Genomic DNA, 144,179 nt, shown 5'->3' with positions numbered 1-144,179 from the left:
AAGTGTGAATTAGTGCTTCGGGGTATTTATCTATTAATAATATTATTGTTGTTTTACCTGTGATAATAAAAATACAGAAATAAGATTAATTTTGTTGAACAAAGATATGTCGCTATTAGACCCACTTGGTACAGCTGTAAAAGATTTTTTTAGTTATGTAAAGCTTTCTTCCAAGGCTGAAATTGAAGCAAAATTTTTCAAGCTGAATATGGTTGGAGAATAATTGCTTTTAGTTTATGTAATTTCATTAAATAATTAGACAATCTGAAAGAAAATGTGACTGGGTTGGTACCTGTGAAGCAAAGGGTAACGTTTCCAGGCAGAGAAGTGATAAGCCTACTGGCTGGAATGGAACAATAACCTAATACGTTAAGGTAATTATTATGTTAGAGCAATTGTGAGTCCCTAGAAATCTCATTCCCTGGAAAAATCATTCAGCTATTGGGATTCAGTCCCAAGTACCTGAAGGGCAAAGACATTAATCAAGAAACTCAACACAGATTTGCTAAGCCATATAATGCTTGACCAAGCTGATTGCCTTCTTTAATGGTATGACTGGTTCTGTGCATGAGAGGAGAGTGGTGAATGTGATATATCTTGACTTTCATGAAGTTTTGGACACCATCTCCCATAGCATTTTTCTTTGTAAGCTGAGGGAGTGTGGGCTGGATGATGGGACTGTTAGGAGAAAATTGGCTGGACCAACAAGGCTGAAGGGCAGTAATCCACAGTTTGAGATCTGGCTGGTGGTCAGTAATGACCATAACACCCTGGGCTTGATATTGGGCCTGATATTGTTCAGTGACCTTCAACAGTGTTGTGAGTGATGACACAGAGTGTACCCTCAGCAAGTCGGTAATGGGAAAGCAGCTGACTGAGAATGTCAGCACCTCAGTCTGGAGAGACTTGAATAAATCTGAGGATTGTGTCTACAGAAATCTTGTAAGCTTCAACATGGAAAAGTGGAAAGTTCTTTTTCAGGGGAAGAATTACTCTGTGCAGACTGGGAAGTGAATGGCTGAGAGATCTGCAGAAAAGGGCTGAGATGTTACTGGTGATGTCAGACTGTATGAGCCAACAGCATGTTCTCGCTGGGAATAAATTGTGCAAACAGTGAACTGAGCTGAATTTTGAGAAGATGGCCACCAGCTAGAAAACTTATTATCTTCTTTACTTGTCATTGGCAAGGCCACTCAGGAAAAGTTCATCCCATTTGGGCCCCAGACATTCAAAACATACATAAAGAAATGGGAGAAGATCCAAATGCTGGGCTACCAAGATGCTCTAGTGCCTGGAGAATACCTCCAAAGAGAAGCTCAAGGATATGGGTTTGTTAGTCTGGTGGAAAGGAGACTAAGGGCCAAGCTAACATCTGCTTACAACTATTTCAAGGGCAGATATGAAGATGATGGGGCTACATTCTTCTTGGTAGCATAGATAGTGTAGCAAGGGCAATAGCCACATGTATCAGACATTATGAAAAACATTTTTACTAGCACGGAGATGCAGTACTGGAGCAAGTTTACCAGACAAGTTATAGGTTCTCCATTTCTGGAGGCATTTGAGGTTTGGCTAGACCAAGCCTTGGCCTACCTGATCAAGTGCTGGCTGTAGTTCTGCTTGGAGCAGGACGTTGTACTAGATGATCTTCAGAGTTCCTGCCCACCAACACAATTCTGTGCTTCTCAGCTTTGAAGGCTGATGATTCCATTTCAGACTTAAAGAACGCATTGCGTGTTGCAAAGCTTTGTTTCTTATACAATCAGGTGAGCAAATAAAACATACCACTTCCACAGCCTTTCCTTTATTGACAAGGTTAAGCTTGTGCCTGCTGTCATCAGTATCCTGACACACCAAACCCCTCTTCCAATAGTTTCACTTTTGATTACTATCTTCTTTTGGGACTCATGTCAGTCAGACTGTTGTAAATGTATATGAAACTCCAGTGGTTTCCTCCAGTGGTTTATTCAGTGACTTCTAGTTTATGCTGCTATAGATGATAACTGTAGAGGTTTGCCCCGAGTTGATGAGAATTCAGTGGGTATAAAATCAGTATTAATGTGTCAACAATAATGATTGCATAGATTTTATGATCATGCTTTCTATTACATAGGATTGCAAGGTTATCATGAGGTTAGAATTCAAGATTTATGCTTTTTAAACTCATGTTATAAAGACCAAATACTTGGAAGGTCATAATATTTTAGGAATGCCGGTGGAAATACTTTCTGTGTGTAAGCAATAGATAACGTTTCTTCTTAACTTCTCACAGTCAATAGATATTTTAAACTCTTGTTTGAAAGAAAGGAGATAAACCCCACCTATGCTCCTACTCCACTGCATACCTTGTTCTAAATCATTATTTTTTTTTAGAGAGAGACTGTATGTGATATATATAAAACATACTGTATGTGAAGTTTAACAGACAATTATTATAAGCAACAGGAATCGACACTATGACAAGACAAGAATGTAATTCATGGCAAAAGAGGGAGAGAGGTATATTCTCATGATCTCTTCCACAAACTTTTTTTTTTTTAGTATTTAATGTAATTGTACAAAACAGTGAGCTTTTTTCCTTCCTAGTTGTGTAATTTCAAGGCAATAAAAAGAAGCATAATAAGAACATATGGAACATAGACTTTCAAAAAGAAACAGTTGGCAAAACTGTGCTTCAGATTGCTGTCAGAATATCAGCCTTACGGCAAGCTTGGAGTAGAACAGATGGGAAAAGTCAAAACTGGTAATAGTTTTCCACGCTTAACACAGGAGAGCAAGTTAACAGTCTAATTCATCCTTGGCATAAGATAATTGCCTCTTTGTTTTTTCTTTTAACAGTATTTATGGCCAAGGTCTTTTTGTTCTCTCTATTTCTATACTAGGGCCAGAGAATCACTATGGATTACACATATGTGCTGAGGCTTATGCATTAGACTATGAAGACTGAGGTAGGACATGAGGACTATCTGTCAGTGGAGCGCTGGACTCCATTTCATCCACACTGCATGAAATGAAAGCAATATGATGAATGGGAATGGGATGAATGGCTGTGCCTTGCTCCAGGACCTGTTTCCACAGGGTGCCTAGCTTTGAAAGGCTTCATTTTAACCACATGGATAATCCCTTTGGTTTCAGAAGCTTTTTTTTTAGGACTTCAGTGGAACTTTGCATGGACTAAAAGCTATGCATATGCTTCAGTTTCTTGGGGCTCGTGCTTTACTGGAATGATGATGCATCTCTGTATTGAAGTGACTTTACAGGTTCTCAGCACTTTACAAATACAACTTGAATATATTTAACCTCAAAAATAATAACAACACAGTTGCTTCTTGCTGAGATATAGATAATATCATACAACAGCAGATACAGGGCTACGTTCTTGGTTCTTGGTTTAGGGGAGATTCTGTTCTCTACACACATTTAAATGCTAAAACAAAGGCCAGATGAAGAACCCAGTTTTTTGACCTCCAGTGACTGTACCAAATTTTCACCTGAATAGCTGGCAATAGGCTGATTTGCATATGTCAGTTGCTCTGAAAAAAATAACTATGCAAATATTACTCAGGTGAACTGTGCACCCTAGAGGACTGCAAGTCTTCAGTTACAAGCAGCTTATGTGTGAGACGCAAAGGTCATTCATGTTCTGAATTCAAGTTTAAAATGTTGAAAGACTGTGGTGTCTCCATATACTGGTATCTGCTGTACCATGCCTTAAAGTGGGTAGTGTAAGGGAAGTGGGTGACAAGAGCTGTGAAGCTGATTGCATATGTAATACCACAGTATAGAGACAATAATGATAAACTTTGCAAAATATCACTTTGCAATTCAGCTTCTGATAACTTGTGTCCAAAATAATTTAGGGACCCAGCTGGGGCTTCCCATCTCAAAAGTAGATGGAGGATGTCTTTGAGGGACCGCTGAAGATCTGACTGCATTGCAAGGTAACCAGGGTCCACCTTTGCAGTGATGTCAATGAAAGCTGGGGAAAATAAGTATCTTCTAAAATTAGGCGTTCTTGAATAGATGGAAGCCTTCTGGAATAGAGATAGCTTTCAGGATAAGGGTTATTATGATAATCAGTCAGCAATCAGGGTCATACGCTGACTTTGCGAAAGATATCCTCTGCTTACTCATTTCACAGCAGCCTAGAATTTATGTAATTTGGAAGCCAGTCTTCCCTGGTACCCTTGCTTCACCTCCATGCTACCGTTCCTAAGAAGAACATTTTTCAAACTCTTCACCATGCATGGGTTTGATACCTACTTTTGTAAATTTTACACTTGGAAGGTAAGAATTGCACCTATAACCCTTGGATAATGTGCAACTTTTGAAGGAATAAAATAACTTTTAGTGGAATAGCACTTGAACTGCATTAAATTTATGTATGAAATTTGAACTTAATAAAAACACATAGAAACTACATAATTCCATTTGTTTGCTCTTTCTGATTATTTTTTTTCCCCCCAAACATTGGAGTCTTCTTAAATGGCTGCAGAGATACATGCAGGCTAATAGAACTAAAGCTGTTGAGCTTTATTGCAACTTGGATCATGACTATCAGCTTAGTTAATTTTAAACCACCTGATTATGACAACTAAAAGGATAACGTATACTACAAGCCTTCTTAATTTTGAAGCAGGAGAAAGACTGTGTATTCAGGAGCAGTTAGGATGAGAAAATGAAAATACTTAAGCAATATAGTTTAATATTTATTATCTCAGAACAGAAATGAGATTTCAACCAATGCACTGTTCCACATTTAGACATATGCCTTCTGATTTGAGCCTTTCTACCATGGTGGCTCATATGATGTTTTCAGACTCACACGAGGAGACAGTATTTTTAGGAGAAAGAGGGATAGAGGGAAATACAGTGATACCTTTTGCTTTTCTCTTGGCAAAAGGAGTTGTTGAATTGTCTAATTAATTGATAATTTGTCTCAGCCAGAGATGGTTAATTTTAATTTTTATACCTGTATGAGAGAGAGTACATAGAATGCCATATCAAAGGTGGAAGGTAACTGATAAGAATTTCTTGGTGTTCTTCCTGGCGTTGTTCTATTACTTCCTGTGATAACTCTGAGGACAGTTAGATTTGACACAAATTCTAATCACTTCCCATTGGAAGCCCTTATGAAGCAGCACTAGCTCTGTATACTGTGTAGCTGTAACCATTAAAACATCTAATGTGAACTAGTAAATAGTAGGACAGATCAGTACATAATGTCTTCTTCACTCTCTCTGCTTATGTTCTTTTCTTAAATGTCTGTGGAATCAGCAGGCATGCTGTGGTCGCTATGAATATTGTGGTGCAACCTGGAAAAATAAGCAGCATGTCCTCTTCCTTCTCTACCTTGCTATGTTGCTGCATTACATATTGCTTTTAAAATTTTCCTGTCAGTGATGCAATATGGCCAATTATGATGTAGTTCCTAGGAAAAAAGATCGGTAGGACTAGGCAAAAAGTGCTTTATTTAGCTCAGTACATCTTTCACAGTAATTTTTACTAAACAGGTTGAATTTCAGAAATGCCATTTATCAGGTAAATGTCAGAAGTTTTTATGACAAATCTGTGATTTTGGAAACATGAATAGTTGTAATGTCATCCCAAAGAAATAAGGCCACGTGGCAATGTGTAAATTGAAGGAAACTCAGAAGCTGATGGCTTTGTGAAACAACCAAGAACATATTGCATCATGCTCTTAGGGAGGGTTCACACTTTATCTGCGCTTGACCTTGAAAACAAAGTGATTCAAACTGTTCCAGGATTTCTAAAAGACATGAAAGGAAAACACAGATCAGTAAGAGCCCAAATATGCTTCAATAACTAAGTGTCTAATGCTATGTTTATTTAATATATTACATTATGCTTGGTTCTTTTGGGAACATTTTACTTAGTTTACTGTTCCATTACTGTGTAGACTATTTTCTTGTAATTTATTTAACTGAGAAGCTCTTGCAAAGTACATGAGCAATGACTTGCTAAACAGTCCCAGAAAAATAATTCTCAAAATATTTCTGTGCCCAAAGTCTTGTTGCTGAAATGGAAGTAGGAACAAATGGAATGCTCTGATTTTCTACATCAAAGTCAGACTTGAGGTGTGGAAAAAATCTAAATGCTCTGCATGACTACTTAAATGATAGGAATTGTTTTTCCTGTTTTTCCTTTGGAGTTTGAAGATAAAAATACCTTTAATTCATGCTGGAAGCAACTATAATAGCAACTGCACAAACTGTGGTTCATGCATTTTTACCTTCATATGACATTTCAAACTCTTGCATTTTAACTCAGTTTCTTGTAGAACAAACTGAAATGAACAGATCTCAAAGGAAATGAAATATTAACGGAAAAAATAGATCTGTGCCAGATGATAACATATGCCACGGAACAGGTAAGTTAATAATTGACAAAAGAGTCATTTCTTTAACATGCCGAATCATATACAGTGTACAGTTAAGAAGGAAATGTTCTAGTTTCAGGCAGTACTGACAGGTGACCTTGGTACTATTAATTTAAAAAATGAAATTAGATAGATGTGTAACCAGAGCCCATTAGTTACTTAAGTCTCCAGAAGTTAATATCGAATGAAAAACACAGAGAAATGTTGTTGGTTTGGGGTTCTTTTTGCCATAGGGTTTGAGGTTTGATACAAGTAATTGGTATAATTTATTGTCTTGGTGATCGGTGAGGCAACATTTGGAAAAAACAGGTAGAAAACCAGGATCTATTTTTGGATATGCTGGAGGCTTACTTGTTCTGAAAGATAAGAAATGAATTTTCTGTTCATAAAAATGAGCTAATAAAAGGTCTTGTAGGCCACTTCAATGCTATTAAACACTTACAAAATTTATCTGGTCTTATGTTGATCCTATAAAATGGGTTTAGTTCCAGTCTTAATGGGGATCACCCATCGGGATGGATCCATTTCAGGTGTTGATTGCATAATAACTTGCTAAAAATCAGGCTTGAATTCTTTAGGTAGTTTCTGTCATGTATATATTTTATTTTGCTCTGCAGTAATCAAACCCATTAGTTTTTCAGTGCCAATTTTAGCTCAGTAAAGATTCTTGAATGTCCACTTTGTGTCTTAACAGGATTTGCTGTTGTCTGGCCATAGCCCTTGTAATAAGAACTGCTAAAGGTATTACATTCTACAGTAATATGGCACAAATGAGTATACTGATTACTTCCTAAGAAAAGATAACTGCTTTTGCAATATCCCCACCAACAACCTCAACTGTTTGCTCCCTTCAATATCACGTGCAGTATCATCTATTTGCTTTCATCAGTAAGGGCTCTTTTGTGTGTAAATCCAACTTTGGACTGTCATTTACTCTAAGAATCTGTTTACTCATATACTCTGAAAATCTCTTTAATTGTGGCTGAGTTTAAGATCATGGCAGCCATACATGTAGCCTAAAATGCAAACATTCTTGCCAGGTCAACAGGACTCAGATCTGTCGATGTAATTAGAAAGGAAATGGGCAAACATACATATTTGTATTTCTGTGATGCCTTCTATGGAGACTGCATCAAGGGTGACAACTGGCAATGCATAGGTGGATTGCAGCTCCTCATTACACTAAAAACAGGGCAAATCACGATCAAGCCAAATAGTTTTGACTCTCTCAGTTTTAGTTCAGTGCATGATTCAACTTCTTCTCTTCAGAAAAGCTGAAAAAAATTCAATTTTGTTATCTTTTCCTTAATGGAGGGACTTAGTGGGACTCAGCTAGTTTTTTGGACAGGGCATCTGAGAAAAAGCTATTCACATTTTTATTCTAATGTTTACAAAAAGCCAAGTGTGATTAGGACAGGTTTTAACTCTTCTTACTTAATAAGTTTGGTGATTGGAATAATGTAACTTCTGATCTTTGGATTTTCTTTCAAAAGACCTTTTCCTCTATTGGATTTCTCTTAGATGATTGAAGAATTACTAGAGGCATTATGAATCTTTCATGGTAAATGATTATTCTCTACCTTAGAGTGAATAAGAAAGGCTTTATTTCTTCTTTAACTTACTTGGCTGAGGAGCAAAGCAATTTTTGTAGTACAAGACTCTTAGCAGAACTCTGTCACCTGAAGTTATCCTCAGAGATCAACAGTAGGCTTGACAGATCTATAGTTCAATTAATAACCTTAATGTGTTGATTTGGGTCTTTGATTGACACCTATTACCTGTGTGAAATGTTTGTTCTTTGAAACTATCTGCACTTTAAGACTTGAGGAAAAGCGTGTAATAGAGGGATATGCTCTAAATCTACAGTCATGGTTGCCTAAAAGTAATGTTTTGCTGTAATTATTTTGTTGGTAAAGAAAAAAAAAGGGGTGGTCTTAAAACCACCTCCATGCTATGGCTTTTAAGCATGCTGTTAAAGCAGGACATGATCTTTTAGTTATGGTATTTCTTTAATTTGCTATTATAATATATAGCTATATTATTGAAATAATTTTTCTTAAATATCTAATTCTATCAAATTCCTGCAAATGCATTAAGAAACAAATTTTTGGTTAATAACTGAGCATGAGGTCACTGTCAGACTATGACATGCTGTCACTGCTGGTACTGATTCAAGAAAACCAGCAAGAGACTTCCTGGATGTAGAAAGTCTATGTATTGGCTAATGCGTATAGCAGTTTTAAACCAGCTTCTACAAGGTAGCGTGCACGTTGGTTATAACAGTTTGTCTGATTGCCCAACATGTGGAAATATTCAATGAGGTGAAATCAGGGCTGTTTACAAAGCTTGTACTTTCCCAGAGAACAAGAAAGGGAAATGATGGCTGATTAACTTTGCTTTGGACATGACTCCTGGATTGTTCTAGCTGCCTTTGCTTGCAGTCACCTACCACTGCACCATGAGTTGGTGGGTACCTCTCTGTAAAAGGAAAGATACAGAAGCTGGAGTCTATGGTGATCTTAACCTCCTAGCCATCAGCTGAAACCCAGCACAGGTTGACACTAGCTGGCACTTGTTTTCAACAATTTCAGTATTTTAGATGACTGTGTGATAGCCTATGTAAAATTAGTTTGCCATCCTAGACCTGTAGATAAGACAATGGGCTCCAGTCAGGACTCTGAGGAGAAACAGAAAAGGGTTTCAATTCATACTTTCCGGAGGAAGAAAGGGAAAAAGAAAAAGAGGAGGTCACAAATCACACCTCACAGTCATGATCAGAACTTTAACACTGTTCTGGCAGCAGCAATTGCTTTATTTTGGGGTTTTCTTTTTGCGGGCAGAGGAATCCTGTCACCAGGACTTCCTTTCAAAAACTTTCCATTGGCATGAAATTAATTTAATATTTGGGATTTTTAAAACTAAAATCTACCCTAAACTAAAAGTCACTCTGGTGTCTTCTTGTCAAGGCCTTGAATACAACAACTGGCTATAATTGCCCTGGCCAGCCTCATCTGTAGTCTTGACACATGTACTCTGCTTTTTGGTCTGGGGGATGCCATTAAGCTCAGGCCTTTGCCCTTAGTCCTTGCCTGAGCTACATTGTACTCCTGTACCTGACTGCTTTCACTTTCTGACTTGACCTTGGATTTGCCTTGTCACTGCAAACTTCACTGAACTGTGGGTTGAACCTGGTTACCCTCATCAGATATGCTCTTGTTTTGTTGTTTGGGTCTGTGGGTCTGTGCCCCTTGTCTCTGTCCCTGTCTGCCTTGCAGTCACCTGTAGCACCTGGCTTGCCTTCCATTGTGGAGCAGCCCACTTTGTCACGGGAGGCATCTGAACCCAAGGTGTGGCTCAGAACCACTGCTGCTAAAAGGAAGCAATGGGTGATGACGATCAGAGGCACCCTTCTGCAGGGATCGAAATGCCCAGGACTTGCTGTTTTAGAAGACCTGCTGCTTGCCTGGGGTCCAGGTCTGGGATGTTGCAGAAAGACTGCTGGACTTTCTCCATCCCTTGGAGTTACTGTCCTTTGCTGCTCAGCCATGTGGGCACCAATGACACTGACAAGGGAAACCTTGAGCAAGCAAGGGTAATAACAGTCTAGGTGATGTTCTCCTTGATCCTGAGAGTCAAGGAGAAGGGCTTGTCTGAGCAAGAGCAAACATGTCCTGCGAGTAAATATCTTGCTGGACAGCTGGTGTTGCAGGTAGGAATGAGGACTGCTGGGGACAGAAGGGATCCATTTGACAAGGAGTTGCAAAAGTCCTTTTGCCAGCAGGTTTGTTAACCTAGAGAAGACAACTTTTAACTAGGCTTGCTAGGGAATGGAGACTAAAATCTGAAGAGAAGCAGGGAAAAGGGTAGAGAGAACTGGGTGGGGGACAGCGTAAGTGGGAGGCTCTCCCTATTCTCCTGAGAAAGCAGTGTGATTGGAGGCCCATCCCAAATGTCTGTACATGAACGCATGCAGCATGGGAAACAAGCAGGAGGAATGAGATGCTGATGTGCAGAACTGCGACCTCATTGGGGTGACAGAGATGTGGTGAGATAGTCCACTGGAGCACTGCAGTGGATGGATACAAGCTCTTTAGGAAGGAGATGTCATTCCCCACATGTCCCCTTCCAATCTCCCCATTCATCTCCCCTAGAAGGACAGGAGGGTTGCAGATTTTATAAAGGAGGGGCCTGAATGCACAGAACTTTTCTATGGAAAGGCTGGTCAAGAGTTTATGTGTCAGGATCAGAGCAGAGACCAAAAAGGAGGAAATCATGCTGATCATCTTCTACAGATACCAAATCAAGAGAAAGTGCGTGAAAGTTTGTTTAAAGGACTGGAGGAAGCTCTAGTTTTCCCCAGGGACTTCAGCCATCCTGACACCTACTGGAAAAGTAACACTGCAGGGTGCAAGCAATCCAGAAGATTTCTGGGGTGCTTTGAGGACAACTTTTGATGGTGATGGCAGACAAGCTGAATAGGGGAGGCACTCTGATAGACTTGTTACTCATGAATCAGAAGAACTGATCGGGGATATGATGACTGACAGCAGTCTGGGCTGTCATGAGATGGTAAAGTTTAACATCGTGAGAGAAGTGAGGAAGGTGAACAGCTGTATAATGAATCTGGGCTGTGGGAAACAAGACTTTGGCTTGTTCTAGAAACTATAAAATATGACCTCATTGCCTTGGGGGGAGCCAGGGGGAAAGTAACTACTGGGGTCCAGGATAGCTTGCTGATCTTCAAGGAAAACCACAAGCACTTCAAAGCACAAGACTGCATTGCAATGTGCAGGAAGTAAGCAACACCCCAGCCTGGCTGATTAGGAGACTCCTGATTAAGCTTAAACTCATAATGGAAGATGGAATAGGCTATAGGCTACCAGAAGAAATATATTCCCTGGAAACACAGGGTTGAATTGCAAAAGCCAAAGCTCAGATGGAAGTGAAATTGGTGAGGGATGAAGACAGTAACAAGACAGGCTTCTGTAGGTACATGTATTGGGTTTACATGGCAAGCTTTTGGTAGTGGGGGGTGTAGAGGGGTGGATTCTGTGAGAAAATGCCAGAAGCTGCCCCTGTGTCTGACAGAGCCAATGCCAGCCGGCTCCAATACAGACCTGCCACTGGCCAATGCCGAGCCCATCAGCGATGGTGGTAGCACCTCATATTTAAGAAGGGGAAAAAACAGCTGCACAACAGCAGCCAGAAGAGAAGAGTGAGAATATGTGAGCGAAACAACTCTGCAGACACCAAGGTCAGTGAAGAAAGAGGGGGAGGAGGTGCTCCAGGGGCTGGAGCAGAGATTCCCCTGCAGCCTGTGGGGAAGACCATGGTGAGGCAGGCTGTCCCCCTGCAGCCCATGGAGGTCTACGGTGGAGCAGATATCCACCCGCAGCCCATGGAGGACCCCATGCCAGAGCAGGTGGATGTGCCCAAAGGAGGCTGTGACCCCGTGGGAAGCCCGTGCTGGAGCAGGCTCCTGGCAGGACCTGTGCACCCAGGGATAGAGGAGCCCACACTGGAGCAGGTGTTCTGGCAGGACTTGTGACCTTGTGGGGGACCCATGCTGGAGCAGTCTGTGCCTGAAGGACTGCACCCTGTGGAAAGGATCCATGCTGGAGCAGTTCAAGAACTGCAGCCCGTGGGAAGGACTCATGTTGGAGAAGTTTGTGGAGGACTGTCTCCCATGGGAGGGACCCCATGCTGGAGCAGGGGAAGAGAGTGAGGAGGAAGGAGCAGCAGGGACAACGTGTGATGAACTGACTGCAACCCCCATTCCCCATCCTCCTGCACTGCAGGGGGATGAGGGAGGAGGTAGATAAATTGGGAGTGAAGTTGAGCCTGGGAAGAAGGGAGGGGTGGAGGGAAGCTGTTTTTAAGATTTGGTTTTATTTCTCATTACTCTGCTCTGAATATTGATTGGTAATAAATCAGTTTCCCTGAGTCAAGTCTGTTTTGCCCATGACAGTAGCTGCTGAGTGATGTCTCCCTGTCCTCACCTCGACCCATGAGCCTGTTGTTGTATTCTTCTCCCCCTGTCCAACTGAGGACGGGGAGTGACAGAGTGGCTTGGTGGGCACCTGGGATCCAGCCAGGGTCAACCCACCACAGTACAGCAGCAACAAATGGAAGACCAAGGAAAATAGAGGACCCTTGTGAAAAAGGACATGAAAAAAGCTGAAGTACTCCATGTTTTCTGGCACTGATTTTTTTAAATATATATATATAAGTTAAACCACGACAATATATTTATATTTTTTTATATATATATATAAAGTGCCTATCACCATATTGATAAACGTTCATTGGAACCACTCTGATGGCAGGGGTAAGAACAGGAGTCGGCCTGTCAGTACATCTGCACTTCTGTTTCCAACCAATTTAAAAAAAAAAAAAAAAAGCCAAGAGACCTTTCTGCCAGTCTGGCTGGCTGGTGTTTAATACTGTTACTCCATGAGGGTTGGAAGGAGACCTATTGTGAATTACGACAGTTTGCACTGTGACTTCTCCAACTATGCTGCAGAAGAGCACAGGTGTTGCAGAAGGCTTTCAGGCCTTCTGTGTCCCTGTGGCAGACTGGCAGACTCTGGGGGAGTGAAGTACTACCCATGCTAGAGGAAAATCAAGTTAGGGACCACTTCAGCAAAAAGAAAAGGAAGAGGCTAATGGACATAAGTTGTATCATGGAAAATTCTAATTAGATATGAGGAAAAAAACCTGTCTCATTGAGCTGGTTCAAACACTGCGAGCAGATTGTCTTCGGACACATCCAAAACTCACCTTGACACCTTGGCAACCTGGTCATACTGCAAAAATGGACCAAGCTATGATCCCACATGGTTGGCTGAGGCCAGACACTGGAATTAGGATCTTTCTGTCTCATTTTGCTGTCAAGAAGTTCAGAGTAGCTGCTTGATTTTTATCTATTTGAGACAAAAGACCTGATGGGAGAAGGTGATGAGGGCAAGAAGCGTGGTGAGACTGGAAGGAGACTCTGTATTGAGAGCAAGCAAGAGAATCAATCAGCTGCCAGGGTGGGACCAAAGACGGGAACAGTTTGGGGAAAAGACACACAGTGACGTGCTCTTCTGGTCCTCAGAGCATGGTGTGCTGAGGAAGGTGTTGGGACTAGGGAGGAATAATATGTGATCAAGTAATCAAAAATCTATCTTAAAGCCTATTCAAAAGGGAGATGAAATTAATTTTTCAGATTAAGCTAATTCTGGAATTTTTAGTTGTTTACTCAGTGTTGCAGCTTTATTTTTCTTTTCACGTACTTTGTGTGCGTGTCTCATTTGAAGTATTCTTCAGTATACGGAAAGGTTATCTGAAATTGTTTTTAATTCAAATTACAGTGGAGCTGGGTTGAGGGTCTGGTTTCAATTGAAGGGGGGTAAAAGATAGTAAACAGATCTAATTTAAATATACGTTTTAGTGGAATTGCTTTCCTGGTAAGGATTAATTCACACATTACTATTCCCCTAACTTTTTAAAATAACATAAACAGACAAACCGCACAGTAAGGGAAATTTGCCCTTAAAAATAAGCAAAAAATCTTTCCTCAACAGGCTTGCAAAATTGGTATTTAAAAACCTCACTTCTTCCCCACTATTTTAAAGGCTAAAACACCAGGCACAGATCTGTTTCTGATCATTTATGAGCTAATTACTGCACTTTGTACTGAAATAGCTCTCTGAGATTAAAAATTCTGGTTGCAGCTGTGGAAAGAGAAATTCAGAATATTAATGAAGCAAAGATTTTTGTTATCCTGAGTATTTTTATTCAATTTTTTGTATTCTATCCTTTTCCAGTATAAACTGCAAGCAAAATATAGAACAACAGCAAAAACTGACAATGGTTATTTGATTATTTTTTAAACTTTCATAACAGAGAGAAGAGAAAGATATATACTTTATATTAATACTTTATATTACTGTACATTAAATACAACTTCACCACCTTAATATCACTGGAATAATAAGAACATATAAGGGGGAACAGCAGAAGAGGACAAAAGCTCTGCAAAGCTGAGACTAACTTTTCATATTTTGTCCTTTTTAAGATTACAAGATATAATGCAAATTAAGACAATTATTTGAAAAGATATGCAAAGAATTAAACTGATCTTTTTTTCCTGCAAACTATTCATTGGGTCAACACTGCTACCTAAAAATCTCTGGACATCTGTATTTTTTGGGGGTATGTGTGCCTGAGCAGAGACAATGTCCCTGGGGCTTTAGGCTTCCAGTGCTAGATTTCAGCCTCAGCAACCACCCACGTGCGAAGTAACCATCTGCCTTCAACTGGACATGCTGCTGCTGCTGAGACACTTTGATTAAAATTGGTGGAACATGGCTAAGCTACCTTGCAGGAAGAAGCAGACCACTGAAATCTAGTATTTCCTCTGAACCTTATTCCTGTGGTAGAGGAATTTCTTCCTCTCAGCACCATGACTCGTCCCTGTGGCATTTGACATACAGCTGGTTCATGAATCTGCAGATAAATACATGTACACTCTGACCAGCCACTTCTCCAAGGTGCTCCTCACACCCATGCAGGACCAGTCAGGAGCAGGTTGTCCTGCCAGCGCAGGTCCTGCCTCTGGCAAAGCATTTATTTTCCCGGGGCCTCCTCCCATCAGGGCAGGAGCAGGATCTGCGCTGGCTGATCTTGGCATGCCACACCCAGAAGACAACCCCCTAGTTCCTAAAACATTTTTCTCTTAAAAGTGGAATGAAATTGCCACTAGACTGCTTTTTACTTCTGCTACTTGACTTAAAAGAAAGCTTTCTGGAAACATACTTTTCAAAGGATAAAAAGGAAAAAGAACATTATTTCAAATTTGTGACTCACAGTGTTGTTGGTGTGACTCTTAAACTGTCAATAAAACTCAGGCTGACTAATACAGTTCTGCATTTGTTGATAATGGAGGGAGCTGTAAAATATTTATTGAGTAAATAAACATATTTGAAAGGCCATTATTTTTGTCTGCATGTTTTCTTAAAAATAAAAAGGAAGAAATATTTTTAGTGGCATTAACTATTATAGTTTTGCTTGGGAATCACAGCTTTTCCTCTAGGAAGAGGCTTCTATGAGGCGCAGTGATTTACCTGCTCAAATGCATATAATTTCTCTGGATCTCTTTGGGCTTTTAATATTGACAGAAATGAGTTGGGCTGAGCCAGAATTATGTAATGAATACAACAGAATAGCCCAACTAGCCCAGGAAAAGTGTTTTGAGCAGCTGGACCACATGCTTGCAGAAAGCTTACCCATTGTGCTGCAGCAGAGCATTATACATCAAAAGTTACAAAATAGAGGCCTTGTCCATGCATGCAGTTATTAGAAAACTCACAGAAACAGTTTAACCACAGCACTCTGATTAAACATGAATTAAACAAAATGGTTTAAAAACTGCTTTGGAATGCCATTTTTCCGGAGTAAAGCACTTTTTGCATGTATTTAACTTCACTGTGAATACTCCCATTGATTCCAATGGGACTGCTCTTACAAATAAATTAAACACTTGTGAAAATTTGCAAGATTAGCCCTTTCCTGCTGGAATTATTTTGAATATATATTGGCTCAATAGTGATGGGAGTAGGTCTCATTTATCTAAGATAAGGTGATTTATAGAAGTGTATCTCTAAACATAGAGTTCTGAGACTCTAAACTTCAGTCTAAATTTGGGATAGGTGTGCTCCACGCTGTGCTTCAAAGTCCACAGGTCTGGTGTCCTGAATGTTAGATTCAGATCCTAAATTATTTAAGACGTAGTGATGATCAGGCTGTAGTTCCATTATTTGGGATATGAGAGCTTTGGAAGCAATGCTATTTTAAGGAAGACCTGCCTCTCTCCATCATATCAGTGTGTGTATATGCATGGGTATCTACATATATCTACGTATAAATATATTTATATGCATGAATTCATCCATTTTTTTGACTCGGAGAACAGCTCTACAAACACCTGTACTGGCACAATATAGATGTGGCATGGTGGGAATGCCATAAGCTCAAAATGTAGCCACAGCTTCTCCATTATGGAATTACTGCTTCAGTCTTTCCCTGCCTAGCTTTAAGGGGCTGAGCCCAGGGGTGAAACCATAACATTTAGCAAAGAGCCTCAAGCCTCTAGAAGATGGGAGTTAGGTGGTTAGGATTGTAATGTGTAACACCCACTGCTAGGATCATACCGAGGTCACCCGTTGTGAAATGGAAAGGAGAAGGGTTTCTGCATTTTGTTGGAGGCAAGTCTTTTTGTGAAAGAATAGTAGCAGAACATACAATGCCAAAAGAGAAAGTAAATTGTTTTAGGGCAAACTGCTTAATATCTGAACCCAGAGCAGAGAATCAGGTAATAATAACTTACCACCTACTACTTTTAGATATAAAGAAGTAGAAGATAAAAAGTGAATGTGATTTCAAGTGTTTTATGGAAATACACTAAAAGGATATCAGAAAGAAAATGAACCAGTAGAAGAAAAAAAGTTCCTGTGTACTCTGCAATTGGCCTTTAAAAAGCAACAAAAAGCAAAAGTGGCATGGCAGTAATTAAAAATATATCGTATCATCTTTCTCTGTAAAGCATTGCCATCAGAGTCAGTGAAAGTCTGTACAGGGATCATTGACAATTTGTGACTTTTGAGGAACAAAGAATACCTTTAAATATTCCATAGTTGCTGATAAAAATCAGGTAAAGGGATACTTGGAAATTAGTACTTGTTCTCTTTCCCTGCAGGCAGAGAGGCAGAATTTCTCGTACCTATCTGCTGTCAGTTTGATTGATATAACTGTGGAGAGGGAGTTCATGCTTAGTTTGCTTAGCAGTTGTTGTTTATTAAGAATGGAAAATGGTACCCCATGACAGATCTAGCTCTGTTGTGGTAGTTGCAGTCCTTCCCAAAGAGCTGACATTTACACAATAATAAATAACTATAAACAATGAACAACTATTGTATGGCTGGACCCTAAAGAACATTTATTGTTTGCTTCTTTCCTGGAGTCTCTTGGTGCTTTTGTGCTTGTGACTTTCCCAGGTACGGCATTTTGCACTTGTTTCAAAGAAACTGTTTCGAGACAGCAACTGCTTAAAAGCCATTGTGCTGCTAACGTAAGAAATTGCATCTTCAAAATATCATTACACTGTTGTTGACAGTAGCTGAGTTACACTCTGTTCTGTCTTTAGCTTGCAATTGCAATTAGGAACTGCTTGGAATCACAACAGAAAATGTTTGGCAAAAAATGACAGCCTGAGTAGATTTCTGAACAGCGATTTTTTTCTTTTATTAACATAAACTTAAAAATTATAAGCTGCAATATAATATTGAAGTTATCAAATCCTAAAATATATTTTAATGTAAAGAACATCCATTAAAATAAAGGAAAACAAATAGCAAAGATCTATTAACAACTGCATGTATAACAAATCTACCATGGAGGAATGAATGATCCTACTCTCACACATACACTTCCACTCTCACACATACTTGTTTGCATTATAAATTAATGTGGAAGCCTTTCATTGGTGAAATGGGAGAGCCAGTTGTTTCCAATCACATGCACAAGTGAAAGCATGGGTGTAACTAATTATGCAGTCACTTGTGTCTCAGATGGAAAAAGGATTAACTCTCCATGTGCTGCCTTTTTCCTCTCCAAATGCAGAATAGGGTCAACTAACATTTTAAGTCTTCAGATATGTAATAAAAGACTCTTAAACTAGAAATGTGAAAGAAAAGGCTTGTGAAATGTTACTTTTAAAAATGTGGTTACACTATGAATGGATTTCTTTGTTGTAAATTGCAACTATCCACTGGATTAGCTTGATGTAAATACAAAAAGTAGTGTTTTAGAATGTTTTGTAAGTATCAAAATATTTACATGTATTTGTATAATCATAAACTTGATCTTGGAAATGTTGTACTTTTAGATTGTTGTATATGGTTTCCTTAGCAATGTATAAACATTACAAATGAAAATTTGAGCTCTCCTTTCTTCTTTCAGCCTGACTTCAGTTTTGGAATGAGCAGAAATCATCCTTTCACTGTGTGGGGTTTTTTTCCATATTTAGTAAGGTTTTATTTAATATGCAGTTCTAATATGTATTTGCTTCACTATGCCTTAATTTCTTTATATCTCATACTAATATATATATTAGGAATGTATAAGGAAATTATTCTGTACAGGTCATTAAATATAGTGTGAAGATTTTCCCTGAAATGATTTTATTTAAATTGGACCATTTCTGTTTGTTTGTTTCAGTGGTCATAACTAACAAAAGCACACTTAGGCTCTGTGGTGCATGCTTCTTCACATTTAAATAAATAGTCTGGAATCTCCTTTTGTGTCAAATGATATATTTGCCACAATGCAATATTTTGTTAGAGAAACTTGTAAGAAAAACAAAGAAAATTAAAGGCCAGTTAGCACAGGTTATATTGGTTACATTTAGCATCTTCATGAGTTTGAGAAAGTAGGCATAAACTGAAAGTGAATTTGAATGCGCCTTCTCATGTAAGCGTTATAGTCACTGGGCTACAGGGTATCAACAGTGTATCTCCTCAAGTCTCTCTCTCCTGTGTGGTACTTTTCTGTTTTGCACACAATAATGTTCATTAAAGCAGACAGTGTGAGATGTGAGTAACATTTTAGCCTGTGAGTTAAGACACCTGGGTTCCAGTCCCCAGTCTGGAAAACATTTAATAATTTATGCAAAGGGAACAGCCTCAAAAGGAAATACTGAGGAAGCCCATTGAAGGGGCTTTGCAGCTTCTAGTTCCAGGCTTAGCAGACATCTTTGTACGGACATTTTGTATGGCAGATGTAAGCACTCCTTGCTCCTGAAAATCGGGTCTCTAGAGCTGTAAGAAGGTTTCTAGAAATTCATACACAATTACTGAAGCTTTTCAGTCTTGATCTAAGAGGAGGAAAGAGTTTATGCTGCTTATATTTATGCACAGCCTCAGTCAGATAACTGTACTCTGTCTTTTTTTTTATAGTGAATGGAAGAAGAGTAAGAGATACTTCTCTGTAGGGTGATCTGGAATGTGAATCTAAAGCAGGTGCTCTGATTTTTCTCTTTGGAACTGTCTATCTTTATTAAATATCAGATTGGTTCTTGAGAGTCTGTGCCTCAAGTTAGGCAGTATGACTACCCCTGCCACTGTAGTAACCAGCCTCTCCCTAACATGGGAAGCAGTTGCATATTTAGGTGCCTAAGAACTGAGCAGGATAAATGCCCAGTGGGCACATACAGTAGTATGTATATGATGCTTCTAGGCATTTGAAAGGTCTCTCTCATGAAACTGTTTGTTTTTTTCTAGCCCTAAAGAAATCATTAACTTCTCTATGGTGAACATAAATACTTGAAGAGGAAAGAAAAAAAAAAAAGAAAAGAAAAAAAGACAGAGGAGATAGGAAAAGAGAGAGAGATGACCTTCCTACTTTCCTGAGTCAGTGCCTCTACTAGAAATGCACATGGGCTATTTACTGGTAAATTTGAGCTCTCAGTTACAGTAAAACCTTTCTGGTGCTTTTATTTCGATAGTTGTTGTTGAACCAGCTTTTGTGACCGAACTTTTCAGGGAGATCATGAACATAAGACTGAAGAAGAGCAGAAGGAACAGGGGAGAGGACAGAAGTGTTTCTCACAGTGAATATGTTTCTCTGAAGTTACTCTTACAGTATTTACTGAAAGGCTTTCCTTTTTAACTGCTTCTCTGCTACGAAGAACTATGATAAACTCCTGCTATAACAGATACCAAAACATACTTGGGGGAGTACAGGAAGGCAGGGATTGTATGATTAGCATCACTTCCATACCCATTCCTTCTGAAGAATCCAGCAGTTCTCAAATGGGAATTGCTTCTGCTTTGCTGAAGAATGTTTCCAAACAGCAAGAATTGGAAAACACTGCTATCTTGTGGCCGAAGGGCGAGCAACAACTGGAAAAGACAAAAGGGTTTACTTCCTCATCTGCCTATTAGATCTGGCTTTGTATCTATAATAATAAAAATATCTTCAGTAAAAACTGAAGTCTTGAAAAAATAGATAATTTGTGAGACTTCGGACCTGGGAGGACTGAAGAACTTCTCCAGATAAACTGAGTTTTCCTCTGGCTATGACTTATGTTACACTCCTAAGTTCAAAATATCAGTCTCGGGTTTTTAATTCTGGAGTTTGCACACCCATCTGGTCAAATACAGTTTGAGCATGCTGACTTGACAGAAACAATGCCGCTGGTGCGTGTTATCTGGAATTTTCTGAGAAAGTTTGTGAATGCTAGTGCATTGCAGGTTTTAGTTGAGACAAATAGGTGGTTTAAGTTTTTAGAAGTTCTTTGCACTTTATTTTAGAAAGCTCAGGCATTTGGTTTCTGACTTCCAGTGCTTCAACTGACTCTAATAATGCAGGGCTGAGGTCTTTGTGATGAATTTCCATTGACTTCAGTGGAGTTCTGTGCAGTTTGGTAGAATCAAAAAATTTAGGTGTTAATTTTGTTTGTTAGTTAACACTTAACAATATCCTATCAAGGAAAAATGTGCTTCCAATTTCTGTCTATTCTTTCCAATTTTAACTGTGAATTTTATTTCCAGGATATGATCCTGCCTTAATTACAGCTATTGGATTTCTTTTTGTAACATCTGTCTTCTGTGACTGATAATCTGTTCTCTGTCCAAATCCCAGTGAAGCCTTCAATCCATAAAATTACTTGCTTAGTTCATTAATATCTTAAAATTGGGAGAAAACTAGAGACTTTGGGTACAGAGATATCTCTTAAAATAAGATGTTCTAATTTACTAGTATCTTTACTACAACATAAAACATAATGTTATTTGCTTGGGAGTACTCTCACTGTAATGTTGGAGTTCCTAACATTTAAATGTAAATGTTAATCTTTTTTCTTCCCATACAGCTGACATCCTTTTTTTTCTAGATATACTGATAAAATTCTTGAACCAAAGAAGACAACTTCTGATTCGGTCCTTATACTGATTCGGTCCTTATACTGATCACAATAATCCACAAAAAGTGACATTAATAAGACATGAATTCAAGTCATCAAGGACTAAAACTTTCAAATGGTAGAGCTCAGATCAAACTTTAACCCTCCAACACTAAACTTAAAATATTATTCTCAGGCTGTTGATATATCAGGTCAAAAAAGAAACAAGAACTGTATTGCCAGGAAGGAAGTAGTATGTCAGGCAGTAAGGAGTGCCTGCTTTGCATTTAATCCTTCAGCATGGACCCCATCTGAAAAGTGATGATTTGACAGAATTGGTGGTGGCATGGTTAATTGCACATGATTCTTAGTGCTGAAAGATGGCTGTGATCCCTAAATACACAGGGAAGGAATAACTAATAGAAGAAACAGGAAAATGTGTGACCACACGTAACATTGTGATAGGAGATAGGATAGGAATTTCAGCAACTGAATTTTGCTTGTAAATGCGTCAGGAGTGGACTGGAAGACTGACTCAAGGTTGAAGAACCCTTTCTGCTCATGTACATTTCTCTGCTTTTATTCCTCTCAGCTCCACATTTTGTCATCACAAGAAGAATGTTGAGTCATCTCAGAATTTGAGACCTGTGGTAACAACGGATGGAATTCTCTTTCAAAAAACCAAAATGTCTTGCTTTTATTTAGCTGCAGCAATTCTTCATGTGTGCTGGAGAGCACCCTAGGTCAGTAGGAATAGCTGTGCACACATTCTGTGCTCTAGTACGGCACAACAGAGCACTTAGTTTGAATAAAGTCTGTGTGATTATCTGAAAGGCATCATCCAGCTGCTTTGCTTCCTTCCTCATTCCTCAGTATCTAAACTATGTCAAACCTTACCCTACAATCTTAATTTCTTTGATATCCCTTAATTCTTAACATCTCTTCAAAGCATTGGTCATTCTGGGCGCTGGACATTGTGATGTGGATGGGTCAACAGTGGGCATCTAGCCAGTCCTGTTCAGCAAAATGAGTTAATGACAGGCTTTGGCCCAGATTAGTGAATTATGACCTATGCAATGTATCGCAACAGATACAAAAGTCCTTTCTTGATAGAAACATTGGCAATACTTTCTTACGAATTATTCTTGTATGGTATTTAAGTGGAATGCATATGACATAGTGCTTAATGAAGGTTGACTTCCCCCTTTAAAATAGTCTAACAGATTCTCTTGGTCTGTTTAATCTTTGTAACAAATTAAAATATTTGATTAATGTACTAATTTTTTGCCTCTGGACTCATTAGTTAGAAGGTTTTTATTTCAGGCCCTGGAAAAATAATTCTCTTTCTCCTAGAGCTTAGTTGCCTGAATGTACTGCATTTCAGATTAAATATTCTCTAAACTTGTCTCTGTCCAAAGAAGCAAACCAAACTACATGGTTACTGGTACAATACTTTGTAAGAATTTAAAAGATCTCTAGGTAACGTTTACTGTATGAGTACTGTTTCTACGGTAGCAGTCTTTCAGATGTTTCATTGTTGCTTTCCAGACTAGATATGTATAAACCAGATGGCAAGTGGGTTGACATTTCAGTTTGAGTCGTGTCAATTAAAATCGACAACCTCATGTTAAGTATGCTAATCCTTAATTGGAAAGTATATCCCATTTGGACTACTGAATTTGCTGAGCTTTCATTGAAGAAGTGTCCCTGCAAATCTCTGTTGAAATCTACTAGGATAAAGCAGACTATACAAGCAGGATGAATACCATCTTCTCTTGAAAAAGATTCATTGGGAGGAGCTGATGCAATACTTAAGATTAGACAGTGGTTGTTGGGTGGGTTTTTTTTGTTGTTTGTTTTAAGGAAGAATGCCTTTTTTTGGACTTGGGGACAGGGTTTAATGAGGCCATAGGAGTGCTGGATGAACTGCACAATCCCCAAATTTTGGCTTATGTTGACACCTTGGTTTTTTTAAATTGGGCTCAAAGCCATACATCCAGAAGGCTAAGGGATCCTACAGGGGCTGCTCCTGCTGCTAAAAGAACTGATCATTTCCAAGGGTTCCCATTACTCCAGTTAGATTCTCAGGGAATGGGGCAGAAAGCAAGCAGCAGGGATACCAAAGGAAAAAAAGGTGCTCTTGATCAGCTCAGCTGGTGATCTGAAAGGCAGGCTGCATCCTGTCTTCACATATCATCACTAAGGGAAATGTAATACTTGTTTACGTTGAACACACCGTTTCCTATGGTTGTATAGCTGGTTGACAAAAAAAAAAAAAGTGTTTTTTTTTCTTTTTTTTTTCTTTCCTTCCTTTCTTTCTTTTGAAATCAGAGAAATTGACTCAAGTATTTGGGGGAGGATGGAATCATACATTTTAATGAAATTTCTTTTCTGTATTTTGAATGAGAAATTCATGCAAAGGTCGAGGTTTTCTTTTTAAGGACTAACCTTAAAGGATCAGGTCATCTCCTGGAGTTTTACCTTCTTAAGTTCTTGTCCTTTGTTCCTCACATTTAGCATCTTGTCCAATGAGAGGCAGGAAAAGATGAGGGAATGTTTTCAAAGCACTTGACTTTCCCCATTTGAAATGAAATATTTCTTTTGAAAGTTCAGCCAATTTAATAATTTGTAATGATGTAACTTTATTTGGTTGAAAAGATACTTTCTGTAATGTTGGTCCCTAAAATGAATTTAATTACATTTCTTCTCTTATATATTTCTTAATTTTTTTTAAGAAAAAACAGGAGGAGAAAAAAAAAATCCCTTACACATCCCTGGTAAATTAACTCTCAGGTTTCATAGCCATTAGGTTTGTGGTGTTCATGTTTTACCTTGGAAGATCTGACATTTGAGGGAATCCAGCACTGAAGATTGAGTAAAAGCAACAGCAACAAATTTCATAAAATACATGATAAAATCCAAGAGTTTAAATCTCTGAAATAATTCACGGGGGAGGATAGGAACACTGGAAACAGTATGAGCCATGTTTTGGCTAAAGACTGAATATGGTCTTTATTGAAGGAGTTTTGCATTATTCTAGGAGTTTTGCATAATCAGCATTCAGTTTTCTACAGATCTCTGCTAACGCAGCTACAGAGGGAGGGTGTCACCTAACTGACATGGCTAAGGTATAAAAAGCCCTTTGTTAAAATGCTGTGGCAAAATTTGACTTGTTACTTGTGCAGGCTTAGCAAAGGGTTTTAAAAGGTCTACAACTCCCCATTAACATCTCCTGCTGTAGAGTGTGTATTTTCTGATTTTTGTGATGCTGTGATTATTGCACGCCTGGCAAATTTTTCTCATCCATACTTTGGCTGTATCCATGCTGGTTCTGCATAGCTTGTTTCTCTTCTGTGTGGCTAGAATAAACCATATGGATTAAAGCATGTAGTTTGGCAGATAGAACCTATGTCTGTGTTGCTAGTGTTTTGCCAATGCATTATAGTATGTCTATAAAGTAGTCCTGGTGTTGGATAAAAGAAGGGCAGTGTAACACCCCTCTCATCTCAGATGGTGTAATGAAGATATGCTTCAAGCTTTCTCCGGTGCCTGTAACTGCTGCATGGGAACAGGGAGTCAGAGAAGTCATGGTGTTACTCAGGGACCATTTGAATTCCCACTCCTTAGGCAATCTAACAGTTGTTGGGTCTGTAGATAAAGAGGCGGGTCAGATTATTCTTAGCATTTCTTCTACAGAGTCTGCATCTGTAGGTAGCCTTGAAGATTGTGACTAGACCATGTAAGCATCTCAGCCTGCCATAGTCTGGCTAACAGACACGAATCTCTGAGTGAGGACAGGGACAAGCTGTCTGATGGGAAACAGCGAAGATGCAAATCAAAAGAAGACATGCATTTTTTTATTAGGCAAATGAAGCTTGTGCCCCTGTGACTACATTTCTTGAGTTCAATCTCAACATTTAACAATCGACCAAAGAGAATTAAATTACATATGTGCTATGCATCACTTACAGATGAGCAGAATGAGTCCTCCTATACAAAAGTATTTACCATTGTGACTGCAGCTGCAGAATTGGGCACATTTTCAGCTTCCAGATGAGAAGAAACATGGTTGGAAAAATAAATGAAATGTGGTTGAAGCCCCTTTGCAGAAGAACTCTTCAATAAGTTGGGTTGTTTTATATTTTGCTCTACTTTGTAGACATTTGCTGGAGAAGAAATTAAGAATTCCTTATTAACAGAAAGATTTGGTATCCTACTGCAGTCTATTTTAATTGTTTTGAGTACAATCTCATCCTACAGGTGCTATGTGAACAAAAATAATAGATAAGCAGTAAGCAGTATTATTAAATTGCCTGAAAATGGCAAACTCTTTTACTTAATCTTGTTCCACTATATAGAATGAAATTCTTTAAATATTATATTCATACAGATTCATAGACCAGTCAATGTTTAAGCTTTCAGAAGATTTCTATTTTTGATGAATCAGTATTACATGTTAAACTAGTTCTGAATGCAAATTGTTCTATTCACTTACAAATGTAGTAGCTACATCATTTTGCAGCTTGTGGAAGTGTTAGGGATCCAAGGGAATCATGGTGTTCAAAATCTCATTACTTATCTTGAATTTCAGCCCTGCCTATAGTTACATTTGTCATCTTGTAATTGCTATTTGGGTTATAGCCCAGTAAATTCTAAGAAATACTTAGTGGCTTAACTTTTCTATTCTCTATGCAGGTGCATAACTTTGGCTCCCTAAAACAAGTTTTGCCAAAGACTGATGACTTTTATACAGTCAAGAAGTGGAGTCTGAAGTAATCAGCTGCACCTACTAGCAAAAACATAAAAGTCTGGGACTTAAGCAGCACATGTAAAATTAGTTTAAAAACACTGTGCGCATATATATATATATGATTTGATTTACCCATTTTGTTCAGTTAGAGATTGGTTTTTTTAGAACCTCCAGTAAATGCATTTTTTATATAGCTTAAGGGGAAATTTTGAAATAAAGGCACACATCTTAATTCAGAGGTGAAAGTGCACAAAGACTTTAGTATACGGAAGCTGCAGCTAGAGCATGACAAGTGATGTCAGTGGAAGTGATGCCAGATTTGTATACAGAAGACCAAAACTACAAAAGATGACAAGAACAAAAGTCCAGCGATCACTCTAAACTTCTTAACACTTTGGACTTAAAGGAACTGTTCCTTCATGGCCCTCTGAAGAGCCCAAGACTCTCAGGATATGGACTGGTGAGATTCTCTTAGCAAGATGATGCACCACCACTCAGTTTTCCCTATCTGTATATGCACTCAGCAAAGCTCCTCTGTTAGAAGACAGATGATATTTGTCTTGCTTGCTGAATATTCAGTTGTCCGGTATCCTGATGTAGGACTTTGGCAATAGCCAGAAGTCTGTTCCAGCTTTAGCTTAAAGTAAGTATATTAAAAGATATCAAACACAGGCATCTGAACTTCAATGGTGAAATATCTTACACTAAAGACAGATTGCATCTGTTGAATGGAAAAGTTTAAAACCAAAGTTTTGAAGACAAATCCCTTCTCTGCTCTGCTCACTCCTGGTAGAGTGTATTTTTTTTTTCCCTCTAGTCTGACTTTGTAGTTCAACAACTTTCTCTGACTTCCTTGGTTGCAGCAAACTATATCCAGCCCCGTCTGGGGCCCCAGGAAAGTTTCCTTCTTTCTGTCTTCTCTTGACTCTGGGTTTGCTCGGCTTACAAGCAAGTTCCCTGGTCCACTCAGAGAAACTACAAGTCTTGCGCTCAGCCTTTTGCTGTCTGCCAACAGGGAAATTTCTCTCGCCTTAGTATTCTTAGTTGTTTGTGGGGTAGACGCCCTCTAGACAGTCTGCCTGACGTGGGATGAAGTAAACAGAGTAGCTTCTCCCTTGCTGTCCTGTTGTGCCACTTTTAAACAAAACATAAAATGTGAACTGCAAATAAACAAAGGCAGCAATTTTTACACCCCTCAAAATTTGCTGCCACACACAAAGATTTGAACTGAGAAACAATTGGTATCACAGTCAGACAAATTTCAGCATAAATTTGTTCCTTGCAGTGTACTTGTTTCATTAGAAATGCAAATGTATTTGTAACCTTTGAACAATTGTAACCTCTCAAAACCCCATCTTTTTGGAGTCGGCCTGCTCAACAGCAGCACTTGGAATTAAATCACTCAGCTATTTCTTACTTGCCATCGATTAAAGCTATCTTGTGGCCCGGCTGAGGGGAGGTATGGCTCTCCAGAGGTGTACTGTGACTGGAGAGGGAAAGCAAGGTGTTACTTAGAGAGAAAGCCTTAGTTTAGCATGTTTCAAAATACTGACATGGTCCATGTTTATACCTGTTTTCCCAGATTTCAGAAACTGGCATGTCTTTGAAGAAATGTTTGAGTGTGTGCCTGGTCTTAGCATTTCTCTGCCATCCCTGACTGTCCCTGTCACCCCCCCTCGGGGCTCTCCACACCCTACCCACAGCCCAGGACCCCATTTCAGCCCCCCACCGGGGCTGTCGGTCGCTGACTCAGCGATGCGGCAGAAGGGCCGGTCTCCAGCTCCCCACAGGCCTGCCTGGCCAAAGGCCCTGCTGAGCCAGGCCCACCTGCGGGCGCATGTCCCAGCTGGGCCTTGGCCCAGGCATCACCACGGACTTGCCTGATGTCCTGGTCACGGTCTCTGGCCTGCCCAGCTCCCTCCTGGTGTGGTGGGACGGGCCCTGGCAAAGGAGCACCTGACGGCTCCCAGCTCCTGCCCTGCGAGGAGCCGCCAGCCATTGCTGCTTCCTCAGCTTCTCGAGGGTAAGTCTCGGGGTTTCTTCAGGTTTTAATTTAAGCTATTTTGGCTTGGGTTTAGAAACCAACTGATGCAGCCTTTAGGCATGCACGAACCGTTTCAGTTTTTAAATGCCTGTCATCAGCTCTCGGCTAAACACGCCTCAGATGGTTTTGTTTCCCTTTCCTCAGTCACCTGACTGGGAGTGCGTGCACATCCAGGGCCCCCCAGCAGTGCCAGGCCCGTCTCGGCACAACCCCCATGCCCTCCGAGGCTGTGCGGTAGCTGCCTTTGGAGCGTGCTTGGGGTTGGGGGCAGGACCCCTCCCAAACATGATGGCAGCTGTCTGAGAGGTGACCCCAGCAATACGGCAGGGCTGCCACATGCAGGATGGAGCCATTCCAGGGGTTCTCCTCACACCTCAGCTGCAGGCTGGGTGATGCCAGGTGGCCATATAGGGCGGCCCACATGCTGTGCCTCCCTCCGCCCCATGGGGTTCAGGGAAGGGAAATGCGCCTTCTCCGCGGAGCCATTAGCTCAGTACCTGGTGGGACCCCAGTTTCGCCCCACCTCAGAGCAGCAGTTTCTGAGCATCTTTTACTGTGGCAACCAAGTTGGGCAAAGCCGTCCCACTTGGTTGCATTCTTCCATGCGACTGCCTTCTGTGCCATCAGTCCAGCCTGGGAGAGCACCAGTCCATGACTGACTGCTTGATGTGGGAGGACAATACACTCACAGATTGTTTTGTCTCTTGTTTTCTATGCAGAAAATGCTGAATGAATGAATGAATGAATGAGATGATATCCATCATAAGAAGCGAAACATCCTTTTTTTTTTGTCTTTTTTTCTTTCTAGCATCTCTTGCATAAAATATTAAACCTAAAGTGCCATCCTAGATTTCTGTTATAAGAAAATGCCATGTTGGCAGGCATACTTTGGACTGCTTCGTAGATTTTGCCTAAGTTATTTCATGTGTTTAATAACTAGGCTTAACTTTTGTTATAGGAAGTGCACAAGTATTATTTATGGCTAGTGATATCTTGACTATATTATATATACTATTTTGTGTGTGCTTTTGTATGTGCATATATGGGCATGTGTATAAAATACACAACATTTTTAGGCATTTTGTAATAGTCATTATACCTTTAACCAACTGATTTAGAAGGGAGATGTTTAAACAACAGCAAACCCTACTATTTAGAATATTAACAGATATTGTTTCCACATGCAGCTCAAATATTGGGACATACTTCAATGCTTTGGGTATTTCTGTGTGTCAGCACACGAAACAATACTCCTAAGAATATTTATTGTCTTGTCAAAAGCTGCAGTTTCACCAACTAAAACTGAACAGCACTTAAGACAATTCATTCCGGTGGTGGAAACATTTTGCACAGTAACTATAGCATGTGACAAATGCTTCCTTAATACTTTGTCGGTTGCTGCCATGTAGAAGTTGGATAGCTCCACCAGGAATGTACTGGAATTGAAATCCGTATGGAAGAAACATTACCTTGTATGGGAAAAAAGAATTCTGATAGAAAAAAAAAAAAATCTATCAGTGGTTTTGTTCCTAGCCAGGAAGCTAGTTTCATACTAAGGGGATCCTCTGTGTGCCAATTAGATTTAAAGTAATGTCTTAAGCCTGCTGCTGCTTCATTATCATTCTTGGATTTGATTAAACTTACTCAAATAAAGGCACCATGGATTAACATATTAGCTGCAAAACAATACAGTAACGTCAAAGTTCTTTTGTCACAGTGGAAAGGATGGAAATCAAAGAGAGCATGAAACAAAACATGAACTAGGGCAGAAAGTCATAACAGAAATCATAGAAAATATATGAGGTACCTAACTGGTATGAAAGCTTGTCACCAGGAACAAATGCTCACCATAGCAATTTTTTCTATGGTTGTTTATGCTTTCAAGGTTATTTCCTTAGTCCATTGTTCAAGTTTGTATCAGTAAACATTATTTTAATTTGTATCCATTTACCTTTAACTTCTGGAGAAAGCTTTATTTAAATAACATCCCTACTATTGAAATTGTGTAGGTGTGTGCGCCTCGCATAGAAGACATGGAAGAAGATGACCCCTGATCTTTAAATGTTTTATTTCTATAAGCTTTCAGGGAGAATCGGAGAGAAAGGAAGGGGAAGATGCTTAGATTGAAAAATTGATTTAGAATTGAGACTACAATTCAGGGTAAAATATATTACAGTATATTTTGCTTCATCATTGACCAAGATCATAAATCCAAGAAACTTCAGAGTAGGGCTTTCAAATTTTGGGTATCTTAAAGTCTGACATTTCAGTTTAAATTTCTTGTGTTAATAAAGTTGACTGATGACAAAGCCAAACATTGGTGCAATGGATTTGACATTTTGGATAAACAGTTTCTTTAAAAAAACCAAACCCCTGATTGTCCTCTGGAACTTGTAGTGCCATTAGTGTGAACACTCTGGCTGGCTATACTTTATCATAGTAAGGTTTTAACTCCGCTGTTAATGAAACAATGAAATATCCATGGAGGATTTATAAAGCACTTCCTCTTTGAACCCCTTCCTTGTGTCTTTTCAGGCAAAGTTAAGGTTAAAAGGATTAGGTGAGAACCTGGAACGTGAGCAAGAGGGAGGACAGGATGAACATAGTAAAGGACAGAAGTTTGATTTATAAAGTGGAGGGGCAGAGAATAAATACTAGCAGAAAACTACTTCAGGTTAACTGGATGAGCTACCCATATAAGAAATGCAGCAGCTTTTCAGTACTTAAAGGGGGCTTGTAAGAAAAATGAGGACAAACTTTTTAGCAGGGCCTGTTGTGATAGGGGTAATCATTTTAAACTAAAAGAGGGTAGATTCAGGCTAGATATAAGGAAGAAATTTTTTACAATGAGGGTGGTGAAACACTGGAACCTGTTGCCCAGAGAGGTGGTAGATGCCCCATCCCTGGAAACATTCAAGGTCAGGTTGGATGGGGCTCTGAGCAACCTGACCTAGTTGAAGGTGTCCTTGCTCATTGCAGGGCAGGATTGGACTAGATGACCTTTAAAGGTCCCTTTCAACCCAAACTATTGTGTTATTCTATGATTCTCTTGTATTTCAGGCTACCACGTTGACTAGCAAATGGTTACATGACTGAGATTGTTTGAGAGATGTCTGGCAATGCACTGCTTGGAGCAACTACGTTGGCTTGAGGGTGTTACTGTTCATCTAATAATTTACCATCATGGACAAAATGGGGGTATTATTTGCCTGGCTTTTGAGGTGTCTGTATTCAGTAAAACAAGTCTCTATTGTTTGGACTATCCCTAGGATTGGATCTTCACCTAAAAGGAGATTTGGTACATAGTGAAGCAGTTGGGCTCTGTATCAGTATAAAGTACTGGTTTGGGGTTTCTCTTATGCTGTGTTTCCAGGAGTTTAAACAGGAAAAAGCATTCTCATTCTAAACTACGTATGTCCACAAACGGAGATTATATATTTATAATTATCTATTTGGCTGTGCTAGCATTATTAATGGTAGTAAATTCCATTGTAAGTAATAGCTATTCAGCATAAACCTGAAGAATGAGGGTTGCCCAGTAGTATGGGAACGGCTTTTATTCTCCATCCAGCTGTATTGAAGAAGGCTACATGCCTTCTCTTTGACATGGCCTTGGTTTTGGAATGCTCCCTACAATCTGAGAAATACCTGGTGCTGTGAATGAGGTTGGGTAGACAATGCAGTCATTTGTTTCTTTTATGAGGATTCTCTGATGTCTTCAATGTCTCTCACAAAAAAAATGTTCTGCTTTTTGTGGAGTTCTTCTAGGGAAATCTACCATCTGCAGTCTCTTAAACTTCCGAACAATTTCAAGTGGTGGCAGTGGCAAGCTTGATGCTTTTAATTGGATAGGTTAACACAGGAAATCAGTAGGCCAGTTTGAAGAGTCAGATGACCTCCACTGAGATTTTGGAATTTGAAATGGTTCTCCAGATCCCACTGCTTCATTCTTCACTTGGCAACTGCCAAGACTCTGAAGATGTCCATGTAGAGTTCAGGAGCTGTAGTGACCTTCCTCTTACACCCCAGTTAGCCTTGCCTTTCACAGCCTGAACCATTACTGGCCAGTAGCCACCACTGTGTCTCATGATGTTCTGGAGTTATAATAGCTCCCAGCTGTTAAGGACCCCTTTTCTTACCTGTCCACATGTAAGCCATCTGGCTAGGCAAAGCTGAAAGATCAGGAGGTCAGCATGGAAGTTCAAATTACCCTTACTGAGTCTTTGGAGCCTCTCAGGTCCCAAATGTCTGGGATCTCAGCCAGTGCAGAACCCCTCTGGGAATTTTCTGCCCAGTGCAAAAGCGAAAGGCAGAAACATGCTGTGTCCTGATTGATCTCCTGATAATTCAAAAGGTAGATGGAAAAACCAAATTACTTGTACATATAAAAGAAAAAACCACTAGTTTCTAGATTAGTCATAGCTCATGGGAGGTCTGACTCATGAACACTTAAGGCTTGGGGACGGTAATACTGCATTCAGTGTGCTTTCTATTTCATACATAAAACTTGTATTTGTGCAAAGTGATGGTGGAAAAATTACCCAGCTTGCAGTCCAAATTCAGAATTACCGTTGAAAGCTCAGCTTGAACACTGGTAATTGTGTTATGCCTTAAAATGAAGCGTTAGAGATTATAGGGTAACACAAACTCTGCTATTTTCCTCCTCAGAATGTGACAATCTGGTAAACCTCTGCGGTTCCCATCTAGGGCTTCTCAAAAGTGAGGGACAGACTGGGATGCTATGAGATGGCAAGACTGAGTGGCCATCATGTGCAATGAATGGACCATAACGCAGAGGGATATAAACTAGCACCACCAGCAGTTGTTAAGTAGCGCCGTTAACATGCACAGACTAGTGTGGCCTTGAGCTGACAAAGACTGCCTCTCAGCCACGCCACACTGCCACTACTGCATCACCTGTGTGACCTTTGCAGCTCTTACCATACCCACTGTGCCCTATTGTAGAGTACTGGTAAATGCAGACTCTTCCCTGCAAAACTGCTATGGAAAAACTTCCTGGATGAGGATGTGTGGAAAGAACTGAGGAATCAGACACCAGTTTTCCTTCTCAAAGAAAGGTTTGAACTTCTTTCCTTTCTGTCTCCTCCTGAGTCCTCTTCGTGTCAGTGTATTTATCTGAGGCTGTCTACGCTTTGCAATATGGTGCCATTTAAAGACACCTAAGCTGCCTCAGAATAACTGGTCTGGAACGGGAAGACACTGACCCTGTTCAGAAGAGCTCTCTGTGGGAGACTGAGAGCAGTGCTCTGCTGCTGCATTTCACCATTTCCAAGACCCATGCTTACCCTTACAGCTGGATATGGGAGCTAGATATTTTGCAGTATCTGTTGTTGCTGCTCACCCCATTGGCTGTATGTGATAGAGCACTAGAGCTCAAGACAACATGCCTTTTAATTCTCAGTCTGTTCAAAGGAGAATTGCCTGGAAGGATGACGGTTGTGGCTAATACCCCACCTATGTTCTTAAATATACTCAAAGGTATTTGAGTATAGTCTATGAATTTACTCAATTAAAAAAAAAATTATACACAAAAGTTGGTGTCTTTTTAGCACCTTTCTCTAGTATGAGACTACCTTTTAGAAGTGCCCACCTCTGCTTATTGACTTCAGAGCTGACTGTTAGCTGTGAGTAAATGTCTCAACTTTAGGGCAAGAGATGAAATCTGCCCTGAACTGGGAGATGAAAAGCAGTGAAAACGTGTGATATAGAGTATCAATTTTCATCTCTCTTTTTTTTTAACATGTAATTTCCTAGGATTTATTCACTAGTAAGCCAAAGAGTGTGGAGCAGTGAATGCTGCCCACCACAGATTGTTTTCTGGCTATGTAGATCATCAAAGTGATATTGAGCTGCTAGAATAGGCAGGCAAATGACAGCTTGAATATCCAGTAAGCCTAGTGGCATTTGTTTTGTTTTATTTTCCTCCTGGGTTCTTTCTCACTTCATGAGTAGAGACAGCAATTCTACAAAAAATTTGCAAGCATGAAGGCAAAAAAGGAAACTAGAGATGCAAGAGAGAATGGACAATTGGTCCATATAGGTCTTCAGTCTTGACATTCATCTGTTCTCTTTCATTATGCAAATTCACTACAACTTGAACAATAACTACTTGTAAATTAGTTATTCAGGAAGGTAGAAGCTACCTGAACTACATCTGATATCACACTATGCCTAGGTAACTAAGCTATTGTCTCTTTTTAAAAAAAATAAAAAATTCCTAGATATTCATAATCATTAGAATACAACCGTTGTTAGCTTAATGTCTGGTGGGTTGGTTTTTTGGTGTGGGTTTTTTCAAGCGTAGCCAGTACCCAATATTTCAATTTATTTAGTGATATGAAAAGGATCAAGGATCTATATTATCTCTGCACTAAAATATTTGGGATAAAGAAAAGAGTGACTCTGATGCTAAACTTAAGTTTTAATTATTTTTATCTCTTATTAATGGCTTTGCTTTTTAATGCTTGTAAAACTCATTGTGTGCTTGAAAAAATGAGCACTGATTTTTTGAAAGAATACAATGCAGTTTTTAAATAAATCCCCAAATCTGAATTTCTGCTTTAGTTGCTGAATAAAATCTTGATTCAACTGTGCAGCTCCAAAACACTGCTAGTGTATTAAGAGTTAATGAAACAGTAGATGGCGCTCAATAATTTGCAGGATTTTTAATAGCTTTTTAGAAACAGTAAAACTTGTTCTCTTCAAATTAAAGTAAGGATAAATTTAGTGGCAGCAATACTATAATTTACATCATTCTAATCTCCAGTGAAGGGGTCTGCTACACAAGCAGCAGGCTGATTAAGGGATTAGAGGCCCACTCAAACTGTGAATTTTTCCTTGTTTCACAGTGCAAATGATGTTTGGTAGTATACTCGTCAGATTATTGCTAAATGTCCTCCGTTATAGTCTTGTTTGTTAATCTGTTCAAGCATTTGATTGCTTATTGTTCATTGGCCTTGTTATCAACAGCCATGATATTCTCAACTACTAAATTTGTATAAAGAGGTAAACCACTTTGGCTTCACTGCAGAATGGCATCTAATTTTGATTTACTGTGTTTTGATGTGGAAACACCCATTTTTAAGATGTTGTCTTTTTTATTTTTCATGTTAAAAATACATTTCTGCTGGACAATCTGTTACTTGGTCTCTCTCTACATGAAATGTGGGGAGATGAAATCCATCCCCATGGTGCTTTCCAGAGGCAAAACAATTCTCATGTACAGTCTACTGTAGTCTTGTGGAGAAAGTCCCCTTTGTGACATGGAGGATTAGGTGCTACTCAGCTTTGTAGCTCTTAACATAACTGTTAAAACTTCTGAGCCTAAAGTCAGGACTTAAGAGGGAAGGTTGATGAAAGGTAAAGATTCTAGCCTGGTCTTCAGAAGATCAAGCTCAGTTCCTTTCTGCCCTGAAAGACGTCCTGTGTGCTCTTGCACAACTTAAATCCTCAAAGAATGCAGTGTCAACAGCAAGGCATCTCAGCCTGTGCTGAGGATAGGTACCTTAATCCCTCTGTTCCTGAGTTCTCTGTTTGTAAAATGGGAAGAGTAATACTGTTCTACTTGCAAGGATAAACGTATTATCTGTTACTGCACTATGGGGTAGGAGGTGGAGCAAAAAAGTACCTAAAATTGATATCTAAATCAATACACTTGGAGGAGTGGTGATGGAGGGAAGCTCTGTACTGTAGAGCACAATGATTGTACATCTATATGTTTATTCTAATCAATCTTCCTAAAAACACAAGCAATATGGACAAGAGGAACAAAAAAGCTGAGTTCTGTGCTGTAGGGGTGATTTTTTTGAAAGAGACTATACAAAGTCACAGTTCACTGAAATTCAATGGGAACTAAATTCTGTTACTCTCCTTTGAAAATTCTCTGAAGATACAAAGAATCAGCAAAAAGCTGGTAAACAGAACTTTTTTTTTTTTGTGCATTCTCATAATTCCTATGCATTCTCTTTTCCATGATGAATCAAAAGCTATTTATTGTAATCAGTGAAATGAAATCTTGATGAGAACTATATTGGGTACTGAGGGCTACTTATGTAAGTCTGCATCCAGTCTAATGTGTTACAAAAGGTTTTCTAGTTGTGGTAATTTCTACTTAAGATTGCCCCAGTTCCCTTTCTGTTTTTATATTCCACCCAATTTCAACTTCATTGCAGAATCTTAGATGTCTACCAAATTCAGAATGGTTTAACTTTGTGCATGGTTAGTGCCAGTTCTTCCTCCTCTGAGATACCATGAATCAGTTTGTGTTCTGTAGTGGTGTCATTTTCTCGGTTATTTCTCATGTGAGATGTTTGCTTTGCAGGCTCCTGGTAATGTCCAAGGTGTCTGTTTTCTTTCTTCAATCAATGCTTTCATTGCAAAAACAGCTGGGCTGGCCCACTGCTTCAGCTTGCAGCTAGAAGCAGTCGAAGCATGACTGTCAGACCTGTCATAAACTGGAAATGCTCCTGTCTTTCTGTTGACATTGGCACTGAAACTGCTGCACTGAAACAATAAAAAATGGACCCAAAGGAAACAGGAAGTAAAACAGAGTATTAGAGCAAAATGAGAAAAGCTCATTTCTAAGAAACAGAGAATTTATTATAAAATGTCTACAGTTGTGGTTTTTGGGGGGGAAGAAAGCCCTATATGAAACTCTCTGTTCTCTCAGTGCAAAGCCTTGCCAACCTTGGCAGAGAAAAGAATGTCAAATTCTGTGGTGAGTTTCCCTTCTCTAAAAGCCAAACCACTGTGTTACTAAACACTGAATTACCATAACAGGACCTATCACCTCCTTGACCACTCTGTACCTCCTTTCTTACCTCTTGTTTGTCTTGTCATTTTTGGATTAGAAAGTGTGTTTCCTTTTACACCTTTCTGATGCCTAACTCCTTCTGGGTAGTACTGGAAACAACAACAACAAAAATATTGGGAAACAAAAGAAGACAGAAAAATCTGTTATTGTAGTGGTAGTATCAGTTAAGGAATGTTAACTGGTACTCCCTTGGTGCAACTCAGTAAAATAAAACAAATAGCAGTCTGACAAATATACAGAAGCAAGTTTGAACAGTTTTCCTTGTAAGCTCTTAGGGTATATTCTTTTGCAGAAAAAACAAGACAAGCATGGCTGAAATCTTCTCAAACCTGTTCATAGGGGAATATTAATCTCCAGGAAGCACAATAAACACAGGCTTTGATTTCCTTTTCCTTCCTTATATAGACAACCCAAGAAATGCTGCAGAAAATGAGGAAACCAGAAGCCAGGCAGGAAGTAATATACAGAATCCGAAGCACTGCAGGTCTTGTTAGCATTAGATAATCATATAGCTCTGTCATGGTTTAACCCCAGCCGGCAACTAAGCACCACACAGCCACTCGCTCACTCCCCCCCGGTGGGATGGGGGATAGAATCGGAAGAGTAAAAGTGAGAAAACTCATGGGTTCAGATAAGGACAGTTTAACAGGTAAAGCAAAAGCTGTGCATGCAAGCAAAGCAAAACAAGGAATTCATTCACTACTTCCCATCAGCAGTCAGGTGTTCAGCCATCTCCAGGAAAGCAGGGCTCCATCATGTGTAACAGCCACCTGGGAATGCAAATGCCATCACTCTGAACGTCCTCCCCTTCCTTCTTCTTCCTCTAGCTTTTTGTTGCTGAGCATGATATCATATGGTCTGGAATATCCCTTTGGTCAGTTGGGGTCAGCTGTCCCAGCTGTGTCCCCTCCCAACTCCTTGTGCACGCCCAGCCTACTGCCTGGTGGGGCAGGCTGAGAAGCAGAAAAGGCCTGGGCTCTGTGTAAGCACTGCTCAGCAGTAATGAAAACATCACTGTATTATCAGCACTGTTTTCAGCACAAATCCAAAACATAGCCTCATACTAGCTACTATGGAAAGAATTAACTCTATCCCAGTAAAAACCAGCACAGGCTCTACAGAAACGATAGAATAACAGCCATCCTAACTATAGATCAATGATGAAAGCAAACTTAACATTAATCCCATTAAAACAGCAGCCGAGGAGATCTCATCACAATGGAAAAATGCAGTAGAGTGATAAGGATGCCCTGAGAATGATATCTAAAGAACCATGGTAACAATCTGTGTATGGTCTTAGAACAGTTGTGCTAACTTGATTTGCTTTTAACATTGTCCTAGTTTCAGCTGGGATAGAGTTAACTGTCTTCCTAGTAGCTGGTACGGTGCTATGTTTTGAGTTCAGTATGTGAAGAATGTTGATAACACTGATGTTTTCAGTTGTTGCTAAGTAGTGTTTAGACTAAAGTCAAGGATTTTTCAGCTTCTGATGCCCAGCCAGCGAGAAAGCTGGAGGGGCACAAGAAGTTGGCACAGGACACAGCCAGGGCACCTGACCCAAACTGGCCAACAGGGTATTCCATACCATGTGACATCTCATCTAGAGCAGGAACTGGGAAGTGGGGGGCAGGGAATCGCCACTCGGGGGACTAGCTGGGTGTCGGTCAGCGGGTGGTGAGCAATTGCACTGCGCATCATTTGTACATTCCAATCCTTTCATTATTAGTTTCTTCTTTTCTGTTCTATTAAACCGTTCTTATCTCAACCCATGGGTTTTGCTTCTTTTTTTCCCGATTTTCTCCCCCATCCCACTGGGTAGTGGTGGGGGGGAGTGAGTGAGCGGCTGCGTGGTGCTTAGTTGCTGGCTGGGGTTAAACCACGACAAACATGTACTATCTTTGTTGCAACTCTTGTCATAGTAATGAAGATCCTGGTTCCTTGCCTGGGACAGCATTTTTCAAACAGTTGCAAGCTTTGCTACCTGCTGTTCATGAGAATTCCCTTAATTTTGCTGATGTGTGCTTTATGGTTTTTTTTTTTTGTTGTTGGTTTTGGTTTTGGTTTTGGTTTTTTTCAGTTACGACATTAGCCAGCTCATTGAAATTCCAGACAGTCAAAGTTTAAGCTGTGCATACCTTTACGCATGAGGCAATTCCCTTCCTTCTAGGCTATTTCCTGGGTCTAGCCACCATTTCAGTGTCTGCAGTAACTGAGCTCCTGGTGCCCTCTCTGCTGACAGTATTCCTCTACTGTAGCTGATCATTGTTTGACAAGGCTGAAGATCTTTTGTTTCAGAGGAACTGGGGGAACATACTGGTGGAAACTATCATGTGCTTTCAGTGACTTCCACTTCTTGACTTTGACTCTTCACCAGTCCAGTTCTGCATTGACTTTGTCTGAAGGAAAAGCCTCTGGCCCACAATACAGACTAAAGTTATACAAGATGTTTCTGACATATATAGAAATACTCCTAATCTTTCCAGTAGAAGAGTCTTAAAATTTTAGCCAAGAAGTTATAACTCATGTTAGGGATCTTATTTTTGTTCTTTTCATGACAATTTTGTTTGTTTTATGGTAGAAATCTGGACAATGGATGAATTTAAATGCTAGTGTAAATCTGCTGTATGGAAGTCCATATAGTTACCCCAGTGTATATTCATAAAAAATGGAACCCAACATTCCTTCAAAGAAAGTCCACTGGCTCTGACTGTTTAGAAATGTAACTTGTGCTTTGCTAACCTTTCTGTCATATTCCTCACACTTCTTTTCATATTCTGCTGCAAAGATATTACCAGCTATCACATGCTCTTACCATACTCTTAATTTGTTTATTTTTCTAAAAAACTTCATCCTTTCTGATTTCATTTTCGTCAGTATGTAACAGGCCATCCAGTAATATTGCTGAAGTACAAACTGGAGTTGCACTGATGTGATGACGTTTGGATCTAGATCAGGTCCACAATAAATTGTTATTCATGTTGTATTAGAGAATGAGTCAGTACTTCAGATTTGACAGGATTAATTCCCTAAGAGGTTTTACATTTTGGCTGCAAAATACCTAGAGAAAAAAAAAATCTGAAAATCTTTTGTGTGTATTATCTAGCATCAGTGGTCATGAAATATGCAGATTCAATTGTCGTGAAGTTAAAAAAGAAAAAAGAAATTATAAGCACTTCCATTTCTCCTTTAATCAAATCCTGCTGTGAAATAGTTTCAAGTTTTGAAGTAAGATTCAACTTTGATTAGCTAATGACTTTTTGAGTTGGTTTGCTGGAATAGGAAGTGGGTCAGAGTATCTGTGTGACGTCATAACAGATCTCTGATTTCAGAGAGATACATTTGGCCTTGTAAAATGAGTTGAGCTAATACCTGAAGTCATACTAAATGGGTGTTTCAGTACTTCAGGGAATGACTAGAATGTTTAGACCTCTGCCAGGAATACAGAGACTAGCCTTCAACTCTGGTGCAAGAATTATCTCAAAGAAATGTTCCAGTCTGTATTTGTGTGCCAAAATGTAAAATAATGAGCTAATTCCCAGGAACTAGGGAAATTACTGAAGGTAATATAGTACTAGATTGCTGCCTGCTGGAATGTAACAGAGGTGGGGTCTTGCACAGGGTTTTCCTCCAGGAATTTTCCATCCAATATACCTACCAAAGGAATCCTCACTTTCAGAGAAAACAAGAAAATAACTCCTTCCGTACTCTCATGCCCCTTGCAGTCATACAAAAGAAACTAACCAAAATTAAAGGGTTAATATACTGTGATCAACATCACATGATGACATGATGCATTTCAGCAGGATCACACCTGACCTTTAAAAAATTCTATAAACAGTGCCTGAAAAATGTTAGCGGATATTCCATAACAGAAAAAGGAAAGTTCATTAAAGGTTCATACAAACAGTTTGGACATAGAAAACAAGTGAGCAACTGCTTGGTTGTGGAGGCCATCCGAATCTGAATCTGTCTGGTTTTCGGAAACCTTGGATGGCTCTGTGCAACAGTGGTAATATTGAGTGAATTGCTGCTGCTTTTTCTTTCTGTTTGGTCTTTTAATAATTTTTATACTGAAATTAATATTGTGAGTTTGAATAAGATATACTTATTGTGAGAACCCTGAGGGCACTAGTGGGCCTGGTGGCCCCACCTGCACCTGGGACCTCTATCCACAACCACTGCCCGTGGGCCCAGGGGCTCTATTTCAGCTCTGCATTTGGTGCAAGAGCTACTGAATTAGGCATTTCTTTTTAGGAGGACCTAACCTATTACATGAAGTAAAATTAAGTTAAATGAAAATACCCATCCACCTTCAAAACAATCTTCTTTCCTTAATGTTGGGGAATTTTGAAGCTTTTTACCATTCCAGCTTCATAGAATCATAGAATCATAGAATATCTCTATTTGGAAGAGAGCCATAAAGATCATGGAGCCCAACTCCTTGCTCCTTGCAGGACAAAATAAAACATAGAATACAGCTTCACTACATGCTCAGTTATACTACTGCAATTCAGGTACTTTATCTGTATCAGGTTCAGTTTCCAATGTTGTGGTGGGTTGACCCTGGTTGGATGCCAGGTGCCCACCAAGCCACTCTGTCACTCCCCCTCCTCAGTTGGACAGAGGGAGAAAAATATGACAACAGGCTCATGGGTCGAGGTAAGGACAGGGATATCACTCAGCAACTACTGCCATGGGCAAAACAGACTTGACTCAGGGAAATTGATTTAATTTATTACCAAGCAAAAGTCAGAGTAGGGTAATCAGAAATAAACCCGAATGTTAAAAACAGTGTCCCCCCCCCCTTCTTCCTAGGCTTAATTTTACTCATTTTCTCTACCTCCTCCCTCATAGTGGTTCCAGGGGGATGGGAATGGGGGTTGCGGTCAGTTCATCACACATTGTCCCTGCTGCTCCTTCCTCCTCACTCTCTTCCCCTGCTCCAACGTGGGGTCCCTCCCATGGGAGACAGTCCTCCACAAACTTCTCCAACGTGAGTCCTTCCCACGGGCTGCAGTTCTTCATGAACTACTCCAGTGTCTGTCCCTTCTACGAGGTGCAGTCCTTCAGGAACAGACTACTCCAGCGTGGGTCCCCCGCAGGGTCACAAGTCCTGCCAGCAAACCTGCTCCAGCATGGGCTCCTCTCTCCCTGGGTGCACAGGTCCTGCCAGGAGGCTGCTCCAGCATGGGCTTCCCACGGGGTCACAGCCTCCTTTGGGTGCATCCACTTGCTCTGGTGTGGGGTCCTCCATGGGCTGCAGGTGGGTATCTGCTCCACCGTAGACCTCCAGGGGGACAGCCTGCCTCACCATGGTCTTCACAAGGGTCAACCCACCACACGTTACCACCGTCGCCGATTGACTCGGCCTTGGCCAGCGGTGGGTCTATCTTGGGGCTGGCTGGCATTGGCTCTATCGGACATAGGGGAAGCTTCTAGCAGCTTCTCACAGAAGCCACCCCTGCAGCCCCCCCACTACCAAAACCTTGCCATGCAAACCCAATACAAATGTTCCTTGCTTATTTGTAGATGACCTGTGTCTCTGGTCAGAGGATCATGATTTTTCTCAAGTGAACAATAAGGGTAGTTTGGAAGATATCATGAAGTATTACCTGAATTTCATTGGAAGTTTTTCATTAAGTACTCCAACTCAGACAAAGTAGAGATGTCATCATCGGCTGCCTGTGCACTACTGCCAAAATTTTCTCCATGACAGTCTTGTTTTCCTTATATCAGTGGGTCTTTGCAACTTTCGTACAAAGCATTTTGGAGTACTCCACAAATATTAACTACTCTTTGATTACTTTATTTCATTACCCATACCACTTGACAGGTGAAACAAAGCTCAAGGCAAAACTTAAGAGCAGAGTGCCCCACAACAGCTGCATACAAAGGAGAAGGCTATGTGTTTCCAAAACAGTGACAAATGAGCAAGCAGCAAGAAATAAGAAATTTGGACTGGATTTCTCTGGAGTTGTATCATGTGTTGGCAACTTTTTTAAAAATCAGGAAAGATTGGCTTGCATCAGGTGTCCTCAACATAAGAACAGAATTTAAGTATCTTGGCTGCTGCTATTCACTTCCTTTGGACACTTCCTTTGGAAATTTTCCTGCTGAAATAAAACTGGAAGTTATTTCAATATTGCCAGATATAGCCAAGTTTTTATTCAACCTCTTAACAGAAGTGCAAGACAAAAAACCCCACCCCGTTGCCCCATTGCCATTTTTCTCAATGTATGCATCGGTACAACGCATTGTTAGATACAGCGAATCTTTCCAATTTGCTTCATACACAGTTGCCATCAAGAGACAGTTATCTAGAGTGTGAAGATGGGCTGAACAAACATTTTCTTTCACTGTCCAGACTGATTCATTGAGTGAAGTTAGACACTGCTATAGTTTCCCATCTTTACTAATCAGACTAAGATTGGACTTCATGTGACTTTCCTTAAATTCATGAAAGGTCATAAGATTCTAAGCTATTTTAGAAGATTTCAGCAGTGCTTTCTTGCCAAATAGGGGCTGTGAGTTGAAATTTTGACATGTATAAAAAAATTGTTCAAAAAACAATTCAGAAATGTCATGATAAGTCCTTAAGAATTAGGAAGGAACAAAACTACTATTTCAAGGAATTATTTATATGCCCCTGGTTATGTGTCAGGTACAGTTCTCTCTGCAGCCCTTTTGTATAGTATTATATATTCCTATCTGAGTAAGGACTATTTCCTTAAGTGTGTTCCACTGCACTGCATGCTTTTTGGCGTATGGGTTTTGATTTGTTATTTAAACTTTACTACATTTCATTCATTATACTGCTAATATTATGAAACACATCATTATACTCATACTGAGTGTCACAGCTCTGCAAGATCAAATCTCACTAGTCTTGTGTCTGAAAATCAGTTTTGAGTGAAACCAACATGAAAAGTATTTCTCCTACCTCCCTGCCCTTCCCATGACTGCCACAAAAGATGCTAATATGGTTCTGCTCTTTTTTCCATTCTTTCATCAGTGGGAGAAATTTCACATTTGGTTTCTACATTTGCCTGCTGGATTCTTTTCTGTGGCATACAGCTCAGTAAATGTCACTTCCATGTGTCTTTGGATTCCTGTCTGTTTGAAAAAAACCAAACAAAGCATCTTAATCTTCAGCATTGCTGAATTTCACCTCTATACAGGATTTTCCTTAATTGACGCATAAATATTTATGTATAATTTTAATGAATACTGAAGTGAACACTTAAACTTTTCATAGTATTGTTGTGAAGGACAGTATTGCTATACCAGTAATTTGTTTTCTATTGAACATACTTGAAGGATTCATGATAATTATTGTATTTTATTTATTTAATTTTTGAATAGTGCCTTTAAAAAACCCAACTTGCTCTCCATTCTACATTTGTATTCTCATTCCAGAATATAGTCATGCTGCCAGTGAGTTATGAGAGTTGTTGTTGATGATACGTACTTAGAACCATGTTAATAGCATGACGCTGCCAACACATTGTCTATTGCTACATTAAAGAGAAGCTGGTGCTCCTATGCTATCTACTTTTACCTGTTAGAGCGAGGAGTGTGGATTTTTTTTTGCAACAATATGAATTTTATGAAGAATGCTACCTTTTGTGGTTATACCTATATTGCAGTGGCGGCACCTGATGTCTCTTGAACTAGCTTTACATTATCTACTGGAGTAAACATGACAGTACAGCATAAAACAGCTGGATGCTCAGTGTGAGCCAGCCACCCCAATTTCTACTCAGTATGTCAACTGTTTCTTACAGCCCAAGCTGAGCTCTATGCTCTTGCTGGCTCATGCACATATATCAGCAGAATTGATACCCAAGCACTTGTGAAAGTGGGCTACCTGGCTTTTGGGGGCCTTTCAGGAACATTTCAGAGCCTTTCAGGGTCCTTCACCAAATGACTAGCAACACATGCAAAGAGTGGGTTGCGGGTCACTGGAAAAAAGTCATGGAGTTTATCTTGAGAATCCTTTAACAACCACAAGAACTGAGGAAGTGATTTCTATGAACTGGCCTATGTATCTGAAAGAGGAGGGACGGATTCACTAGTTTATATCTAGCATCAGTATATCATTGAGTCTGAAATGATTAAACTGCTTGAAAAATCTTGAAATTTGAAAAATAATACCTCCGAGGAGATTTTTTTTGGGTGGTGGAGGAGTTCTTCCATTTCACTGCAGTTTGCAATCCTACAGGTTTCTGTAGGAGGAAATAACAGCAGAAACTCACAGCCAAACTGAGTAATAACTCTGAGAAAAAGGAGTAAGTAAATGGAGAAAGGGAGTAAAAAGAAACCTACAGTCACTCCTTCAAACAAGTAAAAGGCTGACAGTCCTGTTGTAAGTATCGAAAGCAAATATAGTACCAGATAGAAAGAGATGGAAAAGTCAAAGAAAGAGAAAGCTCATGTGGCATTTCAACCTGTCAGCTTCCATCAACTAGAGACCATCTCAGATTTCAACCTCCACCCCAGGAAATCTTTCTAGAGAGCTGGAAGGCTCATTCCTCTTCCCTGTGGTTAAACCTTAGGAAGGAACATGAACAGATCAAAGTGCTGGGAGATCATGGCAGATGTCACTTTTGGGTCAGTTCCTCCTTCTGCCTGTGCAGGTGGGTAGCTGCTGCTTGCTTTGCACTGTAAGCTGTTCGAATGAGTGCCAGTGTGGAAGGAGTTGAACCTCCTGCGAAGGCCATCAGATAGACAGAGAAACCTTAGCAGGCTTCATTTGTAACTGTTTCCCAGTTGCTTAGCCCAGTCTATAGGAAAGATGCAAGTGCTGGAACAGAAAGGCAGGATGTAAACCTCTCTGTGTATAGGATGTTATGGTGGACCTTGTCTGACCTGCAGCACATGGCTTGGCCATGCCCCTTTTACAGGGTGGAGTCCTGAAAAACAGGACTTTTTATATGTAGCAATTGTTTTAAGTTGTCTTTCCTGAGCCATATGTAAACACCACTTTATGATGAGAATGCAAGGTATTTCAAATGTTATTTGTGGAAAATGTTGCAACTGAGTTTATTTCAGTATTTCTGACATTCTTGCAAGCAATACTGAACAGGTCCTTGCGCAGGTAAGTCTAGAGAAAACGTTGTCTAACCAGAACAGACTCTCCTGCAAACAACTCCTGGAGTCATGATTACATGCTGTGCTTCAGCTTTCAGTAAACTGCATGAGTTGAAGGTGCTCAGCCTTACTCAGGGTTATGGCCAATAACTGAAGAATAGTCATCTGAAGATGCATGCCACTGTATCCATCCCATAATTAATAACATTCAGATGACCTCATCCACTTCCTTTAATGAATAATTTAACATCCCAAGCACTTGCAACTATTTAGCATTTGAAATATGTTAATGTTCTGAACATTTGATGGGAGAAGAACATTTGAATAATTTACCATAAATATTTTTCAAACATTTTATTGTTGTTACCAAATCTGGCGTGGCCCATTTGCTTCATCATATTGCCTAAAACTGCAGCTGCATACCACAAACAAAAGAGGATTAAAGCCAGAGTAGCACATTTCTGGATTTGCATATAATCTGTTTCACTTGCTGTCAAAGACCATGCAGCTGATATGTCTTTTGGGAAAGGTGTACAGTTTCCTTGTAAACTAACATGCAGATTAAAGCATTAGAAGTTATTTATTTAGTAGTTTATGTTGGCACCCAGACACTGCATTACTATATGTCTGAAAAACAAATAATCTACAAACTACTGATGAAACCTGTAGACCCTCCTGCATGTTAAATCTTATTTTCTGTTTCCCATGAATGCAGAAGTAAATTAAAAGTTTCTGAAATCAGATAGGTTTTTACCCTTTAACATGATGCTCTGATGGACTACTGACAGAAACCTTGGCCTGTCACAAAAAATGCTTTATCAGAGACCTGGAAAATTCAAGCCTAGTGTCACAAGGGTGACATGGTAGATCTAAATCCTACTATAGGAGACAGAAAAGGAAGTGATCTCACATATAAATGGAATTTTTTCAACAAATGAAAGAATGATAAAATACACAAGGGGAAAATAGTTACACTCTTCAGACACACAAAATGGAAGATATCTCTATAGCTTTTGACACTTTGAAGGTAATCTGATACTTATGCAATGTAGCATTCAACCTCACTGCAAAATGTTAAGAGAAAATTGAGGAATTCAATTTTTTTTTATAATTCCTTAAAGTCATTCAGTTCATTCACTCAATATCTATAGCTCCTTAAAGAAAAAAAAACAATGTCTATAGGTCCTTAAAGAAATGAAAACAATATAGAAATGAACTGATATTCTGGAAAAAGCTGATCTTTGGTATGTTTTGGTAAAAGAATAGTGCAGCTCCTTTCAGGGAAAATTTATGGCACAGACACACAGAGTCATTAGAGTATGCAAAAGGTAGGGCAGAAGCCTGCTTCATGGTCATTTTTTTTTTCAGGAATATTTCTGGTTTAAGTGGTACCCAGGTGCTTAAAATTGAAAATATACTGACAAATGATGACCTGTATCATGGAAATTAAGTGTTTTAATGTGCTCTCTTCATTTCCTAACACTTCTGTATATACTGTGTTGTCTTTAGCTACTGAATGGGTGTATGAGGGAGTGTTGGACAGAAGAGGGGAGGCAGTGCAAATCTGTATAATTTCTGAATGTTTTAAGGCCATTTTAGGTGTCCAGTCTGTCCTGTTACATACCAGACCATAAAATTCCATTCACTGTATCCAGACTGACAATGTGCAATGAATGAGAATATGTTTCTTGTCTCCTGCTATTTTTCAAAAAAGAATCCAACTTCGGTTGAAAGTCCTCACTTATGGCAAATTTGTTACAGTCAATTAATAAGCTCTTCCATGATCTAGAATGGAGTTTCAATTCCATTTTGAAATCTGTTGACTTCAGCTACTCATTATTGAAATGTTTTTGGTGTTTGGCAGATTAGAGAGTCCTCACACATTAATGTAGTCACCAGAATGCAGGTTCTGCCATGGTAAAGACCTTTTCCCCTAAAGACTTCCCCTGATGGAGCAGGCGAGTGTTAATGTGGATTCAGACCAAGAATGATGTAGCAATGTTGGAAGAGGAAAAAGAGAGAAGAATCCTGAACTTTGCCTCCTGCTACTTCATCCCATTCCAGATAGTGAAATGATAACACAGAATCAGACAAGAATCTTACCTCTTTAAGGAGGGACTAGATTTTAAGGACTTGACCATCATAAAATGCAGTCTTGTTCCTCTTTACATTTTTGACAACAGCAGGGTGATTTATGCATTTTCACTCATGGGTGAATATGTAGGCCTATGGTGCATCCCAAGTGCCCTGATCTTCCACACGAAATAAGCATAATTTTGCATAGACACAAATGCAAATAGAGTTGAAATTGAGTATTAGAATCTAGCAGGCAGTTAGGACATTGTGGTCAGGAAAGAAAGGGATGTTTCATGATTCCCTGTTTAGGTAGGTCTATGAAGCTAGAGACCTACTTTGGAAAAACAAAACAAAACTAAACAAAACAGAAAATTTCATCTTTCATCTATGATAATTGCCTGACAGCATTTCCTCTCCAATAGGTAAAACCAAACTAACTATAATCAACTAAATTTGGGTGCTCTGTCACAGTGAGATAAGATACCAGGCCTGAAGGTAAGATTTAAAAGTTATTTGTTTTTTACAGACTTTGTCTTATAAATTAGTCAGAAGGGTTAGGTTTCATTTTGAGCCATTTTCTTTTTCTACTTTTTTGTCTTATGTCATATCCAGGTGTATCCTAGAGATTCTTACGAAAGAGAGAGAAAATCAATTGATATTCTATCATCAAATAGCTGCTCTTTCAATATAAAACATTGCACAGAAGAGAAGTAAACTAGATAGGAAACAGAAAATTATTTTCTTCATAACGTTTTAGGTGAAGTTACAAATTGAATGAGAAGTCTAACTACATGATTATATTCAGGTGCTAAGCAAACAGACTTTAAGTCCCTTTGAATTGTGTTTGGAAACTCCCTGAACTTGTTTCCCATATCCCAAGGTAAAGATGTATGGTACATATTCTAGCAGTGTGATTTTGCTGGCAAGAAAAACATCATAAATGCTAACAAAAGCCAGGAGTTATACTAAACATGAAGTTCCTGTACACGGTGAGTCCAAGATCACTGGAGATGCTTTCAGCTTTTCTGTGTGCTGAAGGTGTGTAATGAAACATACAGAAAAAAGAATCCCTCTTTAATCACTGAATTGCAGCTATACATATGAAAAGTGCCAAATGCTTTGACCATAGGAGAAAGTATTTGATTTGCCTACTGGATGATATAGCTCTAGCAATGTCAACTCCCTATGTTAAACAGCAAATGTACTTGGATCTGACAAGCTGGAACATCTCTTTGGGAAGGAATATCTATTTGGGTCTTGCACTTCTGAGACACTTGTTACAAATCTAGAAGCTATTCACAGACTATGAATGTTCTACTCTGGAGCAGGTATTTCTTCAAAATCTTAAATAATGTTAATCAAAATAAGGGAAATCCATGCTTCAGGCTGTCATCTCATCCTTGTATTGTTATATTTTGTAGAAGAATTAGTAGGATTTGAGAAGAATGTCTATGTATGATGCTAAGCATATCCTGTGAGATATATTGTGCAGAAATATTCCTGAAAGCCAAGAATACTCCACAGGAAATTTTATTGGGCATTTGTAGTAGACCAAGGCTCTTCAAAGACTCCATGGTTTGACTTATGACAGTGCATGAGGGGGTAGTTTCTGAAGTACTTGAATGTCACATCAATCAAATATTTAGATGTGAGATTACTAGCATATGCATCTAAAATGGAGGCTAGCCAATGGGTGATTTTCCCCTTTCTATTAGTAACTGCTTCAAATAGTAATTCGGGATTAAAAAAAAGAAACCATAGCTCAGCCTGCGTCCGCTAATTACTTTTATTGACATGCTATGTATGAACATGCTGTGACCTGACTCTACCATTTGCCCTGTGTACTGATTTCACTGCTTCCAAAATGTCAGGGAAACATTTCACCTGAATGTTTTTTTCATTTTCTTATGTGTTTGGGGATAAGAGCATCCCTTGAGATATAAAGTGAGCTTAAAGCATTATTATCTAGAAGTACTTAAGATTTTCTGGAGTTGTGGTAGTGGTTCTAGTTAAAACAAACAGCAATTTTCAGTTGTCATCCGCATTTACTTGGGAAAAAAATGTTCCTTTTCAAGTTGAGAATTTCCATGTTTGCTGTCTGGTTGAAAGAGAATTTTTTGGAAAGTCTGAGGTTTCATAAATGAACATGGTACTCCATCTACCATTATAATTTGTGCTGGTAAATGTTTCCCACTACTTCTGTTGCTCAGCCAGAAAGCTGCATTTCTTCATCCATCATGAGGGCAGAGTTGAGGTTAGGTCAAATGGTGCGTGCAAAGTGTTTCTCAGCTGTTGTTTAAGCAAGCTTTAGCTATTTCTGCAGCTGATTTAGAGTTCTTTGATCTGTCTCATTCACTATAAATATAGTGAAGATGTAACCATGATCAAGGCTGAAAGCAAAATATACTGACCTTAGTTACCTCTGTGCTAAAATAATGATGGGGGGCAGGAAAGGGAAGAAAGTAGGAACAATGAATTAAAGTATAAAGAACCTGATTCTTCACTTACTTATACCACTTTGTTCCAGTGGATTCCACCTAATTCAGTAAATTTACTTCTGATTTACAATGGTGTGTGAGAGGGCAAAAGCAAGTTTCATATAATTGCAGAGAAAACTAAAAGGAGACATGATTAATGTTCTGCATTTCTCACGGACCACAAATAAATTAGATTAAATATATTACAATAGATTGGACCAAGGAAATGTTTGGATAAAAGGCTTCTTCAGGAAACCTAGGCTCTATAGAATAATTTGTGATTTAGGAAAAACCAGTCTTCCTTTAGCACTGAGCCTGTTTGTTGTCCACTGCAGTGCTCACGGCCTTTTGCTATCAGAGAGAGAACAGTCCAGCACTGTGGTAAATTTTTAACATGACAATTTTACTTTCTTCCATTTCTCTATGTAGTTTTTCACTCCCAAAGCTAATTTGCTAATGCTCCTATGTTTCAGCCAAGAGGCAAAATTTACATTTGTTAGAAAAGCACTTTTTATAACTTTGGGGTGTCTGGCAATAAATACTGTAGAAAGAGTTTGAATAAAAGACACAGTGGCCTTATGGAAAAAGAAAAAAAAACAACAATAAAAGCTTGAAAACATCAGAAACATGTTTGAAACTGATCAGACTCTATTAGTATAGAAATCAATGATATAAAATCAGGTATTTCTAATGCAGTTGACTTTTTTTATACCATACATGAGCTATTCTGATCTTATGGGGCGGGGTAAGGGCACACAATATGCTTTTCCGTTCATTTAGTTCCATCCAGTCACTGGTGTGGTTCTTTTTGTTTACTTCCCTCCATATCTCTTTCTAGATGGGGCACATTCCTCTTCCTTTAATGCTAACAGTTTTTTCTAAAACTGTTTTACCTTCTTGTTCAAGACTTTCTCCTTTATATTCATGTGACCGCTAGACCAAGACTCCGCAATAACCATATTTATGCCTTGCAGAAATCACTTTATAACACATGCCCAACAGAAACATCAGAATTATGAGCCAAGTACTTCAAAATTTAGAGAGTGAATTAAATTTTGATATTTTAAAAGTAAAAAACATTTTTTATTTGGTGTTTTTTTTTGTTGGGTTTTTTTTGAGCTAAGGAAAGTCATCTCTGCAAGCAATTCTTTGTCAAGTAGGAGCATCAAAAATAAAAACTGAGCTTAGATAATCTTATGAGTTCAGAATGTGAAGTGTTAAAAACACCTGAACCTTTTAAACGTAATAAGTAGGCAATACTACATTAAATCTGTCTTGAATTAGCCTTTTTCTTTGCTATTAGATTCTATGAAGATTTAAATGATTTATATTTAAAATATTTTGCATATCAAAGCTAGTTAAAATAGTAGAAAAAAAATACAAGAGGAAATATTTTCCAAATGCCAGTTTCTTAAACACAGAAGAGACATAAACAGTTTCAGCACACAATAAAAGGCAAGTGTGGGTCCTCAGTATGCATCTTCAGAAAAAAAATTTCAAAGATTCCCAGTAATTCTTGTTTATTTGCACTGGTTATAGAGATTAAACAATAATGTTTTAAATGGTAGGAGTTGGATTCATTAGCTTTTCCACATATTAAAGTTAGGCATCTACTTAAAATTAGTCATGTAAGCTGCCTGTCTAGTCAGGCAATATGTATGGTTGTGATATGATATCTATAATCTGAGTAATAATAACATTGTGTTAATCTGTCAAGCACCCACAAGTTGTGTTTGAACTATGATGGTAACTACCATATTAATAAAATAAAACACAGTAAATGGAAAGTAGTGAGGAGAAGTTTGTGGTATAGATATTTTCTAAAGAATTGGCTTCTTGCCATGTGCAGGTTCAAAATACGTAAGTAACAGAGAAGAGTTTTGAATGTGTCACGTATGCTTTGAGCAATGACCACAACATCTTGCTTTGTTAAGTGTGATGTGGAAAAGGGCAATTTTTTTCTTAGCCAGTTAATAGTTCTTTCAGGCTCTGAATAAGCAAAATGTTTAAGAGCTTCTCATGAATTCTTAAAGTTCTTGGAGCACATTGCACTCTGCAGAGTCAGGAGTCACTGAAAGAAGAGGAAATGAGAGACACTGAGATTTTGACCATGATCACTGTTTAATGTCCACAGTTCTTGGAGACATTCTTCATACCATTGTATGTAGGGACTTGTGCATTAACCCTGTCTCAATCTGGCATTACACACATGATAGAAACTCTCTCAGTAAACATAAAATTCAAGATATCTCTGTGAGATAGCTTATCTTTTGGAAAGATGTTTAGTCTTGAGGAAAGGCTTTCAGGTGATAATGAAATTGTTACTTTCCTAAGTCATTCTAAAGGATAAATGCCACTGGGACTTTCAAAAAAGGAACACTTTATTTTGAATTTGCTTAGCTTCAACATACACTTCCAATGTACCTTTTCCTACAAGATCAAAGCTGGTTGCTGTCAGAGATCTCCTCCTGGTATATATATGGTTGGGAGTTCTTTGCAGAACTTTGCAGATTTGTGTGGAAATAAAAGAATTATGTTTGTTTTCAGAAAGTGCTGATATTGGCTCTGTCTAGGCTGTGAAGCAAGTACTTTCTGCACTTAGGCCATGTTCCAAATACAAATAGAAAATGAAAGTTGGGTGCATAGCCAAAGAGAAACCTACAGTGTGCTTCAATATGTCCCCCAGACTGGCTCAATCAAAACTAAGACTGCTGGGCACACTGCAGAACATACTTACCCTGTGGAATGGTTGCAATCAATAAATCCTAAGCCTTGTATTTAGTATTCACTGGGGAGGAACCGCTTAAGAACGCTAATTTGTTCCTTCATGGAATAGTAGAATTGCATGATGAAAAAAGCCACTGGGATGTTTACTTCTGCAATCTATTAGCTTTGTTTCACTCAAAATGCTGATGCTTTTGTTTTCATTATTGAAGTGTTCCAGTTTATATACACTATGCACCTAACAAACCTGGTTTCTGAATAGAATTGATGTCTGCTTTTCATATTCAGTATCTCTTATGTTGTCTAGACTGTAGGCAGACTTACATCTTTAAAGCATCTGTGAACTCAGCTATAAGTTCTCTAGCTATATCTGTCTGGGGAAGATTTTGGTATGTCATTGTAATTTTAAGGGAGTTGATACCAATCTAATTTCAAGATACATTTAATCTGTTTAATAGAAACTAAAATTTTCTAATCATAATAAATCATGAAAAAAGATTTTCTGTAATAAAAGTTATAGATTAAATATTTTACCAGAGAGAATACAGCTTTAAGATATAGGTAGCTGAAACAATAGTTTTGCCTGAAGATGAAGAAGAGAGTCATAAATCAAAATGTCTAGAATACTAAACAGAGTCTGTCTCCATATAGCCTTTTAAATCCTGATTTAGTTTTCTGTAAGTTTTAAAATATGTTCAGAAGTAGTACCCAGTCCAGAAAAGGTACATACTCTTCAGCTTTTCTGAAAATCAGACCATTACTTCAGTGCAAGAAAAAAGAACTTAACAACTTAACTTTAAATACTGGGGGTTTTTTTGTTTTGTTTTTTTGTTTGGTTTGTTTTGGTGATCTTGGAATATTTTTTCTTATTCTGAGGCAATATTAATAGTCTAAGCCTGAGCAACCAACACCTTATGTGGCATGAAAGCTGAATTCTGGGCTGAGAGCCAGAGTATTTTTTTGACAGCTCCTGGGAATGTTTAATGGTCTAACCCGTTCACCTCTTTATCCATCAATAGTCAATTAAAAGTTTATCCTCGAAAAAGAGCTGTTTCGGAAAGAAGGTACAGAAACAAAACTGATTTTAGTTGCCAATAACTTTCAGGACAAACCTACAGCCTAAGTTGATTCTTTTTATATTGTTCTGTGTTGTTGGAAAAACAAGAAAAAAAAGATTATCAGGTTCTCTTTGTCTTCCAGCATGGCTCTCTTACCCAGGAATGTCACATGACTACTCTATGAATTTCATTTTTTTCTGATCTTGTGCTCTAAAACCACAAGAGTGGTCAAAATGTTTATCATTATAAACCCTGTTGACCAACATTATTTACTTGCCATACCTGCACACTTTTCTAGGGGCAAATCAGTTTGGATAGAAGATACTGCTAACTAGTGATTTCCCTGCAAGTCACTTATTAATTTCGTCTGAGTAAATCTCAAGTGTAGTATTTGTGACTTGTGCAACAGAAGGAATACAATTTATAGATGAAATGCATTAATCTTGGGCAAAATACAGCCATGGGCAACCACATAGTTGGTTGGAATTCAGTAGTTAAAAAGAGGAAATCATTCTATTTGAATATGGCCAGGACAGGGACTATTGCATTATGTTTGTGAGCAGAGCTATTTGGAAAAATAAATGCTTCTAAATATTCACGGTGTCAGTTTAATATTGCATCAAAGGATGGCAGACAGTGGCTGATTTACCTAACAAATACTACAGACATTGCCAAGGTTAAAACAAATTTAGTTCTTATTCATTTACTAAGTGAAAAGTATGTGACTTTGATGTTAATGCAGTGCAATAACAAGGAAGTCTGTGACAGTTTCCTATACTCCCAAATGGACTACTCTGCAAACACTACGGAACCATCAACCAGGGTAAAAAAAAAATCAGTTTCTTAACTTTAAGAAAAATACATTGACCTTTTTGAGTCTGTAACAATTAAATGACGTATGAAATGCTTATAGTGTGCAGACAGAATATACACAATGCATCTCTGTTATTTGCAGTAATGTCCTTAGAAGTGGCTAGAAAACCTATCAAGCATGGAAATGCCAGCTGAAAGAAGGGAGGGACTATATGTATGAGGGAATTGGATTAGAAATAACATACAGCTCTTTTACCTTTTTTTAATTTCCTACCCCCCAGACGCCCAAACAAGCCAATGTAATAAGTTTTTAGGGTCATTAAAAGGACTTTGAAAAGTCTAGCTAAAGTAAGAAGATAAACAAGGACACCACTGTGTCTAAAATTTGCTGAAGTCCTTGTTAATATAGAAATCTCTTTTTTTCAAATAAAATATTGTCAAATTAAAATCTTTGTCTCTATTTTGTATAGGACTAGGAGCAATCAAACAAGGTGAGGTCAGGAGGAAATAGCTTGGGGGTTTCAGGAAAGGTGAGTTCCAGGTAGAGGACTGTACTGGATGCATTGAAACATCAAGCTGATGGAATAAGGCAGAAATAGGTAGGAGTTACCTGCTAGGTGTGAATGTGGCCCCACACAGACATTGACTTGGAAAGCTGGAGTAATCATCTGGAAAGATGATTAACAAACAAGGAGTCTGACAGCAACAGGAAAAAAATTGCATCCAGTGAGCATAGCAAATCAAGATGAGGGCCCTGATCCGGCAATATTACATGCATGTTTAACTATACCCTTGGGACTTGTTGGATTTATAGGAAGTACTCACATAAATAAGGTGAACCGTCTGCAGAGTTGAGGCAAAGGGCCAAAGCATCTGTCCTCAATCTTATAATACAGTGATGCAAAATACATTACCTGAAAAATAATGGAACCTTTAATTCCAGTACTCTGAGCCTTTAATTCCTCAGTGTATTATATGTGGATTCATTACAGTATATACATTGAGTCTATTTAAACAGCTAATACAGCATGTAAAATAAACTTTTCTGATGTAGGAAATACATTCTCATCTAAGTGAAAACTGAACTCATTTTATTTCATAATCTGGTTTATGTCTTCCACATGATCCAAGTGATTAAGGCCAAGTGGAATCTATTTTTTGGTAATACTTGCTGTAATAGTCATGGTTTTAGTTGTATAAACCTGAAATGTCATTACTAATGAGGAAAAAGGATTTTGTTTTTAAGCAGAAATTGTCCTTTTAAGTTAAGGTTGAAGAAACTGTGTAACAATTTTTGCATGATGATAATAACTAATCTTGGTTTCTCTTGTTGGTCTGTAGTGTTTCATATATAAAACATTGGGGATCATATCTATGGCTGACAAAGATGATGTAGTTTATTATAGCTTATTAGTGTAGAGATAATATCTAGTATCAGGTGCAAATCTACTTGAAGGTCAACCCTGGAACAAAATTTAAGGAAGGTTATTGGTGAGAAATCCATCAGTTAACTTGATTAATTATTTAGGAAAGATTCAAAACATGCTTCCTGGAAAAAAGCAAAAGTTGAATGTTAGACAGGTATCTCACGTAGTTATGTTAATGCATACTGTGACTGACTTTTTCAGTGAAATTGAGAACTATAGAAGTCAGAACAGTGGTCAGAAAAATGACATGTCTTTTCCTGGAACAGCAGGTGTAAAAGGGGCTTGAGCTGCCTGGATATCTTAAAGTGGGCTAAACTCCAAAGTTTAGCAGGAGTTTGAAAAATCATCAGATTATTCCAGTGTATGTGCTGTTCCATTGTTGTTGAATACAATGGAAAATTCTGGTCCAGAGAGAAAGTGGGGTATAATAGGCTAAGCTTAACAGTATTTGTCTATAATAAATCATCCTTTTTAAACAGATTTTGACAGTGTTGCTGAGAATGTAGTCTTCAATGTCCAAGTTTAAACCTCTTCAATAGCGTCAGAGATACAAGTGTGTGCATTTCAGTTGTCTTTACTCTTTGCAGTTTCTGGACCTTTGAAGCTTCCATTTTCTGCTGGCTTCTTTATTTTTATTACGTTTTTTAGTGTGTATTAGGCTAGAGTTATTGCTAGTTTACTCCCTCACCTCATTGCTTACCTCAGGCCTTTGCAATCCTTACGGTCTTTTAAAATTTTATTTCCATTTTCATCAGGTGCTGGCTCTTCTCCATACTCTGGCATTTTAGTTAGTCAGGGATGCACACTGTAAGCCAGCTTAATAGTTTGGTGCCACAGCCTGATATTCAGAGCTTGCAAAGACATGAACTGTTTACATTCATTTTTAGCAAATGCTGATTGTTAATATCTGGTCTTCTGTTAAAGGGTGAGAAAATTGATGCTTTACATTTCCCTTCCTAATTTTTATCCTGAATCCCAAAGGCTCAGCTTTATGTCCTGGGTTAATAGCCCTTCAAAATTTTAATTTAGAAATCATCTGGGCATTCGGACAGAAACCTAATATAATTCATTCTGAACTGGCATGTCTCATGCAGTGGAATACCTGCCCTAGAAACATTCTGCAAGACAGTCTACCTGGTCCCACAATTAAGAAGGTGGTATTGGTCAGCACAGAGGAAGGAGTAGGAGATAGTCTTACACATGGAGACTCCCATGAAGATATTTTTGAGACCTTGAGGCACATCAGGTAAAATTTTAGCTTTGTGAAGACAGTGGAAAAAACTCTCTGTGGCTTAGGGTAGATTTGACCTGTGTTGTGGTTTAACCCTGGCCAGCAGCTAAACCCCACACAGCCACTCGCTCACTCTCCCCCAGTGGGACAGGGAAGAGAATCAGAAGAGTAAAAGTGAGAAAACTCATGGATTCAGATAAGGACAATTTGACAGGTAAAGCAAAAGCTGCATGTGCAAACAACCAAAATGAGGAATTCATTCACTACTTCCCATTGACAGGCAGATGTTCAGCAATCCCTGGGAAAGCAGGGCTCCATCACGTGTAACGGTTACTTGGGAAGACAAATGCCATCACTCCAAACATCCTCCTTTCTTCTTCTTCACCTGGCTTTTATTGCTGAGCGTGACGTCATATGGTATGGCATATCCCTTTGTTCAGTTGGGGTCAGCTGTCCCAGCTGTGTCCCCTCCCAACTCCTTGTGCACCCCTAGCCTACTCACTGGTGGGGCAGGGTGAGAAGCAGAAAAAGCCTTGGCTCTGTGTAAGCACTGCTCAGCAATAACTAAAATATCCCTGCATTATCAACACTGTTTTCAGCACAAATCAGAAACATAGCACTATACAAGCTACTGTGGGGAAAATTAACTCTGTCCCAGCCAAAATCAGTAAAACCTGTCATTAGAAGACTTAACATGAACTTTACATTAATTAGATGGAGCACATATTGCTATGATGTCTGATAGCCTCACAACAAATTACCTTTCTTAGTCAATCTTGTAAGGTAGGAAATGCTGTTTTCCTTATTTAACATACTAAGAACAGAAACACTGATTAAAGTTTGCCCTAACATGAGGTTCGTAGCTGGCTGTGGGCAAATCACTTGTATGGTGTTTTGCAAGGTACAGTCAAAGGCTCCTTTGCTTGCATATGGATCAGAAGCAGAGTGCTGACTTTACTGCGGCATTCTGCCCAGGCTCGTTTGACTTGAACTCATTCCTTCTGACTTAGATTTTGATATGTAAACAAACCCTAGGCTTTTGACCAATGTCATTCACCAAGTCTCTGGCAAATCAAAACTTAAATCTAGGTCCTGTCAATCTTCTCACTTATGACTGAAAACATTCACATTGAGTTTCTTATTTGAATATTTCACAAATTAGGTGTAATGTCTTTTTTTCCCCTCCTCTACCTAAGGCTAAGAGGAAAAGAGCGTCTTATCTTAGGAAAAGGTATTAGGCTTTTAATTTCACACTATGAAAAAGTATCTCTGTGAGGTATTCTTTTATCAGATTCTGGGGAGCTCTGATAATTAACATCTGACTTCCCTTAAACTTCACTACTACTGCCAAGCAGTTTAAAAACATTGTTGATACAGAGGCTTATTAATTACTAATATAGTCTTTGTAATTGCCTAGTCTAGAAATTGATGAACAAAGTCATTTCAGAAAGCAATCAATTTGAAATCTAATTTGTTGGCGAAATGAACCATATAAACAAAATGCCACTTGCAGTTTGACTAAAATGAGATGTGCTTAACGAGCCTATCATCATCTGTGATATTCATCATGATGGGTCACAGTTACATAAAATGTTATAAATCTGAATCAATGCACATAAAGCTGAAATATAATATTGTATTCTGAAAAGAATAAAACATAAAACAGATGGCTGCCCCATGGAAACATCCTTAAATCTCACACGTTCTACTCATTGACTTTTGGGCAGATGAACTGAAACTGAGTAGGGGGAAAAAACCCAAAATAACAGGTGTCCTTTACACATTGCATATTACCTTATTAACCATATTGGAAGTTGAGACTGGGGAGGCAGAGGTTCTAGATTTGAGCGGCCAAACATAGGCCCTTTTAGAGTAAAATGATGAACAACTTTTCTTTCTTTATCTTGCACAGCTCCAGAGCCACTTGTTTGAGGCAAAAAAAAGAATATTGCGGGCAACATGGTGGAAGCTTGAGGACTTGCCAGAATGGTGCTTTTTTTGTAATTAGTAGTGAAGAATAAGGGTTATAAGTAAAGTTGTAAGTAAAAATGATGAGATGGCTGGATACTAAAAAGACACTCAAGGGGCTAAGGAACTGACCTGCCTGAGATAATATGAAGTCTGGTTTCTATTTCTTCAATGCTTAGCTAACCAGACAGCATGTCTCCTCCCTTCTGACTCATGACCCTATCTTTCTTTGGCATGTCTAAAACAAGAAATCTGCACTTACAGCTTTCCCATTTAATATCAGATGATTGGATGTTTCCCAGCAATCGCTTTTTAGAGAATTATTTATTAAAATGTATCTGGAAGTCCAGGAAAAAAGGGGATTTGCTTAAATATGAAAATGCTGTCTTGTAAATAGTGAGGAAGCAAAGTCATGTGTACAAAGACACTTTTGAAATTTGCATAGAGCTCCAGAAGAGGGAAAAAAGTATTCAAAAAGATGGCAGGAAATAGAGAACAGAAGAGCAAATGTATTTGCTATATATTAATTGTCCTCTACAACAGATATTTATATGGGATGCTTATATATCTATAAATGTATGCTTATATATGTGTATATGTATGTGTGTAGACATATCTATATGTATGTAGAAATGTCATATATACTTACATATGTATGCATGTGTTGAAAGAGAGAGGTGAGATCAGTGTGCTGAAGCTTTTTATTCTGTGGAAAGACACTTTCTGCTGTACAAGCTACATAAAACATATGCAACGTTGATGAAACTCAATTGCTGGTAAAAAAAAAAGTTCTTAATGAGTTCAAAAGAGAAAAGCGATAATTTTTTGAGAGCTTTTTACCTCCCCTTCCTTTTTTTGTTTTCTTCTTATTATAACATCAGGAAGCAAAGTGGATCATCTTAGGTAAGAGAATGTATTCTGATCTTACTTACAACAATATAAATTCATTGGTTTCTGTTCAATTATTCCAGACAGACTGACAACAGCACAACAGAGAGCAGAATCAATCCCCTAATCACTGAAGAGTTACCTGATGGTTTTTAAGATATGAAGGGTCTATTGACCTCTGCTGTCAGAGGACAGTATCTCAAAGTAATGTGTATCAAAGTCTATGTGAGAGAGACAGAATAGCAAATTAAAATCAGGATTGCAAAAATATCTTTACTTTTGCCCAGAGAAATGTTTTTCAAGGAGAAAATAAATACCGAAATACAGGGGAAAAGTTTTTTTTGGCTGAAATTATTCTTTTCTTCTGTCTCCACTGACAAAAAAAAAAAGGGTTTTCGGGAACATACTGAGTAATATGTGGATTAACACAGCAAAGAAGGAATAACTCCCATCAGATTAGCTCTGGCAGAAAGCTGCAGGAGCAATACCACCCTGCCTCTGGTACCTGAGCTAGCCAAGGGGCCCTGGAGGTATCTTATCCCACTATGGGCCCCATGGAATGGAGGCTGCTTGAATCTGTCCACTTAGGAGATGGATTTGATACAGGTCCTGGTGAACTTCCCAAGACCTGGCAGTTGAGACCAATTAGGATCTTTTCAATAGAGTCAGTCCTTAGGTAACAAACTGCATGGGGACTGCAGCAGGGCCTTTGTAGCTCACCCATTAACACACAAACCCGTGCCGTGTCCTTTTGGAAGAAAGTTTTAGTTTTCTTCATTCAAGGGACACTGCCAGCTTTACTTATGTAGCCAGATTTATTTGAAGGAAGTGGTGTGATTAGCTCAGATCCCTTTTTAATTTGGAGGGGAGTTCTTGAGGAGACAGATTTGTAAATTGTTCAATCGATTAGCTTTTCATAGGAAAACTGAGCTTTGTAAATTTAATGAAATCAATGAGCAGCTGTAATGATTTTTTTAAAAATTGTTTTTACTAAGAGGGAGCAAAGAAATGTCTAAAAATCATTATGCCTAGTTAATATTCCAATAAGACCTCACTGACACGTAACACTGAAATCGCGTATGTGTCTCTCAGCTACTTTATCGTCTAGCACAGTACTGGGAAAAGGTATTCCTTTACTTTCCTTAGGGTTTCTGCCTCACATCTTTTGAAATGGTCATTTCAGAGACTAGGGAGAAATTTGTTTTCCAAAGTAAAAAATAATAATGTAACACTCTGCCTAGTAGGGTTGGAGCCAAAGAAGATCCTGCTTGAAAAGCTGAGTTAACATCATCTCGGATAGGAAAGTTTAAAAGTGAGTTGACAAAAATAATCTGTCTTTACAGCTGTGATCCTTCACTATCACATCCCTGAGATCTGTGCATTTTCTGCAGGTACAGCTAGCTTCTCAGCTGCAAATCCTCAAGGAAGCTGGCAGGCAGCTGGAGGCTCAACTGAAGCCCAACCATAAATAAGTACAGCTTTAAATGGTTTCAGCAGCATTGTCTCTCCTGTTGCGTTTATTGCACACCGTAAGCAGCGCTGCTTGGCTAAGCCTGCAAATACCAAATGGTAAAACTGAGAACTCAAGGCTACTGTAGTTCTGTATTTTCTGCTGAAACTGAGAAGGTTTTATAACGAGGGTATAGTAATAGAACAGTGAAGCAGAATTGATCATTTTGTATTCCTCAAATGATTCAGCTAAGGGAAGACTAAACAGAGGAATTTCCTGTCTTAAGAGTAGGAACTTAATTAGACTTATGGCTGTACCTAGCCTCCTTGAGCAAGTTCTCTAATTTTCAAGTAATAAATATGCTGAAATAATTTCTTGCATGGACTGGTTCATAATTATAACAACTATGGGAATAAACAGTTCTGTTTAATTTATGCTAAGAACAAGGGCATCAGTGGCAGATAGACAGATATCAGAAATACAGTACACGAGAGCAATTTATGTGCATTAGTCCATCCTTTCCTAATTTAAGGTTTATGATCCTTGTAATATCAAGATATATGAATTTCAAGGATTATGCATGCCCTTGGATCAAATTTCTCAATAGTCAATGAAGTGTAACAATTAATTATAATAAATAATGCAAGTAGAACTCATGACAAAAGGCTGAGTCAGTAACTGAACAAAATGGACAAGGCTTCTACACAGTTTATTTAATATGCAGAAATACAAGAACAAGGAATTTACTACAAAGAATTATAGGTCCATCTGGCATGAGAATGAGGAAAGGAAACATATTTTCACAGTGTCCTTCCTTAGATATTGACAAGGTTATACAGCATGTCTGAGAAAATTCTGTTCTTTGACTAGCTCCAACTCTAGCATCTCATGCATCAAAGGACGGCATAACCCTTGCTTTGCTGCTTGGTAGTACTGGCTATGAAGCGAACTTTAACATCTGCTTGCAGTGTGTGATCTGTGTAAGCCCTGAGGTTCAGTTACCCTAGTCATTTAGCTTGCATTCAGATCATGGTGATGGGGCTTCACATATTAGAACATGTGTCTTAATGATAGAAGAACTCTACACATCATCCATAATGGCAAAAATCCAAACTTCCTCTTACAATTTATCTTCTTTGCCCATCACTTCTTGTGTTTGTACAGAATACTTAAAAAGTCTGTCAATGGAGGTGCTTGACCCATCTGTACATGCTAAAAAGGCCCACAGAACTACAGCATCACAATGTCGATAACAGTATGAATGTGAAAGACAGCTCACTCCATTGTCAATGCACTTTAATTAAAAGAAAGCCTAAAGGTACATATCCAGATTTCCAGTCACTCTTGTATATTACTACATATTAATGCCTCATATACCAGTGGCAACAGATATAACACCTGATGTATCAGTGCTGGGGGGAAGAGTTCCTGGATGAAGTCTTTACTGAGACCAACAAAACACAGTTGGCACCTAAATGAAATAATATTTGTTGTTATTTTTAGTTTTCTGGTTGACCTCAGTATTCACTTCAGATACTCTTCCATATGGTAATAGCATGTTTCAAGTAAGTAAAGATCTGGATAGGAAGCGAGCACACGTTTTCTAGAGATCAAAGGCTGTTTTTCTAGCTTATTACTAATCCTTCCAACCCATTTAGCCTTATGCCCCTTCACTTGTAGACTGTAACTAGAATAGAGACACTGTCATAGCTATCAGCAACTTAAAATTTTGAGATGCTAAGAAAGCTTTAAAACACCTGTTAATTCATTGCAGTCATGAATGCCTTTTTATTGTTTTATTTATTTTCTAATAGTTCTAAGCAGCCCCCCAAAAGATTAAAATTCTCTGATTTCTTCCTTTTAACTGAGGGAGTCATGAACCACATCCTTACACCAAGGATAAAAGACATTTAAAGGCAAAATCAACTAGAACAGTAATACAAAAGTATAATGTCCCTTTCCTTCTCCAAGCACTATGCTCTGAAGAGTTCACAGTGGAAACCTTTGCAATAAGACTAAATTTCATGTAAGCCCTTGTGCTCTGGCAGTGTTAGAGAGATTGGAATGCCTCAGTGAAATTTATCTTCTTTTTAATGGAGAAGGTTTATTAGCCTGTGGTGTCCTGGAAAGAAGGTTTATTCTGGAGACAAGTCTCTCATGCAGGAGTGCTGTGTGATGGGTGGAGTTTGCACCTAGCACCTGGAATTTGTCGGTTCTAATTCTGGCTTATCTTCTGTTTTATCTCTGGACACTAAAACTGGCTAAATCATGGTTATTTCTCTGGTCCTTCTGTGTCACTTGTTTAATGGATATTATGCTACTCACTGTTTTGATGCTGCGGGTATTCATGACAATGAATGTTTGTATGGAATTTTGTTCTCTAGGAATGTGAAACCTTCTGTAGTATTTCACTGTAAAGCATCACTGACATGTTCCTAACCCATACGGATAAACATGATACTTAATGCTTTTAAAGCTGGCGGTATCATGTATATGCATAAATGTTTTAAGTATAAAGAGAATAAAACTTGGGAGTTCTGTCTGAAGGCATATATTGGCCTTCTGGGACTAATATTCCAGGCTTTGTCTACAAAATAGCAGTCTGTTGATCTCAAGTCCTTCTTGAAATCTGATTTTTCACTTGCCAAAGCAGAGCCACTGTTCTGTTTTATTTATAGACTTCAGGGAAGGCCACAAAAATATAACTGGGGGAAAAAAAAAAGAAAAACCTTTCTACTTGCAAGTCACATTTGGTTAATTTCCCCCCTGTTCAGGTGCAAATCAATGTCAGTATTTGTTTATTGAAAATATAAGAAACTAATTACTGTGCTTTGAAATCTTGGTTTCAGAGTAAGATTTCTGGGTGTTTTCTGTAAACACACACACATAGATATGATACTTCCTAAACTGAAAAACAGGAAACCAAATTTTCAGACTGTGTTTGTGTAGATAAAAGAGTAGCTACAAATGACCTGAGCTTAAAGCTGTTCAAATCTATAACTTTGGCATTAAAAAACAAAAAATGTGCTAGCTTTCATGCTTGTGAGGTACACATCTAAGGAAATCTAGCTATGTTGTCTTCAGTTCACAGCCAATCTATTCTTTACCTGTTACCTAAGTGTATTCTGGATTAGTGAAATATTTGGGAGTTGGATAAATTTATTCCTTTGAGTCTCTCTCAGCATTCGTTATAATGTAGCACACAAATTTTGTACTGATTTTTAAGCATCAAGATGCTCCATAAGATATTATGGTAAGAAAAAACCAGTGGTATCTGGTAAGTAATGTATTGTATTCCTCGAAATACTTTGTGCTTTGGGATCTATTTTGAAAGGGTTTAAAAAGAGCATTCAGCATTCTAAAGAGAAGTGTTCACATTTTGCACACTTTGTGTTCACATTTTGTGTATGCACAAACACATGCATCTACATCTATGCACATATATATATATACATACATATATATGTATATATAAATTATTTGCTCAAGCCCCCAAATTGACTCAGTAGCAAAGCCAGGAAAAGATCTGATGTCTCCTAATTTTAATGCCACTTCTCTCTTCAGTGAACTACACATAGTAACCTCTGGCTTAGCTTCAATTTTTGATACTAAGCAGACAGCGTTGAACAAGATTACTCAGTCTAAATTAGATCTGATTCCCTAACATGTCCTGTCATTAGATACTATTGCATAAATAGCCAGTTGCACTTTTACCCACAAAGATGATTCAAAGTGTACAGATATTAAATGCTTATGAATGTTTCATAATGGGGAGAAGAGACAAGTCTTCTATTAAAAAATTTATCATAGTAAAGAGGTGGGTTTTTTTTTTACTGGTTCTCTTAATCATTTCTATTCCAGGATACGTTTCTGGCTTGATTTAATGTAAAGCAAAGTATAGATTCAATGTTTTAGCTCATAGATTCTGCTAGCTCTCTATTTTCCTTCAAAACATGTTCCAAGGTTTCTGAAGTGGTTTGGCTGATGTACCTATACTGTTATTTTGAAATCTGTTCTTCACCCCACTGCAACATCTAAAGCATGTGAGTGAATACATTTACTCTAATAGGCACATTTAGCAGATAATAGGCTTGACATGATGTCCTTAAGTAGAAGATGTTCAGAATTGGTTATTCAACAACATGACCTCATAAGACACAATTTAAAAGCAACATTTTTACCCCAGTTTAGCATGCATTCATAATTTAGCTTGTTTTTGGTACAAATGCTAATGCTAGTCTTTAATAATCTGACATGGTAAGAATATTTAGTCTCTGAATTGCTCTGCATATGTATTACAGCTAACCCTGAGGTTAGATTGCTTGCAATTTTTAATAATCTTTCTGGAAACTGTTTTATAAATATTAGTTTTAGAAAATTGATTTTCCACAAAGTAAGTATTTTATGACTATGTTGCATTATCGATCACTTTTCACTAACATGTAAACAAGGAAAATTTTGCTTTTTCCAGTTTATTCTTTATTTTGAGTTCAGCTTACAAGTAGCAATTTGTGTCACTTCACTCAATGCCAATACAGGATTTTTATTGAATGGTTTGTCTATCCACATGTCAAATTGATGAGAAATCCATCTTGACCTGTATACAGCTGGGGTGTACTATAATCAAAGCTTGTTATTTCAGTATTTGTCTTAACATCCAGTTGAAATAATTTGGTTAAATTATTTTCCTTTCTTAAATGGGATTTTGTTTTTAAAGAAGCCTGAAAACTGTGGCTTGTCCTAGGCACATAGAAATTACAGCATGTGCAGAAGATATCTAAATTTGCTTATTCTCAGCTAGTGTGAGTGATGGTGGCAGAGTAGCTACACAGATATTCAATAATTACCCAAAGTTCATGAGCAGGATTGTGCAGACTGTTCTGAAGCCTATGCCGCTTTGTTATCATGATACCATTATTGGAGATAATTGGTCATAACCTATGGTAGCAAAGTAGGGAAATGTTTGCAGTCACCAGATTTTCTCTATGTGTATGTGAGTCTGTGGATGTACATCCGAATCTATCTAGTAGATTGTATCTATTTAGTGAGGAAAAAAGTGCTATTTTTTACTGTTTGCTGCTTCTGTTCACAGATAAAGGTATAAAAAAATGAAATTAAGTCTATCTGTACTTTCTTTTCAGTTTCTTTTCTTCTCAATTTAAAGCACAGGGTAAATTCTTCCTTTAACAATTGCATTAAAAGCAACAGAAAAACAATGAGAATATAAAGAATCAAGAACAGCATCTACCTAACAGAAGATTGATTATTTTGCCTGATATATGAGGAGGAAGTAACACCAAGGAATTGGCTGAAAGAAATGGTGTTTGGAGGGTTAAAAGAGCAGTGCTGAATTTGAAGTGACCAGATTTTCAAATGAATAATGAGAATACATGCCAAGAATGGACTCGGTCTGTGGTATAGGGTTTATCTGGAGGTAGATAGAAAGGCTCATGTGGAGGGATATAAGAAGCTGAGTTATGAGATGAGGAATGAAAGAGTTTCTCTCATCACCTTCCTGAACCAAATCCTCATTCCTTTTCAGCTTCATGCCTTTTCATATAGAAACTAAATAATTTTAAAGAAAGGGATGAATGTGTCATTCATGTTCTGGTTTCCTTTTTTTATCTTCTATTTATATGGTTTGTATTACTGTAGTATTTCCTAGTTCAAGCCCTTTGCTATTATTTTTATTTGGGCCTGGCGGCTTTTTGCTTTTTAAAGACTTTCATTCCAGTTTGAATTCCCTCTCTTCCCTTTCCCAAGTTTCCATCAAAACCTTCCTGAGTAGGTTTGTTTCCTTGTCCTTTTTCTTCACGATGTTCCTTAATTGTTCTTTGCTTCTCTCCTTCAGCTTAGCTATGATTGTTCATTCCTCATCCACCCACTTACTTGCTTTACTTTTCTCCTCATGCTAACAATCGCCCACATACATGGTTTTATTTCATTCACCATTCTGTTTCTTTCCTGTTCAACTCAGTCACCCACTAGTTCATGCCTTACTCTGCCTCACACTTGCAGTTGCTCATTCACTCCATTTTAGGAATCTGGGGGAAATGCAAAGAGAGTAAATGTAAAAAGGAGGCATAAAGAGTGAGACATGGGCTGTGAAAAGGGTGGAAGTGAACTGCTGAGAAAGAGATAGAAAAGGAAATCTGTTGGAGTCAGAAATTCTTGGGGTGTCAGGAAAGCAGTTACCATTGGGGTGAGTGTGTTTGGGGGAGCAGGTGGTGGAAAGGAGAGTCTTGGAGAATGGGTAGACGGAGTGGAAAATTGCTATTCCAAAGAACTTAGTCTTGTCTGGTATGAACTTGACGTGTGAACTTCATGTGGCTGATCATGTTCAAAAGCCTTTATTTTAAAGGTAGTGACTGACTTCTAGCTTTTTACCTCAGAACTTTAAGTGGTCATTTTAAAAAAACTGTCACAAGACTATCATGGTGAACACCAGGAGAGGCACCAGGTGTTTCTGTTCATCACCCCATGTAGACCTTATTTATGAGTGTATGTTCTCTTGGAGCAGTACTGAAACATATTGCACTATATCAAACCAGTCAATGATAATTCTCAAATCTTACTGCAATTTGAACTCATAGGCTATAATCATCATCACTTATTGTATCTCAAATCAGAGCCACCTTCTCACAGAGAAGCAGGCTTAGAAATTTGCAACTTGCATGCTAACAAATTATAAATAACTGGCAAATATACACAAAACTGAGGCATGTCTCAAGGAATACACAGAAAAGTGCAGTGAAAGACTTCCATGTAGTGAACATCAAATAAATAAAAATTACATATCCTCTAAATGTGTAGAATAAACAGGCAAGAAGGATAAACTTATCTTCATAGGTAACATGCTGTGCAAAATTTCACTGAGCTGAAGGGCTTAGTATGACTAGGTAAAATCATATTTATCAAGTAATCCTACAGCTGCTAAAGCATGAATTTATTTTAAATGAGTCTTTCAAAAGCTTTGTGTATTTATATTCAACGTTAATTTGCCGGAGTATTGTAGAAAAAACTGCGACCACGAGATGGCAGAATTCCCATTCAAACCTGAGAAGTTTTTAACAGAACTGCACATAGAATTAAAAAAGCTTACCCTGAACTTTGTTTATTTCTGCAGCTATAATATGGCACTTCTGATCCAAATTTCCATTTAATTTTGCAAAACACGGGAATTTATGAGAAGGCTGTTGTTGTGTTTCAGCTGTCTTGTGTATTTTTGAGCCATTCTACTCTCCGTCACTGGTAATACTGCTGTTTTTCTGACACATGTATTAAACTATTGGAAATGCTGTTTTTAAACATGAATATATTTCTTCAAAATAACTGGCATGAGCCTATGTTGTTTTAGGAGACTGAGAAATGTGGAGAAGACACAAATTTTCTCAAATTCACAAAAAATATTAATCAAAATATTTCCCATGGATGCTGTCCTGCAGACAGTTTGATGAGTATTAAAGAACTTCCATTTTCTCATGCATCTGGACCTTTCTTTCTGTAAAGTGGAGAATCCAAAATTCTTTTGTTTGACACTTTTCAAAACATCTCTTTTAGAGAGTTCATCAAGGTGGGATTTTTAAGAAGGTTTGGTGTTGGCTGACCTCTCTGTCCAGGGAAGCAAGGTTGGCAATTCTATAGTTTTTTGGGGATGGGAATCATAATATTGTGTGTTTCTGTTATGGCTCACTTCCTTTGTTTATACAAATATGCAGAAATCTCAGTTTTCACTTAAAATAAATTTTTCTAGCCCTGAAGGACTACGGGGGAAAATACTTGGAAAACAGATTTGTAAATGATCTAAAGGCACAAACCAAAAAGATCCACATATTTATGATTTAAAAAAATAATTATTTTAAAGGCAGTCAGTTATTTTGTGGCCTGACTCATAAGCTTTTCTTTTTTTTAATGGTATGATTTAATGCAGTTATTGACATCAATGAGTTTTGCCATTGACATCCAAAAAATTTAGGCCAAAACTGAGGGTTTTTGAAACCTCCCCAAGTACATTTTTAGAACAAACAGAAATCTTCCTGCCTCATGTTTAACTTAAAAAATAACTACAAGTGCTAATGCACTGATTATAGGTGGAAGAAAATATTTTTTTCTGTGAATACAGGGGGTATATTTCCCCTTGCAAGGAGGAAACACACTCGTTATACAATAAACAATACAGAGAAAAAGACTTTGAAAATCCATTGTCTGTTGAGTTCTAAAATAGTGAACTTGAAGAATTTACACTAAATTTTTAACTTAAGAAATGACAATGCGGATGCCCAGGTTCTTTTTGATTGTGGACATTTATATCACATATGGTCCTAACTGTAATAATATAAAGAAGAATATTAAGTTCTTTGAGCAGTGCATCACTTGTCTCTACTGTCATCTATACCATGTAAGAACACCTCTAATCTGAGAAAATTCCATGGCTGATATCTTGGTTTATCATTTTGGTGTTTCCAAAGTGCATGATTATGCATTTGGGAAGATATAAAAAGGGACCTAGTAACAAGCTCTGCGTTAACACCACCTTCATGGTTCTGACCAGTCATTGCAACCCAGCATATATACAAGAAAAAGAACCCTAACTATACTAAAATCTTAGCTCAGATTTTAAACCCAGACAATGATACTGGACTCAGAACCTCACTAAACAAGTGTCCTTTGTCCTATTAGTTCTTCCTGTGAAAAGGGGGTTTCCATTAGCACTTAACTAGCAAATCAGTGCCAAGGAGCACAAAACACAGCTGAGTTCTCTTGTAGTCACTGCTGACTAATCCTCTTTGTACTCACATTGTAATATCATCATTAGTTTCAGTTGCTAGTGGCAGGGTTAGTTCCTTTATAGATGCCAGTGTTTACCACAGTAGTATCTGATATGGGTTTTTTTCATAGTACTAAGAATGCAAAATAAGTTAGTTTTCCCAGACAGGTCTCTTAAAATCCCCTCAGTGTCTGCATGCAGTCAGAACAACAAACTCATTGGACTGTGACTGATAAATTAATCTTCATAATTTTTCATGGTTTTTAAAAACTGTATTGCTGGAGTATTTTAGTATGGGAATTTCAGTAACTGATATATGTTAAGAATCATCAGTAAACTAGGAACTGAGCTGCAACAGGTAAGAAAATGGTTTTGCTTAATATCTTTTATCAAATGTCTTTTGTGATACAGGCCTATTTCAGTCATGGAAATATGAAACTACATTCAGAAACAGTCATAGATATTCATGTATATCTATGTACATGTCTAGATATGTGTATGGACTACCTTTGAATTGTAGTTTCCTTATGGTACTTGTCAGGATTTCCAATAAAATCAGAATCAGAAAACAAGAGGAATGTGACTGTTAGAGATACACAAACATCCTTATCATCTCTTACATGGTGAGATTTTAAATTAGCCTTTTTTTCTCTGTGCATTCCACACCGCTGATCCAAAATATGGTTAGTCAGAAAAATGAGCTGACATGAGATGTTCCTCAAGGAACTACTTCATTCCTAAGGAAACTAATGGCATGGACAACTGCTTTAGAAGAACGTTAATTCTTGATTCAGGTATCTGCTGAAGAAAGTTGTACTTTATTTAATTTGACATGTGGAAATCAAAAGTTTATGAGCCTGTATAGGTCATTCTTCTTGTTGACCTTTTTTATTTGCTTCCCTTCTCTCAGTGGAAGAAATATTTACATAATTCTTTCTGGGAACAACAAAAATTTCAGGAACACTTGGAAGATGAATCTTACATTAAACTTCATGATTTAAAACACTATTTCCAAAAGCTGGTCCACAAGAATACCCAAAGTTTGCATATGATAGGTAAGATGAATTATGATTCCCTGTGATGGCAGTTGCTGCATTTCTACTAAAGTATGCAAGGATAAGAGAAAGATTTCACTAGTTAACTGGTAATAGGTGTGAAGATATCTGCATTGCCTGTTTTGAACTGCAGGGAGAAGGTACAGGAAGATCAGGGACAAAAGCTTTAGCATACAAAAGGAGCCATTCCAGAACAGACTAACAGCTTTCTTATGCTATTATTCCATCTGACAATGGCCGTTGCCAGATGCTTTAGAGGAAAGTGCAAGAAACCCTGCAGTGAGCACTTATGAAATATTCTGCCCGTAGAGGAAATTTCTTGTTAATCTCTGTCAGTGATGATTGGTTTATATCCTAGAGCATGATGGCTTGAAGGTTAAGTATAAAATAACTTTAAGACTAGTACAACTCGTACTACTGTAAAAGAAGCTGTTTTTTCCTGAGATACTTTAGTTTTATAATGTGATAACAGGCACTGGCCAAATGATGTTAAGCAAATTCCTTAGAATGTTTTGACATTTATTGTAGAGGTTGGATAATGAAGGAGATCTGGGATAAAACCAAGAGATTAAGTCTGTGTGATTTACAGAGAATTTGTGAAAACAGGCAGTCTTTTTTTTTAATGACTTTTTGCTATCTTACATACATTTAATGGTAACATGGAAAATCTTACCTAATTTTGCTAGAAACTTTTATGAAGTCTGTAACCTGTTACATGCCTTCAGATGATTCTTAAGGAGGAGAAGTTTTTTAAGCTTTAATAAACACATTTTTATAAAAAATATTAAAATACTAGCTTTTGCACTGAAAATGCTTTCTGTTCTCTGGTCACGTTCCCAACTTCTGTGAAACCATTGTTTTACTATTCCTGCTGGTCACAGAATATTCTACAGACAAAGATTGAATTTCCTTGTTTTAAAAGAAGAGAGAAAAGAAAAAAAATCTTCAGGCTTTCTTCTCATATCACGAAGGAGCAAAAAGGCATACATGTAAACATCTTTCCTCCCTTTAAAATCTGTTTAAAAGAAAGGTGATAGCCTTTTATTTTTCAATCATTCATGGCCTTTTTTTCTTTTTTTTTTTTTTTTTGTGACTTTGTGGTGGGGAAAAAAAAAAAGGAAGCCTCTAAATAATTTAGACAGTCTAATCTAAATAAGGTCACGAGAAGATCTCTTCTAGATCTAGCAGTGCTGCATGAAGATGTTACTATGCTCAGCCCTCTAAAACTATAATCCACCAACTAGAAGCTGCCATTCCCACAGCTCTGCTGGACAAAGGATTCTGAAAGCTTTGCCTTGTCCACTTCAGGAAAAGTCAGTTCTCTTTTCAAACTGCCTTCATCAGCGGGTTAATACTACTCCATGACACATGGAGTTGTCATACGACCCATTCTGCCAACAAGCTGCAGAACTGGCAGCCTCTTGTGAAGAGACAGGAAGATAACCTGAGCGTTGCTCATATCCTCAATTGTCACTGCTCTTTGCTAGATGAACATTTTTCTGCAGCCTACAGATGAGCTCTGTATGAGCACTCTGCTTAGAACATTGCTATTATTATGCCTGTGTTTCTGTGCACTGCTTGTGAACTTTTCATCTTCTTGCTAGCCTGGCTACCTTAATCTTGCTGGATATCTTGAACTTAACCCACTGTTGTATAGTTCAGGTACTCCATATCCTCAGTGCAGGTTTCAGCCTAAAAGTTGCCCTGCATGCCAAAGGAGACAAACAGGGGAGACAAACAACTAATGAACCAAACAATCCAAAATTGTTCATGATTGCAAAATAGTCAAAATTACAGACAATATTCTTTCTACTCACTTTAGATCCAGGCTTTCTCTGAGGTGGCATAGTAATATACAGGAACTACAGCAGGTAGCAGAAAGTCCTCAGTATTTTAAGTTACGGAGATTTTTTTCTTCTGCTTTATATGTCACTTACACGTCTGAAAGGATTGTAGAGGAAGGTGCAAGTTAGGGAAGGCAATGTCTGAAATCATTAAACTCTTTCCCCAAGGATATTCAGTAAGACTTCCTAGAAATTTTGCCATAGGTAGTAATCATACTGCAGGTTATTTGTAGACAGTTCGTATCTGTGGGAAGATCAGTTATCCAAGTAGCCAAAAGCACTTCTTGGAAGACTGATGTACATAAGCATGCACACATGGTGTGTAAAACAGTGATATCTATTCCCATGTTATGGGAATGAGAGGAAGGGAGAGATGTTAAATACAAAACAGACATCAACAGGCAGTTGGTGTGCTGCTTTGCCTCGTGCTCTTCTAAGGGGAGTTTGGTTACTGAAGGTCTGCTGACTTTGGTACTTGCTGTATTGGGCAGGAATCTGCTGCTGTTCCCAAGGAAATTCTGACTGTATTTTGCAGATTGAAGAGAGTCCTATATGGAATAAAAATCAGATGACCTCATAACAGAAAATAGAGAGTGGTCTTTGTAGAAGGAGCACCCTGTCAAGACTGAGGTGTTCTTACTGGAATATCTAACCTGTTCTAAGACATAGTATTTTTTTTATTGCCTTTTTGTATTTGACTCGTTCATTGACACCTTTATCTCACTCATTTGGTTTACTTTTTCATGATCTGTAGCACTTTGAAAGTATGGCTCATCAGTAGGAAAATGTACTTGAACAAGCATTTGCAGGATTGAAACTAAAGGCATTATGTTTGATCAACAGATACCTGATGTTATATAAACCCCTGTTGGCTTCCAGCTGGACTGATGCTTAGATGTAAATCTGAATGTAAGGACAGTTATTTTTTTATATCTGTGAGACATATAGAAATAATTTATAGTAGGAAGTAATAATAATTATTTTAAATCTTTTTTTAAATGCACATAATAAGTTCAAATGCAACCCAAATTTGATAAAAAAAGTAATATTCACGTGTGCTTAAAATTGAATGTTATAGATAGAAGTGGTAGTGTGTTAATAAAATTAATAAATGTAAGTGATAAAAACAAACAGAAGAAATTGGAGGTCTAATTTAACATTTTTTCAAAGTGATATAAAGTTGAAATGACATTCTAATTTTTTAAATTTTTAATAAAAAAAATTTTAAAATATTTAATTTTTAAACTTTTTATTTTTTTAAATTTAATTTTTTTTTAGACTTTAGATGCTGTGTATTCTACAGAGAAAACAACTTAGGGAACATAGAATAAATTAGCATGAATTCATTGGAGGTGTACCAGCTACTACCTGCTGAAGTTATGCTCCCACTTTTATTTTGGTAACATAAGGTTAGATGAAATGAGATTTTTGCCTTTTTCCTACTAATGGAAATCAATATAACTAGACCAGAACATTTACAGTATTTGCATCTTTCATTAATGGTTAGGGAAAGTCATCAGAAACAGTGACTGGAGAGAAATTAATGACTTGGTAAGGCCTGGCTGCCAACATACCTTCTCATGTTGATCACAAAAATAATTTGCTATCATACTCAGGTGTAGATGAATTTCATTTCTAAGTGGATTTTCAGTTTCAGCAAGACAAAGTTAGTACCTCTAAGTAGGAGGAGTTTGTCTAACATATGGCGTGACTCAGACTTTCTTCCTGGAGTTTATTGCTGTAGTAGAAGCAGCTCTGAATCCATTTCTGTTTACATGAGATCAGGAAGGTTTTCACTGTGTCAGTGGTCCCTGCTGCTCATGTGTACTAGCACAGATCTGACTCAACTGGAGGTTGATATCAACTGTTTTTCATTTGTACTTTTTGCTGCTGTCATTATGCTGCTTGGTTTTAAAGGACATGAAGTGCTTTTTAGAGACCTCACTTTCTGGAGATGATGCTTTAAAGTCGTGGCTTCTTATATATTCATATACATAAACAAACTGGCATACATAAATCCTGCAACTGGTATCTCTCTGCATTGGACCCTGCCCTTGGCAATCTATCAGTATAGGTTGTAGCTGTTCTAGTAAAGACTTGTAAGATTTTTTTTGTCTTTACCACTATAATTAGAAACTAATAGCAAAGATGGCAGTGGGTTTCACTCACGTGTCATTTATACACATATAATTTCATTGCTTAAAATACAGTTGCTTTAGATGGGTATGGGCTCTGGATTATTTGTTCTTATTCCCTCCACTTAGTAGCAGAGTCCTGAAATTAAGACAGCACCCATATGCCTCTTTGGAGCGCAGTGACCAAAGTCTGGAAAATCAAGAATTGGTGTAGATAATGTTTTATTTCTAGAATGGATAGAAGCACTTAAATGAAGAAAAAGGAGTCAAGACTGTAAATAAATTAATAACAGTGCATTGCAGAAAGTCTTAGCAACTTAAAGCAACTTAAAATGGCACCAGAAACAGTTTTCAGATCAGCGTAGGTAACAGAGCAGAGCTGCAATGTGCTCTTTGTGTGTATTGCTAAATAAGCAAAGTCTGCAAAGTCACTGTATGCAATAGTATAGACTGGATTTCCTGAAATCATTCACTTGAGAACAAACCAGGTAAGCTATATGAGTTTTATTTCTAGTCAGTGTCTCAGTGCTGCTTGGGGTAGCAGCTTCCTTCAAATGTCCCACATTGTCAGGTTTGTATTGATTTAAGAGCTCTGGTGTGCTACTCAAGCAAGACATGTTATAATATCCTTCTGGGAGGAAATAGCCTCAAAGCATCATGGTAACAATACCTTTATTAATCAGGTGATCAAATATAAAAGGATGAATTTTAACATGTATTGTCAGGCTGATGACCCTGAGTTGCATCTTCTCTAAGTGCAAATGGTGTAGTTCTGTAATATGGATTATTTCTGATTTATATCAACAGAATACTGGCCCATGCTATGTAATGCTACTCTGGCATAAGATAGCTTTGCTCTAACATCTGAGAAAAACCTTAGAAATCATACTCTTTCATAATGTTTGTTGCTAAACAAGTATTGGTAAAGTGTTTTGAAATTCATACCAAAAGTGGTCTTTTGTGAAACATATGCAAATTAACTGTGAGTTTCATTAACTGTAACCTCTCTTGGGAAATCTGTGGAAGCTTAGCAGTACCAGGTGACAATAACTGCTTTTTTTAAAGGCCAGCCATAGAGTTTTATAGCTTTATTTTTTAACGGAAAAATGACAGTTCATTGAGCTCAAGAGAGAAATACTTAATAAGGCTCAACTGTTTACTGTGAGCTCAGAAAGCATGTGAATACAATAATCCTGAAAGTTCTTCAGGAGTTGGGGGCTGCTCCTCAGAGCAGCTGTCTTTATTTAAACTCATGCTTATCAGCTGGAGTTCCCAGACTGTTCAAAAATTCTTTGTTGTAAAACAAGGAGTCAGTGTCTGGAGGTGCACCTAGAAGCAGATTGCAGAAAAAATGCAGGTTACAGGCTACAGGGGCAATAACAACTATTTAGTACAGATTGTTAGACAAAGCTATTCTGAGACTGCCATGAATGATAATGGTGTTCACTGCAAATTAGGATAGACATTTAATTTGGGTAAAAGACTGCTTCACCAAGCATCTATAGGAAAAATATGTTTACAGAGTAGTCATTGCTCTTCTTTTAGTAAGTTTCCTTCTTATCAAGTCATTAACACAAAGATCAAAGGCAACCCCCTGTGAAACAAAGTGATGAGCATAAATATAAGAACACGTATAAAAATTTGAATAGACCAGTATACTGGCAGTGGCCAGTAGCTAAAGCTTTGAGAGAGAATAACAGAACAGGGCAAGTAGAAAGTAAAACTTTTCCTGCTATTGCTTCTGACTTCTGTCAAACCATAGCTCAGGGACTTTGAATGTGAAACTTTGTGTGTGTGTGTGTTATATAATAACCTTTGATGAATTTTTTCTTCCATAAGTTTTTCTAATTTCTTGTTAACCCACCTAAGCTTTTGACATCTCCAACATCCTGTAGCTATGAGTTCTACAGTTTAATTACGTGCTTTGTGAAAAGCGTTTCCTTTTGTTTGCTTTAAGCCTGCCACTTGATAACTAAGTCTCCTAAGTTCCTTCACAGTGGGAACCAGGGAACAGTTCTCTGTGTACTTTCTTTATTCCACTCAATATTTTATAGGATTTCATCATATTATTCTCATGGGTGTTTCTTTTCCACCTAGTCTCTTTTCATCTCTCCTTGTTAAATAACAACCTTTTTTCATCCTAGGTACACTTTTCTGTATCTTCTCTAGTTCTCCAGGGTCCACTTTCAGATGTGGGGAAGTAGAACTGCACTCAATATTCAACAAGATTTATTCTGTACTCCTTTTCCAACTATGTCTACTATTCTGCTGCTTTCATGATCTCTTGTGAGTATTGAGCTGAAGCTCGTATAGATGTGTTCATAAAGACTCCCCAAACTCTGTTTTGAGTGGACATAGCCAATTTAGACTCATCATAGTAAGAGTTCTTTTGTATTAATGGATGTTGATATTTGTTAGATATTTTCTTGTCCAGACACTCATTATTATGATAACCTTCTGTAACTTGTGGCACCTGGTTTTTGTTTTCATAACCCTAAATAATTTAGCATTGTCAGCAAAATTCGTCACCTCTTCATTAGCATCTCCAGATCCTGCATATAAACTATGAATAGAAAAGATATCCACATCCTTGTTGGGCTTTTCTGGAAAACTCCTTTCACAGAAGAAATTTTATTAAAAATTATTATTCATTATTTCTTATCAATTAACAAATCAAGAATCTTAGGGAATATTTTTCCTATTATTCCAAGTAACTTACTGTCTATAAGATCCCTTGGTGAGGATCGTTGTTAAAAGCTTTCTTAAAATTCAAGTACATTGTCAGCCACATCTCCCATGCAACTATGCTCTTGAATTTTTCAAAGACGTCCAATAGGTTTGTGAGGCACAATAATACACTACAAAAGCTGAGTTAACTTTTCTTATTATATCATATTTATCTGTAGGTCTACTAATTTTTAAACTTTAGTTTCCTTTTTTTTTTTTCCTGATAAAGAAGTCAGATTTACTCATGCATATTTTCTTCTAGTCCAGCTGAAACCTGCCAACAGAACTGGCTTACTTTTGTTACTATTGATTCTCTCAGCACTGAGATCACTTTCAGTAGTATTAATCATCTAGCAATTTCATATTTGACTTTCTTTGACTCGTATGTGAATATCATGTCGTTGTGGTGATTTGTTACTATTCATTTTATTGATTTGTTCTAAGAATTTTTTGACTGAGAGACCAATTGCAGGTAATTCCTACAATTCTCCCTCTATAAAAAAGGTTCCTATGTGGAAACCAGTCTAATCTCATCTATAGAGAACACCAATATGAAGAATTTATTTAACTGTTCAGCTTTGGCCTTATCTTCTTTTACAGCTCCTCAATCATCTATTGGTCCTACAGAGTCTTTGGCAGACTGCCTGCTTTTGATGCTGAAAAGATTTTATTATTAGTTTTTATATCTTTATAAAAAGTTCCTTAAAATATTTTTTTGATTTTTTTTTATGGCTTTATATTTCACTTTCTAGGCTTACACTCTTTTTTACTTTCCACATTTGCACAAAAATTTTAATTTCTGAAAGTTGCCTTTTTACGAGCAACAATTTAATAAAATTCTTTTTTTAAACCTATTCCACAACCGTTTGTTGTTGTTGTGTTTTTTTTTTTTTTTTAAATAGCATCTTCAAAGTTATTTGAATAATTTTATTTTCTCATGACAAAAAGGCAAGGACACATTCTTTTGTGTGATAGTGAACTGTATTGCAAGTGTACCCACGGTATATATAGTTGTACTGACAGCCCTTAACTTCAATACCAGGGTGTTTGAATTTAAGTTTTGTTTTGCTGCTGCTGGAACTACATAGCATAATTTCTGCGTTGTCTCCAAATCTTTGGAGGCACAAAATTAAGATCTGAGGTATGATGCCAGAACTGTTAATTTGGAGATATAACCTAAGGACACAGTTTTATAATAATTGTTGTAATCATGCCAAAAGCTAGATTTAATTTTATAAGAAATGTGCTTCTTCATTTCAGGGTGCTGTTTTATTCCAATGAAGTAAAATCAAGCATATGATTTTATTACCGTTTCAAAGAAGATCTGTTTATGTTCTCGCAATTTATATGATTTAAATGGTTTGGAGACCTATTGCTGTTCTATACTCTGTTTTGTTGTCCTGTAGGCAATCTATAGGAAAGATTATTATTAATGTAAGCAAGTCAACACACATGTACACAGAGAAACTGAGTGTTCTGATGTAATATTGCAAACCTCAGTGTATTCAAGTATACATAGGACCTCAAGGAGCAAAATGAGTAATTATGTACCTGAGAAATCTGTATTACCTGGTTTTGACAAAGATAGAATTGATTTTTTTTTTTCTTTTCTTTTTTTCCCCAGAATGATTTGCTTATTTTACTAGGACTCATGCAGATAGTATATGTGACTGACTTTCTCTTTTTTATGCTTATTTCATTTCTCTCCTGAAGAAAAACATTTTAAACAATTCAGGACTTTGACATAAAGTTTTGTGATTGCTAATCTATCAGGTCTTATTAATGCAATCTCTGGTAACATGAAATAGAGATGACTTTGCCACTGCCATAGTGATGAATATCTTCAAAATGTTCTGCTTCATTTCCTATTCATTATGTAAATGAAATCATATTTACATAAATGGAGGTGTTCTGCCCCTGGTGTTCAAACTGCCTCTCAATACCATCACAGCCACCTCGCCCACCCACAGATGAACATTCTGCAACAGTCATTACTAACTGCAGAGACATTTCCAATGTCCTTATTGGAAACTTACCACAGACCAAGTCTGGCACATTTGGACACTATTCCACCTCTTGGAGATGAACATCCCACCCCTTTTCAGGTATTGAAATCACCATTCAGTTTCACTATTTCTGTTACGATTTAAATGTCCAGCATTCTCTGTGCCATTGCCCAGGGGGATGCAAACATTGTACCATGATATATGCAGAAAATCAGTCTGCAGACCTTGGTCTTACTATGGACTAGGACAAAGGGAATTATTCATGTTGTATTTTAGTAGCATAACTCAGAAAAATAGCAGAATTTGTTTGATAAAAACATAGTTCACTGGAATCTAATTTAAACAGGCAGCTATTTTCTATTTACAGAACTAAATCCAACTGGAGATGTGGAGAATTTATCAGTGCATCCAAATCTAGGATGTGAACATACAGTTTCATACTTAAGCTCCAGAGTGGTGTCTGGTTACTGCAGAAATTTCTTCCATCTTTTCTAGCCCCCTGCTTTCCTCCATACGATGCATTAGAAGCAGGGGTGGGTTTAAAGGACAATAGTTTGAATAGTTTGCTGAGCAAATGGCAGGCATAGGGCAATGAGAAAAGGGAGGTGCAAGTCCCATTTGTTCCCTGGGTGCTTATGCACCTTTGACCACTGCTAACAGGGCTATTAGTACAGGCCGAATGAGAATTTGTCCACTTTCAGAGTGTCTACGGTGGTAGCTGCACTGTGCAAAGTATTATCTGTTTTGTATATCCAAATCATTGAAACTTACTTGCTGGGGGATGTTTCTTCCTTTTCTGTTCCTTGTTATCTGCATATGTCAATAGAATTTCAGCTTCCTGCCTGCCTGTTCTTACATTTATCATCAGTGGCTGCCATTTTATAGCAAAACACCTTCGTTCAGATAAGGGAATATCATTTTTTGTATTGGTTCAAAAGATGAAGTGGAATTTCCAAGGGGAGGAGGAGACATGCTGCTTGCTTCTAGTTCTCTTTCCACCCACTATAAAAAAATGAGAGGATGTGTTTAGTCCTCTTACCTAAATATCTTGAAGAATTTGAAAAGCAAATGGATTTTGAGCTTAAATTCAGATGATAATGAAACCAAAAACTTTACTACTGATGAGCCACTTTGGACATGTGTCAGGTCCCTCCCAGTTTATTTCCAATCTGCCTTAACCTACCTGTGTTACTTCATTTCTGAAGAGGAAGATCTATGGTGGTGGTGATGCTTAAATCAAACAGCTGATACAGCAACATTATTATTTAAAGTGTACCATAAATTTCTAATAAGGATTTGAAGCATCTGTATCTGTCATTGCATTATCATACCTGTATCATTGTAGTTATGGGACCTAGTTTCATTTAGTTCAGTTAAAAGAAGAAAGAAGTGAGAAGTTTGTGAATAACCAGAAATAAAATATTTTCTATATTTACAAATAATAAACATTCATAAACATTGTACAGAGGAGCTCAACATTGGTATTGACCTAACAGTAATGCGGCTTTATGCAAGCTGTTTGATCCAAACTCTTGCCTGCACTGAAGTGTGACCCAAACTTATTTTTCTAGGCCTTAAAGCCCTAGCTTTGAAGATGAGTTCCTTAGGTCTGTTTTCTTTTTTTACAACTTATCAACCCCCCTACAAATCTTCCTTATCAGAAGGACTGTTTTATCCTATATGGGATAAGATACAGTGCTAAAAAAGAAAGAACAAAGGAATGAATACTTCAGTGTCTCCTGGAAGAAAGCTGCCATGTTTTTTTTGCTGCCACATCACATTTACCCCTTATTTTTATAGGTCAATATACATACTGTGAAATAAGATTTATTTCAATGAGGATTTACCTGAAAATCTGAACTGGTTAATAAAACAGGCAGTTGTTTTTAAATTTTGTAGTTCCCTTGAACTTTCCAGCATGGTTTTAGTGAAGATCCTCAGTGCCATTAGAGTATGTTACTGCAATATTCCATTTTTTTGTCCTGCCATGGCCCTTCTGAAGTGACTTTTCCTCCAGACTGCCAAAAAATTATCATATTCCAATGTCTCCTTCAGGCATTCCGTCTTGTGTTGTGTCCTTGGAAGTTTGGAAAAATCTCCATACCTTAACATTTTTCCTTCACTTGTCTCATTAGCAAGCATTTGGCTGTTGAGAACAATCAGTAGCAGAGATGTTGGGGTAGGCCTAATGCTAGTTGTATGTTTAAAATATCAAAACAGAGCTTTCTAAGCTGCCTAGAAAGTTGGGCTTTTTATATATAATTTCATCAGTCAGTGGAATAATGAAGAAATGCTCATTGGAAAACTGCTAATTTATATGTAATTTATTGTAATACCAGGCTTAATGATGCCTTCTTTTGTTACTCATTTAGTACAATATTCAGTTTCTCTGTATACAAGTCATTATATTGTCCTGACGAAGAACCATGTAAGCATATTTTCTTCCAGACTTATTTGGAGATTGTGTATGTAGGCTTGGAGTTGACTCGCTGTTTGTGGGATGACAAATTAAAGTAGCTAGAGTGTGAACATTATTGTATCCATTTCTGATTCCTTCAGAACGTCTCTTCAGACTTCTGCAAGTTTCCTGGCAACTATGAATCTTGCCTTACTGCTAGAATTTGACTTTACAATTTGTCTTCTTGTATGTTAAGGTTGGTCCTCCAGAAAGCTGAGGTGTTTAAAAAGACCTTTATGCCACTTTCCACCGTAAGCTGACAAAGGGGAGAAAAGGTCCATAGCTATTTAAGATCTGCGTAGAAGGTCTTGAGGGCAATGAGTTGATCCTTCAAATTTTATGTGGCTTTCAGGTATTCACAGATGAATATAGGAGAGCTGGAGCACAAAGGAGGAGCTCTATACATAATTCTGAGCTATGCAATGACCAGGCATGCTGGAGGATCTGGGCCAGTACGTTAATAAATATTTCTCCAGGGTGTTGGTTTTGGGTATATGGAAGTCATAAATAATCAGTCATAAAATAATATGACTGTTGTAAATTTTTTACCTAAAGAATTGAGAATAAGATCTGGTGGATTATTATGAAGATTACCACCATAGATATTTTCATTCATACAAAGCATTTTTTAAATACAGAACACCTTTATTACCGCTGAAATCTTAGGAATATATAAACTTCCGTAAATGATTTTTCCAAATATAGTGTTTGTTCTTTCACAGTTTTAGTGAATCGTATGATAAAAGCTTTGATTCAATACTATAGAATGTGCTTCTAGTTTAGCCAAAAATGCAACAAGTCATTTTTCTTTAGAATACTGACTATTTATTATGTGTATATAGTATAACTTTTCCCCTTCTTTCATGTACAGTTAAAGTAATAAGTCACTATGGAAGACAAAATAATTTTAAACTTTGGGAAAAAAACCCCAAACCCTTTCTATCTGTAGTTATTCTAATAATTTTGTTTTTTATATCTAATCATGCAGTAGCATCTCACAAACATGATTATTGTGTTTATCAGTGTGGTATAGATAGTTAACTTCCAATGGTCAATAGATTTTTTAATGATAACTCTTCCAGGTTTAGCTGTTTTAAACTTTTAATGTCTGTAGACTGATAATATCTTAATATTTGTTTCATTTTGAAAGTGTTGGTGGATTTACTATCACTGAGAAGCAAATGTGACCTAAATGTATTATATACTAACATAATACATCTTCTAATATTACTGTCTATTGATATTTTCCATGATTGTTGGATTAAATTTGAAAAATAAAGCTCTTTGCAAGCAGGACAAGAGCTAAACAGCTGTGACTATGTTAAGTGTTTCTAAAAATGATCACAGTGCATGGTGCACTGTTATTTCTTTTGTGTTTAAAATTGTGTTAGGCCTGTAAAACTCAGTATGTCAAATTTGTCATGAAATAATTCGGAACTTAAGGGGCTGTGTGCCTCAGGGTTATGTGTTACAGAAATGAGAATTTTATTAACATTGGAAAATGGCCACACTGATTCAAGAAAGCTGTATTGTCCTTCTCAATTTGAAATGACATAAAGTATTTTGTTAGGATTTCACTTCAAAGTGTTCAGAATGTACAGTGTCAGCCTGGTATGCAATCACTGCAGGTGCGGGCACAAGCAGAAAAATATCTGGCTCCAAGGATTATGGCCTTGGGTATCAGTGCATTTTCTTGGTGCTCTGTAACGTGTGAAAATGTTGATTAGAGTATAGATAATATTGCAAAGGGGTAAAGATCGCTTAATGTTTGTTCAGTGCTTTATAAATATAAATGCTTATATAAATTATTATTAAAAATAGTGGTTGCATCCTGTGGAATTTTATTTATCTGTGTGTGCACAGAAGATACTAGGAGCTCCAGAGTGCTAAAAATGAATTTAACCAAATAGCTTTTTTAATTAGTATTATTACTACAAACATGCTTACAACAGGCAGCATACAAAGTTTAAATGAATACTTACTACAACTTGATACAAAAAAGATAAGAAGTGCACCATCCTGTCATGGAAATGGACAATGACATGACATTGGAAAGTCTGTGACAATGAAAAAGTCAAAACACACTTCCATTAGTGTAAATAGTAATGGAATTCTTGATCTGGAAAAGCCTTTTTGTGCAGCCTTTACTTGTCTCTAAGCAAACATTTAAATATTTTTCTGATTTACTACTATTCAGAGATTTTATTTAGGGTCCTTCTCTGCAGTTATGTGCAGAGAGGTGTATGAGCTCCTGTAATGCTAATTGCATGGTTGTCCAGCTTGGGAGACTGTTCAGCTGTGCTCATCTTTCTGGCTTTCATGCTCAGGTCTCATCCTAACACAGACCTGGGATGTGGCTGAGTGGGCATGTTGGCTGAGAGCTTAGGAACAATCCTGGATCCTGTAGGATTGGTATGCTCTAATTTGCTACATTTTTGGTCACTTTGATTTTAAAATGTGTTCTAAAGAGCAGCTGTAAGTTATGTTTTTATTCAGGTATGGCTCAAAATTCCTTCAGGCTGAAGTAGTTTAATCTTCCAGTAAGATACAGGCAAATAATGTTGACAGGGTTAATAAAAATGGTTTTAAACCTAAGTTGGAACCTTCTTCTGAGCTCAGAATTAAATACAGCTCAAGTGCAGTTTGCTCTCATCCATAATGGCTAGTTAAACATTGTTATACTCATTTTATTCTGAAGACACCTCTTGTAACATGTTTTAATATAAGTATATCTGGCCTGCAGTATCGGTCAGAAAGCAACTGCTGTTGGCAGTTGTTTCACTTCTAATGTGCAATAACACAGCAGAAGCAATTCAGTGAATCACAGAAGTAGCTTCAGGGAGCCCATAGGCCATAGAACTAATTTCAGCCTGTGAGTAAATAAAAGATGTGAAAATACAGTTCCTACTTTCTCAGTGGAATCAGAATGACAAGGTCAATAGACACGGATTGCTGAACTGTACACATTTACAATATTGGTACTTGTACCACATAGAGTATAAATATAAAAATCCTTCCCACCCTGTCAGTCTAATGAGAATTATGTTGTTTACAAAACAGTGATACAGTACTTCAGAGAAAAGCAACATCATTTGCTTTTGTTTTAATATGCAAATAATTTTGATGATTCAGATGAACTAATTTTGGAATATATCCTGGTAATGGCCATAGAGACTGCTTTTTATTTTCTGATTCAGCGTGACAAAAATATCAGGATTTGTAGTAAAGTTGCCAGTATGAAAGTAAGAAATAAAATATTCCATCCGTTTCCCCATTTTTACTGTGTTTTAGTGATAGTTTATTTATAAAAAAATATTTCACAACATTAGGAACAAATCGGGGGAAAAAAAAAGCCCAAGAAATTAAATGAAAAAAATCAGTTTTGTGGAGTTCTGGTGCTAGTTGCTGTCTGAGTTATGAGAGTTAGCTGGAATGTGTAGTAATATTTTCTTTGGTGGCCATTTTCCAGCTATATGAGATTAGAATATCTTTCTTTTTTTCTAACAACCTGAGAATTTTAGTATTCTGAGTATGTAAGTTGTAACAGTGCATCTAATATAACACAGCTGGAGCCATGAGATTTGCAATTGGCCTGAATTTTGTCCTGGGTTATCATTTTGCTCTGTTCCTACATCAATGAGTCTTTTCTCCTTGGTGAGAGAACAGTCCTTTCCTCCTCTTCACAGCTCCCAAACAAAAAGAAAACTTTTCTGCCCAGCAAAAAGAACAGGCAAAAGCCATTCAGACCAATTAATTCGTACAGCCCCTGCATATTTACTGGCAGTGATTTCTGCTTCTAATTTATCTAGGCAATTAACTTAACAACCCTACTGTCTCCTCCCTTGCCCCACATATCTTGCTATCTGTTTAGACACTGAAACCTGTGCAAAGTCCGACAACAATGAAATCAAGAAATTAGATTGTAATAAGTTACAACCTCTACACTTGACCTATATTACCTAACTGTTTGATAATGTCATTTAATTGCATTTCTCTGATGAAATCTTGTGACAGGACTACTTATTAGCATTGACTATCTTGGAAATCAATCTTTAGTGCTTATGAGACATCTTTTGATGGATTTGAAATGAAAATCTATGCCATTACAGTATATATCACACAGAGAGCTCCTCTAACTGTCCAAAATTTTACATGTCATACACTTTGTATCATCATCAATTGACTTAATAATTAATTTTTTCCTCCTGCCTCACTGGATGAAGATTCTATGCAGTTTAGTAAAGCTCATGAAGTGAAAGTAGCTGTTGTCTGTACAGTGTCTGCCTGATTTACTGCAGAAATGGGTAGATTTGCCATGACTGAAGGAGAAATCCAGTGGAACAGAAAGGAAATCTTCAGCGTTGAAGCAAATGAATATGCTGCCGTGAAAAAAATAAATTCTAACTATGAAGTTTTGCAATGGTGAGCCAATTAAACCAAAATCATCACATATTAATTGTCATTTTCTAGAACATGTCATGTTTGCTTTGAAAACATTCTATCTTGCACTCTCAGCTATAGCTAAATCCAAGGGGCTTCTACCTTAAAAATATATGGTGCTATCTAAGTGTCCTGGTTTCAGCTGGGATAGAGTTAACTGTCTTCCTAGTAGCTGGTACAGTGCTATGTTTTGAGTTCAGAGCGAAGAATGTTGATAACACTGATGTTTTCAGTTGTTGCTCAGTAGTGTTTAGACTAATGTCAAGGATTTTTCAGCTTCTCATGCCCAGCCAGTGAGAAAGCTGGAGGGGCACAAGAAGTTGGCACAGGACACAGCCAGGGCACCTGACCCAAACTGGCCAACGGGGTATTCCATACCATGTGACGTCCCATGCAGTATAGGAATGGGGAAGTGGGAGGCAGGGATTCGCCGTTCAGGGACTGGCTGGGTGTCGGTCGGCAGGTGGTGAGCAATTGCACTGTGCATCATTTGTACATTCCAATCCTTTCATTATTGCTGTTGTCATTTTATTAGTGTTATCATTATCATTATTAGTTTCTTCTTTTCTGTTCTATTAAACCGTTCTTATCTCAACCCACGGGTTTTGCTTCTTTTCCCGATTTTCTCCCCCATCCCACTGGGTGGGGGGGAGTGAGTGAGCGGCTGCGTGGTGTTTAGTTGCTGGCTGGGGTTAAACCACGACACTAAGGTTCAGTACTGTGAGAAAATCAGATATAGGTATGTCAGAATAGGCATTTGATGTAATGGATGATTTTACCTTACATTTTCTCACTTCCCTGTTTGTTAATTGGAGAGTATAATCCTCTTTTCTCACAGGATTGTGCAACAATACATTAATTAAGGTTTGGAAAGCATTCAGATTCTAGAGTACTGAGACCCTGACTGAAAAGCCCTTGAGAAAATGAGTGATTCGGTCCACAAGGAGGATTTGAATACTGTCCAATAAATAAGGCCTATAGATACATATTGAAAAGCACAGAGAAAGTATTGAAGAACTGCATGTCAAGTAACCACTGTCTGTTTGCTGTTCTGTGCAAAGGTATAGTATGTGATTCCAATCCATATACAACACAATGGGTTTGCAGCTTGCAGAGAGTGATGTGTACGGGTGAGTTTGTGTGAAAATGTAAACTCGTGACAATTGGATAACACTTTAAAGAATTTTTTGAAAACAAGCAAACGAAACAGAAACTTTAACTGAACTGTAAGAGCTAGAAAGGTAGAAACCAACTGAAATATTGTCACTATCAAACCATGAATTAAAAAAAACCAAACCCTGTTCTGAATTTAGCTTCCCAGATTTTTATGGTTATATGGTGATAATTACTTTTTGCTTCCTTTTTTTTTTTTTCCCTCCTCTTCTGTACCTGTGTGGAAGACCATCAAAATTATAAAGGAAATGTATTCTTTACCTTCCCTCTAATGAAGCTGTCAGGCAGTTACTTAAGTAAGTTTAAGCATGTGAGTGATCTGGAAGGCTTCAGCAGAACTGCATACATCCTTAAGGTTAAACATATGTTTTAGTGTTGCCTTGTAGATGACATCCAGGAAAACCTAAATGCTCGGATGAAGAATGATTTGAGCTAATACGATATTCCACAAAGTGCTGTGAGTTTCCTTGTATGGCCTTTATGGAGAAAAGAGCCTACAGCTGTGTTTCTAAGAGCTGCTCCGCACAGGTAGAGAAAGGCAATTCCCAAACAGAATCAATTTGCTTGGGCAAAGCCATAAGCTTCCTCTCAGTTTCCATTGCAGCCCAGCGAGAAGTCACTTGAATTTCACACAAAAATAGAATTGCTTTACATCCATGTTATATACAAGACACTGGAGTTGTTCTTTTATTCATTACGTTAAATATGTGATCTCCAAGTTATCAGGTGTACACTGTGAGCTGATAGCTGTCTTCTGTTTTTCAGCACATTAAGTGCGTTATTTTTTCAATATACTGGACTTGATTCTATTGTCATTGACTTTCAAAGAAAAACTTCCAAATTATTATAATGATTACAAAGAGGCTTGAAAAAAGTTCTCCATAACTTCAGTTGCAAATAGAATAGCATCAAATGCAGTTATGGTGTATGTTGTTCAACTGTATCTAATTCAATCATTGATTAACTACTATGGGGACTGATAGGAGCTCTATTATTATTAAGCATTTACAATTATTTGAGAAATGATAGGATACAAGGTTTGTAAGGAAGAGGTACCAGATTGCAATTGCCTAACAACTGATTTGATTAATTCAGTAAACCTAACCTGTACATTTGAATAAGTCACATGTGAAATCAAGGCTTGTAAGATGATCATGAGCCTTATATTGTTATTTACCTACCATGTACACTAGTCAGAAAAGACACACACCATTTTTATCGCTGAAAGAGAAAATTAATAGTACTTTTTTCAACTGTTCTTGAACTCTTACGGGGGAATGGTGGTGTCAATACAGTTACTGGAGTTACAGGTTAGATTTTCAATGCACAATATTTAAAAAATGAAACTCCAAATACATTTGTAGATAGAGATACATCCAAAGTCCTGCAGAGCTTCCCCAAGATGATGGAATAAAAAAAAATGTCACTATTAGAGGAGGTTGTCCTCTGCCCTTAAGCGTAAATGGAGTGAAGATGTCAGCTCACATTCTGCCTTCTCTGTGACTCCAGATATAGAACAACAGCACTGTGGCTAGGCTTTCAATCTCTGTTTTTATAAAAGTGTCAACTTTTGTTTCAAATGCACCAGTTCTTATTTTTGCTTTCGCATTCACCCATGATAGTTCACCAGTCAGTTTAAGAAAAAACAGTTTTAAGAATTCATGCCTTGGTGATATGAACACCTGAGCTCCCTTGTATGTTTCAATGCAGGAGCTAACGAGTGAAGACAGGTGATTTGTAGTGTAGATAATACACAGTTGGGTACCCCAGACATGTGTCTATTCCTTTGTCAATGATGTTAACAAAAGGCAGGCGTGCTGAGTAGTCAACCAGTGATATAAAATATTTGTCAAATGGATAGGTTTATTGGGAAGAAAATACTATTTTTACTTCTCTAATATATTAATAAAATGAACAGGTAAATAAAAATTACAGCTGACTGTATTGGGCACCTTTCCTACGAAATTTAGTAATGAATTGCTTTTAATTGAAAATGGGAGGCCTAATCTTTCTTTCATTCACATTAAGTTATGTTTAGCTTTCTCTGGAAATGTCTGTGGACCTGAATTTCCCAAAGCTATATTTATGTTTTTAATGTAAGTGAGCCTTAAGCCCTGAGTTTTGGAGATTAGTGGATTTATGTGGGGTGAATATAACAAGTGTTCTTATCTTAGTATCTGCAGAGTATATTGACAAGTCATACTTTGATGTGAGGACCATTTCTCAGTTATAGTACAAGGAAAGCATTAGTATAATAATACATTTGACTTGTAAACATTTAGATCAGGAGTATATAGTGTTAAAAAGGCTAAAAACATAATTTCAAATTACTTTTACTCTACCTTTCCTCTCTTTCAAAGTTTAAGAAATAATATATAACACAAAGCCTGTGAACTTTCAACTGTTACAGAGAAGAAGACAAAGGGAAACTAAGGAATGAATGTAAAAATACTACTGTAAGAAGAGCAAGAGCCCATAAATGCCCAGAACACTGGCACCAGCATGTGTAGTCCAGAAGCAGCAGTGCTCAAAGAGCAATTCAAAAGATATAAAACTCATCCCTGTTCCAAAACATGATATTCAGAAGAGAAATTTAAAAAACGTGCTTTCAGATTGAATACTTCATTGGCATTGTTTCCATCTCTTTATCATTCAGACAGAATTTGTTTCCTTGTGTTTCAAGTCTATGAAAACCAGAAACATCACTGTGTCGGATTAAAAATTGTTGAATGAAAGAGACTGTGCCTTTCACAAGATAAGAATCAGGAGTGAATTAGCTAACTGCAGGAAGGACCTCAACTGCTATCAATTAATCTACTGAGATTTTGCTTATTTTTAATATTTGGAGTAACATTTTTCTTCTAGTTTTCAATAGAAGATTTAACAGAACATGATGCATTACTTATACTGCATTTCCAGTCTTATACACTAATTGTAATCACCATGTGATGAGAGTTCATGGCTTGTTAGGCTCTCGTGAGGTTAGAGGAAAGAAAACAAACTGTTATAAGAAACAATTTAGAAGGCTGATAGGCTTAGCTCTCTAGGTAGGAATAATTTTCCACCCAATACACGGTTGGGACACATATGCAAAGAAGGGACACTGGGGGAAAAAAAAAGGCGGACAATTCCATAGCAAATTTTAGTGCATCTATCACCACTATTTCATTCATACTGCTTGTTTGTGGTTCAGGAAAATCACACTATAGGAATTTGAAAAGGAAAGACTTCATTACAAATGTTCTGAAAGCCAGACTCTGCATTGCTTTGAAGTGCTAACTACCTTTAGCTAAAACAACAATAGACCACTTAGGAAAATATTTGTGATATTTACTTATGCCTTTAACAGATGAATGCATTATCCATGAATATAGCTATGTTAGTGAATTCCTAATGACAGGTTGTTTAAACCACACTAAAAATGGCTCCAGTCTGAAGACTGATGATACAAGTAAGGCAAAGGGGCATCAGACACAGAGCTTTCTCTGTAGATGAAGCTCTTTCCTTTCTATTGTCTATGGTACTCTGTGCTAACCCAGCTGCTATGATGTCAGGAGCATACGCTAAACTATTTCTTAAAAATAGAGCAAGTTTTGAATGGTGGCACGTGTGCTGTATCTAAGACTACTGGCTCTTTCTTGACTAATCTTTTCACTTTCTAACTGCCTGTCTGCAAGGCTTTGTATTTGCTGACTACTTGAGATCTTCTCTAGTCTTCAGGCTTCTGGACAGCTTGGTGTACTTTATAAAAGAAAAGAAAATGTATTGTTTTCCCATCCATGTTGCTATCTGTGGCGTCGTTCACAGTAGATGGTCACCTGAGTGAACATGAGGAATGAATGAGGATCAGTTTCTTACTTCAGTTAGTAGAAAAGGGTGTAGGGCATCTAAGTCATGAACATTTTGGAGCAATGACCTTTTCTGCATGCCACCAGTGTTTGCTGTGCTTCCAAGCTATTGTCTGCAACATCCATTCTGTAAGGGCCATTACAGCTGGAGTCTGTGAAACTGTTGTGTTGAAAACTGTCTGGGTCACAAGCCTTTTCAGGGTGTACGTTTTTGTAATATTTTACTCCTAACAAGCCAGATTACATTCACAACAAAAAAAAGTAGAAAAAAAAGTATTACCCCAAGAATGGGCAAATGTACTAGAGAAGCAATATAAATAAGGTGAATACGTGGGACCCAATCTCCAGCATAAACTGTACTATTTTTGTAGAAACCATGTCTAAAAATAGCTTGAATAGAAATATAGTGGTTCTTCTACAGAATGGCTACTAGTACCAACAGATCATTGTATTTAAGGAAACTCACATTTTACACTTTGTGTAAAATCCCTGTGCCTTCAGACTTGCACATTCTGTAGGGAGTCCCATCCGATATACATGAATACCCACGCATGAAATCAGTTCCCTAGTCTGGAAAAGCATGTGTCCTCCTTTGTTCTTGTTAGTAACTAGTTCCTTCCCTCTCCCGACAGCCCCCAGATTTTTAAAGCTATACTGTTCGGAAGGAGGACTAGCCATGGATTTTGATTCACATTGAATTTGAAAGACGGGATTCTTGACAGTACCCCTAGCACAAACAACATTAGGGTATGGAGTCTTCAGTTCAGCACTGCACTGACTCAGAGGGAAGCATGTCAATTATTGAGTTGCCAGCACCACCTCCTGCACTATCTGATTTTGCTTTGAAATGGTCTCCTCTTCAATGTCTGGTATTGCTTACCTTATGAAATCTGACAGGATCACAGCCTAAGATAGTACAGCTACAGGCCTGTTTTGCATTACTTAAACAGTGCAGTGGACATAAGGTTTCCTGCTACAAGGGGAGATTTTCAAAGGTAATTTGAACTTAACTCTCATGGAAAATCAAGAGGGAGAATGATCAGTGTCAATACATTTCTGTAGTTTAACTTACATAATAAGTGCTATTTCTGTGAGCAGGCTTGGTCTTAAAATACTAACAGAGTTTTCTTTTGGGAAACCTCGCTTACATCAATGCTGCCCCATTAGCAAGAGGCAAATCTCTTGAACTACTGTCTGGTTATGACTCTGCTGGATTCATTCTGTTCCTTGCTGTTCTTTGGATTCCAAATTTCTCTCGAGATAACATCTAATTGCAAAGTTAATTATCTAAGATAATAAAGCTTCCCAAAATCATCTTTTTCTGTGTGGCAGCATTGCTATGCAAATGATTTTGTCAAAGTGTTCATGTCTCATCAGAGAGTACCGTCCTTTAAAGAACAGTATTATGCTGTCTAGAAAAATCGTGAAGTAGTGCTTATGGATTATTGTAGGCAATTTGATCCAGGAAGATGTCAAGAAGAAACATTTTAAAATATTAAATTCCGAAATAACATAGAGTGCACTGATGATTCAGTATCAGTATACATATTTCAAGTGTCAGTATGGCACACTGCCGAAGATTGCAATAACTCTTTTGGAGTGCTAAGTTTTGATTTTGAAAGATGTAAGACTTAAGATTAAATTCATAAGGTATATTCATTTTTCTCCTTTATTAGTTAGTAAACTCAAAAAGCCATGATTCTGCTGGTTGTGTCACTACAGATTCAGAGCATTTCATCAGAAGTTTGGGAAATATACATAGTTAGAAGGCCAGACAGTACATTTGTGTCACAGCTGCATGTCTAAGATGCACAAATGCACGTGATATGTGTACATTTGTAAAACGGATGTGTGAGCACATGTCTAAAACAGAATAAAATATAACTTTGAACTCTTTGTTCTCAGTGTCTGTAGTTTCACTCTGTTCTCATTGATGCTGAAGATGCTCTGGTGCTTAATCAAGCCAGGGGTTGCTAGGCATGCCTTCAGTTTTAATTTCCAAGAGTAGCACCTCAGTGTGACAAGTCTACTGCAAAGGATTATAAATTTTTACCAATTTCCTGAATACTGCTAGGTGGGTTGACATTAAAAACATATACAACTACATGGATACTGACAAGTGACAGCTCTAGGTTAATACTGAGGGAAGAGGGAAGGTCACTTGCCTTAGTTATCGTGCTATTGAAGTAAATAGCAGGCGGAGCACCTTTGAAAATGGTCCTTTTGTATTGCATTTGTTTGTCTATTTTCATAGGGCATTATAGAAGAACTGCCATGCAATTTCACCTTTGATATAATTTCAGGTCCTTTATTCTCCAGCCTGCATTTAGCTGATTCTTTTTGTGCTCTGTTTGGCACTGGGTTTCTCTACTTCACCTATCACATCTAGATACCTGTTTATTCACTGCAAATGTTCACTAATATGAACCACAGTTTTCTGCATGCTGTCACTGTTCTTGCATGAAGCAAAAAAGCTAATGAGAGACACCATCACCACCCTTTATGCTCAATTGCATCTTTATTTTGATGTTTTAGACAACGACAGATTTTTGCAAAAAATAGCATTAAAGGATGTTTTGAATTTTGTAGGCCTCTTCTCAGTAAGGTGACTGCTTCACCAGTAGCACAGCAGAGTTCCCAAACCAGACACTCTGCAGTGGTTGCTTTCTTCTATGCTTTCCATTTAGCTCTTATTTGGAAAAATCTATTTTGTCTTTTTTTTTTTCCCTGTGTCATTCTCTGTAGATCTATAACACACGGAAAATATGGGTTCTCTCAACATCTTAGCTCTTGAGTACATCTTTGTGTCAATTATTGAGCAATCATATAACTACATGGCTGACTGCTCATTGCTCAGAGTCCGAAATGTGTACATTTTGATAAAGTCTTACATCTTTGTGAAATATTGATCTCTGGGAAATATCTGTCTTTAATGTCTGTCTGTATCAAAAGAATTGGGCAAATTTAATTCCCAGAAAACTTCAGTAACTTTAGACAAGTTAACACCAATGTAATTTGGCTAATACTATGCACACCAAATATTCAAAGTTTTCTTTCTATATTTTCAGGTACGAGTCTACAATGCCATTGTTTTCCCTGTCTTGCTACACTGACTTCATAAACCCTGTTATGGAATGCTTGTTTTCTGCTCATCGTCCTGGTCTCTGCTCCTCATGGATCTCTCACTGGTATTTTCCACATCCTTCTTCAAATGCGGACCACAAATTTCAACACAGAGGTAGTTTCCTCTACTAAATTGTGTCAGAGGTAAAACTTTCCCTACTGCTACTTGATGTTCTTCAAGTTATGCTCGCAAGTGTTACATTAGCTTTATTTGCCGCAGATTGCTCTGACGGCTATGCTGATGTAATTATCTACAGTGACCCATATGTCTTCCTTTGAATCACTGCTTTCCAAGACAATTTTAACCATTCTTTAGGTATAGCTTGCATTCTTGGTTTCCAGATGGAGAACCTTGAATTTGGCTGCATTAAGATTTCTTTAACCAAGTAATTCAGCTCATTATTTATGACCCACTGTACAGCCAAATTTCTGCCATATGTCCAGCCTTCTTTTGGCTTCATTTACTTTAGGCTTGAAACTGATGAACATTTTACTCAATTTTCATTAACTAGCATTTAATTTTTGACAGAAAGTTTTATTAATTCTCTTCAGTTAACATCTCTTCCTAGTCTTTGGTCAGGGTAAAATAATAATAAAGCCATGTGCGTTGTCCATAAGTGTGTGTCAGCTGTGGAACCCAAATGATAATATTGTGTGACATAGTAATACTAATAGTTTTTCACTGGCTATGTTCTTGCACCAAATATACAATTTGGATATGAAAAATTAGCTGGAAAATAAAGATGTTGATTTTGGTGAAGTTTCACCAAGGTTACAATAAAGAAAAAAATGTGAGCAATATGATTTGTATAAAATCAGTAGATAGAATCAATTCAACATATAAATTATGTTTAATGTCTGTATGCATGTTATCACTGGAGCAACTACTCCAAATTGGCTTGGACAGAAATGCTCTCATTTGAGGAGGAAACAAAAAACTTGCCATGTTAACAACAGGAATTTTAATTATTCTCATTGCTCTGCAAAAGGCTATTAGAAAAACCCCAAAAGAACTTTACACATGAATCAGACAACAGCCAGAACAGAAATAAGATCAGGAAAAAAAAAAGGAGCAAAATGATAGTAAGGTTGGAGAAATGAACATTATGTAGAAGATAATCCAAAATGCACAGTCAGAAAGCAAAATCAAAGATGCAGTCACCTCAAAAGCACATAAGGCTCATCGAAGTTACCTGTTTAAACTTTTCTTAGTTTTTAAAATGGGAAGTTTTGTGATATATGTATGGGCCGTCTGCCTAATTTGCACTAGAATATTTCCTATAATTCCAATCTTCACATAGTGTTGCCAAGCAGGAAGCTCAGGGTCCTAAATCGGTGTAGTTTGCCTTTCTTTTAAAAAGATGCCTGCAACTATAGGCAATGCTGTTTCCCACTATATATATGCACACATACAGGTACTTATATGTATTATTAATATTTAGATCATTTACCTAGAAGCAGAAATCTTGAAAGGATTTTCTGACTCATCATGAGAGGTTTGCTGTCAGTGTTTCCCTTCACAGTAGACTAATCATCAAATTATAAAATAGTCAAAAGGAAAGCAGCCTCTAACATATGAGTTGTTAACCCAATATACTGTCTCTATCTAGATCAATAATGGCTAGCAATATAGAGGGATCCTCCCATGGTATACTTCTAGCGGTCTGGAAGATTGCATTTCAAAGATTGTATTTAATAACCACCAGTAAATGTAAAATAATCCATGACTTTGCCTAACCCTGTTTTGAACCAGTTGGCCCTTTTGGCCTCTACAACATCTCGTTACTAAGAGTTCTACAACTGAACTATATGAATTGTGATTTGATTGATACACACACAATATTGTCACTTAAGGGGTACCTTGTTCTTTTAATGCAAGAAATACACTGAGTCAGTATTATTTCTTATTCTCTGTACTATATCATTCACTAGTTAATCTCTTACAATGTACTTTGCTCCTGGTGTTCTCTCTCTTCCGAGTTAACTTGTCTGGATGATTTGGTCCTCCTTTGTACAGAATGTAAAATACATATGTGCACACCAGGGTATGTCATTTAGATGTTTAGGGAGTTTTCAGGCAGGTGCCAACTGACTTCTGAGTTTTCCTAAGACTGGTAGTCACAGAAACCGGGACTTCTGTGGTCATTTTCTGAGACTTAGTTAAAGAGCATCCGTTTAAGTTTGGAATTGACACAGACCTCCCATATGTAAAGACACAAAGCAATAAGAAGGAGCAAATACTTTGTCTGATGTTAGTTCTACTACCTTGTGCATATTATTTTCTGTAAGAGAAGAGGAATTCTATCTTTTCTTGAGCTTTGTCAGCTTATGTTTCTGAGGTTTTTGCTCAGTGTTTCAAATGAAAGCTAGAATGGTTGCTGTTCTAACAGTGGGATTATTGCCCTGCAGTTCTCTACACATTGTCTCAAGATCTTTTTCCTTTCTCTTTTTTACCCAACTATTTTTATCCTTTGCTAATGCTGCAAGTCTTCATTATGCTTTTTAAATCTTCTTTCCCTCTACAGTGCTCCTTTTGTTATGTTATATATAATGGGTCAAAATGATCTCTGGAACAAAGCCACAGTATTAAACCAGGAATTAATATGGACCAGTATTCTTCGGCTGAAAAATGCTCACAGTCATTTGAACACCAAAGATAAGAGAGAAAGGCATATTTCTAAAATCTTTGCAAATGAAGGAGACAGGACTGCTGTTGAAGGGAGTTTCAACTAAGCACAGAAACAGACTGAATGCAATCAATCAAAAAAGATTTATTCAGGAGTCATAAATTAGGCTCTACCTTAGATTCCTCCCGTCTCCCTTTCTTATATATCATCTCTTGTCCTGACATTCAGTCTGAAGTATTTCCTCCAGTGAGTAAAGAAAGATTTTCCAAACTCAAGAGTCCAATTAGGAAAAATGTTCCCTTGCCTTTCAGCATTGAATTATCTGAACCAGTTCCCTCCAGAGCACCCTCTACAATGGAGGCATTTATAACTGAAAGTATCTCAGTAGGAAAGGGTACTCACATATTGTATGAAAAATTGAAAACTACAGACTGAAAACAGGCACAGCTTGAGTGCTGCAGTATACCTGCTTTGTGTCTGCTTTATGACTGAGGCAGTATTCAACGACTGTGAAGAAAAGACAGGGTAAAGATGGGCTGAAAAGTTTGATAAAAAGTAAGAAAAGTGGTTCCAGACCAGCTGCTATGAGAAGGGTCCACAGTTACAAGTGCTCATTCCAATTTTCAGTAAGGAATTACTTCAGCAGCTTTTGTTTTAAGGATTCCCTAAGCTTTTGAAACTGCCTCCTTCACTGGCACTTCCAGTTCCTGCAACAGCTCCTGTTCTGTGAGTTAGCTGGCATCTCCTGGTCTGTAAGGGGAAGATTTTAAAAATAACAGTCTTTAGCCTCTTTCCCTCCATTGTCAAGGTTTTGTCAACAGTCACAAGAGGTAGAAACATTCTCAATTGCTTGTTCATCATGCTGTGATGAATGGGTCTCTTAGCTGTGCTGGCACAAATGTTTGTGCACCCACATGGTCAGCTTGTGGCAAACTGATTTGGCTTTGAAAACACTTTTCTCTCTCTCCTTCTCTCTCTCTTTTTCCCCCAAGTAAACTTTAAGCCAGAGCAATTGCCCAGATTTGCTCTCAGCAGAGGCATAGAAGTAGTTCGCTGGAAGAACTGAAAGGTTAATATGGTGCACAGACAGGAGTGGGTAACATCAGAGAAGCCAATATTGCTACTGAAACCACAGCCTGAGACACCAAGAACTGATGCTTTATAAATGACACCAAAGGTTGGAAACACAGACCCCATGTATTTTAATTACATGACATATAATTTAACTGTCTGTTGGAGGTTGTGAGTGTATGCTGGAGAGATATCACTGTATATTTACCCTGTTTTCAGAGACAGGTTTCTAAGCTCGATAGACATATGCTGTAGTTGTTCCAGAGTGCCTTATAGGTCCTTCTTTAAACATGGTATTTCTGTCTAATTATCAATTAAAATAACTAGGCAAGATCTGACTTTGTTATTTCCTTTCAGTTTGTCTGTGCTATTGGTATTCTCCACCTTTCCCATCACTGTAAGTTCATTTGTTTTCCTTGTGACAGCTGATGTCAAGCTGATCTGTATTTATCATCTCACCTTCAATATTTGCTGGGATGTGCCACAATTAGAGCAGCTGACATTTTGCTGTAGGCAGAACAGGAATTATATTGTGTGTGTTCTCTGTGGGTTACTCGTCTGGCTACCCTTTACAAACACACAGTCATTTCAATTCATTGCTAGGCAGTTCCGTATTCTGTGTTGACCAACACACCACTCATTTTGGGTCCTGGGTTTGGTTCCTGCTCCTCCGTATCACAAAGAGGTAATGGGCTGGGGCAGTAGAGAGATAGCGGTGAAGAAAGTTAGAAGGGGCAAGATGATAGAAAGCTAAATCAGAAACTGAGCAATGACTAAGACCATTTCTGGCTGGTCAAAATGTGATACACAGCTCTCTGTATTGGTGAGAGGTTGATGGTTGCAGCAACATCTGAACGATGCATCCCTGATCCAGGCAGACCCTAAAGGTCTGAGTAGAGTAGCTGGGCTGAGCACAAAATACTGTACCTGTTGAGGACACAGAGCTGAGGAGTGCATCAGTGACTGTGGTTCAGAGAAGAAAAAAAATGGCTTAGAAGAGGATAAAATAGGTAAAGGTGCAAATCTATTTTCATTTCATTGAAATAATTTAAAAGTGATTTCTATGGCTTCAGGGTAAGAATTTGACTATTTTGGAGACTAATTTAAAAGAAGTATTGCTGACCTGGGATCTGAAGAAGGACCACAAAACCAAAATCATATTTTTATAACTTCCAAGTAGCTTTGGATAAGCATCTGAACTTAAAGTTCACCTGAACTTTTAGTGTTGACCCTTGACTGGTTTAAACACATCATCACTGTATTTGCAACACTGCCAGATCCACTGTCCAGTCACATTGTGTCACATGGAGTTTCATGCCATCAGGTATTATAGATAGAGCTATGCCATGTCAATGCCTGATGGAAGCAGGCAGAATGTGGTACAGTAGTAGGAAAAATGCTCAGCATGTTAGCATCTTCATGAACCAAGTAAAAATCAGGATACAGGTACCTAAGTTTCTTACATGAAATATCTCTGGTTGAGGAAGCAGATACCTTTTCATGTTTCATTTCTTTACAATATATTTGGAAGCACCTCTGCTTTGTTTGAACTGCTGCAGCACTGGTTATCTAATGATGATTTAATGAGGTGGTAGTGGATCAGTTGGCATTGTGGCTGCTAACAAAGCGGCTCTCAGCAAAGTCTCCGGCTCAGCAGGCTAGAGAATGGAGTCCACAACCTCAACTATCAAAAACTGGTTACCGTAATAAATGAATGGTCTCTCCAGCCTTCAGGGTGCAGTGCTGTCTTAACCTCTAGATATCCTGCTCACCTTTGCAGTTGTTGTTTGTATTCATTTAGCTTGGCTAAGCATTTAGTCACAATTTCTTCCTCAATTCTTTCTCCAGAGCACCTGTAACATCTTATCTTCCTTGAAAACATATAAAGACTCTAAATTTTGCTTCAGGCTGTTTTCAAGAAAAGTTGCATTGCTTGCATAAAATGAATCAATTCAAGTATTTAGTCTGTGTACATACTGTGCAGGGAGGATAAAAGCCACACATGAAACCTATTTATGTACATGGGAAACATCTTTCAGAAAGCAGGCTAAAATCTTGAACTCTGAGTTAGATACCAATATTTACTATCTGAAATTATATTTTCAGTTTCCTTTGAAAAAAGGAAATTCAGGTGCAAAGCAAAAATGCTGTAAGCTATTGCTAGCCACAGCTGGGGAGAAGTTAGGGACAGACAATGAAGTCAATAGTTAGAGAGAACAATGGTCATTTTCATCTCTCTCCTAACATTTAGAACTCTATGCAGGTTTTATCTTTTTTTTTTTTTTTTTTAAAAAGAAAACAAGGGCTTATAGAGAGAAAAAAGTATCTTCTGTTGAAATAATTGTTACAAGTATGCACACAAGTGCTTCATGTCTGCAGCACAAGCAGCAAATTTCAAAATGAGTACAGGTTGAGAACAATTGCTGCAAATTTAACTTAATTATGATAATTTGTTGGTTCGTTTGTGTTTAGTGCTTAAGGTGACATTCAAAAGCGTGTTAAATGGCAAACAAGCATAGGTAAACTTGAAGGTGTATTGTGCCATTGTGAATTAAGAGTATTTAATTAAGAATTCATTAAGAAATTAAGAATAATGCATCCTTCAAGTACCCCACAGAGGTTAGATAAACTAGAGTATCTGGGGCTAGTTAATTTAATTGTATTCTCACTGCACGTAGACTCAGTCTTAACCTCAACATCTCACTTTATTGATTCTAGAGGGGCAGGCAGATTTCAGTGGGTTCAAGTGGATTTACACTCCAGATTTGGTCATAAGCTTAACACTTAAGGGTAAACATTATACATTAAGTCTCCCCAGGTTGTTTAACCTAACCTAAGAAATAAATCCCTAGTTTTGCTTTCCCAGTGCACATTTTTATAGACTTCTAATTAATCATTTTTGGCATATAACTTCTTGTACATTTTAGCCTTTCTTTTTGGTGGGCTTTGCTTGTTGTCTTGTTCATTTTGTTCTTCAACAATCAACAAAAATTGGGTTTATTTGCTGCCTATTTCAGATTTATTGGTACATGTACAGAAAATGAGAATTTTGTTCCTCAAACAAAAAGTAAGATTTCAACAATTGGTTCATCCATTATAAGAAAAAAAACTAGATTTCTTTAGAAGATAAACCATTCCATGATAGCCAAGGTATTAATGCCTAGTGGTATTCTGAAAGGATGCTGGAGACTCAAAGCAGTAATAGTGTTATGTGGTCTAAATATATACGTGGGGCAAGGTTTGTCAGGAGAACTACTATCTTGTAGCAAGTCAGCTTACAGACTTACAGTAGCAGACAATCATCACAACATCACTCTTGTTGGCCCACTGTCTAACCCCAAGCCATAAGCTCTCAGCTGGCTCATCACATGTCCCTAGGCAGGGCACCATGCTTCCCTGCTGCTCTGTCACATATAGGGCGACTGCTCATCCTTGCCATTCTGGCCTGTTTTTCCTAAAGTGCCTGTATCCAGCTATGGCAACGCTCCAGCTGTGCGAGCCATCCCACCACATCTCTGTGATCCCGAAGAGATCATAGTCCTGCAATCGCAGGCAGACCTCTGATTCCTCCTGTTCATTGCCCATGCTGTGTGCATTAGTGTACAGGCACTTCAGATGGGCTCCACTCATGCTGATTTCCCAGGAAAAGTGTGAGCACATTCCCCATCATGCTGTCCTGTCTGCATCTCCTTATTTGTGTGCATACTCTTGGGGTGGCCTCCTTTCAGCCCTAGTTTCTTGATTACGAGGTCTCTCTTGTCCACAGCACCCTGCACAGTTTGCTTGTCAATCTATGTATTTTCTTGTGTGTTTTTTAATGAAGGTTCTTATCAGTCCTGGTCATTGTGGGTGCAAACTGACAGCAGGCCTAAAACTGACGTCCATTTATGCAGTGCATAACTCTCAGCATTGGCAAAATAAATGTGCTTACACCATTAGACAAACAATACAGGATCTTAAAGACTAATAATAGTCATCTTTCAAGGCTATCTTGGCTATTTTATGGAAGCTCTGTGTTACTTTCCCACTGCTCTATCCAATAGCACATGATAAACAAGAACAATATTTTTAAATGGAAAGATCTAATAACTTCTTATTCTATATGAACTTACAGAGAAAAAAGTTACTATATGTTCATTTTAAGTAAACATTTAGTTTCATTTAATTTTCATTTAGCAGTCTTAGTTCAGAGTGTAGCACTGTGTTTGTCTCATGCTTTCACTTGTGCCTCACAGACTTCGCTACCTTTTAATTCATTACCTGAGTGGTTTAAGATGTTAGCCAATGATACTTTAAATCTTTGGGCCATGTTTATCTTAGATTGCGTGTTCTTCCCTACAGTCCAGGCATGGGGTGATCTGGAATAACAGTAATTTAGGGCTGCCTTCAAGATAGACGTTACAGCTAGATACTCAAAAAAAAATGCCACGCAATTCATCATGGTTGAATATGCATATTAGATGTAAAACTCTGTCCATTCAAATGAGTTATCTTAGTTCCAAATAATATACCAGTCAAAAATAGTGATGAAAGAGATGAGCCACTCCCTAGGTGTTTTTTTTGTTTTATTTTGTGTTTTTTTTTTTTCCTGCCATTGATTGCAATAACCAGCTGGCAATTTCTGGAATTCTAGCTTTCAAGAAATCTTCTAAGATGGCTGAAGGTTAGACGCCCACTGAAGTTTTAATCTTGGTCTGAAGAATATTTGAGATGTACCTTTTCAATATATATTCAGTACTTTGACAATAAAAAAGGATACTAGTTGGGTTTAATTCTATTGCGGGCATTTCTGCCATACATCTTCCCACTTTTGCCATGCTGAAGTGAGACATGGCATAGACGGTAGAATAGAGAACTTGAAGAGGGCTGCTGAGAGTCTGAAAGAACCTTAAAGGCTGTTAAATGTTTCCTTTCAGAGCTTCAATATGCATATTACACATACATAACATTTGTATTGTACTCTTGCATCTAATGGCATATTTAGATCCCCAGATTACTAGCATTTAGACCAGGAAGCAGACAACAAGAAATGCTTTTAGCTTAGAGCAGCCTGATGCTCCAAAGGAATCAGAAAAGTTTGCCATGGCAACATTGGAAGGATAATTTTTTGCTTTTGAAAAGGCTTGAGATGTATGCTACCTTGGTGATACACCCTAGAACAGGAAAGGTGCAAGCTAAGTATTTTCTTCATTCCTGAGAAAAAGAATAAAGTGTCCCTTTTCGCTGGTACAAATACTGGATTGCAGTATTTGACAGCATTGTTTTTAGAGTTTACAAGTTTCTAAGTAGTGATAAGGCTAGGTAGCAAGGAGGCAAAGGGGTGATCTGACAGCTTACAGCTGCTCGAAAGGCAGTCACAAAGCTGACACAGTCATACTCTTCTCAGTAGCACCAGGTGACATAATAAGGGGCAACAGCTGCAGACTGCACTTTGAGACATTTAGGTTGCCTTGCTCTGAGCAAGAGGGCTGCCATAGGTCCCTTCCAACCAACATCTTTATGCTTCTAAGAAGAGGAAATGCACTATACCAAATTAATTATTACATGCTTTAATTTAACACAGATTTACCTTGTTATATTTTATCAGATGGCTGTATTAAAAGTCTGAGCTTTAACCTACTAATGACGTTTCCTATCTTCTCAATATTTCACATAGTAATCTCATGACATAAACCCAAAACTTTGCATCTGTTTTCAAGTACAGCTCTACAAATGGGAAGAAATAAATATATTAGATTTAGAGATTTATAGATTGTGATGCTGCAAAGGACAATTGTCAGCTCCTAATCTAACCTCCTGACTGCAGGGCTTTTTCAAATTATTACTTGTGTGAACTAGACACATCACTTACTTATGAAAAAAATTCCATATGTGATGTGAACTTGTAAGATTGGTAATTGCAACAGTGACCACGTCTCTTCAGTCTTTGCATTTCCTGACTCATTAAATTTTTTCAGACTTTATTGTCAGTCATGTGACGTTTCTTTTTATTGTTCACTGATAAAGATATCAATTAACATAAATCTGAGATCCTATCCCATACATTCCTCATTAGAAACATATTCTTTTGATAATAATTCACTGTTCACAACTCTATATAGACCTATCCATTAATCTTTTCAAATCTTAATGTTTGCTTTTTTGATTTTTTTTTTTTTACCTAGCTAAGTGCTTCCTTTTAGAGTCACATCTCATTTTGAAAAACTTATCTTACCACGAACAGTTTTTCCATGTATCTTTTTCCCTTTTCTTTCTTCTGATGAGGTTTCCCACAAATTTTATCTGTCGTGATTTCATTTTGATCTGCTCAAAAGAAGTGGGCACATTAGCTTAGGGTCAGCCATGAGCTCATCCTCCCATCTCTCCCCAAACTGATGAACATAGTTAAATCTGATGTCCTCTGAACACACATCAAGTCTCAGACTGATTTTGTCTGAAGCTTTTCTCAATATATCTTGCTTTATCTGAAATAGTGCATTCAAATTCTATTTCTAGTAATAAAAAGACACCTCTCCCACCCCCGGCCCCGGAATATAGCTTTAAAAACTATCTAGGAGTTTGAAGGAAGCTTAAGGAAATAAAGGCATATTTTACTTGCATCATGGCAAATGAAGATACAGTTAGCTCTGAACAAAATTAGTGAAAAACCAGCTTAATAAAATACTTTCAGATAATTGTGCAAATCAGATTCTTCTGCCTTCTTTCAATTAATGTTTGATTTTCTCCTGGTTGTCCAGCTCTCATTTTTTAACTGCAATGGAAAGCTTTTGATTATTTATCACTTTATCTTCTGAATTATGACCAAATGATGGGTCGTGAATTTTCAAAAAAATGGTCCTGATGTCTCGACCACAGTGTCTTTAAGTAATGGAGCTTCTCCTTAAAGATGTCTTAAGATATTTGCTGATAGAAATTTACCTTGATTTTTTCAAGCTTGATTTTTTAATGGGGGAAAAAAAAAAATCTAAGAATATTTTCACCTATTCCTAATTACATTTGCGTACTCTTCTAATATATTTCTCATAGGAATATGAGGAAAAAGTCCAGATACAGATCTCAGCTGTACTGTGTAAAGCAAGTAAATTAATGCAGTAAGTGGAATCATTCTGCATTTGTATTGCTTAGCTAAGAACAGAGGGTACTGTTCTTACCAGCTAGTAACTTTTAAAATCACGCCCAACTGTTTATTTTATATTATCTTTTTCTTGACGTTTGAGACCTCTAATGCAGTGCTTTAGAAAAGACTGTGTGAGGGAAGCACCATGTGCTTATTCTTTATTGCTGCATCATATAATACCAGGTCATTAATCATTAGTAGAAAGAGTAAAGGTCCCAATTTAGTGCCCTGGGGAGACATCTCCATTAATCGCTTGCCAATTGGAGGGGACACAATTGACTTTAACCTGCTGGCTATGGTCCATAGGAAAAGCTCTGACCCATTTAATCAGCCTGGAATGTGTTCCATAACCTTTCAAGTTGGATCATCGAATGTCAAGTTCTGTCGAAGGCTTTATTTAGTCAACCATGACTGGTAACCTCCTTATCTTCTGCTTTTTGTGTCAGAGGTACAATAGTTTTATCAACACATGTGCAGCTATTCTCTTTTAAAGCTGCTAAACTGTGTTCTGTCCAAACGGTTTTGAAAGATTTACAGTAGCTGTGCTGGTATCATATTTTATGCACAAGCTCAATGATAAAGTGAAATTTGTAATTGCTTCCTTCTGTCTGTCATTTAATCTGCACTGTGAATAGTAAGCATAGTGAGCTTCAATCCACAGTAACTTCCTTAGAGACCTGAGAAAAATTAATAAAAGTACCCCTAGTTTCTGATATGTAGTATATTCTTGCCTTTTCTCTATTGACCATAGTACACGTTAGCATGGTACCATCATTACTGCACTTTGTGTCACTGTTAACAAGCAATAAATGAATTCAGAACTTCTGATGGCACCGAATGACACAGTGAATCAAGATGTTACTGTTGTTGGTTGGGTTTATTCCTTTTATTTCTAGGCATCTGCTTCATCTGCCAGTTCAGGTCACCTAAACCATTTGGTGATGTTTTATGAAAATATCCAGTAATATCTGCTGTTCTGGAAAGAGTAAATCAGAGTCCCTTCTGAGGGAAGTACTGACTTTGTATTTTGGCTTATTCAGAAGTAGCAAACCAAGTGCAACTGCAGAATAGTGGCAGTCCCAACAATAAAGCCTCTGTGTTTATTCTGTCTGATGAAACAGCTATCTGACATCTACAGCTACCTCATAAAATGGGACCAGATTGATGAGCTTAAGTTATTGAGTGTTTCTTGGTTCTGTGAGCATTTTGTTGCTTACAGCTGTGTAGGCAGTTTTCTTTCTCTTTTGCTCTCTCTCTCAATCTCCATTTTTGCTGGGAAGGAATGCTTTATGTTTTCAACCTTTTCATTGTACAAATTGGTCTTTAAAATGCCTTGCTGCCTGGATGATAATAACAGTGAAATAATTTTCTCTAACTGTAGGTGCATTCATGAGCCTGACAGAGTGAGTGCAAGGAATAAACTGTACATTTAATTAGTGGCATTTCGTTTCATTTTCTAAGTTAGGATCAGCATCAGTCTGTCATTAGGTCTAAAATGGTGTATTTAAGAAACAGTATTGCATTTCCTTTAAAAGATCCTTACTAGATTTGAATAACAGCCTACAAACATATTAATGATAATGAGTATGCAAAATGTTCTGTACAAAAAAAGATCTGACAAGCATGAATGGTGACAGATGATGACTGGAATTTTCAAAATTTATGATCATTACAATGTGAAAAAGTAATTATGAATAATATAAATCTTTTGCAATAATTAGCTGTAATGAATGCTCATAGCAAGGTAAATGAACGGGAACAATTTAAGGCAATAACATGATTTGCATTTTATACTATGTCAGAACATTTTATCATTAGACAAGTCAGCAATATACCCTTATATCACCACAATTTTCAACTTTTTAGCCATGCACCTCATGTTCAAGTCTGTTGCTAAGCTGTGATCTGTACATAAAGGAAAAGTGATAAAAAGAATTAATCACTTTAATAAGGCAAGCTTCACTACATTTAAAATAAATATTTTCATGTGAATGTTGGTTTTGTACATATGCTAATAAATCTGTTTGCGATGTGGGACTTCCTACATAGTAGTAAACCATTTATGGTGTGGGGAAGTGTCTGTCTAAGGTGTCAGTGTGTATTTTGTACAAATGAGGACACATCTGTGATGGCCTTGTGGAATTTTCTATGTATATTCATTCATGTTGTTAATTCCGAAAGCAAGACCTGTTTGAAACAGTCAGGTTCCACTTCTCCAAAATAGTATTTTAGCATGTGAGAATGTGCAAGTGCTCAGGGAGCCCAGAGCTTGGGTATAGATTTGGAACTACTTTAAAGTTTGCAGCTCTGTCTCTTTCAAATTCTTTCTGGCAGCAAACCATGAATTTCAGGTTGATAAGGTTACAACAGACTGGCTCTCACTGTTGGATCAGAGTAGTCACTCCTGGGTGGACTGTCATCACTAGCATTCAAGGTCACTTTTTTCATTACAGTGGACGTTTCCAAAGGGCTGTAATTCACCATTCCTTAGACATGTGATGTATCAGATCTAGGGGCATCTCTATGATTTACTTCAGTTCTAAGTCTTCTTCGCTGGTACCATCATTCTGCCAAAACACAAAATAGGAGAGCTTGTTGAAGCCCACGAGGCAAGCTGGCTCTCCTTTTTCTGTTTTGCTATTTTAAGAAAATGATTCTGAGATCACTGAACTGGTAATACTTCTTAACCTTGGCTAATTGTTGGTTTGCCAGAAATGCTGTTCACTCTTGCATAGACAAACTGCTTTTTGAAAAGTTTATTGCTAGTTCCCTGCTATGAATCTATCTGCCATCAGTTTTATCCTTAAGTCACTGAGTTTCACTACAACTTGCTCTAACACTCATGTTCTCTCGTTCCTGAAGAAGTTTATGGCAGAATAGGCATTCAGCAAGTGACATTTCTGAATAAAGTTGTGACCCAACTGATGTTAAAATCTGTGGAAGTCTGTCTGCTAACTATAAAGAGAACTGAATCAGGACTTCCAGAAACATGTGGCAAGTAAGTCCTCTCCTTACTCTCTATTAGGACACAGAAGCTGTCCTGGCAAAGGCTTAAGAGTAATTTAAAATCTATTTTTTAAAAAGTACAAATAATAACTTTTAATATCAGAGAAATAATAAATAACATCATATAATCTTAGGGAGCTGATACAATCACATTTGATGCAACCTTTGTTCTTCTATTATCTGAATCAAGTATTAATGACTATATATTCATACAAAAGAAATATAGGCTGATTCTGCCCTTAGACCACTTTTACCCTACATTAAAAAAAGTTTCCCAGGTATATTGTCACCTAGGAAGCTTGTGCCATATGAATGAATCCCCAGGTAGAGACCTGAAGAAACCCATTCAAGACATCTGGGAGTTAGAGTCCCTTGGGTTTTTTTTATTACAGAAGTGTTTGGATAGTAGTAGGGGACCAACAGGATGCATTTTAATTACTTGCTACTGTTTCTTCTTAATCTACTTCAAACGAGAGTGCACTGCAATACTGAGCATATCATAGTCCCAGTCCTTGTTCTGTGTGTGGGTTTTTTCCCTGTTAACTCTGAACAATTTGGTTTTTCTGGGTCAAATGAATTTCTAGATAGACCAAATACTTTCATGTATGACAAGGACAGTAGGACATCAAAACATATATACCCCAGGGAATGGCTTTAAACTTCTCCTTTTGATAATACTCTTCCTGACATGTTCAATGCATCCATCACATCAAAGCTTTAACTTTTTTTTTTTTTAAAGAAACAGCTTAAGTCTGTTTTTCTTAGAGAATGCATGGAGGTTGTTTAAATAATAAAAAAAAGAATTATATACTTTCAGAACAGGAATTGCAATATGCTTGAGTGGAGACATCTGCTATTTTTATTGTCAGTTCCCCAGGAATAGAAATTTGTTGTAGAAGGTGGTAATTTAATGGGGAAGTCTACATAATACTGAACGTTAAAACCAGTCGGTATAGAGATAATAAAACATTAAATTGGTCTGAGCCTGTAGCTCCGTTCTGGATTAGAGTATGCAAGAACCTGTCTGTGCTACACATGACACTAGAGACACTTCTCCCTTCTCATGGTTTTATTTTGAACTAAGTAGAAATCTGTGTTTATGACTGAATAGAGTTTATACATATACACTGCTCAAATTGGGAAGAAGGATTGCAGATAAAGGGATCACTACTTTGTAAGGAAGCTTATAACACTCTGAGTTGCCACGTGCCTGCTTTTGCAAGCTGGGGGACAACCTACGAAACCCCTGAGGGCTACTGCGCAGGTGCAGTAACTCTGTAATGTGTTTAAGCACTTGTAAAAGGAAATGTGTGGGGAAACTTGTTACACGTAATAACGACTTTTTTTCTGTTTTTCAATATTTAACAACTAAATACGCTCATCTTGTTTGTATTGTCTTGATAATGAATAATTCACTCTGTTTCTTATTTTTTTCTCTTATGCCTCTGTTGCCTTATACTGTGACTGCATGTTACTGTTAAGAGAGAACAACAAAGAACAATTTTAGTGAGGTTTGTAGAGCTCCAGTGGGAATGGACCCCTCTGTTCCCAGGGTGAGAGTCAGCCCTGCCTACAGGAAAGTCAGTAAGACCCACTTGTTCAGCTGAGTCACCTGGGCATTTCCAATAGACAAATCTGGCACCAGCCCCCAAGCTTCTTCAGGCATGACAGTGGTTCTGCCTTCTTGGTGGAGCATTAGGACCTGTATCACAGCTCCTAGTGAGCTCTGACCTCAGCAGGAAGGCAGACACCTGCCCATTCAGGGATGCAAGGCTTGCTTTCTGTGCATGCTGGGATCTCTCAGGTTCTGCTGCATAGAACACCCAGCAGGAGTGAAGAAGCAGGTTGCCTTGCCTCTCCAGGGAGGGATCGCATGACCTTCGTGAGAAGCAGCTGCTGCTGGATCCTGATCCCTGCCAAGTTCAGCAGTAGCTCCTGACTTCAGGGCTGAGAATTGTACACCCGCGCTTTCTCATGCTCCATGCTGAACACGGTCAAAAGCACATCACTCGGTAGAAAAAGAGGCCAAGGAACACTGCAAGTAGTAGTTTTCTCTGCAGGTTTTACACAGTATTGATTACAAGTGATCAGTGACTGTGGCAAAATTAGGAAAATGAAGTTGTTTGATGTTATAAATAAATTATCGCTCGAGTAATTTATGTTGAGAACCCTTGTTACAGGGTTACTTACAAATTTCTTCATAGAATCCATGCTGCCATATTTGCAAATGCTGTTTGAATAATTGAAGACAATAAGATTTTAATAGTCTGATCCAGATTCAGAATGCAGACTTTGTAGTCCACTTCACTCTGACATATTTAAATTGCTGTCTACAGAACCACAGTGTTTTGACCAACATTTCTCTTTACACCATAGACTTATCTTATGTTGCTTACATTGTTAAATTTTGTGTAGTTGGAATTTTTTTTATTGCATACAATGTTATTTAAAAAAGTAGATGTACAAGAATACTGAAGGTAAATAAATTTCATATTGTTTAGAGCAGAAATGCAGTTTGAATAGACAAAGGAGTTCTGTTACATTTATCTCTGTGCTGTTTTGTTGTACTCACTGCCTTTTTTTCTTGCTGCAGCTTTGTGACTGGACTGAAAAGACATACAAACTTCACAAGATACTTTAAATGCAAAACATCAATTTAGATGCAGTCCTTATTTCTATGTGATGACTCTGTGGTTTGTGTGATCATCTGTGCTTCTGTCACATCTTCTTTTCAGTAATGTTCCATGGACTATGTTGTGAGGATGAGGGGTGATGGCTATGTTTTGATGCACATTATGGTATATATTATGGTATGCAATGGCTCTATAAGCATTGAAATATTAAGACTCACAGTCTTAATTAAATCTTATCTAGCTGATAGATATGATATTTTTGATTTTGTTGACATTTTCTGACATAATATTTAAAACTTTGGTTAACCATTTTAAGTGAAGTAGCAGCTCTTCAAGCTGCTCGGTGTTAAGAAAAGCAGGAAGGAGAGGATGAGAACTAACTCAGCACCAGCAGTCTGTGTAGGACAGTATATAAAACAGCAACTTACTGGTACTTTTTAAAATGAGCAGAATTCTGAGTCCCTGCAGGCCTATGTGGGATTTACGGCCTCCTGCAGAAGAAGGGAAAATCATCCACTTCTTGCAAGGTTGTGATTCATGCTGAGTGTTGTAGCTTTCGTGGGAACAGCTGAAAGGCAATACTGTGTCTCTGCAGATGGCAGGAGTGCCCACCTTCCTCTTTTTGGTCTGCACTGCAAGCTGTATTCTTCATTTCTACGAATTAGGATACTTTTGGAAGCCTAACCATTGTTCCTGCTGACCACTTACACGACTAAAATCTTCTCTATTGATAAAGATAATGAGCTCACAGCTCCCAGACATCATAACATCTATTATGTTTCCTAACTGGACCAAATCATGTATCTGCAGAGATGCAGTGAGAAAGAGAAGTATATCAATGTTTTGGCCACTATGTAATGCCTCTTAGCAGTGCCGGTGATAGCAAATCTGTAGAAAAATAGTGTGGCATTCCTTTTTTATGAGCAAAATTCGTTTAAACATAAAGCAGTAGGAATCTTCCTACCATAGATTATCGCATCTCATTATGTGCTTTTTACAAGATATATGACTGTGGAAACCAGTCTGGTCATAAACTCATTCTGAAAGACTTTCAGGTATTGACTCAGCTCTTCAAAATGTCTAACAGTGCTTTCCCTCTGCCTGCCTTAGAATATATAGACATTTAAAAATGGATATAAACTCACCTTTCCATGCACAACAGATGCAAATACATGAGACGGGGAAAGAAATGAAATGCATGCTGTTAGTGTTATACTTGATGAAACACTGGTAGTGTATGTGACACTGAGGCTCCCTCAGTGAGCTTGCAAGCTAAGTCCTTATTCCTGCAGGCTTGGAGCCCATGGGCTCTGTGTGAGCGCGGGGTCTGACAGCATGCAATAGCTTTGCAAGGGACTTTCTGTTCCCTTTATGCTATTCACTGCTAAGTCTATGGGAAGCCAAAGAGATCCAGAATCCCATTGGCACAGAAGTACCGTATTTCCTAGTTTAACCTGTGCTTTTAATCCACGTAACGCCTCGTTAGTCAGGCTTTATGGGTGTAATCCAGAGCCCATTGATCTCAGTGGAAAATTGCCCACTGATTCCACTGGGCTTTTGATCACCGCCTGTACATGTGATATTAATTTCACCTTTAAAACTTGTGTAAACCTACCAGGTTTGTGACCAGCCTAATTTTTCAAGATTATACATAACTGAAAGTTAAGTGAAAAACATCCTTCCCCCCGTGTACCTGAGACAAAATCCTGCCAAGTCCGGCACAAATTGGGAAGAAAAGCAGGAATTTCTGGATGTGAATCTTCCCCTTACCCTGCCCCCATTTTGAGTCTGGAGGACCTCTGTGCCATGGAGGTTCACAGACTTGGCTTCAACACCTGGCCATGCTGTCTAGCTCCAAACTTGGCCTGACCTCAGAAGTGTTTTTCCTCAGAACCATGGGTGCCTCCCACAGAGAGCTGAAGGGGATGGAAAGCTTAAGCAGTCCCATGGGGAACTTAAATCCTAGTTCAGGAGTACCAAAAATTGATTCTTTGCAGCTGTGGAACAATTTTTTCTTTCCTGAATTGAGGGAAGAAAAGCTCAAAGAGCTCAGATATATTTCTAGGAGCCAAATTTTTTATTGTACTTGGAAATTTTTATTTGATCAGCAGCCTTGAGATTTGAAGAGGATTATTCACCTCCCTTCCTTGTTTCGAGAACTAGCATAAATAATCCATTTAGTGATAATGCTGTGCCTCCCAGTGTGCTTGTTTATCATTAAAGTTCTCCAGCTTTCAGTGGGCTAGTGCACTCTGATTCCTGGCTGGATTTATGATGCAAATGTCAGGCAGGATCTCCATCCCTCTGTTTTCAAGGCAAACCTCTTTATTTTTACATTGGATTTAAATTATATATTTATGGAATCATTGGGAAAGATTTGAAAATATTAAAATTCTCTCCACATTTAAAACCAGGTTGGAGGTTAGCTCCAACCTGAAAGTTAACTGTAAGTCCATAGGAGTGACATTTATGCATTGTTTCTTTCACTAAATTTTCTCTAAGGGTCATCATGTGGGTTTTCAGCATGCATGTCAAACACATGTCCATTCCTTCCTCACTCTGTAATGTCTTTTCACTTATTTTATTTGTATATTGTATCTGTCTCTAGAAGAATCTGAGAATTTTTTAAGGGGTCTTTGTAGGTAACAAGGCCCTCTTACAGGAGCAGGTACATCAAAATAGGGAACAATGAGTGAAAAAGATTGCAGGAACCAGAAGAAAAAAAACTTGTCTTCATTAGTAAGACCTATGGGAATAACTATAGGAAGAACTTGTCTCAAAAAACTTTCACACAGTGCTCAGTGTAGTCCGACTGACATGATCAAAATCAACATGGCAGGCACTGAACAGATTACAAACTACCTAAATGATAGGTCTTCAAATGCAGTTGTTGGGGATTTAAAAGTGACTGTGTGATTTCAAGACTTCAGTGAAATGCAGGCTTCTAGTATAGAATGATAACTGAAAAGGAGGTACTATCCTTGGAAGCAGTTTAACAGCTTAAACCATTGAACTAAACTATTTAGTTTACTATTTACTATTGTTTAAAACTATTATTTAAACTACATAGTTTAGTTTAATAGAAAACCATGAAGTAGCGTTATACTGCTTCTATATTGGCACTGAAGTATGACCTCTACCAGAATTATTATCCAGTCTCATAACAGACCAATAAATATCTTATTAAATTAGAGAGCCTTCAGATAAGATGTACAAGAATGACACAAGATTTGAAAAATGTACCTGGCAGTGAGAGTTGTGAGAAGCTAGATCTGTTTAGCTCAGACAGTGACATTTAAGGAGGACCTTGGTGGTAATTAGGGGTAGAAGTATTCTCTGATCCAAGTGCAGGAGGTGCATAGACACAATCACATTGCAGGAGATGGATCTGTGCACCCTATCTGCAGTGCTAATGTAGGACATAAAGTCTGCTTTTCTAGTAAAGGAGAGCACAAACTTGATAAAAGGCAGCTGTATGGTCTAACAATGAAGGTGGAAAGAGATTAGTTAGAAAGAATATTATAGGCATCACAACTAGATGAATTGAGACCAGAAATGAGTCATTGAACAGTAGCCCACTAAAACAATTTACGAGATCTTGCTGTGCATTTTACATTACTTCAGGATTTTCTTTTTTTTCATCATCAATTTCAATGTTTTTAAGAGTTATCTTCTACTTCACAAGAGCTAGTTTGAAAAAGCCCAGCATTCAAGACATTACACTGGAGGAGCGTAACAGAAATTCTGGATTTATTATTTGTGAAAACCTACTACTCATGTTTCTTCCAAGTCTGTTTTCAGGAGCCTTTGATTTAATAAATATTTTAATTTCTGTCAGAAGTAGAACATTTTTGCCTACAATACATATGTACAGATAGAAAAAACTCAAACAAACCCAGTTTTTTCATTTTTGTGTGGCACTTTGATTTTTCATAGGTAGAATATTAGGGCTTCCTTAGCCTTTATGTGGGCAGGGTGTTCCCAAGTACTGTTAATTTCAATAAGAATTGTAACTGTTCAGTGTTACTAAATTTAAATTGGGGATTGATTTTTTTTTGTATCATGACAATGGAATCATTGTACCAAAATAATAATGTTGTACAAGTAAGTGAATGCAGAAGTTCCAAGACAAGAAGACCATGGGCCCTGGGCACATCCTGTGACCCCTTATTTTTAACAGTAATTGCCCACTTGCTATATATATATGTATATATATTAGCAAAAAGATTACAATAAACTAAGAAACGTATCTGAGCAACAACATAAAAATTTATATTTGACTTAAGAAATGTCAAAGTTTTTGAATGTTTTGCAAAGTAAGAATACATCATAGGATGAGGTAGGATAAACTAAAATCATTGGAAGACTTTTTGTCTGAAATACTACATAGTTTGGAGATAGAATAAAAATTCTTGTTAGTTAGCTGATGAATTTTTACATTTTTTGCTGCTGTATTTTCTAGTTTGTAATTTACGTGGAAGTTGAAATATCCCTGGGAAAGCCTATTCACATGATATTTCAAGCCTGAGAAAAAAGTGGGAAGGTGAAATCCTCTCAAGAAAGGTTGAATGAATATTTCCTATCCAATTGTGTAAAATTCCATCAGTTCGAAACAAAATTAAAGCATTTGTCCAAAGTCAAATTGCTATAATAATTTGTGCTTAAATCTGTCCCCAGTTACCATGATGAAATCTGTAATCAGAATTACATAACAACATCTGAATGGGTCCTTTCTATAACTAAAGATGTTCCCCAAAACTTCTGAAAATGAAAACCTGAAATCTTTATTTTATTTCAGTTCTTGTCTTTCTTTTGATTTTTAAGCATCATCAACAATGAAGAGATGGAATTACACATGTGACACTTCAATTGATGCTTAGATAGGCAGTATTAAGAACAGGTATAATCTTTGTAAATAACACCTGGGGACAGATAATCACCAGTTACATTGATTTTCCTGCTCAGGATTTTAGTCACTGGCATTAGTCAGAGCTTTATAAAGGAATAAACACTTCTGTATAAATAGATTTTGTAGATTTCTATAGAAGAGTTTAGTTTTAGAATAAAGGGAGCTTTGTGCTGCTATGTTCTTTGCGTGAAACCTTTACATATGTTGCTTATTTCAATCTTGAGGCGAATGACAAATGCTGTTTAAGCACCGGCTCACTTTTCTGTTTTCCTTCCAAGTACTGACTGAAAGTTTGCGAGGAGCTCGGATGAAGACTTGGTCTCTACAGGTCTCCCTTTACTGTTTTCATCTTGGAGATCCAAATCCTGTGGCATTTATAGCACCCCCACTGAGGCACTGAGTGCTCTTGGACATGTGTATATGTATAGTTACAGTTAAGTAATTGGTGCTTACTTCCATGAACAAGACACTGGGAATGGTTTGAGAAACTGCTTCTCCAGTGAGCTCAGCTGAGCTGGATTCAAGCCTCCAAGGAGCGTATGGTTTGTTCTGCCCTCCATGGCTGAAAGCAGCCTAAATAAACTCAGGAGCTGCTTTCAGGAATAGGATTTGAACCTATGTCTCGTTTGTGGGGGGAGTTCACCGCTGGAGGACAATATGGTGCTATAAAAATCTATTAGTTATTAGGTGACGCTACAGCTGTACATTTCAGGTCAGGAAATGGCATTCATCCGTGGGGATAAGACTCAAACCGAAAAGGTGAAGAACTATGTAACGTCCTTGTACTGAAACAGATTAGCAGTGCCATCAAGAAACTTCCTTTCTTGTCTGTGCTATACCCTTAGGACAGATGAGGAAGTGACTCCAGGCCTCTCAGAGACTGTTTCTCCCTCTGTCCCTGCCTGCCTCCCTCCCTCCCTTTGTGTGCTGAGCCGAGCTTCAGTGAACACTGTGCACTTGAAAAGTCTTGTTAAGAAAAGGCCTCTTCTCATGTAACCTCTCCTGGGTGGATTGCATTCCTTATAAACAGTTTAAACAAAGCCAACACACCTTAATGCCCTTGGTAGGCAACAAGAATTTGAGGTGATTGCCTGAACGCTCTTTTTACTGAAAGCTTGCATTTATTCTTTTCCTCTCCTCTCCTCTCCTCTCTCTCCTCTCCTTTCTTTTCTTCCCTCATTTCTTTTTTTTTTTTTTTTTCTTACCCAATTCACATTATTTACCCCAAATCTGCAGATGTTTATCTTTGGAGGCTTTACTTCTGGGACTTTGGAATCCAGTCATCACATCTTTTTCCTCTTGCTGAGGCAAATGAGTTTGCACTGAAGTCTGAAGTGTTTGACCTTCATCAAAATCTAAGCCACTTATAGGTTATAACTCCATTTTGCTTAAGTATTATAGCATGTCTCTTATTGGAGGACAAGTTATACCCCTTCTTCATTAATACAAGCTGCATTGCAAGCATGGCTTCAATGAAAAGTTAAATCTATGTAAAGTCAATACTTTTATGACTTTATCAAAATAAGAACAGATACTGAGTTGGAATGGCATTGTTTCTTTTTATATCAGGTCAGTCAAAAGACAATCAGTGAAACCTGTAAAAATGGAAAACATTTTTCTTAAGTCAGAAATCAACTTTCTAAAATTTTATTTTCCAAGATACAAAATTAATTACAATTATATTAAATTGAAATGCTGAAATAAAGATGGATGACTAATCAACTGGCCTCTTCAATGTATTGTTTGTTGGGAAGGGAAGAGCTTCCCTAGCTGCAGTAATTGGTCACTTTTGTTGACAGATGGAGTGCAATAAATTCTGATCTACAGTGAGACACTCTCAGCTTCACATGATCCAGCAAATGTCTGTAAGGCTTCTTCTACATGGCCTTTCCAGTGAGCTGAAATATAGATTGTTGCCTGATCACTACATCTTCACTAGAAGTCATCTTGTTGTTAATCTTCTTTAGCATAGAGTTGCAAATGGATGTTGGGTAGCATGTAAGGAAATGCTTGGAAGTATTATATAACTTGAAAAACTGTTACTGAAATGCTGTTGAAATGCTATGATAGAGATCATGGGAGAAATACTTGCCTTTCATTAGTCAGAACATTTAAGGACCAGAGGACTAAGGTGGCGTTGTGTTACATATCCCATCTCTACACAGGGAAGGGCATTTGTGTATTTACGGTACTTTTATATGGACCAGCATTCCAGCTCTGCAGTAACATGAAAGGTGAGGTAGGGTGTATCGCCAAGGAATATTTAGCCTTACCACAAAGTCTTATCATATTACACAAATTGACAAACCTTTCATGTCCCAAAAGAGATAGTGGATAAGATGAAGTATTGCAGCTGAGCAAAAACACTAAGTAGTACAATTACACCAAACATTTGTCTATTTCATCATACCTGTCTGCCAGTGTTATTAGTTTGTTCCTGAAATATCCATGCGTTAATTTCCAAGAAAGTAAGGGAAGTAGGAAAATAGATTTTATAACCAACAAATGCATATTTTTAGACATTTCTCATAATATATGCTGAAGAGATACAGACGGTCTGTCATATAAACATGGCTGTAAAAGTGGCAATGCAGTGCCTGCACGTACTGTGGAAGAGAACTTTCTGAACATGTTAATTTTTTACTGTATCAATCAGTTCATCAGTTTAAATTGGGAACTGAAGTGACATCTGTTGACATTCAGTTTGGTCCATAACACAGAATTTCTTAGTCAATGACATTTACAATGTTAATTTCTAAACAGATTAATATTTTCAATGAGAATGACATCCAGACAGAAAAACAATGAAACAGGTAATCTTCTAATTCAGTTGAAGAACTGTTCTGTTAAAGTAGGAGCCCCAAAGCAGTGGGAGCTGAAGAGTACAAGTCAGGAAGAAAAGACAGCATGATTGCATAGTACTGCATAGTTTTCCTTTCCAGAAGGAAACAAAATAAGAGTTATAGTGATAAGGTACAGGGAAGAAAGTTACATACTGCAATACTATGTAGGTTGAAATTAGAAAAACCCAGGTCATAAATAAAAAAAAAAAATAAATCAAGATTAGCCATGGGAAATACCCATTTACAACTTGTACTAACGTCATGGCCAGACTGTCAACTGCAGTTTTCATGTCTTGTAACTGCAGCAAAGGATGGACTATGTGCATTAAGTGACCTTTTATTACTTCTGTCAAAGTAAAAAATTAAAAGGGAAATGCATCCTTTCTCCAGAAACATCCAGACTCTCTTAAGTTAGAAAAGATGCCTGTGCAGAATGATGCTGGTGATGTGCAGTGTTAGAACAGTCATGAGGAAAAAATTATTTCACTAACAACTGAGGTTGTTTTCTCTTCCCCCCCTACAGTGTTCATCACAGTAGCCTCCAGCTGTTTTCCTTGGGATACAGCCCTATTGCTCTGGGATATCCAACCTCTAGGGTACAAAGAGTAGTAATTTTTAATTTCAATCTCCAACACCTGCATGAGGGAGGGAGCTCTGGTCCTTGATACCATTTAGTCACTGACTTCCCTGAAAATAGGATTGAGCCATAATACATCCCTGGACAGCTAGGAGACATTAGGGGCTAATAAGTCTTATGATAGATGCACACTATTGATTTACCATTCTAGCTTTTAAAATCTGAATGCCAACGGCATTTACCCAGGGATACATATTAAGCACGTCCATATGGAAATATTTTCCATGCATCAAACCCATGTACTTAGAGTTTTTGCATTGCATAGTTTGTCAAAATCACGCAGATTGTTCTCAGGTACATATATATATATATACACACACACATATAAAAATAGATATAAAGACTTATTGGACTAAAAAGCTTTAAATAAAAACCAAGTGTTCATAGCTCTTCTCCTTTGTTAAATTCTCAAAGTGAAATTTCACTTTGTCCTTGAAATATAGGTTTAGCAGATAAGGGAACTGAAGATCTGATCTAGAGACAAGCCAAATGCCCCTTGGTGCTGCACTTGAAAAGACAGGCCTCTAACCATGCAGAACTTTAACCTTGTGAGGAAAGATTTGCAGGGACATGAAATCTAGAACTTTCTATTGAGTTCGTATGCATTATGCTATCCCAATAGAGCTGTTTTGTTAACTATTACAGCCAAGGCATGCAGCTTACTATTTCCTAATGAGCATTTTAATTTCCGTTGAAAAGACCTGCACTTTAGGATGTGGCCCTGCTGCCATATCCTTTCAAATGTATACATTTTACTCATTTAAAAGCTTTGCTTTAATTTCCAAACCTGTCTTACAATAGCAGAAAATTACATTAAGGTGCTATCCTTGAGAACATTGAAGCCAGGAAGGCATCAAGAGAAAGTCTGAAGATAATACCTTTCAGTGAAAAAGCTCTCCAACACCTGGGCACAGATCCAGCTAAAGAAAGGACAGCCCCGTTACATGTTAGTCTGCTCCTACTGGTATTAAGGACTTTTTTCAAACCGTAAAAGATATATCCCAGCAGAGAATACCCAGCTAACTATCTAATGTTAGAAGAAAGATTTTTTTATATGATCAGATTAGTTAAACAGATTTTTCTGCAAGGGAAAGAACTATTAAAATATGTATTTTTTATGACTGACAATCAGCAGAATGAGTGTTTCATATAAAATCTATTTTCCTTTTGGGACACAATTTGTTCCTGATCTTTCTCCCTAGCAGATCAGTTTCCAAGGAGGCTAAAAATAAATAGCCTTCTTTAAAAACAAAACGGTGACTGAATTAGTATGCTCCTGTGAAACAGCAATTATTTCTGACAGGTGAAAAGGCCATTAGACATGAATTGATTTTCAGAGGTACTGTGAACTCTTAGTCTAGTCGACAGGAGCTGTGTGCGCTCAGCACCTCTGAAAATCAGGGTCAGTCTTGCAAGGTGCTGAATGACCTCAACCCACAGAAAGTTTTCCACACATTTCAGGAACTGGCCTTTAGAAATGAGACAAGAAATCTGTAAGCCCAAATACGTACTGTGAAAATTCTGAAACACAATCTCTGAGCTGTCATGTTGTCTGCTTTAAATGGCATTGAACTTGGCAATATGAGGTCCTGAGAAAGCCACTTAACTTCCCTGTATTGTTTCCACTTTTAGACCTTCTGTGTCTTGTCCTTCTAAATAGTACCAAGACCTGGATTGTTGTCTTCTGCTCATGAATACAGTACCTCACACTACTGGGCTCTAGTATCAGTTGAAACCACTTATTGCTATGAAATGTCTGTTCATAAATATGAGAATTATGAAATATAACTGTGTAGAGAAGGGACTCTAACTTTGCTAAACCTATGCAGTATCTCAGTGGAGATCCATGACTGAGAATACAGGTGTGTTGGGCTCTTAGTTAGCCCTCCATATTCTTCTAGAGTAAAAATGAATTCTGAAATTGTGATCAAAACATTGAAATCTAATTAATATATGAAAAAGCCAATACAAAACAGGAAAACAGCAATTTGAGTGAGAGAAAACAACCAAGTACTAACACAGATGAGACAAAAGTTATGCATGGGAGAATGTATAATGAATAAGGTTTTTTTCTAATGTCTTAATTTTCTTTTGTTTTTGTGCAGAATCAGATTAGATCTGCTTCTCAAAGATCTGTGAACACTTGAGGCCAAAGATATCTGAATTTTGGGGAAGCTCAGACTGAGGTGTGATTCCAGAACTTTGTGATGTGAGCATCTCCTGTTATGTCACGATTGCCTTTTCTTTCATGTTGCGGACACATATTTAGCTAACGGTCACAAAAGTATTCCAGACGCCTTTAGAAGGCCTTGAACAGAATAAACAAGAAGACAAAAAAAGAAAGATGCCAATTAGAAGAACACAGGTGCACATTCCAAGATAAAGGGAACTTGGCACAAAGAACCTCAATTCGGCAGTTTATCTTAACCAATTAGGCTGAGACAAGTTTCGCATATTTTAGTTAGTATAACCAATTGTGTCCTATGTTTAGGCGCGTGTACAGAGTTAGTATAACCAATTGTGTCCTATGTTTATGCGTGTGGACAGAGATAGTATAACCAATTATATTTTAGCTTTTGGCGCGTGGACAGCTGATGTTTAGCTTGACAAGGTATATAAGCATGCTATTTGGGCAATAAAGGGAGAACAACTTTAACCGTATCGGTGTCCGGTTGTTACTCGGCTCACGTCTCCAGATGGTTCCCTGCTACACTTTCATCCTTTCCATACATCACCATATATGTCATATGTGCTATGGCCAGTTAATTTTATAGTAATAAAAAAAAGCTATGCAAGCAATATCAATATAAATATGCTGGCTGTGTTTATGGGTCAAGTTTTCCACCTAAAAAGGGCTTAGAAAATTGACTCTGTTCTGACTGCTGCCAAAGATTCTCTAGTGAAGTCCTTCATATGTGCTTTATTTCCTGACTGTATAAAGAGAGGTTAACAGCATTTGATTTAAAAAAAAATATTATGGTGGGACAAAGTTAATGTTTGTAGACAACTTTGGTATTCTCAGACAGCAGGTGGTTTGAACAGTGACGTGTACTGCTTACTTACATGTCTGCATCTTCAGGGATTTTTATGTGTGGTTGTCCAGTGATGCTCATTGACCTTTTTAGTGTTCTGGTACCATAAATGTAGCTGGAAAACAGCAATGTTTAGCATTATGATTGCAACAGGATTTTGTCTGGTACAGTGTATTAGATTTTACTCCTTTTTCCATCAGCTGGGTAAAAGGAATATATACATTTTTGGTAAGGCATTTAATGAAACAGTGACCAGAATGGTATGGCTAAAATGATGACATTTTCCTAGATTTATGTTTCCTGGATTATAAGGGAAAAACTTGGTGCTATGCTTGTGTCTTGGCTTTTGCAACATTCCTCTACAGTCTAGACTAGAAGTATGTCTTCTCCCAAGTACCAATATTTGGAAATTGTCCTAAAATGAAACTCTTTATCAAATCCTTTTCACCACAGCCCCTAGACAGGAAATACCAACATGGAAAACCTTGATCTGAAACCTTTGGAAAGCTTGACTAAATTCATACTTTGACTCTTTGAAAAGGTCCCTCGAGAGCTGAAATGTATGCACTGAACATTTAAGACCTATAGCTCACAAAATGAAACTTGACTCCAGACAGGTTTCATTAATTGGGAGAAGTTATGATGATAAGCATTGCTTTACTTTTCTTTCTTCCTAGCAATAGTTTGCTAAGATTACAATGAGCTCTGTCTTAACTGTCGGAGTAAAGAGACTTCATGTTACTAAAGTTTTCATTTTGTGTAGTCATAGTGAAACTGTACTAAATAATTTCTGTGAGTGCTTGGAGCATTCTCACAACTGTCACATGGCATAACAGGTCACATGAATCAGTTAAGGTCTGAGATCAGTACAGCGACTGGTATGCCTTCACCTAAGTTCCTGTCAAGCTATGCAGAGCTAGGCTTTTTCAATGAAATGGAGCCTCCATTCATTGAGGGGAAGGCCACAGCGATGGTTTTATTACTGTCATCTATGATGCTCACATTTCATCCGCAAGCTGTCTTTATAAGAAATTGCATTTTGAAAGAAAGAAACCTTATACTTTAAAGATTTGGGACAAAAATACTATATAGCAGTGCTCACTGTTTTTTTAAATTATTTTTTATTTTTATTTATTGTCTTAGTTCATTATCCTGCATATTATTTGTATTTTGCATTAATACTTATTGGTTAGAGCATGACTGTCTGAAAAGCAGGAGAGAGCTTCTAATTTTTAGATCCGTTTATTGTGAGACATTTTCTTCCCATGATCTAACCCACCTGGTGTTCTGTGTTCATTTTCTTAGACCTTTGCACTACCAGATTGTGAGAAGCTGCTGATTTTTTTTTAATCAGTTCCTCAAAGGCTTGGATAGGTAGTTGATGGATGCCACTCCTAGGAACCCTTAAGTGTGAACATTATGTGAGAACAAGCAAGAACTAAGGAGAGAAACAAATTCAGAGACATTGCTCTACCTTTTGCTGCTAAACGCTAGATAAAAATTTCTGTATTAATCTTTCAGTTGCTTCCTTAAACTTTTTTAATGTTCTACTTGTGGATCTTTTTTTTTTTTTGGTCAGAGGTCAAAAATAGACAACTAATGAATTTGATATAGGTACAGCAAACAAACACACTTATACATCTAATGTCTATGATAAAGAAGAATAACAGAATTTAACAAATCTTTTGGCAGTCAATAGGTGAATGAGGTTGTCTCCAGCATTCCAGGAGTGTTTCACTTCAGAGCTATAAATACCCCCGTGTACTGCCGTGTAAGAGCCAACCAGGAGCTGCTATATTGTTCTCTTTCTCCCCACCATTGGGGAGCCAGGAGGGGAAACTATGTCAGAAGCTGTCTCAGTGCTGTCAGAGAGCTTCCCCGCTCCTGGTAACTTCTACTAGTCTGTCCTGATTCGCCTCCAATTGTCTTTGAATCACCTGAATGACTTTGATTTCAGTCAGTTCTAACTCTAACCTTAACTACCTGTTTGCTCTTGATTATAAACTAGCAAAGCAATAGATATGAAAGGGTACAAAAAATCTCAGATTAAATGAAACATAGGTAGCACTTTGACCTAGCTCTAACCCTAATGAGATGATACACAGTCATAAGAAAGTGAAAGAATTGTGGGGCTTTTTTAAGTGAGGTTTTGTGTTTGTGGATTAATATTCCCAGTGCAGTAGACTGGAGTTATTTACAGAAATCTCAGCCAAATAGGTTATTTTCTCTATGAATAAAGTTGATTTAATTTTAGATATTGCAAGAAGCATTTTGTATTTGTTAATACAATTAGGAGGGTTGATGGACTAATTTATAGGGTTGCATTTTGCTTTCGTCTGTAGGAAATGAAAGAAGGAATAGAAATAAGGCAGCGCATTTTAGGTAACAGATGCCTTGCAATATTAAAACAAGAAGCAAAAACATTTAAGCAAAAAACGTCTGATACATTCTGTCCTTCATAACGCAGTTACTTTTTTCCTGGTCTGACTTTGCAAACCGATGCTTTTGTGTGTATTGTGGTTTTCTTAGCATTAACTGATGGATAGGTCAAAAGTTTCTACTATGACCAAAGCCAGAGCCTAAGTTTCAAAGAAGAGTTCTTCCTCACACTCATGAGAGGAAATGGCAGGATATGCTTCCCAGTGCCCAAAGAGCAAAGGTCCTCTTTTTAAAGGAAACGGGTTACATGTTACCTTAGAGCTCCGAGGAAGTTTAGGGAATAAAATTCTCAGTATAAGTAAAATAAATAAACAGGTTAGCTATTTAGAAATAGGAAACTCATCCTATGCAGGCAAAAAAGATTAATCATCACAGAGAATCAGAGTAGTAATGAAGCTAAATATCTGTGGTAGGTATTCACAAGGTATTTTTCCCAAGCTTTCTTCCTTTCGTCACCTCCCCCCAAAATGACTCATTGAATACACATGGAGTTGTACAACTAGTAAAGTCAAACACAATACATTTGTTTTAAGCAGGAAAACTTTATAATGTGTGGGTCTTAATCTTGCTTATTCAGACTAATTTAATTTTGTACTGGGAATATAAGGCACCTTTATAAAATGAGAAAAACACCCATTGGGTGCTTACTGCACAAAGGTGCTCCCTGGCTGAATGGGAATAGGGACTTAACAAATGCTTCTAATTGGAAAATTTCTGCTCCCCGGAGTGATCAGGAAAAATAGGAATGTGTCATAGATGGGGTGGGATGGGCTACATTGCATTCCAGTTACTGCCTACTATGTAGGACCCATAAGAGGTCACAGGAGCTAAAATATAAGTATAAGCAACTGTGAAATCCTGACCTGAACGCGAGTACAGCAAAGATACTTAAAAATATAATGGTTTCTCCTTCCAGCCTTTGGTCAAACGTAAGAATAATTGGAAGTTAAGCTTCTTATATTTCATCTTGGGTTTTCTGAAGTTCAGTCTTCCCTAAAATGGAGAAGGAGGTATTCTATAAGAGCTTTTGTTCTGTGTATCTGCATTGATCATGCCCCTTTTATAGAACTGTAGAGACAGGGGCACGTGGGAAGAGAGGTGTTTCTTTTGAGGTAAATCAGGCAGGGGGAGACAGAAAGACATGATTATTAAATCAGGATTCTTTTGAAACTGGATTAAAAATATGGAAATATAGTAAAAAATATTACAGAGTGTTTAAATAAGGTAAAAACCTAGATATGAAGAAAAGGGACAATTCTTTACCTCCACTGCGGGGAAATAATGCAAAGACAGATCTAGTTGAGCCTGGTTGACTAATTGAGAAAATGCAGTTAGGGCATCCTATTTTCCAGAAGAAACATCACACAAGTAATGTGACTAGTATCATCTGTGGCTACTCTTAATTGGTGACCTGTAGTGGCCAGGTGCCCGCTTACTTCTGGGTGGGTAGTTTGTGATCAGCCTTGGCAGGTGGGTGGAACAAGGCCCACTCTCATCAGTCTCTGGATTCACAGTGAGTCCTCTTAAATGCTTTACCATTGCTTCCCCTTTTCTGTCAAGTAAAAAGCTTGCTTTCAAACTAATGAGGGGTAGGAAATAAAAAAAAAAAATCTTTCTTGTGATTACACTGTTCTGTAAGTACCTGTTGTGGGATTTACTCTACATACTCTATATTTTTCCAAGTCCCCTGACATAAGCCTGCATCAGAGATGGAATACAGATCTAGAGGAAGCAATGACTGGCAGAAAAAAGTGGTTGTTCTCCTGTCTGGGAAGAGAAAAGATAAAAGTAGTGTCACTGTCCCTCTGGTTGTCACTACATCCATGATATTTAAGTGTTTGTTACTGGTGCCATAAAAACTTCATTCAGGATAAATTTATGAAAATTCTGATTAAATTCACTCACTATTAGCCTTCCTTGTCAACTTTACTAGTGAAAGTTATAACCTCTCTTGACCATGGTCCAAATTCGCTGACAGTAGTGGAAAGAATATTTAGGATTACAATGGATGTATAATCAAGTTGTTATACTGTCCAGCATATTTTTTCGTATATGCTTTGGTATATATGAAATTTTTTGCCTTCTTTGTTGTTTCCCTGACAACACTTTTCTGTTTGGTTGTTGCTATTAGGATGTTTTATTTAGGTGGCAAATACCTCTATAGCACAAATGTATCACAAGAAGGTGCTCACACAGTGTGCTTTATCCTACTTTAAGTACAGGAGAAATATATGTCATAACACGTAGCAGAAATAATTGCTAGTGGGATTCAATTCTAAGGGTATCACGCATTTAGCCTTTACTATAAATGGATATAATATTGTAGCACAATTTATTGTGAATTAGGTTCACAAGTTCTTTTAATGATACCAGAAGCTAGAGAACCGATTTCTAGCATACTGCTTTGAACATTTACCATGTAGCACGTACTATCCTAGGTTTTCAAGGACATGTTTTAGCTTTCAACTGGTACAGGGAATAAGGGGATTGGAAGGGAATAAGATATCTATAATTTATAACAGGGTTTTCTATTTTTATATAATAGTAATTTAATCCTCGATTAAACTCAATAAATATACAAAACTGTTTCACTGCATTCCATTGCATCAGGATACAAACAATTAATTTTGATGTTGTGTCCTACACAAAAGAAGAGATTGATTAAAGTGTTTTTATTAGTTCATGGGACAAAAAAAAAAGGGCGTCTCTTTCTACCTAGTGTTCTTGGCTGATTTAAAGAAACAATACATCAGCATCAGAAAAAAAAAGGAAAATGTAATTCATGTAAAAGTTATTCAGATCAGACTGACGTTTGTTCATATAATAATAAAGTAATACTTTGTCTAATCTACTTATCAACACAGCGTTATCTGACACTTTGATAATAGACTAGTATGACCTTAGAGGTTAGCAATGACATTGCTTTCTGAACATGACAGTCCTTACCATGCCTTTCTGAGCCTGTCTGAAATGTTTTCATTTACATAATAATGTGGGCACAGTGGTTGCAGTATGACAAAATGAAGCTTGATAGTCTTTAGAAGTCTGAAATCTTACCTGCCATCTGAAACAGAGTGTGCCTGCTCTGCTTGCAGTGAAGAGCTTGCCTACAGGATTCCAAACTTGCCCTTTTACATCTGAGACGTGGCAGTTATACCAAAAATGGACACAGAGAAAAAAAGAACACTTGCCATATCAAAATCCATTGCTTAAAGCTTAAAAAAAAATTTACTTATTTAAGTAAGTAAACATCTTTGTTATTCTTTCCTGAAATAAACTTTTCTATGGTGAAAAACTTGGAAAAATCAAACATCAAACCAGAATTTTAACTTTGTTACTGCAAATACCTATTTTATTTTCCTCACCATTAGATGTGTGTCTAGAGATGATTCTAGGAGCATATTTTTCAGAAGCAGGTAAATAAAAATGTAAAAGTACAGTAGGAACAGAGTTTTAATAGGTTTTTTGGCAGTTAATGATCAAAATAGAATTCTCTTGAGATTTTCAAACAGACAAATCTTTTAAAATCACTAAGTTTTGGTTGCCTGAACTGATTAAATGCTTTTGACACTCCTAGATACCTATTCACAGCCTTCAGCAGTTAAAAGCATTTGGGAATGTGAATTTTAGATGTGAAAATTTTGAGAGTGGAACTTAGCATCCTAAGTTGCTTAGTTTATTCCTATCTATTGAAGGTAAAGCATCTGGTAAGTCACAAGTGCTATATATTTTAAGCTAACACTTGAAAATTCTTATGCGTTTTATTTAGGGAAGATAATTTTTCACTGAAACATCATCTTATTTATTTTTATTTTTACAAACTATTAAGTTTCTAAACCACTCAGAACTGTAATTATATTTGAGGGAACAATTTTAACAACATTTAGACAATTTAACAACGATTATTTAGAATACTTTTATCTAAAACTTAAATTTCCTATATGTAGTTTCACAGTTGGTATAGACAATGTTGGATCTATGCTTCTTTCTTTGTATCTTGCTAAATACTCTCTTTAGTTCAGTTTTTGACTTCTGGGTCTCTAGACAAGACTCTCATGCAAAGGATCCTATCACTGCTGCCAAAATATTTGGTTCTTTGTAGTCAATTTTGAATACAGTTCAAGATTTCTCTAGAAGTCTACAAAACATAAATTCATTAATGTATTTTAGCTGACATTTCTGGTTATATTTCTCATTTCCTTTTCTGAATGGCTCAGCTTCCATTAGTTTAGAGCTTCTTTTTCTTATAATTCTTTTTTTAAATACTTCAATTCTAAACTCTCTTTATATGAGATATAAACCAGCTTTATGTCTCATGTAAAAAGGTTTTGTTCTTTTTATTTTGGCATTAGTTATTAGTTAATCCTATTATTCCTCATCCTAAAATTATACCTTTCTATTCTCCTCTTACTGTAACTCTTCTATGTGACCGTTCAGAGTATTAAAGCATCTGTAGTACCAGCCCTTGTGTCCTGTAGGAGAGCTGTGGGAAGCAAACAGGCTCATGATAGCTGTTCCCAGTGAGAGATCCTTCATCGGAACATGTGTTCTGGGTCTGAGAGAGACCGAAACTTGCAGAAAACTAGGAAGGGAATAAATTAGGAGAAGAAAGTCTCCACTGTAATACACTATGGGGAAGATGTTTACTGACTTGCAAAATCAGCTGCAAGACCTGTTCTCTGCTCTGACAGGTTTTCAGGTGTTTAGTTTGAGACATCCTCAGAAACAAACTTGCATTGCATCAGCTCTGAAGTTGTTCTCTTCAGCTCTCATTTTTACTTAGGACTGTCTGGCAGGGACAATGTCAGCTATGTTTGGGGGCTAAAGAAAGCACAGTGTGTCTGCCTCATCCAGCCACCTCCTGGCAAGTGTGGCAAATCAGTGTCTTGCTCTTCTGTAGGGGAACTTCTGTGTCATCTGCTACAGCTGCTGGAGTGATGATCCCAGCCTTTCCTTATCCAGAAGGTGATTCAGGGCAACTAAAATGTCATGAATACTTTTCCCACCGAGGCACTGTGTGTGGTGTCCAATGGACAGGGAAGATAGCATCACAGAGGAGAGGAGTCCCCTGTCTCAAATGTTGTCCTTTATGCACAGATGTGAGTAGAATTGATGCTGGTGGAAACATTTGGAAATCAGAATGACTGAATTCTGATTTCACAGAATGAATTGGTGAATATTTGTAACTACTTTTTTTTCTATGCCTTATTCTCTCACAAGTGATAGAAAAAGGCTTAAAAATACAAACACATTAAATTAATATTAACTGTGTTTGTATCCCTTGTCTGATATCTAAGTTTATTCCCACTTCTTTTTCTTTTCCTGTAGACGATCCAGTTTTTATTTTACTGTAAGATTATGCTTCAGTGACGCCTAGCTCTGAGAAGCAATATATGACCAACAAAGCCACCTGGTGACACCCAGCTTTGATAGAGTTAGATAAGCGTTGGCTTGAGATACATGAGATACGGTGGCCTGAATTTCTTCCAAAGCGATTACATTTATACTAGTAAAGTGGAACCGGTTTCATAGAATGTATGCTCTTAGGGAAAACTAATGAATTTTATTATGTTTCAAGGGGTTTATTGGAAACTAAACTGGTTATAAATGGTACAGGCTAGGCTGTCCATGTAAATCCAAGCAGTTGTATTGAATCAGTGGAGACACATTATTTGATACTGTTAAGGAACTGGTTCTATAATTCCATTTGTTAAAAGAAGTACTGGTCTGACTGATTATAACAATTTTATGGCAATATTGTATCAAGTTATAGTTCCTGCTCGCAGAAGGCTGGACTGATTTATCAGGTTCAGCCCTGAGAAAGCTGCAAATTTAGCTGCTTTTCAGAGGATGTACAGCTGCCTTCCCTACTGCTTTGTCTTGGCTGGGAGCAGAGGTAGAGTTGTTGAAAACTATTCAAAGGAAAATATTGTTTTTTGTTAAAACCAAATTCTCTTATATCTAGCAAGTGTTGACCATAATTCTGTGATGTGAGAAAGTCAAAACATCTCAGTCTTCTTGCTCCATTTTAAATATGCTTTGCTCTGATTGTGCATTGATTACTTTTGTCAAACATTCTTTTCAAATTTATTGTTTTGATTTTTAGGTCAAATCATATCAGTACATTTAATTGTACATCTTTTCATACTTTTTTTCAAATTACCAAATGAATATTTTAACCCCATTCTGCAATGAAACCAACTCAAAATTTTCAAAATAAAATTATTTATATTTTTAAAAGTCCTATGGAACGGTATCTCTATGGGGAATTTCAAGTAGTTTTCCTGATTTGGCAGGAAGTAATTTTTTCGACCTTGGACTTTTCCATGACATTCACTTGTTGAACAGCTGTGACCTAACTTGTATTTCCAGAACCTAGGAGGTAGGCTTGCACCACAGGGTCAGGGTGGTCCTTCTCATCCAGAAGTACACTGAGCCTAAAGCCATATAATAGAAAAAAAAGAAGTTAATTGAGTTTACTGACCTGCAGGGTGACTTTCAATATGTCTTTGAATGGGAAAAATGTCAGTAGAGTAGGCAGCATAGTGATAATGTTATTTTTCTTCATGTAAACCATAATACAAGTTGTTGCCTCGTAATTTTCCCATGAGTAATTTGTACTCTCCATTATATTGGCTGGTTTCTATACTTAAAGCGAAGTATATAATATACAAGTGATAAGCCAGCTTTTGAAAGGTCTGCAAAAAGCACATTTTATAAGATCAGACTTTATATTTGTGTGTGCCTAATTTTGTTTTTAAACAGGAGATTTTGCTTAAAGGAGATTTATTTTTTTAGAGTGATCTAAGATATGTTGTCTAAGTTACTTAGTTCATCTGCTTTGAAACAACTCACATCTAAAGTAGTAAATTTTGAATTAATATGACATCTAATTCTCAGACTGACAATTAATTTTCATTCAATGAGAGTGGTCTTTGTTCCTTCTAGACTAGAATATTCTTCCCTCTTCATTTACTATTTCTGGAACAAAACTTGTACTTTTAAGGACAAATTTTACTCCAGGTGAATTTCAAGAATTAATTAATTCTAATCCTGAAACTAATGTCTCTATAAGAAAAAAAGTTTAGGCTGATTTTAATTACTGTCATCAGTTTCCAGGACAGTAGCTGTCACGAAGGTTTTGGCTGCATTAAAGCTTCCACTATTGTTTAAGTCACATATAGATTATACGGCCAAGTGAAAATTTAAGAGAGCAGTGTTGGTGATCTGGTTTTGCAAAAAGCTATGTTGTCTGATGAGGAGAAAGGCAGATTAAGTATATCTAATAAAAAGGGAAAGAAAGAAGGAAAGGATGAGAAAGTTTAGATTAAAGAGTGCCTTGATAACATTTTTGGGGACTTGAATTAAATCATTGCAGCAGGTCTTCACTCAACAAAACTTTTAGTGGTTTACCTTGACTACAGGATGTGTATCACCATCTGTTACTGTTAGAAACAAGTAAAAATAAATGACATTTTTATATGAATTTTAAAGTATTGTAAACGATTCCCTCAAATTTCTGATGGTCTGAGTTAAAAGAATATGGGAATAACAAACATATATATGCATGTAATATACTTGCACAGTTTTTGATGTTTGTGTGTATGTGTGTTCATATATACATACGCAAACACACACACACACATGCACATGCTTGTATGTCTCTGTGTGTGTATATGTCCTAGGAGCTGCTAGCCTATTAGTACAGTTGGAAGTGTGTGGTGCTTTCAAAGTTTTTAAACACTTTAAATAAACTTCATCTTAAATTTCCAATGTCATGTTTCTCATGAAAGCAATTAATTCTTTAATTTTATCTTCTCTTATTCATGGAGGCAGATAAGAAGAAACCTGTGCTGATTTCTTACAGGGATGACTATAAGGAAGAAACAAAACTACTATTGCTCTATTAACCTGAAGATTATGAGGGGATTCATACCAAAGAGCTGATGGTGAATTAAGTTCATAACTACCTATATTAATCTTAAAATTAATAAATTTTCATCATACTGAATTGCAGCCAATCTTGTCTTCTGTCTCCTTCAATACTCTTGCATACAGGTAGCTTAAGAAAGCATTCCATGTAGATAAACAATTGCATGAAACTACCTTTTTATGATCCCTTGGAGGTAAAAGAAAAGACAGTTTAGAATAATATAATTTATTTGAAGTAGATAGAGCAGGTAAGTTGACTGGAGCCCATAATGCTGACATATAAAAACATGTTTTCATCTTTTAATGTTAAGAGAGGGTCTAAAACTACCTTAAAAATAACAGTGAAGGATTATGGCTTCCTATCATGCCAAAATTGCCCTTCCACTTTCTTCCCAGTTTTCTTTCACTAGCTGAATAGTGAATAGGAGATGTATTATAATCACTCGGCAAAATAACGTGTTTGATTTTGAATGTTAAAACTTAACATTTTCCCTGCTGACCCTATTAATGAAAAAAATCTGTCACTGGGGAAAACTGAAACCAATTACTTCTTACCTGAAGTACATAGACTACTAGCAGAACCATTTTTAAACAGTAGCTGAGGAGAAATCTCTGTAAAAATGTAGTGTTCAGTACTGATCCTAAAACTGGCATGGGTGATCCAGCTGTAGATTCTCTACCTATTTACCAAACATGAACAGAGCAGGTAGACATTTTATTTATGAAATAGAAAGGACAGGCTATGCCAAAAGAAAAAAAAAGATAAAAAAAGATCTTTTTTGGATAAGATAGTGATCTAGAGAGAGAAAATACAATAGAACTAAGTTGTCTGGATTTCAATGAAGCATTTTTTATGGTCGTACATAAGAAATTTATGGTCAACTGCGTAATGTACCAGAGGTTTAAAGCAAGTAGACATCATTTTAGGACAAGCTAGTTTCGTTAGTCACCTTGACAGAAAAGGAAGAAGAGTTCTATTAAAATATGTTGTGACAAGTAGTTGGGAATCAATATAGAAAAGAATTTGAGAAGAGCTGAATGTGCTTGCAGATTAGAACAATAGGAATAAATAAAATACATGAAATACAAATGAATGATTAATTTAGGGCTTCTGGTGTTTCACTTTCTTCTGAAGGGAATCTGGATTCTGAAATCAAATTCTTGAACAAGACAACAAATTTTAGTGAGATTAGTACTCTTAGGAACTAAGATGGAGAATTGCACCTATGTGACACAGAAGGACTTCAATATGAGTTAACAGTGTGCTGCTGCAGCAAAGAAAGCCAACATGATGCTGGCTTGCATCAACAAGATGTGGACAGGCTGGACAGGGTCCAGAGGAGGGCCACAAAGATGATCAAAGGACTGGGAAGTCTGCCATATGAGGAAAGGCTGAGAGAACTGAGTTTGTTCAGCCTTGAGAAAAGAAGACTTAGGAGACACCTTATCACCATATTCCAATATTTAAAGGGTAGCTACAAAGAAGATGGGGACTCCCTTTTTACAAGAAATCACATGGAAAAGACAAGGGGTAATGGGTACAAGTTACTCCTTGGGACATTCCAATTGGACACAAGAGGAAAATTTTTCACAATGAGAACAATCAGCCATTGGAATAGTCTCCCCAGGGAAGTGGTGGATTCCCCAACATTGGACACTTTTAAGATTCAGCTGGACAGGGTGCTGGGCCATCTTGTCTAGATGGTGCTTTTGCCAAGAAAGGTTGGACCAGGTGATCCTTGAGGTCCCTTCCAACCTGGTATTCTATGATTCTATGATTTATGGTATTAATAAGAAATGTGATATAAATGTCAGGAAGGCTAATGTGGTTTGTATATGTATCTTGAAAGGTAATCCCAACAGGTCAGTGTTAATGTCATTGTACAGAGGCCTTCCAGGTAGAGGAAGATCTACTTTTGAATTTTTCTCAGACATTTTGTGAAGGCGAACATAGAAAGTGTATAGCAGTAGATTTTGCCTGGCATTCTTGAATTTCGTGAAATGTCATCTTTGAGTTTGCTGCAATCGCCTGGGAAGTAGTTGTCTCACTACAGCTGAGAAACGGACCTAGTGAGTCCTGAGAGTCTTTTATTAGTTGCTGTTTCTAAGTAAATTCAAATTGAAAAGATGAGGCTGAGTAACTGAAGATGGGAAAAACAAACTTGATTTCTCCCCCCCAGATATGTACGTGTGAATTAAAATCCATAAGACTCTGTGACTCTGAAAAGTTTAAGCACCGAGACACAAGAAATATGTCCTTTTATAGTTTTGAAGGAACAGCACAGAATGTCAACAATGCTACAGCTTAGGTATGAAGTCCTAAGTTTGCTACAGCACTCAGTAAATTTTTTTTCCAAGCAGTTTGGAGTAGTAGCATTGATCTAGTCTATATAGACTATGCAAGATAATTTAATCTTGAATTCTTATAATTGACATCAATTACTTCCCTCATTGCTTGGAAATACGCAGCTGTACTTTCCATGTAGATATATGCTATCATACACAAAATACTGAGGAAATGATAAAGAGTGGAACCTCTGATTCAAAGACCAGACACCCCAGCTGAAATATGTTATATTTATTCACAGTTTGGGTGCCAGACTCTCTGTTGTGTCACCTGAACCCTGACCTAGAGTGACCAAACACTAGTCATGCAAGAAAAGTCTTTTATCACCCCAGCTTCTTCAGTCCTTTGAACAAATGTTGTCAATTATGTCATTTAAATATGTTGGGCATGGTGAGTAATTGCCTGCTAAGACTAGTCTTTAAGGTGAGAAATAGTCATCTCTGAACTCAGAAGACAGAAAATGAGACTCCCAGTCCCAATCGCCTTTAATTTACAATGTTCTTTATTCCCCCCCCCCCCCCCCCCCCCCCCCCCCCCCCCGCCTCCAGAAGGGCTTTCAGCTACATTATCAGGACATGCACACTTCTGGTAGTGAAAGGTCACTGATTAATTCACTCTACAACACAGTGCTTTGTGAACTTTTCAGATGTAAATTCTGTTGTAACGCTTGTTGGCAAACATGTAACTGGAAAACACAAGCCTGTTCCAACCTAAACCATCAATGCAAAAGGACAAAAAAGAAGGATTCTTTCAAAAAGCATCACTAATTAGGTGAATGAAATTAATCAGCAAAGGCCCTGATCTGCAAAGCTGCTTTGCTCCTAACATGCTGAAGAGCTTCCACTCAGCGGTTCTCAGTGAATCATGTTTTTCTAGGTATAAGAATTGCAACTTGTGCTCACAATCAGAATTATTTCGGTTTTATGAAAGGCAAACAAAGAAAAAAAGGAGAAAAAAGTCTGCTAATGAAAACTAACATGTGCAACTGTACTCATTTCATAAGTGTTGGCTTTAATTGCCTTGTCCCATTTTTTTGGGGGGGGGCAGATTGCAACAGTAATGCTTTGCATTTAAAAGGCAATATACTGAAAATATTTGCTGAACTTTCAATTCTGGACAGGTGCATGATAGACTGTTTTGTGCAGGTCATATCACATTAAACCCAAATGTTTTTAAGCTTCCCCAGATCAACGTAGTTTCTCTTTTCTGACCTCTTCATCATATTTCTGGGTACAGACTCTTAATTTAAAGACAGGACAGGGACATTTTAATTTCTAGTAAATATCTCGAAAGATAAGTGCTGGATCAAGCATGTAATATATTTCAAGAACAGCACCAAAATTACAATTTTTTTCCTTAGACCGCACAGGAAATAAACAGAACCTAGATAAATCAATAAAACACCTCTATGTAATTCCTTTCATCAGTTTTCTTGCTTCTCAGTGTCCTACAGCATTTGGGTCTGTGTCATTTCAGAATTCCAAGTGAAGTCTTCTGCAAAAGTGTATCTAGATTACAGGCAGGGCTAGGTTTTTAATCATGTTTAGATAACTAAAGAGATAAGAAAATTGGAAGACTATTTACCTTAAAAAAGGTTAGTTTAATTCCTTCCTTCTCAGCTGAAGTCTAATCACATGATTAAAACCATGATGATGGCATACAAATGCTGTTCTCAAACACTTTAGGCCAAGGGCTATACGTGGGACTAAGATTACAGAAAGATGATCATAATTGTACAATCTTCTGGATAGAATTCAAATGCTGTATGAACTGTACAGTTTCACTAATCTGGCACACACAGTGTCTCTTCTGCTTTTCTACTCTACATAAGACAGGACTTAAACTCATGCAGGAGGAGTTCTTATAGATTCCCATGAAAATTGCTTTTAAGAACACTTACTGGTGAACAGATTCTGCCCCGGTGATCAGGGAGAAAAAAGCTCCTGTACTGAGGACACACCTGATTCAGCATGGAAAATGAAAGGACAAATTTACAAAGGAATAGAGCTGTTTCATGTATTAGACTGTATATGTCTGTATTGACTTGCAGGAAATGTCTACACACACACGACAGTAACAATTTAAAATATATGAATGCACAACGGAATCTCTAGACTCAGTTTAATGTGGTTCCTAGAAAACAGTTAAACAACTGATGGTTGTCTTTTCTGCAGTTGAAGCTCAGTGATTTCATTAGTTTGAATTAATGTTTTTTGAAACTATACAAATACTATCGTGTTAAACCACTGAAGATTTTTCATGAAATCAACGTGACCTTTTATTTCCTCCTTTTGTGGCAAGCATGTTTGCATCTTATCATATATGAAATTCTAAAGGGTAGAGAACCTGTTTTGGCATATAAATGAGTAGCCAGAAGAAAGGGGCTTGGATCCTCTGAATCTTTATTTTATACTGCAACAATGTAAATGCATTTTAATTAATTGGATTAATCAGAAGTTAGGTTTAGGGCAGCTAGTTCAATGTTTTTCACTGGTCATGATAAGTCAATTTATAACTTTTGTTTATGAGTGGGTTTTTTCCATTAAAATTCATGGATTTAAGAGCAGGGAGAGAGCTGTGATACAGGATGAAAGAAAGGATTTCAGACTAACACAGCATTTGTTTAGTGCTGAAAGGCATTAGCTGCTAATGGGCAAAAATGGTGGGACCTGATAAGTAAAGATGGGCATGAAAAACAGCTACAACATCAGCCACATGCATGTGATGTTCCAAAAATCCCAGCACATCTTCACCACACCAAGGCCATGGGACATTGAGGTATGGGTGAACTTTCGACTTCTAGGAACAAAGAAAGATTAAAAGAAATAAAGTGGTTCTTATTTTTAGAATAGGATACTATTCTTTATGTTAAATTATTATACCTGAAATATCTGAAATTAGAAGTACTTTCCAGTTTATAAGTATGTAGCTAAGTAATCTGCATGTGAGCGAGCAGGAATCTCCCACCTCTCTTTTCATGCTGGTGACCAGCCTCCTCATTTCTGTGTTGCAGGAGTCTTTACTTTAGACATTATTCTGTTATGTTACATTGACTTCAAAATATGTCTTTAAAAACCACAATGTAATATCCAGCACCTGCAAAATATTGTGAAGTATTAGGAACAGTTGTAATGAAAACTGACTGCAAGCGTCATAACAACAGGTGACATTATTCATAACCTAAAGTTATAACAAGGTTATGATGTAAACTCAGTGATCATAGATGAAATAAGCCAGCTACAAATGTGAAAATATCCTGAACTTTAGAAGTAATACAACCAAATATAATAAATCTTGCCTGCAAATGTAATAAGGCCCTTAACTGAAATGTAATAAAATCTATCAACAGCTGCAATGTATATGGAACATATTATATAGCTTTACCATGAATTATACCCCCTGCTGTTTATGGACTCCACAATGTCATGCTTTGTCTTCTTCCAGAAAATCAAGTGCTATGGGACTAAGTGTTTTCCAATTTATATTAAGTATGACAGTGTGTTAATACAAAAATGTTGAGGGTGAAAATGAAATTTTGAATCCAGATGTGCTCCTTCGTCATCCTGCTAGCATAAGAGAAAGGATGTGGTCTACCACATGTGGCTCAAACACTTCCTCAGCTAGACAAGGTAGGAACCAAAATGGATGTTCTGGGTAACTAATATGTTCCTCTACTGCTAGCAATATAAATACATACAAAAAGAAAGAAGGAATTTTGATGAGTGACGCGGCAGGGGGAAAGTTCAATCTGCCTGATCTTTATGTGCATCTCTTTTTTGGCTTCTGAAATTTCATTTGAGGACAATATATATCATCTCCTAGCAAGCGCCAGTTGTGACTTCTTTACTGGACTACTATCCCAAGAAATGAACAGGAAGGACTGATGTGCTGTGGCTGACTGGTTGCCATCTGTTTGTGATAATCTCATGCACCTCTACAGTTCCTGAAATGACAAAACACCCAGTGCTGTAACTCAGAGGAAACCTAGAGGGTTCTGCATTAAAATATCAAAGGGAAGCTTTTGATGGTTTCTTTCTGTGTGGAGGTGACCTGATCTTCAGTAGTGCTAAATCCTTTGCTATAGAGACTTACCTCTGGATGTCATGATGATTTTACACCAGCCCATTCCAAACAAGAATGTCTCCATTGAGAATGCAATATACACAAATAAAACACTATATGATTCCAAAAGCTGTTTATATTGTGCCATCTCCAGCCATGCCACTGTCCCTGATTTTCTTTCTGTCACTTTTGTGTTATGCATACTAATATGGTGTCATATGAAAGCAAAATGTTAAATGTAATCTACTGACACTTCCAGTAGCACATAGCTCACTACAAATTTCACAATAAATAAGCCTAACTGTGTTATCTCTTAAAAACAAGTTATTAGAGAGCACTTTTGGTAGAACTTAATGGTGGATTAAAGTATCTTGCATATCCCAAGAAGGAATGAATACCTGCAATATCTATCTTTTAAGGTTGTTGTAAAGAATATTGCTGCAGCTCTGTAAGTACAGAGGGACAAATGAAGATATTAGGTAAAATTTGAACTATGAACTTCTGCAGGACATTTTCTTTTTTAAACAAAATAATTATGGGCCTGAATCTCATTAGGCACCTCTGTATATATATTAAGGTGTTTATGTAAGTCCCACTGGATCTCAGTAGGTAGAATTTGAAATTAGGAAAATAAAATAATGTTAAGTTATTGTAGAGAAGAAACAGTAAAAATGACTATTCAGAAATTTACAAAAAAGAAAATGATAAGAAAATTAAGAAAAGTAATTTGGTTTATATTTTTAAAGTTAATATCATGGTTACTTGCAACAAAAGGAGATAAAACATTTTCAGTTGTTTTATGTTTTTTAAGTTGACAGTGCCCTTTAAAGGTTGTCATTACCATAGGTCTTGCTTTCATTTGAAGATCCATCTGGATTTAATAACCATTTTAAATTTTATTGTATTTTGATTTCCAATTTGGAGTTGTGGAAGACAAATGACTCCTTTAAATAGCCCGTGTCTATTTATTTCACAAATGGTATTCCAAAATAACTCTAAATCATTTGTGAGCAAGTCACATACAGTACACTGGTTATTTGGATAGTATTTCAATGAAATTTACTCAATGCTTTCAGTATAATTAATTTTTAACATATTTTTAATTCTCAAACATTTAGGTGGTATCAGATAGGGCTGAGAAGATAGGTGGTGGGGTTTTTTATAACTGAAACAGACAGAATTATCCTTGCACAAAGACTGGTGGAGACATGAGCTCAGTGAAATCATCTATCAAAAGTTCAAATTCAAAGGTCATGTCTATCACTACTGTTCTAGGATTCTTCTAACTTTATTGCTCAACATAGATGTGTCCTGTGTGAGTTGTCATGATTGCAGTCACGTTTTACCTTTCTGGTTAATACTTGACTACCAAAGGACTTGGTGCTCTTAAAGAACAGTGATCTAAACTTCACAGCCTTTTGGGGATATAATCCAGGTATTATTAAACTCATTTTGTAGATGACATTGATTAATGCACAGAGAGTAAAGACCATGAAACAAAATCCACTGAAACCTTTAGATCAGTGACTAATCATTTCCCAAAGACACTGATCAGCACGTTGAAAATGCTAAAAATGGCATCCAGAAATGTTGATTTCAATATCCCCTATTCCAATAATAAAACTTCTTTGGATTAATTTTGCAATTACAATTCACTGTATTCAGGAGCAATGGCACACCTTAAACAGTGTAGAGCATGGGTGGGAAAAGGGGGCTGCCTCTAGTAATGGTCTGATACAAAATATTCCCTCCTGGAACAGAACGGGAGCTCCAAAGGCACTGCAATTCCAGGAATACATTTATTTTCTTCCAGTCCAAAAAAAAAAGAAAAAGCACAGCTGCACCAAGCGCAATGCGCTCCAGAAGTTCAGGGGTGTCCTCATGAGATGTCGCTTTTTCCTAGAGCTCTTTGGGGAGGTGTAACTACTCACCACTCCTGACTCCCAGCTGACATGAAACATAGTGGAGCATTAAATGAATACACAGCACTGACATTTCAAACCTTCTTTGTGCCAGAAAATGGAACACCTGCGCTGGACAATAGGAAGTGGACGATTAGAGTCAAGCAAATTTGTCAATTTTTAAGCATGACACTTTACTCCAGATCCTACAAATGAAAGCCATAAATGAAAGACCATGGCAGTGAAAATCCCTCCAAAACTTACGTGTATGTAACAACTTAGTTATACTCTTTAGTCACCTGTTTTTTTGATTAATATGTTGGGGTGTTTTTAATGAGGTGAAAATATGAAAGAATTTGAAAACTTATACCACTTAAAGCTCCTCCTAAAGATAAATGATACTTAAATACATCCAAAGGAGAGAGATTATGAGAATTCCCTTATGGCACAGTTTCTATATCTACTGTCAATAGTAATTGTTGAAGTATTACGATTCAACATTTAAATTTAAACCAGGAATCCCCAAACACTTATAACAACAAAGAATAACCTAACAATGAAACTTGGTAGTATCCTTGTCAAAGAATAACACCTAAAATGTAAATTTTACCGCACAAGTTCAGTGAAGGGATGATAATAGCAATCTAATAATGAATTATTGTAGTAAACGTGGGCTTTTATTAACTTAACTGACATTCGCTGGAGACCAATTTCAGCACAACATGCCATTCCATTAGGTTCTTCTTTGTTTCTTATTCTTAAGGTTACAATGTGTGGATGTCTGTAGCATGGTGATAATATGAGATTCTTCAATATAGGAAAAGTTTTTTTGATACATTTCAGTTTTGCAATTATAAAAAAAATGGGAACTGCCTTTTGCTCCTAACTGGAAAGCTGTTATTATTACTAAGTTAAGCAGATACTTGCTATAGTTGCTGTGATCTAGAGCAATTCTGAAATATTTCTGATTTGTATTATTTTTAAGGATTTATATTTGTCAAATCCAGTTGGAACCTTATAGGAAATTAATTTTACACTTTGTTCCTTGGGATCATAGTAGTGACTTCTTTTGCTTTTAACAGGAGGCACTATATTATAGATAGAACTTGTAATGTGGAAAGGCAAAGATCTTTCTAAATTTCTTATAGTATTGTTAGTGTACGATCATATGTCAGAAGGATAGTGCTAGTACTGTCATGTGTGAGTGGCACACTACGCATAAATACTCAGGTATGGTGTATCACCTGATGGCAGGTGATTTCTTCTTTCCCTTGCTCTGGCAGTGACTCTTACAATGTACCAAGGTACTCTTCTCTGCCATTAATTAATCCTTTATATTTAAATTTATGTGTGTATATGTATTTATATGTATATGTATGCATATATATGTATGTGTATGTAAATATGCACAGCAATACTTACACACCACTGCATATATATCCAAGTACATTTACATGTTGTTGCTATGGCAGAATCCTGCTAACATCTGAGAAATAAAAAAATAAATACCACCAGAGGTCTCACAAGCTATTTTATTTTTGATGTCAACAGCTGTCTAAACCAATGAGCACTGAGACTTACACCTATCCTGGGATTCAATCTCCCATGTTTTTAATGTTTCTGTGCAGACATCAAGGTGTCCAGATACCAAGGTAAGGGTGCATTATCCCTTCTTCTGACACGAGAATCTCATTTCAATATTACTATCATTTTTCTGCAGAGTAAAAGTGTTAATTCTCAGCCCAGAGAGTTTAAATCTCTGTGGAAAAGCAATTGCTGCCTCGAGTTTAGATGTGCTTTAAGTGTAATATACTTAACATAGGTTTATAGCCTATATATTGTGTGTGTTTGCTTACAAGCTTATGGACACAGAA

General features: G+C 37.5%; 1 long non-coding RNA gene across 6 annotated transcripts; it reads left to right on the top strand.

Moving 5' to 3' along the window:
• The first annotated feature begins 45,500 nt into the window (after nucleotides 1-45,500).
• On the top strand, nucleotides 45,501-134,084 carry LOC128152615 (uncharacterized). 6 transcript variants are annotated; one of them, XR_008238713.1, is made up of 7 exons: nucleotides 45,501-45,607; nucleotides 48,560-48,632; nucleotides 71,851-71,995; nucleotides 78,144-78,260; nucleotides 95,695-95,893; nucleotides 122,698-122,801; nucleotides 133,900-134,084. It is a non-coding gene; the product is annotated as an uncharacterized LOC128152615 (long non-coding RNA). The 6 variants fall into 6 exon arrangements; XR_008238712.1 differs by having other exon boundaries at nucleotides 78,119-78,260; XR_008238715.1 differs by lacking the exon at nucleotides 71,851-71,995.
• Nucleotides 134,085-144,179: the final 10,095 nt, after the last annotated feature.

This window comes from Harpia harpyja, chromosome 2, assembly GCF_026419915.1.
Source record: "Harpia harpyja isolate bHarHar1 chromosome 2, bHarHar1 primary haplotype, whole genome shotgun sequence".
NCBI classification, from domain to species: Eukaryota; Metazoa; Chordata; class Aves; order Accipitriformes; family Accipitridae; genus Harpia; species Harpia harpyja.
Note: the sequence above shows the minus strand (reverse complement) of the source record. Positions and strands in the feature narration are given on the sequence as shown.